This window comes from Beta vulgaris, chromosome 8 (genome assembly GCF_026745355.1).
Source record: "Beta vulgaris subsp. vulgaris cultivar EL10 chromosome 8, EL10.2, whole genome shotgun sequence".
Taxonomy (NCBI): Eukaryota; Viridiplantae; Streptophyta; class Magnoliopsida; order Caryophyllales; family Amaranthaceae; genus Beta; species Beta vulgaris.
In genome coordinates this window covers 61175906-61318798 of record NC_079209.1, presented here as the reverse complement: position 1 = coordinate 61318798, position 142893 = coordinate 61175906, and the positions used below count along the sequence as shown (strand labels likewise).

The 142893-nt window shown below is 35.5% G+C and overlaps 13 protein-coding genes across 25 annotated transcripts; 8 read left to right on the top strand and 5 right to left on the bottom strand.

Moving 5' to 3' along the window:
• Positions 1 to 11073: 11073 nt before the first annotated feature.
• LOC104902401 (uncharacterized) lies at positions 11074 to 17759 on the bottom strand. 6 transcript variants are annotated; one of them, XR_791374.4, is made up of 3 exons: positions 17078 to 17759; positions 12531 to 12659; positions 11074 to 11362 (listed from the first exon to the last, which is right to left on the bottom strand). XR_791374.4 is itself a non-coding variant. In XM_019251497.3 (2 exons), the coding sequence occupies exon 1, from the start codon at positions 17692 to 17694 to the stop codon at positions 17095 to 17097; it is 600 nt and encodes a 199-aa protein (XP_019107042.2). In that variant the 5' UTR covers positions 17695 to 17759; the 3' UTR covers positions 11074 to 11378; positions 17078 to 17094. The 6 variants fall into 6 exon arrangements, 2 of the variants coding, with proteins under 2 accessions (XP_019107042.2, XP_010688474.2); XR_002040764.3 differs by having other exon boundaries at positions 11074 to 11378; positions 12531 to 12649; XR_791373.4 differs by having other exon boundaries at positions 12531 to 12649.
• A 7274-nt stretch (positions 17760 to 25033) lies between these two features.
• LOC104902400 (probable receptor-like serine/threonine-protein kinase At5g57670) lies at positions 25034 to 32175 on the top strand. Its single transcript, XM_010690171.4, has 7 exons — positions 25034 to 25462; positions 25877 to 26131; positions 27245 to 27402; positions 27519 to 27598; positions 28357 to 28492; positions 28995 to 29144; positions 31764 to 32175. Exons 1-7 carry the CDS (start codon positions 25258 to 25260, stop codon positions 31932 to 31934), a joined length of 1155 nt encoding a protein of 384 aa, XP_010688473.1. The 5' UTR covers positions 25034 to 25257; the 3' UTR covers positions 31935 to 32175.
• Positions 32176 to 42419: 10244 nt separating this feature from the next.
• LOC104902399 (DNA (cytosine-5)-methyltransferase 1B) lies at positions 42420 to 51644 on the top strand. Its single transcript, XM_010690168.3, has 12 exons — positions 42420 to 42729; positions 44472 to 46230; positions 46649 to 48155; positions 48330 to 48494; positions 48648 to 48834; positions 48967 to 49078; positions 49371 to 49518; positions 49604 to 49801; positions 49995 to 50273; positions 50365 to 50526; positions 50882 to 51100; positions 51242 to 51644. The coding sequence occupies exons 2-12, from the start codon at positions 44531 to 44533 to the stop codon at positions 51374 to 51376; spliced, it is 4812 nt and encodes a 1603-aa protein (XP_010688470.2). The 5' UTR covers positions 42420 to 42729; positions 44472 to 44530; the 3' UTR covers positions 51377 to 51644.
• Positions 51645 to 53313: 1669 nt separating this feature from the next.
• On the top strand, positions 53314 to 63515 carry LOC104902398 (zinc finger CCCH domain-containing protein 5). 2 transcript variants are annotated; one of them, XM_010690167.4, is made up of 9 exons: positions 53314 to 53913; positions 55473 to 55634; positions 55711 to 55833; positions 56006 to 56164; positions 58781 to 58873; positions 59718 to 59834; positions 60433 to 60507; positions 60616 to 60782; positions 61742 to 63515. In XM_010690167.4, exons 1-9 carry the CDS (start codon positions 53515 to 53517, stop codon positions 63180 to 63182), a joined length of 2736 nt encoding a protein of 911 aa, XP_010688469.2. In that variant the 5' UTR covers positions 53314 to 53514; the 3' UTR covers positions 63183 to 63515. The 2 variants fall into 2 exon arrangements, with proteins under 2 accessions (XP_010688469.2, XP_010688468.2); XM_010690166.4 differs by having other exon boundaries at positions 53316 to 53913; positions 61739 to 63515.
• A 767-nt stretch (positions 63516 to 64282) lies between these two features.
• Positions 64283 to 67334, bottom strand: LOC104902397 (hypothetical protein). The gene is made up of 4 exons (XM_010690163.4): positions 66955 to 67334; positions 66752 to 66849; positions 64694 to 64764; positions 64283 to 64607 (listed from the first exon to the last, which is right to left on the bottom strand). Exons 1-3 carry the CDS (start codon positions 67202 to 67204, stop codon positions 64711 to 64713), a joined length of 402 nt encoding a protein of 133 aa, XP_010688465.1. The 5' UTR covers positions 67205 to 67334; the 3' UTR covers positions 64283 to 64607; positions 64694 to 64710.
• Positions 67335 to 72478: 5144 nt separating this feature from the next.
• On the top strand, positions 72479 to 73877 carry LOC104895922 (uncharacterized). Its single transcript, XM_010682568.3, has one exon. The coding sequence runs from the start codon at positions 72508 to 72510 to the stop codon at positions 73870 to 73872; it is 1365 nt and encodes a 454-aa protein (XP_010680870.1). The 5' UTR covers positions 72479 to 72507; the 3' UTR covers positions 73873 to 73877.
• Positions 73878 to 77557: 3680 nt separating this feature from the next.
• On the top strand, positions 77558 to 82563 carry LOC104902493 (E3 ubiquitin protein ligase DRIP2). The gene is made up of 5 exons (XM_019251380.3): positions 77558 to 78236; positions 79724 to 80088; positions 80859 to 80909; positions 81735 to 81807; positions 82387 to 82563. Exons 1-5 carry the CDS (start codon positions 78075 to 78077, stop codon positions 82561 to 82563), a joined length of 828 nt encoding a protein of 275 aa, XP_019106925.3. The 5' UTR covers positions 77558 to 78074.
• A 1467-nt stretch (positions 82564 to 84030) lies between these two features.
• LOC104902394 (AP-5 complex subunit mu) lies at positions 84031 to 94761 on the top strand. 7 transcript variants are annotated; one of them, XM_048634304.2, is made up of 10 exons: positions 87225 to 87366; positions 88942 to 89036; positions 89132 to 89311; positions 89408 to 89641; positions 90569 to 90861; positions 90978 to 91867; positions 92486 to 92542; positions 93336 to 93383; positions 93866 to 93954; positions 94264 to 94761. In XM_048634304.2, the coding sequence occupies exons 3-10, from the start codon at positions 89202 to 89204 to the stop codon at positions 94319 to 94321; spliced, it is 1779 nt and encodes a 592-aa protein (XP_048490261.1). In that variant the 5' UTR covers positions 87225 to 87366; positions 88942 to 89036; positions 89132 to 89201; the 3' UTR covers positions 94322 to 94761. The 7 variants fall into 7 exon arrangements, 6 of the variants coding, with proteins under 6 accessions (XP_048490257.1, XP_010688460.1, XP_048490261.1 ...); XM_048634302.2 differs by having other exon boundaries at positions 89127 to 89311; XM_048634303.2 differs by having other exon boundaries at positions 87230 to 87371.
• A 12762-nt stretch (positions 94762 to 107523) lies between these two features.
• LOC104902393 (adagio protein 1) lies at positions 107524 to 115508 on the bottom strand. Its single transcript, XM_010690157.4, has 2 exons — positions 114834 to 115508; positions 107524 to 109934 (listed from the first exon to the last, which is right to left on the bottom strand). Exons 1-2 carry the CDS (start codon positions 115061 to 115063, stop codon positions 108305 to 108307), a joined length of 1860 nt encoding a protein of 619 aa, XP_010688459.1. The 5' UTR covers positions 115064 to 115508; the 3' UTR covers positions 107524 to 108304.
• A 4937-nt stretch (positions 115509 to 120445) lies between these two features.
• On the top strand, positions 120446 to 123511 carry LOC104902392 (pentatricopeptide repeat-containing protein At2g18940, chloroplastic). Its single transcript, XM_010690156.4, has one exon. It carries the CDS (start codon positions 120709 to 120711, stop codon positions 123262 to 123264), a length of 2556 nt encoding a protein of 851 aa, XP_010688458.1. The 5' UTR covers positions 120446 to 120708; the 3' UTR covers positions 123265 to 123511.
• Positions 123512 to 124543: 1032 nt separating this feature from the next.
• Positions 124544 to 126825, top strand: LOC104902391 (nifU-like protein 3, chloroplastic). Its single transcript, XM_010690155.4, has 4 exons — positions 124544 to 124857; positions 124950 to 125073; positions 125579 to 125877; positions 126335 to 126825. The coding sequence occupies exons 1-4, from the start codon at positions 124738 to 124740 to the stop codon at positions 126524 to 126526; spliced, it is 735 nt and encodes a 244-aa protein (XP_010688457.1). The 5' UTR covers positions 124544 to 124737; the 3' UTR covers positions 126527 to 126825.
• Positions 126826 to 127231: 406 nt separating this feature from the next.
• Positions 127232 to 130242, bottom strand: LOC104902390 (hypothetical protein). Its single transcript, XM_010690154.4, has 3 exons — positions 129967 to 130242; positions 129402 to 129569; positions 127232 to 127708 (listed from the first exon to the last, which is right to left on the bottom strand). The coding sequence occupies exons 1-3, from the start codon at positions 130113 to 130115 to the stop codon at positions 127462 to 127464; spliced, it is 564 nt and encodes a 187-aa protein (XP_010688456.1). The 5' UTR covers positions 130116 to 130242; the 3' UTR covers positions 127232 to 127461.
• A 1618-nt stretch (positions 130243 to 131860) lies between these two features.
• LOC104902389 (plasma membrane ATPase 4) lies at positions 131861 to 142505 on the bottom strand. Its single transcript, XM_010690152.4, has 16 exons — positions 142270 to 142505; positions 136673 to 136792; positions 136341 to 136577; positions 135385 to 136146; positions 135166 to 135288; positions 134963 to 135067; positions 134735 to 134879; positions 134465 to 134629; positions 134128 to 134366; positions 134006 to 134038; positions 133834 to 133915; positions 133560 to 133720; positions 133276 to 133449; positions 132980 to 133162; positions 132564 to 132748; positions 131861 to 132439 (listed from the first exon to the last, which is right to left on the bottom strand). Exons 1-16 carry the CDS (start codon positions 142318 to 142320, stop codon positions 132343 to 132345), a joined length of 2862 nt encoding a protein of 953 aa, XP_010688454.1. The 5' UTR covers positions 142321 to 142505; the 3' UTR covers positions 131861 to 132342.
• Positions 142506 to 142893: the final 388 nt, after the last annotated feature.

Genomic DNA, 142893 nt, shown 5'->3' with positions numbered 1-142893 from the left:
CACGCACCTTTAATAATAACTACTAGGGAGGAAAATAGAGAAGGTAGGCTAAGAGGGAGAGAGAGTTTAAATTTGAGAAAAGAGATTTATTCCTCAAATTTGGTGTGTAGAATATGGTGGGTGGAGACCCCTATTTATACTAGTTGGGGTAAATAGGATAAGAATAGGAATAGGAACTAAAAGATAGATTTTTGAGAAAGATAATTAATTTTAGCTAGGATAAAATATCTTTTATGATAATATAGGTAGAATAGAGGAATATTCCACAAGATAAATAGTCTAGATGCTAATTAACCAAAAGATAAACAACCAAATAACCAAAAGATAACAAATAACCAAGTAGGCAACTAATCACAAACTTCACGCTGTGCGTGAGTTTGCTTTGTGATAAATTTTTTTTTTTTTTTTTTTTTTCTTTTATAAACCTTTTGTAAATTCTTTTTGAAATTTCTTTTTAAAATATCTTCTAACTACTTGGATTACAAGTTGTAAACTTACGCCCAGTATATAATTTGGGCTAGAATTTATTTGAAAACCCCATAATTTAATACAAAGGCCTATTTAAAGCCTTAATAATTAATAAAAGCCTTTTTAGTATATAAAACCTTTTAAAATATAACTAATAACTTACTAAAAATACGGAGTATTACATTCCTAGGGGTCCATAGGTGCCTAAAAATGCCCTCGGGTGCCTTGGAACTTACTTCTTTGCGCACTTTCGCCTTCTCTCATGGCTCGCTTGGCACCACCTTGCTAGACTCCGAATGGACTCCGGATGGCATTGCATTCCCCTTCCAAGGTACGATGTGCCTCCAAAGGGCCTGCCCACGGCCCCAAAGTGCACCCACGGACATCGATGCCTGGGCCAATGGGCTCCATGGACACGGGGAGTTGTGGACTATATACTCAATAATACTTTTTTTTCGTTTTTGGATCATTTTTCGACTTCTCCGGATCCAATTACTTTTTTTGCTCGTACCTTCCTAGGACCCATATCTTATGTTCAATTCGCCATTTTACTAGTTTTTTCTAGTGTAGTGCTTCTTCTTTTGTTTAATATGTTTCTTCGAATTGAAGTGCACGATAATCGTTGAAGTTTTGTAATAATTTCCGCAATTCCGCCCACTACAAATGAAAGTACCCAACTTATACAAAAACCAAAAGGTATAAATTATTGTTTCTAGTTAATATGCATAAGTTGAAGTTTTTTAGTAAAAATACGAAAATCATAATTCGTACACAAACTAAATCCAACTCTAAAAACTAAAACGTTACCTACCAAACTTTTCAAGTGTCTACTAAAGTCTAGAATCCTATCTTTTCCAGCTCACATAAACTTTCAACCAAACAAACTACAATAAGGTGTTTGATTTACAAGGTATGAGACAACTTTTCTTATCTTTGACATAACTTTTCCTAAATATAGACAAAAGAGTAATCAAATGCACTAGATCGGATGAGTATAGTCTTTTAAACTTCAACTTTTACTGTTACACTATTAAGTTTTGCCTCTTGTAATTTTAGTGTTTGCGGGAAAAAAATCGGTCAAATATAAGGCATATGAGGTATTATACGTCCATAAAATGTAAAAACATATATATTGAATGAAAATATCTTCATCTTTGAAACCCTTTTACTATACTCGTTTCTTTTTCGCCCACATATTAAAAAGATGAATCACGTGAATATAAAACATTGATTAAATAAATGTTTAAAAATGTGAGTGAAAAAGATCACCAAATAAATAAACGAATTAATTAAAATATAACATCTCAAAATGAAATACAAGTAACATAATAAGAAAAGAATTAAAGCCATAGTAGCTAATAAAAGTAGCTTATGATAATACTTTATTTATATATTGGATCACGTTAAGTGAATACTAAAACTATAAAATCTCTATTTTTAAAACCCTCTTTGGTTATGTAAAGAAACCGTGGTAGTATGTCACAGAATAGTAAAACATAAATATCGATAGTAAAAATAAAGGACCTATATCTTAAATAAAAAGAAATAAACTAAAACGGTGATTTAAGTTTTTATGACCAAAACGGTTTAAAGTCTAATTGGGTATTTGTCATCAATAATAAGTGGACATGTATGATGGTGATTTACTAATTAATCCGAAGATGATTAAATTAGCAATGCAATTAGATGTTACATAGTCTACCAGGTACATACTTATTGATGATAAGTGACATTGATTCAATGCAAGGAGTCCATACACGTAACTGTCACATGCATGCGTTTCCTCTTTCAATGCCTAATATGGCTCCGTCAATTCTCCCATGGCTACAAATGATACTAATATGTCTCGTACGGCGTACCTCTCTATATAGTTTTTTTTAATCCATATCAGTCACGAAGACAATACAATTTATACAAAGTACAAAGAATAGGACTTTATACTGGAAATTCGAACATGTAACATATCGTTCACAGCATCCCAATCTTAACCACTAGGGCCTAGGCTATAGTTGTTACTACTTGATTTACTTTCTCAATTCTTTTTTCATTGTAACACTTTTCTTATTTGGAAGTCCTATATCCTATTATCACTTTTTCTTTTTTAATAATATATTTTCTCCATCTCTTTCGATCTTTCCTATTATATGACCGCCACTTTTTATTTATCTCTATCCTCCCCTCTTTATATGGTTTTTTAAGGGTAATGTTATATGTAGCCCTAAGGGCTACATATAAGCATTAAATACATTTCTGTAAATGGAGACAGTTTAAGAATTCAAGACACATTTTCACATCAACTGAGGTAATAAATGCTTGATTCAACATTTTATTTCCATTTTAAGCACCTTTCTCATGTCTTCTATTACACTCATGGCAATAAAAGCATCCTTTTGATGGATGAAGTTGACGAACGTAGAGATTTCAGTCTTCTTTCGATCTCTCTTATCTTGGGAAGAGACTGACAGAGTTACCTTACGTTTCCTCTTTTTTAGTTTGTCATAAACCCATAGAGAATAGGGCTCCATGACCATATAATCTTGGGAAGTGTTAAAAAATTTTGTAGAATACAAAACAGGCCTACCACAGGAGGCAGCAAACCAACCTAAAAGGCGGATAATGCCGATCAGGTGATCCATATGAGCAAATTTCTCCTTCCAGAACTTAAAGCAGAGAGAGGCTATATGGAAGCATTCCTTCTTAGTGGTAATCGAACGGAGATGACCTCTAGGGCTATGTATATCATTTTCCTTTTTAAAAAATTGTATTAATAAAGCGTGTTGCAATGATTATAGAATAGAGAAAGTATTATATACTTCTATAAAGGATAGGATAATCTACAAAAATGAAAGACGAAGTCACAAATTAATCTGTTTTCCCTTAGCCTAAATAAAATATAAATGAACTACTTCTTAAATAAGTTGTTGGGCGGGCCATTGCGGCCTTGTGGGTCAATAGCATTCACTTTTCTTTTCTTTTTGAATGGAATAGTTTTCGGTTTTGATTGAACTAAAAGAAGCCGAAATATGAAGGTTGTGAGTTGATAATAATAACTTATAATGGATAGATTAATAAACGAGTAAGGAGATAGGAGAAAAGAGAGAGAAATATAAGCAAATTTTAAATGCAAATACGAAAATGATATATGTAGTTTTGAGGTTTGTATATAAAAAGCTAAAAAAAAAAATATTAGGCAATAAATAAGCATTAGTTATTTTGATGCATAATTATTTCATACATTCCTAAATTAATACTATTATAGGAAATATATTTAATGTTTGTTTGTAATCCTAAAAGTTGCATATATCAAAAAAATAAAATTGTATCACTTATATAGCTAACTAAGGACTCATTCGGTATTACTGTGGTTTTCTGTTTTTTTTATTTTTTTTATTTTCAAAGTCATATGATATATATCCTATAATGAATAAAAAAATAGTCAAATTTATTAAGAACATGATGATTTTTAAAACTGACAATTAAAAAGTGAAAATCACTTTATCTAGTTTCCTGTTTTTGGTTTTTAATTTTAAAAAAACTGAAATCGAAAAACGATACTAACGGGTCTAAAATTTAGCCAACTCTAGAGTTATCTGTTTTTCATAAAATTCACTTTCCATGTTTTTCAAGTCAACCATATAGTTAAACTAGTAGGCTAGTAGCAAGTTGTCGACAGCAGCAAAACTGTAAATAAATCACATCTTAGCTGGCTAAAGTCATAGCAAGTGCTAGATGGATTAATTTACAATTGTTATGATTTGAGATTGAACTCAAATATCAGAAATGAGAGACATAAGAAATAGAGAGAGAAGGAGAGAAATTGTATATTGAATGATCTCATGTAAGAATGATTACAAGAGTTGTATTTATAATACAACAACTGAATTATGATTGGCTGCAGCTAAAACAAACTTACTGCTATCACATCATTCTGTTATTCAGCTAACTAACAAGTAACTAACAAGCTAACAAACTAACTGAAAAACTTGTAGAAGAAGTTTAAGCTAATGTGAGCAGCTGTGACAGTTGTGAGCTAACTGTCATTTAGGAGGAGAAGTATTCTCAACAGCCCCCCTCAAACTAGGTGTGGGAGAAACCAAACCTAGTTTGCCAAGTAATAAATTATGCTGAGGAGATGGTAAAATTTTAGTAAAGATGTCAGCAAGTTGACTAGATGTAGGAAGATAAGTGAGCTGAATCAACCCTTCAAGGACCTTGTCCCTAGTAAAGTGACAATCTATGTCAATGTGCTTGGTACGCTCGTGGAAGACAGGGTTCTTGGCTATGTAAATAGCACTCTGATTGTCACAATGAAGAGTGACTGGATGGAGCTGTGTGAAGCCAAGTTCTTGAAGTAAACGAACAAGCCATGTGATTTCACTTGCTGCTGAAGCCATGGCTCTGTACTCGGCCTCACTGGAAGATTTGGAGACTGTACATTGTTTCTTGGACTTCCAACTTATAGGAGAGGTGCCTAGCATCATGATGTAGCCAGTAATGGACCTCCTGCTGTCAGGACAAGACCCCCAGTCAGAATCTGAGTATGCTTGAAGAACAGGTGTAGAACAACCATTCAGTAGGATGCCTTTAGTAGGAGTACAAGAAATGTATCTGAGAGTGTGATGGAGGGCTTGAAGATGAGGATCTCTAGGAAGATGCATAAATTGGCTGAGGTATTGAACTGTATAGGCTAGATCAGGTCTAGTGTGAGTGAGAAAGTTAAGTTTGCCAACCATTTTTCTGTAGAATTCAGGATCAGTACAAGGAGCTCCATCATGAGCTGAAAGTTTAAGGTTGAGAGGGAGAGGAGTGACAGCAGGTTTGAAGGTAGAGAGCCCTGAAGCTTTTAATAAATCTTGGGTAAATTTGTGTTGAGACAAACAAATGCCAGAAGAGTGATAGGTGATTTCAAGACCTAGGAAGTAGTGAAGCTTTCCAAGATCTTTGATGCTAAAGACATCATGAAGATGAGCTTTTAATGAGGAAATGCTGGAAGAATCATTCCCTGTGACAATAATGTCATCAACATAGACAGCAACAACAGTGAGAGAATCATTAGACTTCTTTAAGAAAAGGCTATAATCATTCTTGGACTGAGAATATCCCAAGAGAAGGAGCTCAGTGACTAATTTGGCAAACCATTGCCTAGAAGCTTGCTTTAGGCCATATAGAGATTTTTTAAGCAAGCAAACTGTGTTGGGAGGAGTAGATAACCCAGCAGGAGGATTCATGTAGACTTCTTCAATGAGGTCACCATGGAGGAAGGCATTGTTAATATCCAATTGCCAAAGATCCCAACCTTTGGAAGCTGCCAAAGCCACAATACATCTCACTGTGGACATTTTAATCACAGGTGAAAAAGTCTCCTGATAATCTATGCCTTCTTTTTGGTTGTAGCCTTTGGCTACTAATCTGGCTTTGTATCTCTCTAAGGAACCATCTGCATTCAATTTAACTTTGAACACCCACTTGGAACCTATTGCTTTCTTGCCTTTTGGAAGAGGAACTAAGTCCCATGTTTTGTTAACAGCAAGAGCATTGAGCTCTTTGTCCATAGCAGTGACCCAATGAGGATATTGAGAGGCTTCATGATAGGTAGAGGGTTCATCATGAGGGCCTAAGGTGGAGAAAAGAGCAGAAGATAAGGTAACTAGATTACAGAAAGAAGCTGTATTACAGACAAAATCATGAAGGTGTTTAGGAGGAACATGGGATCTGGTGGACCTCCTAGGTGGAGGAGAAGGGAGAGATGATATAGAAGAAGTAGATGATGAAGAAGGAGGAGAAGAAGAAAGTGAGGGAGAAGTAGAGAGATCAGTAACAGTACTGGTGTTAGGGGAAAAAATGGAGGGAATATCATCATGAACAAATGATTGAATAGGTGTAGAGATAGGAAGAAAAATCTGTGATGTAGAAGGATGAGAAGAAAAATGATAGGGAAAGTGTTTCTCATAGAAAACCACATCTCTAGATACTGAATGTTTATGTGTAGAAAGATTATAGATCTTGTAGCCTTTTTGAGATGAAGAGTAACCCAAGAAAACACAGGGATCAGCCCTGGAATCAAACTTAGTTCTTCCTTGTTTCAAGGTGGAAGAATAGCATAGGCAACCAAATACCCTGAGCTGTTGAATATCAGGTTTCACACCAAACAGCTTCTCATAAGGAGTGAGGTAACCCAGGCTAGATAGAGGCATCCTGTTGATCAAATGTGCAGCACATAGAACACAATCACCCCAGAAGGATATTGGCACTTTGGATTGAAAATATAGTGCTCGAGCAGTCTCAAGTAAGTGCCTATGCTTGCGCTCTACTACTCCATTTTGCTGTGGAGTCTCAGAACAACTAGTTTGATGTGTAATACCATGTTGAAGGAGAAACTGCTTCATATTTCCTTCACAAAACTCAAGAGCATTATCTGATCTTATACCAAGGATAGATGTTTTAAACTGATTTTGAACAAACATGTAAAAATCATGAAACACTTTAGGAACAGATGATTTGTGTTTAAGAAGGAAAATCCATGTGACTCTTGTATAGTCATCTACTACAGTGAGAAAAATATTACAACCATTATAAGTGGAAGACTTATATGGTCCCCAGACATCTAAGTGAATAAGCTGAAAAGGAGATGAAGTTTGAATACTACTATGTGTAAAAGGTAACCTAGGTTGTCTTGCATTATGACAAACCTGGCAAAAACATGTAGTAACACAATCTTTTACATCAATAGTAGGACAAAGTTTATTCAAATGTCTAAAAGGCATGTGGCCAAGTCTTAAATGCCACAGTTTGGCTTGATCAATAGCAGTTTGACCATTTGTGATACTTGAGCAGGCTGCAGATTGCAGATTATCATCAGAATGTACAGAAGGATGAGCTAAGCAATATAACCCATTCTTGATTTTACCAAGAAGCTGTGGCTTTTTCAGAGAAGGGCCCTGAATATAACAAGAATCAGATGAAAATGAGATATCACACTTTGAATCATGAGTCAACTTTGGAATAGAGATTAAGTTGAACTTAAAATCAGGGATATGAAGGACATTATGAAGTAAGATATCTGGTCCTAATTGAACTGTACCCTTGTGATAAACAGCAACATGATTGCCATTAGGAATGGTGATATGATGATTATGAATTTGAATATCTTGATAATCAGTGAACATGCTTAGATCATGACACATGTGATCTGTTGCTCCACTATCAAGAATCCAATTAGAACAACTTGTAAAAGAAAGTAAACAAGTACCTGCTAGCATTGCAGTGTGAGGGACATCAGCAATGTTGGAATCAATGACATCATGCTGAGATTGTTTTTCAAGTAGAGAAATGATATGATTGTAATGTTCCATAGTAATAGGTGCATTGAGATCCACAGAGGAAGTTGCAGCACCAACAGAAGGAATGGCAGCAGCAGCAACAGAAGGAATGGAATGTTGAGCACTGGTGTTAGATACATGACCTGATTTGTTCTTCCAATTATCCTTTGGTGGATAACCATGTAACTTGTAACACCTATCCATAGTATGACCAAGCATTTTACAATGCTCACAGAAAGGTCTCTTGCTTTGATTTCCTCCCCTGAAGTTGGTTGTTTGAGAATACGGTTTGTTATATGAACTGTGTCTCTGATTGTAATTGTATTCAGAAAATTTCTTCTTGTGAGTAGCAACAAATGCTAAAGATTCACTTGTATTTTCAGTCGAGGAGTGTACAGAAGCATACACCTCCCTGTGTTTCTCTTCTTGAACAACCAATCTATAAGCATGGGAGAGATTTGGAAGAGGAGCTTGCATCAAGATTGTTCCTCTTATTTGCCTATAATCAGGCTTAAGTTTCATAAGAAACTGAGTTAACCTCTGATCTTCTTGTAGTTTAAGCATCTTTCGAGTGACATCACAAGTGCATTTAGCACAAGTACAGATAGGAAATGGATTGGAAGCATCAAATTCATCCCACAACATCTTCAATTTAGTGTAGTATTCAGCAACACTATCTTCACCTTGTTCTATTTCAGCAATTTGCTGTTGAATATTATAAATCTGAGTCCCTGAGGACTGTCCAAACCTTTCTTCCAGATTACACCAGATTTCATAGGCAGATTCATAGTATAGAATACTACGGGCAATAGTAGTATCTAAAGATTGTATAATCCAGGAAATCAAAGTATTATTGCATCTATCCCAAGCTTTACAAAGAGGTGAAGTGTTATCTGGTTTCTCAATGGAACCATCAATGAAACCTAGTTTATTTTTAGTAGACAAAGCTATTATAACCGATCTCTTCCAATCATTATAACTAGATCCATTGAATTTTTCAGAAACAAGTTTAAACTGTGAATCACTAGGATGAATGTAATAAGGTGAAGTTGGATCTTGTGCAGGATCAATAGTATTCTCAGATTCAGGCATTTTGAGATTGAATTTTAGTGATTAAAATTGAATCTAGAAAGAAACAACAAATTGAAAGCAACAGAATTCTGGAATGAAAAATTATGATGATCAGAAAGAAAATTATTATGATTCTTGAAACAATCAATTGATCAGAAAGAAGAATAAGATCAATATGAAGTAGAATTAACAAGGAAACAGAAACAATTGATGAATTCACAAGTTCTTACTGATTTAAAGGAAGCTGAACTTGCAATAGAATTTTTCGGAGATTGATCAGGATATTGATTCCAGAATTTTGGTTGAATGTTACTATGATTGAACTTTGAGCAGGATCAATAGCACCGCTCTGATACCATGTTATGATTTGAGATTGAACTCAAATATCAGAAATGAGAGACATAAGAAATAGAGAGAGAAGGAGAGAAATTGTATATTGAATGATCTCATGTAAGAATGATTACAAGAGTTGTATTTATAATACAACAACTGAATTATGATTGGCTGCAGCTAAAACAAACTTACTGCTATCACATCATTCTGTTATTCAGCTAACTAACAAGTAACTAACAAGCTAACAAACTAACTGAAAAACTTGTAGAAGAAGTTTAAGCTAATGTGAGCAGCTGTGACAGTTGTGAGCTAACTGTCATTTAGGAGGAGAAGTATTCTCAACAACAATTTCAGCCCAATTAAGTACGGATTCATTTATAAAAGAAACCATACCCATTAATACTAATATATTTAGACCTTAGTACAAATAACTTATCATTTCAATTTTCAGCTAAATGCATGAGACTGCACTAATTGAGAACAATAGTACACTAGCTAGTGTTTTGTTGAGATTAGCATTTTGTACACATTTTGTTAACCTTTACGTTTTACAATTACACAATATGATGAGTTAAATAGTGGTCTTTCGTATTCTTCTATTGTTTTTTTGGTAATTCATAATAACCTTAAGATTATATAGTCAGTAGGTTATCATACACCCGGATGTATCATGCTCATGGTACACGTACACCCAAGACCATCTTTCGCTCATTTGAAACCTCCAAAATAAGCATAATCACATAATAGGTAGAATTCCAAATTAGCAAACCCTGAATGTACCATATACATTATACATCTGAGTATATGATATGCACTCTAGTCACTAGGGCTATAGATATAGACCATCAAAAATAAAATTTTACGAAATAACCAACATATTCATAAATACTTGATCAAATACTATCTAATGAACGGATATCAACTACACAATTAACGAAATCATAAATAAACACTAAATTTTAGATCTAATCCCTCTCTATAATCTTATGATCACCAATCCCAAAAAATTAGATTAAAAGAACCCCTAAGATACCCGTTATCAATCATTATCGCGTAGAGACAAATGAGTTTTTGGTCCAAGAAAGTGCTCAATTGCTAATATCACTAATATGCCTACCTATCAACATGAGATAATATTGTCTTAAGTGATTGTGGATTGTAAAGGTGGCAAATAATTTTCCCAAGGGTGGAAAAAGGAATTTGCAATAATGCTTTTCATAAGAAATACCACATGTTCTTTCTAATTTGTTACCTTTCTCTTTCCATTACTCTGCCATCCATCCTCTCCCCTTTAATATCATTTTCCGTTTTCACTTAAATTTCGTTTGGTTGAGTGAAAAACATTTTCAGTGTAAAGTAATTTTTTTTTTTTTTGAAAGGGTGTAAAATGATTTTCATGGAAAACACAATTCCAAAATTAATTTTCCGTTGTTTAATTCCATGTAAGAAAAATGATGAAACAAAAGGAAAATGAAAGGAAAGTAAGGAGGTATTGAGGGAAGTGTGCAAGAGAGATAAGTAAGATCAAAGAAAACAATTTTCCCTTCATTTTGAAAAGAAAATGGTTTTCCATCACTAAGAGCGCAATTTTACTCCAAGGGAAAATGGTTTTACACTCTTTGCAAACAAAACAATGTAAAATTGAATATAGAGAAAAACAGTTATCCAGGAAAACGATTTACGTCCTACCAAACTAAGCCTTAAAACTTTTTCGTACAAAGAACCAAACAAAAAAAAACTATTGTTTTTGATGAAAATCATTTTCATACAATAATATTGGCTTGAGCAAATGCAGCCTCGTTATGGTCAATGGTATAACAATCACAGGCAGAGGCTCATAGCAGATAATTGGGTACCACACGATCAATTCAACAAGACTCGATTTTCAAAAACTTGTGATTTGAGAAGGTTTTTTCTTGAGTAGAATATGTGTTATACAAGCTTTAAACATGCATGATGGAGCATAAAGATTAAAGATTACATCAGTATCAACCTCTACTGCTAATTTGCTACAAGATATCCAAAGAGAACTTAAGAGCACTTGCAAGGTGATTTCTCTTGGCATTTAACTAATGAAACTTTCAGTGTTGATGACAATCCATCCAATCTTTGCTAAACTGCTACTGCTGATGTCAAGAATCTCGAAAGACGGACGAATGGTTTACGACCACCTGGAATATGAAGTTTCTTCATGAACAAGAACATTCAAAAACAATGATGTATAACTGCATACAAACAATCCTACCAAACTTGGCCATCAAAAAAAATCCTAACAGACTTTACCAATCACTCCATCTCAAAGATACTTTCTACGATGACTTTTTACACACAAACACAACCAAAAAAAGGTGTAATTAACGCATTAAACCTACCCAATAGTATGACATAATAGGAAAAAGTTGATTGGTAAATAGGCCTTTACATTAGGGCACAAACTTTAATAAAGGTAGATAACAACTTAGGGAGGGAAAGTATGTTGAAACTAGGAGCGTTTGATTAGGAGAATTGGAAAAATAGTGTAATGAACTGACATAACTTGGACTGAATTTAAGAAACTAATTGTGTAAATAAGACAGAACTTTGATTGATAGTTTCTGGAAAACAGTAATATAAAGTGACAACTACAAGCTTTCGAGAGACTTGCACTCTCCCATATACCAAACTATTCTCTCAATAATATTCAGCATAATTTGTCTCTCCTATTGTGTTGTATTTGTAGCATTAATTTCGTCACTTACTCTATATAGCTTACAGTGCACTACTCATATTACTCCTCTACCTAAGATATAAAACCTTTATCCTCCCGTATCGGATGAAAAACCTTACCTTCCTATTTCTCTTATCTCATTAGCATTTTCATTTCCCCCTTGCTCCCTATCAAATTAAGGAAAACAAATTTATAATTGCGGAATATCTAGGAAAATGATTTTCATTGTGAATCAATTTCCATTTAGAATGATTTATGTCGAATCAAACAGAGCCTAACTCACTCTGCAGTCAACCTACAGCTGTTACTAGATCCCCATTCCATTTTTATAAAAAAGCAGTCCTAAGTTGGTTACTAGATAACTAGCACTAAGAAAATAAATCAACAGCATCAACGATACAAACAACAAGACAGGCCCTCTTATATATGCATTCTTCAAGCTCGGATAATGGAAGATAATAGTAAACAAAGAGAATAATGACCATGAAACGATGATTGTTCAGCATAAGAAACAGCATACAGCTTTCAATGAAATAAATCCACTTGGAAGTAAAATTTGATCAATTGGTACCAAAACATCTTCACTAAGTTCATGTAATCAACCATTTGAGTGACAGTGTTTAGTTGTTTACCTTACTAGTTTTCGAAAGTCCTTTCATTCTGAAGTTGCAATCTTCAAAAAAATATAAACTCTACAAAGTGCACAAGACAAGCTACAGAGGCTTCATTCAATCTGAAATTCTGAATGTAACTGCAAAATTCTGTATTGTTCAGGAACTCAGAAGTCCAAAGACATAAATCTCATAAACCCACATTCTAAGAATTCATTTCTACTTAGAAAGTAGTTATATGCTAATAACTGATTGTTTTCTTTGGTAATTGCGAACAAAGAGGAGAAGCCAATAGATTGAATTATGAAAAAGAATACACCACTTTGCATCAGCAAACAAAGATACAGCACTCATGAGTCATGACATTTCAATTGTTCAATCGTTCAAAAAAACCCCGTTCTTATACAAGGATCTCAAACAAAAACAAAATAGTCGGATTGTCTAACCTTCCACAAACCCCATTTCTAAAATTCCTCAATCTCTAACCCACAAACTTCAACCCTCGATAGAAAACAGAATCAGCAGTCATTCACCATATTTCTTATATAAGATTTCTTATATGGCTACTTCATGCCAACCCTTGTGCATCTACACTGTCTGGAAAATTCACGACACAAGGTGCACATGGAGAGCACATATCCAGCTCAGCAAAATTTGGATTTTCTCTGCAAGAACGCGAGTCTACCCCCCATCCTGCAGCTGTGCAGTGCACAAGTAGCGTTTCTCTATTTTACAAGTACCTCTTAGTCAGATGTTGTTGCCTCACATATAGCACTATGCTTATAGACATACTTCCGTGATTTCTTTTTTTCCTACTTTAAAAGGTAAGACCACAAAAGAGAGGAGATTTTGGTAGTGCAGTAAATCTTTTGGGCTATTATGCAGCAGATGTGATATGAAACTATAACATATTCCTTGGAAGTAAGCTGTCTGTAGACAAAAGACATTAGAATTTAGAAGTAACAAGAAGAGTCTCAACCAGCCTCTAGTCCAACAAATGTTCTAGAGCAAATCAATATACATCAAGTTTCCTTACTATATACTTCCAAGACCTCCAACAGAAGTATATTACTATTCACTGCAACATCTGGTACAAGACCTCCAACCCCATCAAAAAAAAAAAGGGTACAAGACCTCCAACATTTGACATAGATTAATTAAAGCACCTTTCCATACAATATTAGGTGGCTCCACTGAGTCCACTCCTATTCCATATTTCCATTCCTATGCTTCCTATAAAATGAGAAAAAGCTTCCCTTACAAAAGAGAAAGAACCTTCGACCAAGGAGCAGGAGTCCTTCGAAAGATACTGAGACATCTAACGGGTATGAGTTATGACAAATGCATTCTATATCAGAAAAAAGATTGTCAGCCCTGAAAATCATATTATTCCTTCCCAGACACAGCACCCACAATTCTGAACACACAAACCTCCGAAGAACTTTTCATCCCTTGTGTACCAAAGCTAGATATAGTAATAGAAGATGCATCAAATGGGAGAAAGGACAAATCCATGATACTCCCACAATCTCAAATAGCTAATTACATAAGGTTGTGCAGTTTCTCAACAAGCCACTCGATACTAATTTAAACCCTTTAACTTCTTATACATACTTTGAAAGGAGAAATTCTGCCGACTGTTCATGAAAAGATTTCAAGCTAAAGCACAAGATAAATATCCCATCAAACTCAACACTCTTAGGCATCCTATAAAGGAATGAGTTCAAATCAGTGAACAGCTAATAACAGTGTAGGCTAGGCTCCCTTGTTTCCTCCTTCTGAGATAAATGTTCTATGAAATAGTACCCCCTTCTCACACCATGAAAGGATGCAATCATGCAATGAGGGCATTATGTATCAAAGAAGATGATAAAGAGGGTGAGAAACAGCACAAGAACATTGCACATTGGAAAGGAAGAAACTGATTGTAGTCACAATACCTACTCTCTACCTGAGCATGAGGAGAAGTTAACTAAGATACCTCAAGGTAAACTTCCAGGCTAGTGCAGAAAGCACATGTCTTAGACAGTCCATCTCGTTGGCTTTTTCCAAGGCCGTATCTACACTTTCATGGAACAGTATTGCTGCGTTTCACCATCAAAGATGCAAAAGAAGCATTGTGTACCAGAAAGAGATAATAAAGATGGCAAAAAAAGGAGTGGCATTCCTAAGGAATGAAACTGTACCCATAATGTCTACTTTGTACCCAAACAAAAGGGTGGAAAATGATAGAAAAAAATGGAGAAACCTGCACGGTAAACTTAAACATGCTAGTGTACGAGGCATGAGTCCCAGGCTCCCTGCAAAGGCATCCCATTGGTTTCTTTCAAAGCCATAGGTGATAGACCATACTTAATCCCAATCACTCAAAACTCTGAGAAACGAAAAATCATTGTCATTTAACAATCAAGGAGATGCATTTCAAACCAAAATCTGGAAAACTGGGACCTCCTTTCCTCCGGAGGTTCACATATTGAATCTCAACCCACCAAGATATCTCCACTCTCCTCCCTAACCCTCAGCCGGACCAGCACTAGAAAGTTTACCTTCTTTTGTTCTCAGCCATGCCAAAAAAGACCATAAAGAAAGGTCAATAGTAACAGAAGGATACACAAAGTAAACTTACAATCCCTAAATTGAAATGAATGCTTCTTACCAAATGCACATAAAATTCTCTACAAACCCACAAACATGCTTTTGCAAACTCTTCTCAATCATAAAAAAAATTGTCTACTCACTAAAAGTTTGAGGTATCACTAAAGTCAAAATGCTTAGAAGCCTCCAAGACAAATGTCCAAAGTTGGTTCACGTACAAGGAAAGGTACTGAAGAAAATTGTTTAAGATGTTTCTATCAAAAAGCACAAACAAATGACACAGAGGAGAACTTAGGGGCATGTAGAAGTTCTTGGATCAGAAAAATATTTGTAAGAGAAGACAAAAGAAGGAAGTATGGCGAACGAGATAATCTCATAAATAAAGGAAAGGTGAAACACTAAATAAATCAAGTCCTATTGTCAGATATGTTGATAGAATAAGCTAGGACAACAATAGCGTAAGCACTCATCAGTTGCATAAAATCACGTCTATTGAAATTCCAGGCAAAAAAACGACTTGAAAGAGGACCCACTGCTTTGTGATTAAAAGTGCAAGTCTTTCAGGATCCAATACCTTAATTCCTACTAGAAGGCATGCCTTCCACAACCCCCAAGACGGAACTTGTGATTTTTCACTTCATCGTTTTTCTCTCTTCAGGGCTACTTCTTATCTTCTCACAATGACTTGATATCTTACCTCCTAACCTCAGCATCTGGATGCCTCCTATATAATGTGCCACAACCATCTAAGCCTCTTCTCTCATATCTCAACACTATATACAGTCACTAATCATGTTGTTCTGGCTTTTATCAGTCCTAATCAGGCTGCAAAAGTCTCATCAACGGCATTAGCCAATCAGCTTGGCATACTAAAGTACAGTAAACAATAAAATTCTAGGGAAGCACTGACACAGTGACACATACTAGATATCATAAACTGACTTTTTACTTCAAAGTGAGGCCACAAGCAACAAGACCGACACTATTTCTATTCTACTTCGCAGTGATAAGAATGTAAACCTAAGTCCAATCATCACTCTCAAAGGCTGCAAAATTTCGATAGAAAATCAAAACCACTTGACATCCAACAGAATCAGGTTAATGCCTTGGAAAGGTATGAATAGCAATGAGATAACAGTATCCTTATACTCAAAGCATCTAAGTTTCTATCAGAAGTCATGTCAAAGATACTTCGGATTCTAGTTCTGTTTAAACGAAATCCCACATATAACTCAGATTAAGAACACGAGAACTCTGGTATAGCATTGAGATGAATCCCATTTGGCGCCATCCCAATGTGAGGGGATAAAAATCAATAATTCTATTTCAGTACTCAACTTTCAACGCTCAAATCGTACTCTCATACATGAGATTGGTTATGCTTCTAGCTCAACTTTGCCTTCCAATCTTTGCTAAGCAAATCAACCCAAGTAAGCTCAGCAAAGCATGAACTGAGAGCCAGATGTTAGCAAATGAGCCAAATTCTATGACAAAGTTTAGTATACTTAGCAAAACAAATCAAATGCAACAAACACATACTAATCCCAACAAAATTCTGTTCATAATATAAGACAGTCTACAATACCAATGTAAAACTAAATTCAACAAATCAAATGCAACAAACACATACTAATTCCAACAAAAATCTGTTCAAAATATAAGACAGTCTACAATACCAATGTAAAACTAAATTCAACAAATCAAATGCAACAAAACACATACTAATCCCAACAAAATTCTGTTCAAAATATAAGACAGTCTACAATACCAATGTAAAACTAAATTCAACAAATCAAATGCAACAAACACATACTAATCCCAACAAAAATCTCTTCATAATATAAGACAGTCTACAATACCAATGTAAAACTAAATTCAACTTGGTCCTATTAAGATAATTAATGTGAATTATTATCACCTACGCAAATGTAACTAAAACGAAGTAAATTGTCATATAACAAAAAGAAACATACCTTGGAGAAGAAATGAATTAACGATTAAGCTCAGCAGGCAAAGGACGATTAAAGCCGCCGCGACGATTCATATACTGTCTAGGTTGACGTTTAGTAACAGCTCTAATACCACTAACATCAGCACCAGGAACAGGTTTTCCTTTAGTAGAATCAAATCCTACAGGAATCCCTAATTTCTTCATCATCTCAATTTCATCATCTTCACCACCTTCTTCACCATTCAAATTACTATTCTTATCTCTCTCATCTTTTTTCTCACCTTTATTATTATGCTTCTTCTTCTTCTGTTCTTTAGCAATTCCGTCTACGAAATCAGATACAACTTTGCGCTCACTGTTTTTGTCGTCGTAGTCGTAGCCGTCGTCGTATTCGTCTCTCTCTCTCCTCCTTGAGTGGTGGTTGTGGTGGCGGCGAGACCGGTCTACGGAACGTGATCTGGACCGGGAAGGTGAACCGGTTTCCGACCTGGACCGGCGACGGCGGTCTGGAGAGCGAGAGCGAGAACGCGCGTGGCGAGAGCGGCGGTCGCGGTGGCGATCTCGATCGTCTAGTTCTCTTCTACGGTCGCGGTCGCGGTTACGGTCGCGGTCTCTCTCGTCCCTGCCACGGTCGCCCATTTGTGGTTTAGTGTGGAGAGGGAGAGTTTGGGAGTTGTATGAAGAGAATGAGTGATTTTGATGAGTATAGTAAGTTTTTAGTTCAAATAGTTTTGGGCTTTTGTGGTTTTTCATACCCCTATCGTCTCAAAATATTTTTTTTTCACAATCTTCAATACGTATTTTTGACTTTAGGGATCTATTTTTTTGACATACAACAGTTGAACTGAAATGAATAGTGATATGTAATAGTAAAAATATTGTTGAGAGTTAAATTGTACTAAACTAAAATGAATAGTGATATGCGAAAGTAAAAGTATTGTCGATAGTTGAAGTCTAGGGGCGATAATGAGCCTGACAAGCTCGCGAGCAGCTCGGGCTCGGCTCGGTCAAAGCTCGGCTCGTTGAAGCTCGGCTCGAACTCGGGTTCGGCTCGAGACTTAAACGAGCCGAGCCGAGCTAGGCAAAGCTCGGCTCGTGAACAGCTCGATTATTATTTAACACAAAAAAAAATTTATATTAAAAAATATTTTACATTAAAAAAATTTAATACAAATTTATATTTTAATTTAGATTACAAATTATATATTTTAATTTGTGATCCAACTTCACCTCTACTCCACTAGGCACCAAAGTCCCACATTGGTTAAGAAAACAAGGATCAACCTTATTTTCTTTATAAATAGCTACTACTCCAAGTTATAAAAGCATATGTAAACAAAACAAGGGTATAATGAGTTTTTTTTTCTTAACAAAACATGGAGTCCCACATTGAAATTTTAGCAATGATAGGAGTGATTCCAAGTTATATAAGCATGGAGTTCCACATTGAAATGGGGATAATGAGTTTGTTTTTCTTTAACAAACCATGGAGTCCCACATTGAAACATTGAAATCTAAGCAATGCTAAGAGGGAAATCAAGTTATAAAAGCATATGATGGGAGAGTGAACAAGCTCACCTACTTCGAGCCGAGCCGAGCTCATTAGCCGAGCCTAAACGAGCTCGCGAGCCGAGCTCGAGCCCCAAAATTTCCATCACGAGCCGAGCCGAGCCTGGGAAATTTTAAACGAGCCCAGTGCTATTCGGGCTCGGCTCGCTCGATAAGCACCCCTAAGTTGAACTGAACTGAATTGGAAATAAGGTGGAGAGAACATGCCCCTATTATATCTTTCATTTCGTATTAGTAAAAAAGTGTAAAAAAAATTGATATTATAGATGTACACGTTGAGACGAATTTTACAAGACATTAGATGAATATGTTTTCTTGTATATATTAATTAGAGTATTTGATCAAAGATTTTAAAGTTGGACTTTCGAAATAAAAATAGGAACTATATTTTGGGACAGAGAGTGTATTTAGCAATTGGTCTAGAATGGGTTGAAGGCTAGAATAATAGATAGGTAGTGAGTCTTGAATGAAGGACCAATCAAATACTTCCTCTGTTTTTTAAAACTCGCAACGTTTTTCATTGCATAATGATTAGGGAGAGGAGAAAGGGGAAAAAAACTCATGTGCTAGGAGAGGGAAAGAGAGAATCTATATTACCAAAAAATGCATGCTGCAAGTAATGGAGAATTGTCAAAAATGAGAAACGTTGCCTATTTTATGCACTTGTCAACTTAAGAGTGCCACGATGATCTTTAATGATGAAACCTATGATTGTTCTTCTAGTTGAATGAAACAAGCTATCAAAAACCTAGTTGAAATTCGTTCGACAAAGATGGAGCTTTCCAATAATATACTCTCAGGGGGCGTGAGTGATGCAAGTAGAGTTCGAGTTTGAACTAACTCCACTCGACTCCTAAGCATTTCGAGTCAAGCTCGAGTAGTCGAGTCGAGCTCACCGAGTAGATTTTTGTTCGAGCTTTACCCGAGTTGAGTTTAAACAAAGTATATCTCGAGTAGCTTGCAAGTTATCATGTTAAAAGCAACCCCAAGGTGAACAAATATGTGGAATCTAAGTAATTTGCTATAGATAATTGGATGTTCGAACCTCTGACGAGTTATGGAGTCTAGTGTCGAGTTTCTAAACTCAACTCGCCAATATCTCGAGTCGAGCGTTAATCAAAAGTCGACCGAGTCGATCTCGAATATATTACGAGATGTCTCGTCTCATCTACGTACGTCCCTACTTACTCTTGTCATTTTGTTTTCCATTATGTCAATTGACGTGCAATATTAGTCATTAACATAGTTGAATTCAACAAATGATTATTACAAATTATTAAAAAATTGATATCTTAACAATATTATTTGTTGTTCTTAAATAATTGTGCTTCAAACTTCTAGACTTTTATCCAGTATTAGGACCTTTATGAAGTTATATGTGTACACTTTACTTTTTTTATGGTCAAAGTTTTAATAAAAATTCTCACGAATTTGAATATTAAATTACTTATTATTATATGGTATCTTACTATATACCCTTCCACCCGTAAATAATTTCAATTTCATATTTAACTTATCGGATGAACTTTTGATCTTAAATCTCCATCAAAATAGATTTATGAAATTATAGATCTTTAACGATATGATTACTCATTAATGTTATTTTTCATGTAAATATCATAAAAATGGAATAAGATTTCCACTATAGCTAACAATAATGATATGATTACTCATTAGTGATACTTATATTTTAATTAAAAACATCAAAATGGAATTAAATCTCCCCTAAAGCTCTTAGCTAGCTAGCAAGTGAAAACTTTTTTAATTCTAAAACTTGATGAGCTCATGAGCATCATAAACGACAAAATGTCTATTCATTTTATCATAATGAAATCTATTTTTTCGTATCTAATCATGCAAATAATAGCAACATATTATAATCCTAGAAATTTAAAGCTAAAACAACACTGCTTGGAGATTCTCCTACTAATAAAATTGAATAGTAGACTGTAAAAAGCATTGAACATATCACGCTTATTCTCCCCTTTGAGTCTTTTGATGATTTTTTTTCACCGTTTCACAAGCTAGGACACTCACGTTTCAAAGTAGAAGCAACGAAATATAACACTTCGTCCGTTTAATACAACAAATGAATATTTTATATTTTATAAATAATACTTCATTATTGTATTTAAAATGAAATAGATGAAGTATATGAAATATGTATTCATATTACAAAATTGCACAAAACTAATAAATTAATGAGATAAAAGTCTAGGACAAAGTTTCATTTTCATGAAAATTGACATTAAATTTCAAAATTGAAAGTTCGTGTGGGTTTTTCCATCAAGATCAAGCTAGTATTTTTTTCCTGTAACCTCAAGTCACATTAAGCTGTTTTTTTTTTTTGGGTTACATAGGAAGATCAAATCATGGTTTCATAGTTCATAGTAATGGTACAAGACGAGCCATCGTATACGACATTATGACATAATGATTTGTGATTGATTAATAGATTGTTTAAAATTTTAATAGTTACACTTATCGAATCTTATTCAAATAAGTTGAGACGTCCTTTTCAATAACAATGTTTCTCCTCATTTTTTAAAAAAAAAATCTCCAATGCAATGCAATTTGTGTTTACTTAAAACTATAATATAGTGATAATATTTTGGTCTTTTCAAAAATTAATAGTGACTGTTAATATAGTTGCTCCTTTAGTTTGTTGGTAAGATAATCAGATTATAAAGACTTTAAGTATATACAAGTCTTTCATTGGTTATAATTCTAATACATGATATCACACAATTTATTGTTATTGCACATGAAAATATAAGCTAACTTAACTTATACTCCATATGCTTTTAAGAGATTGTGACAACCAAATTCCAAATTAGGGTTCCAAATTGGTGTATATCATTTGTTGACAAGATACTCCGTATAGAGACACTCTATACGACCTTGTTGTTATCTTCTTTCTAAACTTATTTTTAGTTTAACAATTACTTCTTGATCGATATCACATTTTATAGAATTTGAATGTATTGTAAGTAAACACTTATGCCAACTTCTCTCTAGAAATAACACACAAGACAGTTTATTATATAAGAATTTTTGTCAATAATAAGTTAACCTTTGTCATGTCCGTTGAAAATAAGTTATCTTTTGATTATTTTATGAATAAGTCTACTTTTAGTACTTATCAATTTTAAACAAGTTAAATTACAAATAATCTGACAAGTTTAATTACAAATAATCTAACTTTTTTTCTTTCTTTTCGTAATTTTTCATTTCTTTTTGTTTTCTTTCTCATTCATTTGAAAAGTTACACATATCATATTAAGCGGTTAAATAATTTAATAATAGACAATAATAACTTGTCAAAAACAAATTGGTGCTAAAGGTTGACTTATTCAAGGATAATGAAAATGCTGGCTGGATGACTTAAAGTTTGATTTATTCTTGACAATTTTTTCTATTACATAAAACATTATTAATATGATAATTATAGACAAATAAAGTATTTGCGACGCGATTTTACCTTTTTGTGAGAAGGGTGCACACCTAACATAAACGGAACAAGACTTGTGACATGTACCAGGCATAAGCAATTCTTAACTTAGCAGACACAAGCGGGGGAAAGCTGGAAATAGGCACATCGGTGGTTTAGAAGCTTTGAAACAAGAGGTGATGCAAGTTTAAGGCCAGTCAAATAGTACAACTCAAAAATTAAACTATTAAAGCAAAGACCACAACTAACTTACAAGTAGACTGAAATGAAAATTAATTGTGTTTTTCCAATAAAGACCGGAATGACATAAAACTATACATAAGTCTTGAAAACGTGAAGTAAAAAAACATAAGAAAACACATAATACAATCAATAAAAGGAAAATAAGGTGGATTTTACTTTCTAACACAAACTATTGAAGAATAAATTCCAAACTAAGTACTACGTAAAAAATTTGTTGCACTGCTCATCATCATGTGTACGTGTTTAATTCATGTTGAAGTGAAACAACATCGTGATGATACTTCTTATAGTGATGTCATTGATAAATCGAGCATCAACATACCTTTTCAGATTCCTATCCTAAGAAAATGAAAAAACTTCCGACTTCCGAACCACTCCTAATTATGTACACCCTTCTAAATTTGTAACCACTATTCAGTTGGTTTGTTTGTTTTCTAATAATAACATTTGTCCAAAATGTTGTAAACACTAGGGAACAAGACATAAACCAACTCCTAAAACAATTCTTAGCACTTCTATTAACTCATATCAGTTGGAAAACCATGGAGGTATATATTGTGGTCCACTGCCAGCTCCTTAAAGCAAAATCACCCTCAATCATTTATTTTTTCAGATTAATGTGCTGTCTTTCTCTCTACTGTCGTCGACACACTCTTTAACAAAAAGAGAAATAATCCGTGCTTGATGCTATACTAATGTGTGGAGTAGTACTATATCAGGATTCAGGACTTAGGACAGTGATTTTAATTAAAAATCTCACTTTCACTCATAGTGAAAATCAAACTATACCCTCCTGGGCCAGAGCAAGATGGTTTGAACGCCACATGTGATACATTAGGTTTTGGGTTCGAGATTTGTCGCCATAGCAATGTATACCATGTGGTAGTTGCTCCCTCCTTGCCCTCCACACTGACCTGGTTATATGGGGTGTGGTTTTCAGCCGTTTCACCCATGTAGTCCGAGAATTACCATTTACTAAGTGGATGGATCCTTATCACAAAGAAAAATAAATCAAACTATAAACTATGAAACTATAAGAAAGTTTTTCATATTTTATGTGGAGAAAACTTTTTTTTATTATCATACAATTTATTGTCTACATTAATAATAAAATTAACTAATGCATCATCCAAAATATTAGAAGGTTAAACATAGATAACTACATAAGCAAAGAAGAATAGAGGTAGTTATGTTTTAAGAACTCCTTTTACTATGACTATATATTATGATAGAAAATTTTGAACAACTCATATTAACTTGTACTCTTGTCTAGTAATACTATGTAAATTCACCTAATTAATTAAGTTTACTTATGTGAATAAAATGGAACATATTTACAATAACTATTGAAATTTGTATGTTATATAACTTCTTTTATGAACTCAAATGATTTGAGTTTAAGTTATTTTGTTTTAAGGTCAAAAAAACGGAGGTAGTGATGATAATGATATAAGGGCAAAGACATACACTTGTTATACAAAAAAACAAAAGGATTCTTTTAAAATAACTACAAAGATTGACGTACCCTTTCAAGTCTTAATACATGTCAATCCTCGTTCCTCACCTCACTTTCCCTTATTTAATCTATAAAATACTCCATCAAAAAGGATTAAAACATATTCAGAAATAATATAATATCAAAACACAATTCATCACTCTTTTTTTACCACATTACGACCTATTTTCATCATAGACATCACTCATCAGTGATATCCCCCGTCATCACAATAATTTCCTCTCCGTAATTATATGCATATACATCCACATAAGTTATACATATACAATCTCATGTCTTGAATAGATTACAATATAGTAATATATCTCATATTATATAAATATAGAACATAATATTTGACGCAATTGGTAAGATTTCTATCTTGTATCCTTAAAGTCATAGGTAAATTCTCACCAATTACCATTTTCAGAATTGAGTGCTCACCCAACTCCGATAAAATCTAGATTACAAATCAATAAAACAGCCAAATAAGACCCTTCTCGTTACCACTAAAAAATTTTAAACTATTTCATAATTGAGTGTCCGTTTATTCCCCCACAACTCCGAAAAGACCTAACTTACAAATCAATAAAACAGCCAAATAGGAGTATAGGACCCTTCTCGTTACTACTAAAAAAAATCTTAAACTATGTTCCAAAATGGATGTATTGTAAGGTTAGACTTTAGAGTACTACACCACTTATATACTAATGACTACAAACTACTAGTATATATATTTGGCTAAAAAGGGCATAATTTTATAGACATACACATTACACACAAACCTTTCTTAGTTAGACCTTATACATAAACAGTTCCTCTACTTCTCCTTTAATTTATTCCTCTTCCCTTGCATTTATACACCAACTAAGGCCTCGTTTGGTTCACATGGGAAGTAATTTCCCATGGGAATTTACATTTCATGGGAAATTTTTTCCCTTGTTAATTTCCTAGGAATTAGACAAAATTGTTTGGTTGACACCATAGGAAGTTGCATTTCCTAGGAAATTACTCACCAAGGGGGTGCTTGGTGAGTGATTTCCCATGTTTCATGGGAAATTCTATTTCCCTTGGAATTTGTATTTCCTATGCTTCTCCTATTTCCCTTCAACCAAACACAACACTCATAATGTATTTCCTAGGAATTTGTATTTCCAAGGGAAATAGCTTCCAACCAAACAACACCTAACATTACCAACTTCACATTTCTTCATATCTCCATTTACTACATTCACCTCTTCTTTTTCTTTCTATCTCTTTCTCCTGAACCAAGAAATTTAATATATTCAGAAAACACCAGCTAATCAAGTTACAATCACACATCTATTTCACAGCTTTTTTTTTTTTTTTTCTTCAATTCAATGCTGTCCCCTTAAATCCTTACATTTTTTACAGTTTTAAACAAAAAACAGAGCAAAAAAAAAACAGGGGAGATAACAAAGAAATGAAGTACATTCGATCTAGGAGTTTAAAGAGCTTGTTTTCGATACGACGTCGTAGTACAAGTAGCTTAGAAGATTCAGAAATTGAAGAAAATAAACAAAATAATCAGTTTGATTTTATTCAACCTGAGCTTTTTCCTAAAAAACCCACTTGGAAATGTTTCTCCTTTGATGATATCTTTCTTGCTACTAATGGTTTCTCATCAGGTTCATATTTTTCTAATTTCTTCTTATTAATATACTCAATCCGTTCTCAAATAAATGAAACGCTTTTATCTCTTATGTGAGCGCTTTTAAAGAAAATGCGTTTCATTTATTTCAGAACGGATAAAGTTTTTCTTTTGATGATATCTTTCTTGCTACTAATGGTTTCTCATCATGTTCTCAAATACTTCCTCTGTTTCGTTTTAAATACAATAAATGAGTATTATTTGTGTGATATAAAATATTCATTTGTTGCATTTAAAACGAAACAGAGGAGGTAAATAAAACGCTTTTATCTCTTATGTTAGCGCTCCTAGAGAAAAAGCGTTTCGTTTATTTCAGAACGGATAAAGTATTTTGTTGATTGTTTGTGAAATTTAATTGTTGTATTTTTTCTTTGTTGTTGTGGGTGAGCAGAAAATTTGGTGGGAAAAGGAGGATATTCAGAGGTATACAGAGGAGAATTAAAAGATGGAGAAATGGTAGCAGTGAAGAAGTTAACAAAAGCAACCAATGAGGAGAGGAGAGAGAGAGAGTTTTTAACAGAGATTGGAACAATTGGACATGTTTCTCACACAAATGTTTCTTCACTTTTAGGGTGTTGTATTGATAATGGTCTTTACCTTCTTTTTCCATTCTCTTCTAGGGGCTCTGTTGCTTCTGTTCTTCATGGTAAGTTATACAAATTCTTACATTTTTATATTTTTGAGTTTTATGAATTACATTTTTATATGATATGGAGTAATTATTAGCTCGAAATTACGTTATTTTAGGGCTCGTTTGGTTTTATTGTCAATTTTTCGTGGTTTCGAAAAGATAAGTTATGTAATAAATAACGTAAAATTGGTTATATTTATGTTAATCTGTGTATATTTTGAAACGTTAGAAAATCAAAAGATATTTCTCTGGTTTTGATAATTTAGTTTTTTCATATTAAGATAACATAAAACAGAATGTAAAGCATGATAATGAACGTGCTTTTAATAGTATTGTCCTAAAAAATTTCTAAGTTTGGTTGTATTATTATTAAACTGTATTTCTTTTTTTAATTAATGCACGATTTTTCGTTGTTAAAAAAAAATGTTCTATGAGTAAGGGATTATATTTTAGTTTTTACTCTCTAAAACTTTGTTTTCCTTTAAATTTCTTTTTATTTAAGGAAAGTATGTGGAAAGTAAAAATTTAGGTGATCCTTCCTTTAAAGGAGTTTAGTTTAATTTCTTTTATTCATGCAAAAAAAATGTTTGTGTTATTAATTAAGTATAGTGTATAAAAAAAATAGAGTGTATAAAACATACCTTAAAAGAAGGGCATTGTTAGCTTTATTTAAACATGGAAAAATACAATTAACTAGCTACTATCTCAATTACAGTCTTCCATATATACGTGGTCCAACCTTGCACCTGGTAATTTATTACTACCTCCGATCTTTTTTAATAATTACACTTTTACTTTTGACACTATTCACAAATTTCCCTTTGATTACAATTTTTGATTTATGGTTAAGAGAAAATATAGTCATTTGGAGTCTTGTTTGATTCGTCTCGATATATACTTTTAAAATATCGACTTTTTATATATTTTACAAATACAAAATCAGAGATATAAAGACTCAAGGTAATACATCGTCATGCGTGAAAAGTACAAGTGAAAAGAAATTTTAGCCACGTGTAATATTGTTAAAGTCGTGCATAATATTACATTTCGTTGAAAAGAAGCTTATATTTTATAAAAAAAAATATTAGTTTTACATTTTTAACATTTTCTCAACATATATATATGTAGATCAAAGTAAACCTCCAATGGAGTGGGAAGTGAGACAAAAGATAGCAATTGGAACAGCCAAGGGGTTGCATTACTTGCACAAAGGGTGCAAAAGAAGAATAATTCATAGAGACATCAAGGCCACTAATATATTGTTAAATGAAGATTTTGAGCCACAGGTTCACCTCTTACAAAACAGCATTATTATTGTTTTCTTCTGTAATTTTCACCAACACATAGTAATAAGACACATATTACTAAGTGTAACATGTGATTATTTTTGAAAAAAGTACAGATTTCTGATTTTGGCCTTGCAAAATGGCTTCCAACTCAGTGGACTCATCATTCAATTGCTCCTATTGAAGGCACAGTAGGGTAAGAATCTTTTCTCCTAAAATTTTTAGTCCGTTTCATATTATTTGCAATGATTTGACATAAAGTGCGAGTATGAAAATAATATTAAACGGAGGTAAAACAAAGATGTACAAATTTATTAAAAATGGATACTTTGCCCCTCTTTGAATTGTCAATTATATCTTTTTTGTTAACATAATTAGGTATACCTGAATTTAACTTCTCAAGTTTCTTCTTTTCTTTCTAATTGTTTTGTTTGTGTTTCTGATGCAAACTATAAATATTAGTTTCTTTAATTATGTATGAAATTTAATTGTTTGTAGATATGCATTGAAATAAAACTGATAAGATGCCATATGATAAAACTATATTAAAAATTAATTCAAAAGCAAATATGAGATCGGAGCACCATATGACATACTAGGTATACGATGATTTATAATAATATATAGAAAGTTTTTGAGATTAATATCTATGTTTCATCGAAGATGTAACTATATAATTACCTTTTGTAGGTATATGATTCAAAATGAATATAATCTAATGTTATGTTATTTCCTCTGAAAAGAAATATGTACGTTTTTGAAAAACTGTTAGCTTATTGGTTTGTGTTTTTTTTTTTTTGAATATTTCTTATACTTCATTCGTTTTCAAAATAAGTAAAACACTTCTCTCAAAAAACTTTTACATAAGTGAGAGGAGTATTTTACTTATTTCGGAACATAAGAAAGTATTAATGATCAGTCTTGGTGGTTTATATTTTATTCTTTTATATGCAGATATTTAGCACCTGAATATTTCTCCCATGGAATTGTTGATGAGAAAACAGATGTCTTCGCATTTGGGGTGTTTCTATTAGAGTTAATTTCCGGGAAAAAACCAGTTGATGCCTCTCATCAAAGCTTACGCAGCTGGGTAGGAAAGAATATTATTCTCACTCATATTTATACACATCTAGATATATATTTAAAACCTAAGACAAATAAATGTTATGTTGCGAAACATATTCTACCCTTCCCCCACACAATCAAATGAGACATTTAAGCAATAAAAATGTGTGTTTCAAGACTCAAACTACTCATGACCTCTCATTTGATATGCTAATGCACTAACAAATTACGCTACAATACTCATATTGGTATTTGTGAGAGAAAAAAATCATTCAAAGACAAGATACTATTTCTATTTTTTAAAACTTCAAATGCACGTTGGTAAATAATCCAAAACGTATTATATCATACACAACAACTAGTTTATGATTAAAAAAAATAAGGACTTTACATTTGTATATATTAATTCCCCTATGTTGACTAGATTATATTAATGTTTAGGGTTTCTTGTGGGTTTAAGCTTCATGTTAGAATGACATAACTTCTTTTGCTTATTATACTAATGGTCAAATGTATGATTTTGACAGGCAAAACCAATTCTTAAACGAGGGGAGATTGAGAAATTGATAGACCCAAGACTTGAAGAGGCTTATGATGATGTAGAAATTAGAAGACTAGCTTTTGCTGCCTCTATTTGCATTCGTTCATCAACTACTTGGCGCCCTACCATGAGTGAGGTAATTATGATTACAATATTATTTCGAGCAAAGGGGATCAAATCCCCCTGTGACCTCCTAGGGAGAGGAACGCCCTTATTTAATTTCCTTACGAAAATTGAACGGGCGAACAAAAGGGATCAAATCCCGCCTTTGACCCCCCTAGCTTCCCCCTTGATCCCCTAAGGGGGAACCGAAGGAACAATTATTGATTGTCCCTTGCCCTTTTTCTCTGCCTTTTTTAGTACGAGAAAGGGGCGGGGATAAAAATAAAGCAAACGGTCGAATCGTTCAATACAATGAGATCTCTGCTTATTGATCTCATACGAACTACTCGCTTTTGACTGAGACCTACTCATGATTTTGTGTTATTTTTTAAAAACAAAATTGACAATCAACATAAATATATATAATTAGACTTTCAATTAAAATTAGTTAGATCGATTATATCACTTGTAAGTTATATTCTCATTCGAGCTTATAGTTTGTCTAATTAATTTACGAATACTTTCACTATTTATGTGCAAGTTTATAATTTTCTAAGTGATGCATGCATGGACAAATATATACCAATCTCTAACTAGTAACTATACATCTATATGAGTATATGAACTCATAAAAAATATTTATAAAAAACAAAACTAAAGATAAATGGTAATAACTAACGTAGTCTATCAAATATGTATTTACGACTATTTTGTTCTTTATTTTACTCATTTGAAGCTCTTTTACTAAAAAAATTGTCATGTATATATACTGAAAAGTACTTTAAAAAATATAATAATTACGTGTGATCTAAATTAAATGAATCTTTTGGTGTACTATGAATTACGTGTGATATAATAATAATGCACGGTTTTTCTTACCAATTAATATGGTGGCCGATGATTTTTAATCTAAGTTTTCAACAAGAAATTATTTAGGCAATTGATGTGCTAACTCTACCTAATACATAAACTTTGAACACGAGCAATATTTTACATGATACGGAACCTCCCAAGTGTTACTATGGATTTGATTAATTAGTCTAATGATGTGTGACTTCTTTATTATTGTTCCATTGTCTGATTAAAGTACTGTTCTATTAAGATGCTTTATTTAATCAGACATTCGATTTGAAATGTTCAACTTGATTTTTACAACATGTGGTATGGCATCCCTCAATTATTGCATTATTAGAGACATAGAGTTGATTGTTGAACAACTTCTCATTGTTCGTAGATTATACTAGTTGCATACGTACACTAGAGTAGTAGAGCACCCTATGATCAAACAATCGAATGGTATTAGCAATTTAGCATCATCTCTGAAATTAAGTCTCGCTTCTTATAAGAGGGATTCTCAAATTCGCTCTATTTTTAAGAAACTTTTATTTATCTTATTTTTAGTAAATATCCACAATAGTATTTTTTTTTTTAGGGGTTGTGTGGCTCTCGTGATTTCATTCACTCAAAAGAAATTTTAAAAATACTATGAACTATCTACCTTATAAAATGTTATGATTTCGTCAATTTGTTATCAGTTGTTTTACTTTAATTTTTGACATGATTCACCAACCTCTTTTTTTTCCCTTACAGAACTTAAACAAATAGAAATATTATTTTGGAACTATTTTTCTATATATTTTCATGATATATAATTTGTATAGTTTTTACTATTAAATACTAATTCTTCTGTTTCAAAATATAAGGCATTCACGTTTTACGAAAATTTGCTTTGACCACAAATATCTCTCAAATACGATAAATAAAAATTATAAAAATTATACCGTTAGATTCGTCTTAAAAAATACTATAATAATATTATTTTTTAGAATTTTTTATCAACATAAATTGAGAGTAATTAACGGTCAAAGTTCGACCTTGAATATCGTGTGTGCCTTATTCTGAAACAGAGGAAGTATCTTTCTTCGTCCTATACGGAACATGAGAAGAAACTAATAAAATAATTAAATGCACGTTTTGCACTATTTTTCTACTTTTGGAATTTACTTTTTTGCTGTCCAAATAAGGTAATATTTCTTAGAGGATTAACTTTTCAAAACATCTCAATGGAAAAGCTAGAATATCAAATAGGAATGAATTCGGTGTAGTTAAAGATAATAGTGGTCAAAGTAGCATATTAACAAACACGAAAATTCAAGTAAATAATTAGATAACAAACGAAAGAAATATCATTGTTCCTAGATAGTGAGGGTGTACAATTCAATTTTGCAAACAAAACATACATATGTACTTCTTCTATATCTTTTTGTTCTTTATGTTTATAATATTTTGTGAGAGGAAAACTTTACAAGTTTGATATACTTTTGAAGACGGATAGAGTAATTATGTCGAGTTGTTAATGGACTTAGGAGGTCTTGAAACAATCCAACATTTATCAATGATCTATTTACTTGAATTATGTCATATTTTATCCTCAATTAAATAAATGACGTCTGCTATCCTTGTAGGAAGAAATGTTATGCCCCATCCTTCCTGTTTTAGTAGCTAATCTTGTTCATGAAGATTTACTTTTGTATGATTAGTATGCTCTCTAAGATGTACTTCGAGTTTTATTAATGCAAGTTTTCCTGATGTCAAAAAAAAAAAAAAAAAAAGACGATTACTTATTCTAAGAAATTTTGTTTGATATTGACAGGTATTAGATATATTAATGGGAGGGGAAATAGATAAAGAAAAGTGGGAAATGCCAGAAAAAGAAGCACAAGATCAAGATCAAGAGTTTTGGGATTTTGAAGACCTTGAATATGAGTGTGATAGTTCATTCTCAACATCAATACATGATTCAATTTCTACTGGAAGCTCCTAGCTAGAGTCGAACTATGGTAGAAATGCATGGTATATTCAAAGTTGTGTAAATAAAACTATAAAAGACGTGAAAATTATTGCCTAGGATTATGTGTTAAACGTTGTAAACTAGATGAGTTAATTATATTATTTCTATGTTAAGCTCCATATATATGTGTATTATTATTGCTACAAATGTTGAGAAGGCCTCATTTGGTAGAAACAAAGTATGAGTAAAGAGTAGTTTTTTTTGTTACTTTAAAGTGGAAAATTTTGTCGATCTCCGTTCTTTTTAATTGTTATAATTTGACATTTTACACTATTCGCAACACTTTGACCCTTGTTTGTGAATTATACGTGAATAAAAACATAGTCATGTGTGATCTTGTTAGATTCGTCTTAGTATGTATTTTATTAATGTATAATTTTTATAATTTTTACAAATACAAAACTAGAGATATATATTCGAATTTTTTCCTTAAATAATGCAAAAGTGGGTTTTAATTCCCAAAATATGCCCAAAAAAATTAAAATTCCCTGCGTACCGTCCACGTAGGACGGCACGCGAGAAAATTATTATTTTTTTGTTTTAACCCACGGAAACCGCTACTTAAAGTAGCGGTTTAATTTTAAAATAAACCGCTACTCTGAGTAGCGGTTTATAAATATAAACCGCTACTCGGAGTAGCGGTTTATAAATATAAACCGCTACTCGGAGTAGCGGTTTATAGATATTAACCGCTACTCGGAGTAGCGGTGTACCTGCGCAAAATATGGTAAGCAGATATCAGTTTTCATAATAAACCGCTACTCGGAGTAGCGGTTTACAAAAAAAAAAAAAAAAAAAAAATATTTTTTTTTTTTTTTTTTTTTTTGTAAACCGCTACTCCGAGTAGCGGTTTTACCTAAGTTGGAAAAAAAATAATTCTCGGCACTTGTAAACCGCTACTGCAAGTAGCGATTTTACTAAAAAAAAAAAAAATCTCGCGTGCCGTCCTACGTGGACGGTACGCAGGGAATTTTAGTTTTTTTGGGCATATTTTGGGAATTAAAACCCAATTTTGCATTATCCAAGGAAAAAATTCATATATATTCTCAAAGTTTTGCATTGGCATGCGTGAAAAGTGTAAGTGTATCAATTAAAAAGAAACGGAGTGAGTACTACATATTAAACTTTGATAAATGACATATCTAAATACAATATTTATAAAACAAAATACAACATTTGTAAATTAAATTAATATGCAATATTTATTACCCACGTAATAAATATCAAACATGACTAGATAATTACTTACATATACAACTTTTTTCTCCGAGGTAACATTAGGTTTTGAAAATAAAACATTTCTTATAGACTACAATAATACAACATTTGTAAAGTAAAATACAACTTTCATTAATTTATAGAAACACTTTAAACTTATTTACAACATATTACTAACTAATATATATAGATTTGATGCATAATTTGACCTTTCTCATCTTCATAAGCTCGTATATCTACACTTGGAATATAATACCAACTTGGTGTCTTGGTCACACACACCATGATGATTGATTAATTCTCACCTTCAAAGTTGAAGCCAATCTCCTTTTAATTGTTTTTAAAAAAAATATATATATATATAGGGCAGCAAGCAACGTCTTTTTTCTAAAACTCTTGTTTTGCAAAAGCTATTAAAAAAATGACAATCTTGCGTCAAAGTGCGACTACCTTAGAACATTCCTTAAATTAAATGAATATTTTGAGTAATTTATTCCACTTATTTTTATTTTTTTTTATCCATATGAGCCACGAAAACAGTATAAAGTACAAAAAAGGAGAAGAGAAATTCAAATCTATGACCTAGCTACCGTTCACAACACCTCAATTTCAACATTAAAGATCTTGCTTGAGTGGTAAACTTTTTCCACTTAGGGCTTGTTCTATTCGGCATAAAACAGCTGAACTGAACTGATCTGAATTGAACTGAATTGAACTGAACTGAATAGTGATATGTGAGAGTAAAAGTATTGTCAAGAGTTGAACTGAATTGAACTGGTCTGAACTGAATTGAACTGGTCTGAACTGAATTGAACTGGTCTGAACTGAATTGAACTGAACTGAACTGAAAATAAGTTGGGGAGAACATGCCCTTATTAGAATGAAGTTAGGATTGGATGGAAAAGCAATGTTTCTACTAGTGTTTAGAAACATTAGCAGTTAAGCGTTAGAATAGGCAATTTTTGTAGTTGGTAAGGAAAAAACTTGTTTATACCTTAATTCTTACAGTTTCGTGGTTTAACATTTGTAAATCATATAACTTGAGAGTAAGGAAAAAAGTAAAGGGATTCCTATCCCAAGTACCAAAGTTTTTAGAGGATTTGGCCTTGTAAGTCTAAGGTTACAAATTGAATTCTCAAACAACTACATCATACTACCTCCGTTCTTTTTTAGTTGCAACGCTTGACAAATTGCACTATTTATGTTCTCTTATTTGACCACATTTATTGATTTATATGTTAAACAAAATATAGTCATGTGGGGTCTTGTTTGATTCGTTTCGATATAAGCTTTCATAATATCAAATTTTTATAATTTTTACTTACATACAATTAGAGATAAAACGATTTGAAATTGTACATTGGCAAGCGTGAAAGTCAAAACGTTGCAATTACATAAAAACAAAGGTAGTATTAGGTTAGATTGTAGCGTAGTTTACCTAAGTTAGGTTGTTAATTACTGTTCATCTATACTATGAAACTATATATAGTAGTACATCATAAATATTAATTTTAAAGTTGGGACTACTTTGAGATAACAAAAGTTGGGACCTTTTAAAGCAGATCGGCCATAGTTAGGGCTTATAGTATCAATTTTTCCTTTTTCTCAATTATAAATCTCCGAAGATAGAATAGGCAAAATTTGTGAATAGTATAAAAATCAAACCGTTACAAGTAAAAATAAATGAAAGAAGTATATAACATGGGACAATTACTTCGAAAAATCCTCATAAATTGGTAAATTTTCAAATTATTATATACTTGCGAAGTTGCGATCAATTTAATTTTTGAAAGATACTTCTTAGCCAACTGTTAGATGATTAACTAAAGAGGGAGAAAATAACAACTAACCCCACAACTGCATTCATTCTAATGTCCCTGCAATCTCATTATTAGCCAACAAAGAGTAAATTATTCAGCATAACTCTTGCTTCTTTTCACAAACTTAATTCTATCTTTTAGCTAGTACCGTCTAATTTAATATTACCTAATTCGTCTTTTAAATTCGCCAATTCGTTCAAAATGAGCCAAAAAATGAACCAAAACTGACCATAATTTATTTTTCTCAATTCGTGGAGAAATTAAGGAATTAGATAACACTGGTCTAATCTTACCTAGCATAAAACTATGACATTGGACTTTTTATTAACTAATTAACACTATTTTTATCGTAGAATTCAGCTCAGAAATAAGGATTTTCGAGATTAAAATAATCACATTTGATTGATTCAAATTATAACACTAAATACCACTCGTATGTTTAATATATACATAGAAATATATATATTCTGAGATTTTGTGCATGTCACTCGTAGCCTTTTGAATAGCTATCCACCTCTCGTAGATGAGCATGTCACTTATAAACTAATACCACGGCAAATATATACTTTTATGAGACTATAGTTGTGACTCAGGCTATGCGGTTTTGACAATATGGTCCAATAGGCAGCGTGAACGATAACTCCTTTGGTGCAATATAATAAATTAAATAGCTAGATGGTAAAGTTATTAGGTTAGACGAAATTACAAGTGATTAAATTAACTTCTTACCAAAAGAAGGAAAGAAATTTACAGTACTTCGTCAAATTTTTTTTAGATGTTGCTCCATATATAAACATATTTATACTTCCTTCATATAGAAATAGTTACACCATTTGCATATTGTTTATTATTCACATCTTACACTTTGATTATCTTTGGTAATTTATATTTTAGGAAAAATATAGTCATATGGAATCTTCTTAGATTCGTCTCAATGTATATTTTATAAATATCAACTTTTTACTCCCTCCGTTTCACAATATAAGGCACGCACGATATTTGAGGTCGAACTTTGACCGTTAATTACTCCTAATTTACGTTGATAAAAAAATTTTAAAAATAATATTATTATAGTATTTTTCAAGACGAATTTAACGGTATAATTTTTATAATTTTTATTTAACGTATTTGAGAGATATTTGCGGTCAAAGCAAATTTTCGTAAAACGCAAATGACTTATATTTTGAAACAGAGGGAGTATAATTTGTACTTATTGATAATTGAACATATTAACGTTTGAAACCATGCATCATCGGTAAGCGTGAAAACATAAAACGGTACAACTATTTTTAAATGGAGGAAGTATTAATTATGATGATAAAAACAATAATTAGAAAAATAGAATAATTATTTCATAATATGGAGTACTAGAATTAGTAATATAAGGTATTAAATAGAATAATTATTTCATAATATGGAGTACTAGAATTAGTAATATAAGGTATTATTTCATATTGATTCATATATCTTATATTTATAGTGTTAATGTTAGAATAGATTTAAAAGTACATTTATCGACTATGATGTTGATTTTTTTTTAATTTTTATTTTTAAAAATAGCAAATAAGAATATGGCTAAATCTCAAATCATCACGAATTAATTTATTTGACCTATATATATTTGCCAACCAAACACTTGAAGTACGGGGATCAGAAGTAGTAGAATACGAGAATATTTATAGTACACCTAGGTGTACCATACTCATGGTACACCCAAGACTATTTTCTCAAAATGAGCAAAATGAACAAATGAGTAAACATTTCTACTCATTTAAGAAAATGAGCAAACACTTATATTATAAAATGATCAAAATAAGCAAATGAGCAAATGCCCATATGAGCAAATTTGGTGTCAAATGAGCACCTGAAATTCTAATTTATTACAAAAATACCCCTGGATGTACCATGCTCATGATACACCCGGGTGTACCATGAGTGAACTCTCACTCCAAATCACTAATCTACAAGATTTGAATCTCAAATATCTAGGAAATACCATGTATATAAAGCATTGGTTAATCTCGTTAAGTAACGTTTTCGCTTTGTGTGAGCTATTTCAATCCCTTACCTATAGTCATAGATAAGTAATAAGTAGTGCTTTAACGGTTTTGACTCTTGCATATAGAATTGCAAAGTAGTCGTTTCTATAATGATGTTCAAAATAGAAAAATAACCAATGTTCTAGTCACGGACGTATCTGTGCTCTTTGTCAAATAAAAAGTGAAGTAGTATGTAGATTAGTAGATATCATGTTTAGGAAGGAATCAAGTGGATAAAATGTCCAAATCTAGTTTGAACAAAGTTAAATATTCTTGTACAAAGTAGTTATGTATGTTATTAATTACAGAAGAAATTCTTAGACCCTGATCCAGCTGATCAATATAATGAGAATCTAGACAACTATACAAGTAGTCATTTGAATTGGCGGAATTAGGAAGTCATTATTGATTTTTCTAATCTATACCACTAGGGTGTGCACAAACCAGTCCGGACCGAAATTTGAACCGGGACGGATATTCCGGTCCAATCTTCGGTCCACAAAAATTCTAGGTTTTTGGTCCGGTCCAGTCAAAATTCGGAAAATTTCAGTCCGGACTGGTTGGATCGAGATTTCTATTATTTTAGTAAAAAAAAAGTTATATGTTAAAAAAAAGTTTAAATGGTAGAAATTTATAAACCTACTATTACTTTAAGATTATTGTTATTAAAAATATTAATTTTTAATATATCTGGTTTATAAATATATTTAAATAAAATAAAAAAAAATTAGTTTTGGGTCCAAGACATAACCGAACCGGATTTTTCCCGCCCCGATCCAAGGAAAAGACAAATTCTGGTCCAGACGGTTTTGGTTCGGACCTAGATCGGTGCACACCCCTATATACCACAAGGCATAGGTTAAAAGCACTAATATTCATACATAAGATATCATTATACACAAAGTTTCTATTTCAAAAACCAATGAAACTAAAAAAATCTACGGATTGGATTGAAAACAATTCTTGAATGAGGTATTCAACTCCAGGGATGAATCAATTAGGAATTGATGATTTTTAACAATACCTTCTACCCCTAAAAAAAACAATACCTTATAAAAGATGGCTAGTTCAAGATGTTGAACAACAAAGTTTGATTTTGAAAAAACACCATCATCATGGAATAAGTCGTTTTTTTATGATATACAACTATAATTCCCATTTCTTTGTCACAAAATCGACCATTATGGATCAATCCCTCGTGATTATCTGTATCTCTAATATCCATATTCCATCCTTATTATTTATTATTTTCAAATAGAATCTTGATGTATTATATTTTTTAATTAAATCTTTAAATTTGTAACTTATATCTTGTGATATAGATTTATTTCTCATGAGTTGAATATTGTTTAGCTGATAATCATGGAAAGTTTCACATACCTGTAGGGTAAGCCTCTAATATATATTTGTGAACCAAACAACTTCAACATTCACATTATTGCACTTTCCAAATTATTTTATGTCAAACAAATAAACACTAAAAGTTATTTTTATCGCTAATATGATATTATAAGGCATGAAGTTAACAACCTTAAACTCGAATCAGGAAAAATTCCTAATCTATAACAACAATCGTGGTGAGTAGTCACTTTTATAACTTCTAAGGAATTGGGGATAAAAATAACAATTTCAGTGGAATGGGGGTAAAAAAAATATTATAATTACATATAATTATAAAACTTTATTATGTTTTACTTTGAAATATTAAGTGTTGAAATTATACTAGATTAATAGTTAAACTCTCGCATTTCATTTCAAAAATCATGTATTCGAATTCTGCCAACTATGTCTTTAATATATTTGTATAGATGTGATATACCCTATATATACCAAATCACCTATATATCAAAGTTTCTATTTCGATTAATCTCGATGGATAAGGTTAAAGGTTAAAGGTTCCACGTCGGTCTAATGCTTGCTGTATCTTTGTCTTATTACTTAATGGCATAAAAATCCAATCAAAAACTATATAATTAGCTCTATGATGAAGATCATAGGAATATATATTATCATGTGATCATATGCCAAGTAGCCACTTTTACATGCATAGCTGGATTGTTCAACTCTATGAACAAGTACCTGTAGAGTCAGAACTACACTCTTACAACAACTAAATTATTCGTAATTGTCTATAATTAAAATTTGTAATATTTTTATCCATTACTATATTTTTAATAATTCATTTTATAACTTTAAGACTTTTCAAAATTAAAAATCCTTAAATAACTTATATTTATATTGCTATCAATTATCGAATTTACTGTCATTTTTTAGGCCGTAATCACCACAATAATGACATTATTTCGGACAATCAAAATTAATCTAGAATTTGGCAAGAGGTAGCAAAATAAACGTAACAATTTAAAACATTTTCTATTTGAAACAGAGGCTTTAATTCACAAAGTGACCTATGAAAAAAATTACTCTCGTAGTTACAAATTTTTCAAAAAGATATTGATAATTGAAGATTTGTGACAAACATATATCTCTTTATTTTGAAACTTTAATGTAATACTACTATTTAGTATCTACCAACAAATAAAGCTTAAGGTATAACTCTTGCTTATAGGACTTGGGAACAAATCGTTTTCTCAACTTAAGTTTTAATGAATTGAAGCGTTAAGCATTTGTACTTTTAATTTCATAAAACTGAGTGTTCAAAATATACAAGTTATTGTGTGATCTTGGAACCCAGAATTACAAGAGACCCTCTCAGTCTCAAACCTAGATTTAAGAGTTTCATTCTTTTAATTTTCATTGTTGTTTGTGCATAAAATCATAAAACACAAAAAGGAGTTTGAAATCGCCAACAAGAATCACATAATCTAATCAAATAGTCAGCAAACTCTTTAAAATTAATCATAATACGTTTGTAGACACTTATCTAGTCTTAATATCTTGGTTTTAATTTGTTGTCCACGTCTTTGTTTGGTAATTGGTATATATATGTGAAGAACTAAAATTCTTTTTTGAAACATAGCACGACAGTTAGGTGGTTGTATCCTATGATCTACTGATTAGTATTTAATTTTGAGAGCATAAAACAGATGGGTAGTTGTCGAAGATGTAGGAGAATCTGATAAAATTGGTAGGTCACATACGTTTGTGTTTAGTTCAACCAAGTCACTAAGATTTGAGCAGAAAAAAAAAAAAACAGCAGTTTATTTCAAATAAGAAGCTTTTTCGTCTCCTAAATGTTGCTTTTAAGAAGTTGGTGGTTCTTAACTTCTTATCAAGAACTCTTTTTATTTTACGTGGGAAATTATCCTCCAGTAGTTTCTTATTTATTTTAATTAGATTCAAAATATATATATTAATATTAAATTGTACTTTTTAGGAAAACATAAAAGGTATTTAATGTATTTTAAGTGGACACCAAACTTCTCAAGAGTTGCCTCAGGCGTGTTCGGCATAAGCTTTCTAATTAGTGTCTTGACCATGTCAAAACACTAACTAAAAAAAAGTAGTGTTTGGTAAGTTAGTAGTGTAATGGCTTGTTCTTTTCGGCATAAAACAACGGAATTGAACTGAATTCAATGCAACTGAACAGAATTGAATTATAATTAATAGCAATAATACATAACATAACATAACATGACATGACATGACATGACATACCATACCATACCATACCATACCATACCATACCATACCATACCATACCATACCATACCATACCATACCATACCATACCATACCATACCATACCATACCATACCATACCATACCATGCCATGCCATGCCATGCCATGCCATGCCATGCCATACCATGCCATGCCATAACATACCATACCATAACATAATATAATAAACATTAATTAATGATAATAATAGTTTTTAATAATATATTATGTTAATATTTAATAATAATTATAATACTAAAAATAATATTTAATTAATAGTAAATTCATAATAATAAGTTATTAATAATCAGTTATTACATAATATCAAATAGTAATAATAATTTATTAAATAATAGTAATAAATATCAGATAAATAAATTAGGAATCGAACTTATTGCAAATTGTAGACACATAATAGTGTCTAAAAGGATCCCATGATGAAACATATTGTGGTTTAATTGGTCCGACCGAAGTATACAGCAGTCTAAAAAGCCATCTAAAAACTATTTCGAAAAGTGTTAAAGTTCTATTTCAAATCCCAATTAATTATTCATGATAATTAATTGTAATTTGAGCCAAATCCTTTGAAAAACTCAATTAATTGTTTAATAATAATTAACTATTTTATTTTAATAAATAAATATTTTCAAAATATACTTTTTACAGTTAAAATCAGATGTTATCCCGTAAAATCAGATTTATGGAATTAAAGGATAAAAGAAAATATTTTGAAACGCGTTTTTAGAAAAGTTGGCAAGGGTACGTCAGGAGTCAGACTGGTACGCCTACCGCATCAGCTTGCGCCTGGTGTATGTATGTGCATTAGACGCGGCTTTGTCCAACTGTGTCAGGTGCACTAATCTGCACCTGACACGTGGATTTCTGACTCACATAGTTCTGCGCCAAGCACAATTCTCTGCGTGAGACGCAAAGTTTTTTTCTTATCTTTTTCAATTCTATTGGGCATGTCGCGTCATGCCCGTGACACGTCAACCTACACCATACGCAGTTGGCGCATGAGGTGCAGTGTCGTTAAAACTTATAGTAAAGTAAAAAATATACAAAAATAGTTCAATGAAAAAAATTATCACACCAAAGAGCAATTGTAAGGATTGATGATCGGATATATAGATGTGATAATAGCACAAGCTTCTAATACAAGCCACTCTAATCTACAACAAATGTTAATTAATGTACATCTATTTCATAATATGTTTTAAAGGATCATATAGTTAAAAATATAAAGCTACATTAATAATAAGTTAATATGCAAAATATGTATACACTGTGATCATTAACAATAACCGACAATCACTACATAAATTGTGCAAAGTCGACATGCATTCATGCTAAGATCAATGACAACTGATAAAGCTACATTAATTAACTTATTTTGATACCGGTGACACGACTTGCGCCAAAATAAGTAGCTCAATTCTCTCTAAGAAAAGTAATTCACATGCTCATTAACAATAATCGACAATCACTACATAAATGCAACAATAATATTTTAAAGCATACTCCTACCTACTAAAAACCCAATTTAGATACTTTTTCAGATACAGAGACACATACACTTACAGATATAATTAAGAATACAATAACACAGTAACTTTCATCGTCTCACTTCCAAACCAGTACATACTACGATATTATCACTCCATCTATCTTGAAAGTCAAAACCCTAATAGCTCAAATGAAGTGTTAGAACTAAGAGAAAACCAATCTACTATTCTACCCTATGCTTCTTTTTCTTTACTCTTCTTTGATAATTTAAGCAATCTCTTAAATCTTACCTCTTACCAAAAAAAACCTAGTAGTAATTAGTAAAGAAATCAAATACTCAAAATCTCAAAGAGCGAAAATTTCCCTCCATTTCCCAAATATTATCCAACAAAAATGGCGGCAAAATGAAAATTAGGGAACATTCACACATATAAACCGCACTTTCTCTCTCTTTCTCTCAGGTATCAACCCAGTTCTTCAAAGTCTCACACTACATTCCTTCGTTGATAATCAGCCGTTGCATTTCACTCTGTGTACAAATTGCTGGGATTTTCATCATAAGGTTAATTTTACCCTTTTTGTTAGTTAAACCTAGAATTTTAGTCATTTTTTATTATGAATATTGAGATCTTGATTTTTATTGTTGCAAATGTAGTTCAGTTATAAGTTGTTTTTATGTAGATTGTTCTTCTTGAATGTGGGTTTTCTTGATTTGCTCTAGATTGTTAGATTTGTATCAGTGATGATTTCATTGTGGTTGATTTTGGATTGAAGTGATTTAATGGGTTTAGTTGTTTTGTGATTGTGTTTTTAGATTGTGGGTTTGTTTTCTTTTGTAAAATTGCGTCAGTTCTTGATTTGGTGAATGGAGAAATGGCGAATTCGGAAGACGGGTGGATGGGGATATCTCAATTGGGTGTTCTTTAATCAGGTTTTAGAGGTGTTTGGTAGAGGCAATGGTACTAATTGGGTTTTCGATGCCTTATGTTTTAGTATAATTTATTTGTTCATGGATGAGTGTGGTGAGTTTTGGCTCAAAATGAAGTGTGTAGTGAATTATAGTTCGTGTTTTGATGACTATAGCTATTCGTGTATCGAGCTTAACATGACGTTTATTGTAGGCTTTGGTTTGATGGGTGTATATAGGTGTAGTGGACATTACCTTATAGGGTGTAAAGAGTTCTAGTTTCAAGGTTGTGATGAGATTTTAGCCCTTTGATCATAATAAATTCTTTTTTTTATAGAAAAAGATAATGCGTGTCGTGAAATGGTAGAACGTATGGTTTGAATTACTAATTGTATTGTGGTATTGGACTATGCATTTTGTAGTTGGTATTTATGGATCTTGTATTTGCCCCCCCCTCCCCCCATTTCTAAGTTTGTAGATTAGAAATTGTATACATGTTAGAGGGTGTTTGGTATGGAAAACGTAAACGGAATGGAAAGAATTTGGATAAGGAGGGGAAATGGAGATAATAACCGTTACTTTTAATTGTTGTTTGGTATCTTAGTGGAATGAAAACAATTGAGAGGATTATGATTGAGGAAGGAAACGTGATTTGTTTCCACTAGTTTTATAAGGGTAACAAATGGGGGGATTATGTTTCCCTTTGGAAACGGTATTTGTTACTTAACACTCATACCAAACAATTAGAAATTGAAACACTTATTTGAATCCGTTTCCTACATCAAAATTTTCCATACCAAACACCCTCTTAGTATTAAACTTCAAAATAAAATATGAGAATATCTACTCAATTTATCATCAGCTCAATTTGGAAATGACAAATCATGCACCAACATCAAAGAGACTAAGCTCAATGGCAAAGTAACCTGTACGATTTATGTTTAAAATGATGAATATTCAACAGACATCATCTTTTGTACAATCTTTCACGCTATAGAAATTTTAGAAACTAAACAGCGTTGTCTGTGATTTCTCTTTTAGTTTCCTGTAAGGCCCCCCCTCTTGAAATCTTGGATCTTTACCTGTGTGCCTTTACCTAATTTACTATTTGCTTTGAATCTGGGTTGTTTGTTCTTTATTATCAAAGCATGATAAAAACTTCCAAAAGGATGCATTAGCTAAACTGCATGGGATTTGAAGATGATTTTTACTATACTGCTTTCTTTTCAGCCTTCATGTTTGTAGTAGTATTGCTTTGGGAATGTGATTGGCCCATGTTTGTCAAAGATGGTAGTCTGTATAAGCTATTCATTGCATATCAAGTGAAAAGCTCCTTTTAAAGTATTTATTGACGTTGAAATATTTGGCCTATCTGACTTATTGCTTGTCTGTTTTAGGTAATTCCTCGTTTACTGCCGTGCTTTAGCTGTGCACGTATTCCTCAATATATTCAGGAATGGGGACAAAAAGGAATGTAAGTGCAGAAGATGTGGCTTTGGATGACACTAAAGCAAATGAGCCTAGTAGTGAAACCTCAAAAGGGAAACAGAAAAAGAGGGAGAGAAGTGAGGCCAATGGGGAAAAGGCATTGGATGACACTAAAGCAAATGAGCCTAGTAGTGAAACCTCAAAAGGGAAACAGAAAAAGAGGGAGAGAAGTGAGGCCAATGGGGAAAAGGCATTGGATGACACTAAAGCAAATGAGCCTAGTAGTGAAACCTCAAAAGGGAAACAGAAAAAGAGGGAGAGAAGTGAGGCCAATGGGGAAAAGGCATTGGCTTCTCGGAGGATGCCAAAGCGTGCTGCAGCATGTCCAGATTATAAGGAAAAAGCCGTTCGTCTATCTGATAAAGATCACCTTGTGGATAGAAAAAGGGAGCCCACTGTTGAAAATGAGATAGCTGCCATTGGCTTGACCACAGGCCATGATGATCCCAGACCCAATCGACGCCTCATAGACTTTATTTTCCATGATGAGAATGGTAAAGCACAACCAGTGGAGATTATGGAAGTTACTGAGTTGTTTATTACCGGTGTAATCCTGCCACTAGAGCCTAGTGGTGACCCAAGTAAAGATAAGGGAGTAAGATGTGAGGGCTTTGGACGGATTGAAACATGGGACATCTCTGGCTATGAAGATGGTGCACCAACTATTTGGATATCAACAGACATAGGTGATTATGATTGTGTGAAGCCTGCTGCCTCCTACAAGAAAATTTATGGACTTTTCTACGAGAAAGCACGTGCATGCATTGAAGTCTACAAGAAACTTTCAAGGTCTTCAGGGGGTAACCCTGATATAGCACTTGATGAACTGATTGCTTCACTAGTTCGCTCGATGAGTGGCAGTAAAAATTTTCCCCCAGGTGCATCCATCAAAGAGTTCATCATTTCACGGGGTGAGTTCATTTACAACCAGCTTATTGGATTGGACATTACATCCAACAAGAAAGATCAGAAGTTCTCTGATCTGCCTGTTCTTGTCACCCTTCGTGATGAGTGTAAAAAAAACTTGTCATTTGCACAAGAAGCTGTGGCTCCCTCAAATTTGGCTTCTGGTGGGAGTCTGAAAATTCGGGATGTAGAGAGGAAAGATGAGTCAAACACAACAGTGGCTTCTGCAGAAGAGGATGAGGATGCAAAGTTGGCCAGATTGTTACAGGAGGAAGAGGATTGGAGGTCTATGAATCAAAGGAAGGGCAGACGGCAAACTGCTTCAAACAAGTACTACATTAAGATTAATGAAGATGAGATTGCAATTGACTATCCTCTACCTGCTTACTACAAGCCTAACGAGGAAGAGACTGATGAGTACATCCTTTTTGACAATGACATGGATGTTACTGATCCAGATGAGCTACCCAGAAGCATGCTTCATAATTGGTCACTGTATAACTCTGACTCACGATTAGTTTCTTTGGAACTTCTTCCAATGAAGCCATGTGATGACATTGATGTTGCCATTTTTGGGTCTGGGATCGTCACAGATGATGATGGAAGTGGTTTTTGTCTTGATGCTGATGATCAATCTTCGTCAGCTTCTTCCGAGGTGCAGGATGTGGGTGGAATCCCTGTTTATTTAAGTGCAATTAAGGAATGGATGATTGAGATCGGAGCTTCCATGGCCTTCATATCTATCAGAACTGATATGGCCTGGTATATTCATCTTCTCTTTTTTCAATGTCCCTCATTAATTGCCGAATTCAGTGTCTTGTCATACTGTTTCCTTTCTTTTGTCTAGTATCATGTTTCCTGAGATTTATGACAAGGATAATATATTCAAAATTCACCTATGCTTTCATAAATTGTTGAAAATTATTCTTGGGGAGTACCTCTGGAAGTTAATTTTTGTGGTCAGATGTACAAACTAAATCTTATCTGTCTTAACAATTCTCTCAATCAGGTATACTTGATTACTTGAGTCCTTACTAGTGCTGGTTGATTGTGGCAGAAGTTGTAATCTTCTGATATAGTTGAACAATCGATTCATATAATCCCTGATGTTTTTTGAACTCTCTACTCTTCTACTACTAGTTATCGCAATGCTTATGTGTTCCTTAACTTGTCTCTGCAGGTATAGGCTTGGAAAGCCATCAAAGCAATATGCTCCATGGTACGAAACAGTTATGAAAACAGCAAGGCTCGCAGTTAGCATCATTACTCTATTAAAAGAGCAGAGTCGTGTGGCACGTTTATCCTTTGCTGAGATTATCAAAAGAGCGGCAGAATTCGAAAAGAACCACCCTGCTTTCATATCATCAAATCCAGCTATGGTAGAAAGGTATGTGGTGGTCCATGGTCAGATTTTACTGCAACAGTTTGCAGAGTATCCAGATAATACTATCCGAAATTGCCCTTTTGTAACTGGACTATATGATAAGATGATTACAAGGCATCACACAAAATGGACAGTGAAGAAAAAGGCTTTGACAAGGAAAGGTGCAAACTTGAACCCAGTGGCTAAAATGGTTCCTATTGCAAAAAGGAAACTAATGCCAGCCACAACCACTAGATTGATCAACAGAATATGGGGAGAATTTTATTCAAATTATTCGCCAGAGGTGTCCAAGGAGGAAACTGTTGCTGAATTGAAAGAGGATGAAGCTCAGGAGGAGGAAGAAGAACTGGAAGAAGATATCGAAGAGGAGCAAGAAGAGAAAGTGTCCATTGAAAAAACTGACAAAATGCCTAGAGCAAGTGGGAAGAGAAAGCACAGTTGTTCATCTCAGGATATTAAATGGGAAGGAGAGCTGATTCAGGAAACTCGTGCCAGTGGGACTTTCTACAAACAGGCAAATGTATTTGGGGATTTGGTTAATGTTGGGGGTTGTGTCCTTGTTGAAACAGATGAGTCGGAGGAGCTGCCTCCTATCTATTTGGTGGAATATATGTTTGAAAAATCGAGTGGAAAAAAAATGGCCCATGGACGACTGTTGCTGAGAGGATTGCAAACAGTTCTTGGTATTGCTGCGAATGAGAGGGAGGTGTTCTTGACAGAGAACTGTCTGGACTTCGAGCTGGAGGATGTTAAGCAATGCATAAAAGTTGAAATTCGACAGGTGCCATGGGGACATCAACACCGGGAGGCTAATGCCATAAATGACAAGATTGATCGGACAAATGCAGAGGAGAGAAAGAGTAAAGGACTACCTCTAGAATATTATTGCAAAAGCTTCTATCAGCCTGATAAAGGTGCATTCTTTTCTCTTCCTAACAATTCAATCGGGAGTGGAACTGGTATCTGCCATGCTTGCAAAACTAGGGAGGCAGAGAAGGAGCACAGTTCCCTAAAGGTGAATTCGTCAAAAACATGCTTTTCTTATGAAGGAGCTGAGTACAATATTGAGGACTTTTTCTATGTAGCCTCTCGACATTTTGCTGAAGATGAGAAAGAAAATGAAAAATTTAAGAGTGGCAGGAATGTGGGCTTGAAACCCTATGTGATTTGCCAGCTCCTGGATATTGAGATGCCTAAGGCTTCTCGAAAATCTGATCCAGAGTCTATAAAAATTAAAGCACGGAGATTTTTTAGACCTGAAGACATTTCAGCAGAGAAGGCATATCGTTCTGACATTCGTGAGGTAAAGCACAACAATTTCATGAATTTGATTTTTTGGTAAATGGTGTGATAATTTATCGGAACTTTAAAGATGAAATTTTCTCTTAACCTATTACATTACATATATGTGAACTACTAGTCTGGTACTTTCATTTGTTTTCAAATATGTTATGATTTATGTACTGTTAACTTGCAGGTTTACTTCAGTGAGCAAATACATAAATTAACTGTAGCTGCTGTTCGAGGGAAGTGTCAGGTCAGAAGAAAGCATGATCTATCATCTTTAAACTACCCTGCTGTCTACGAGCATATCTTCTTCTGTGAACATCTATATGATCCTGATAGTGGAGCTATTAAACAGGTGCAGCCTCTATATCATATTAGATGCTTGTATTTAGTGTTGCATGAATCTTGGTATAAATTCTTAAATAGGTTGATCTTGTACTAAGTTGTAGTTTCAAAAATACTTTAAAATAAGCATCTTTTAAATCTAGTGTACTATGGCAATTTGCAGCTTCCTAGCAATGTTAGGGTTTACTCCGTTGATGATGAGTCCATGTCTAGAAAGAAGAAGGGAAAAGGTAAAGAAGGTGAAGATGATGACGCTGTCAGACAAAAAGATGAATCTTCGAAGAAGCGGTTGGCTACTCTCGATATCTTTGCTGGCTGTGGTGGCCTGTCTGAAGGTTTAGAGCAATCAGGTAGCTTGAATGCACTACAATTTTCTATTCGCGCTAAAACTTACTTGCCAGTGCGCACATCTGTATCTTTACTATTGCTTTCTTACAAATTTGCTTCTTATTGCTTAATAATTTCTCTTTTAACTGTGGCAGGTGCGTCGCAGACCAAATGGGCTATTGAATATGAAGAGCCTGCAGGTGAAGCATTCAAGCTCAATCATCCAGGGGCGTCAGTGTTTATAGACAATTGCAATGTGATCCTCAGGTATGCTGGAGGATGAATTGAATATATATTCATTACTTTATGACAGGATTTTATTAAGGCTTTTTGAGTGTACGGTATGTGTTTATTTTGATGTATGTTTTCTCCTCCCTATTTTTTGACCTTTTTAAAATTAATGAGCATCTGACTTCTGCTGGCAATCTTCTACTCATGCTTTTCTCTATAACTGCAATAAAAAGTTGGATTCAACCTAGTACTATATATCTTGCATGGATGCTATTGTGGATGTTGGCATCGCATTTCTGTATGTACTCACTGCTATGGTCTTGTACAGGGCAATCATGTCAGCTTGTGGGGATGAAGATGACTGTATATCTACGCCTGAAGCTTCGGAGGAGGCAAAGAAGCTTGATGAAAAGGTTATTAATGATTTACCTAGACCTGGGCAAGTGGATTTCATCAACGGAGGGCCACCGTGTCAGGTATATGCATTTTTTTCTCTTCATCCTTGTTTTTAGTTTTTCCAAAGTTGTGAGAAATAATTATCTAATATTCCTTATCCTGCAGGGGTTTTCTGGAATGAATAGGTTTAACAAAAGTGCTTGGAGTAAGGTGCAATGTGAAATGATCCTGGCTTTTCTATCATTTGCTGAATATTTCCGGCCTAAATATTTTCTTTTGGAGAATGTGAGGAATTTTGTGTCATTCAACAAAGGCCAGACATTTCGCTTAACCCTGGCTTCTCTTCTCGAGATGGGTTATCAGGTAGGCAGTATTGTCAATTTTCTTTTTTACTTTATAGTAGGTTGTATGTATGAAGATGAGCTCTGAAATGGCATAATTATGACCGGTAGAAAATAGAATGTGTTTTCAGGATATGTATAAATTTCTCTAGAAAGGTCTTAGATAGCCCAAATTCTTTTCGTGACTCTGAAATCATTGTGGAGCAATTTGTCAGGTGAGATTTGGTATTCTAGAAGCTGGAGCCTGTGGTGTTTCCCAATCCCGTAAACGTGCATTTATCTGGGCTGCATCTCCTGAAGAAACACTGCCTGATTGGCCCGAGCCGATGCATGTTTTTGCAGGTCCAGAGCTCAAAGTCACTCTGGACAGAAATAGTCAGTATGCTGCAGTGCGGAGTACTGCAACTGGTGCCCCATTTCGCTCGATTACAGTCAGAGATACTATTGGAGATCTCCCTGCTGTAGGAAATGGGGCTTCTTTAGTGACTATGGAGGTGAGATATTGCTTGACATTGTTAATCTCTGTATTCTTTGCCTTAATGAATATGAACTTGGAATAACTCATGTTATCATATTTTTTCACAGTACAAAAATGAGCCTGTATCTTGGTTCCAAAAGATGATCAGAAGGGATATGGTGATTTTAATTGATCATATATCAAAAGAGATGAACGAGTTAAATGTAGTACGTTGTCAAAGAATTCCCAAACGCCCTGGTGCTGACTGGCGAGACCTGCCAGACGAGAAGGTACTCTACTCTAATCTGGTGACCTGGGTTGCTATAAAATCACATATCCGATTTCCTTTTATTTGAGATTTTGTCATTTGAGCACTATTTTGTCATTGGAAAGTTGTTAGTGAAATTAGTCTAGAACTTCATTAGTTCATTGTACACCCGGTTGTACGGCTTGTACCTAGAGACTAGAGTTAGGCTCACTCAAGGCTACTTTATGTTCAATTACACTTTTGGAGTTACTCCAGAGTCCAGATGAGCAAACAAGTGAGAATAATAGCATTTTGTGTATGGAGAGCTGGGAGTACACAGGGTGTACAATAGAAATTGTGAACTTCTATGTTCTGAGAAACCTTTTTCCTATCTGCAGGTTAAGCTGTCTACTGGACAGATGGTTGATTTGGTTCCTTGGTGCCTGCCAAACACCGCGGAAAGGCACAACCAGTGGAAGGGTCTATTTGGAAGGTTGGATTGGGAAGGAAACTTTCCAACCTCTATTACTGATCCACAACCTATGGGTAAGGTTGGGATGTGTTTTCATCCTGATCAAGATAGGATAGTAACAGTTCGTGAGTGCGCTAGATCTCAAGTAAGCTTTCCTGAAATATTGCAGTTCTTTTGGTCGTCGATTATTAAAATCTGTTTAAAAGCTTATGAAAGTTCATATTGACAAGTTGTTATGGAGATTCAGAAGTCTATATGATTTAACCTGGATGATTTGCGAGTGCAGGGTTTTCCAGATAGCTATATATTTGCTGGCAACATCCAACACAGGCACCGGCAAATTGGTAATGCAGTTCCACCACCTTTGGCCTTTGCATTGGGTAGGAAACTTAAAGAAGCTGTTGACAGGAAATGCTGTTGAGTCTGATGATATTGTATCAACCAACTAAGCGTAAATGATAATTAGTGCGGATAATTCTTACTAGATAGAGGAAAGATTAGAGAATCTACAATGCTTTGAGCCTAATTAAGGCTTCCATCCATGAAATGATAAATTGAGTTTGATGTGATGAACTGTCTTTGAGCCTTTGGCCTTTGAGTTCGTTATTTTTGTGAATATAATGTAATGCAACAGTATTGACGGATGTTCATAAGCCTGAGCGTCATCTAAAGGAAGTAATTTTTGCTCACTTTCTTCTTCTAAGTTCTATCTGATTAGGTAAATTCTGCACTCTTCAACTGCAATTGGTTTTTGAGGGTACTCTTCAACTGTATTATGCACTTAGCTTTGGACAATATTAGTAACTTTCCTCCCCCCAGGAAGAAATTTGCCTTGCAAATAGTTATGGGGTCCTTGTACTTAGCAGTGTATATGAAAAGAGACATGTCGTGAGATATTCAAGATTGACTTTAGTAAAATTCACACTCGAGTGAACTTGAATTGAACTCAAGCGTAACTCCGAATGTTAGTGAGCAGGTTTGTATTTGAAACTCCGGCTTAGAAACTCGTGAGAAGCTTTTTTTAAACATTCAAACTAATTAATTAATTAAAAGTAATATGACATCTACAATAGGAAGTCAAAACCAACAAATACACTTGTGAGAAGCTCAAAAGCACAATTATTTAGTATTGTTGCAAGTAAAATGCCTATATTTAGTATATTATATACCATATGTCCATATGTGCTATGAAGGCTAATGAAAGGAGATATTTGCAAGTCATTGATAATTGACTAGATTAAAGTCTCATTAAAACTTTCTTAAATCTCAACTTTGGTGAGTTCAATTAAAAATGTTTAAGAATCAATAAGTCGAGCTATCCAGACTCAAGCTGTACTCATATCACTTATGCAATTATGCTTACTTGTGGAAAAAGTCTAAGTTAATGATCATGAATTTGCAAATTGCAAATCAAAGGACAAAATCATAAGAAAAGGTGTAGAAATAGATGAGAAATAGAAGAAAAAGATAAAATTATTCATCCACATAAAACTTGTGACTACATATTTAATTTAATAAATATAATTATATACCTTTGTCTACTTGACTCTATAGTTGAAAAATATTATGGTACTCTGTACTTTTACCACTCCACAATTATTAATATTGCAATATTTACACTTTTACCCAGTGGCAAATCTAGAAATTATATGCAACGGGGTTAGTAATCATAAAAACCCAAAATAGTAATGTTGATGTAGGTCACAATCCTTTTTTTTAGTGTTGAGTGAGGTCTCTTCTACTAATTAACACTTTTAATCTATATTTATACAATAAAATTTAGGTTTTTTCTCCATATTATTTTTTTCCAAGTGGGGTCAAGTGATCCCACTCCCATCAACATGCATTCGCCACTACTTTTACCACTTAATTATTTACATCAAATGCAAATCACCATGATTTACTCGACACGGCTCCCCTACTTGTGCAAAGCTTATATGCTACTTATTTGGACTAGGGACATGTGTATGTAGAGGTGAGCGTGGGTCAGGCCGACATGATTTGGGCTCGGCCCGTTGTCCGCTACGTGGGCCACGGGCCTGTCACGGTCAAATTTTATTTTCGGCCCGCACGAGCCCGCGGGCCGAACGCTCCTTTCCTTTGTTTTTTAATCCTAAAACTGTCAAAAATACAAAAAACAACATAAAACATGGGTCAGGCCCGCGGGCTGGGCCGTGGACAATTTCTTGAAATTTCATGCCCGGCACGCCACTCATGGGCCCGGTCCTGACCCGTTATTTACTCAAGTCCGCAGGCCGAGCTCGTGAACAGGCCCGACCCGACCCATGCCTGTGTATGTACTAAATACTAATAGGCTACGACTCCCCTACTCGTGCAAAGCTTAGATGCTACCTACTACGGACATGCGTATGTACTAATGGGCTACTCGTGCATCTCTAGTCCCGGGAACTTTAGGATTTTTAGGAAAATATAGCATCACCCGGAGATATAATAGAACTACAGGGGTTTTAGTTTTTAGGTCTCTTACAAATTACTCCAGAACTACAAAATTCATCATTAATCCATGAACACTTTTATCGATTCACAAGAACAAATTCAATGGCGATGATGAAAGACAATCAGCAGGAGATGGAGAAAGAAATCCATAACAATACGATCATGAAATCGGCGTCAAACGACAATCACAACAACAAAGACGACAACAGTAGTAGTATAACGGCGATGAGTCGGAAGGAGAAGAAGAAGGCATTGAAGAAGATGAAAAGGAAGCAAATAAGGAGAGAGATTGCGATGAAGGAGAGAGAACTCGAAGAAGCTCTATTGAACGATCCTGAAGAGGAGATGAAATTGCTGCGGTTAGAGGAAGAGGAGAGAGAGAGAATGGCGAAGGATCGCATGGAGTTTGAGGAGAGAGAGAGATTGTTTCTTCAAGCATTAGAGTTGAAGAAGAAACAACAGGAAGAAGAAGAAGAGCATCGCAAAGTCCTTGAACAATCGGTTAGTGTTTATTTTGATTGAATTTCGTCGTTTTTATCGATTTCGAATACTGTTCTTTTGCTTCTTCTGCTTTATGTAGCTTTTGATTGCATTATTGTTGAATTAGTTGGTGTAAAAACCAGGTTGAGCGAACATTGTTTTATTTAATAGCACTGTGACTGTATTTTGTTGATATGTAATCTTACTTTTATGATAGAAGTAAGCAAAACTCCTTGAACAATCGGTTAGTGTTTATTTTGATTGAATTTCGTCGTTTTTCTCGATTTCCAATGGTGTTCTTTTGCCTTTTCTGCTTCATGTAGCTTTTGATTGCATTATTGTTGAATTAGTTGCTATAAAAACCAGGTTGAGTGAACATTTTTATTTATTTAATAGCCTTGTGACTGTAATCTGTTGATGTATGAGCTTACTTGTATGATAGAATTGAGCACAACTCCTTGAACAATCGGTTAGTATGTTTTTTTTTTTTTTTGAATTTTTTCATTTTTATCAATTTTGAATGATACTGTTTTGCCTTTTGTGCTTCATGTAGCTTATGATTGCATATTGTTGAATTATGTTTGGTTGAATTGGTTGCTATAAATACTAGGTTGAGTGAACATTGTTTTCTTCGATAGCCTTGACTGTAATTTGCATATATGATTTATGATCTTACTTTTATGATAGAATTGAGCACAACTCACGGTGACATGGCTTTGTTCCTTTTGCTAGTACTTTGAGTGATGGTTAACTAAGATGATCGCTTAAATCGCTAAACGTTGGAGTCCATTGTGGACTCTACCAGATAGTGATGGTGCCGTAAGTATTATTGGAAAAATTCCAGTATAAAATAAACACTTTCTAGAGGACCAAATCGTATATTGATACGACTATGAAAGTTTTTGGTTATATGAAAGCTTCAGATGTATTATGAAACTTGTACTTTGTACTATAAGGTGTTCTAATGGTACTTTGAAACCGTTGGAGTCCATTGTGGACTCTACCAGATGGTACCATAAGTATTATTGGAAAAATTTCCGGTATGAGTTAAACGCTTTCTAGAGTATTATATCGTATATTGATACAACTTTGGAAACTTTTGGCAATATGAAAACCTTCAGATGTATTATGTAATTTCTACTTTGTACTATAAGGTCCTCCAGTGGAACTATATTGGTGCTAGGAAATATTTATTTGGTGCCATCATCATTTGTTAGATTCCAGCAATGGACTATTGCGGTTGTTGATCAAGGATTTTGTGTTTGACTAACATAGTTTTGATTCTCATGAAGAAAACATAAAACATCATGCCTTATGTGTTAGCTGTATCATGTATGTGTTCAATAGACAATGAGATGGTTCAATTTGTTATGTAGAAATATTTTCCATTTTTTCTGTAATTTAACTGGGCTAATAGGCCAGATGGGTTTCTATTGATCATTCGTACACCCATTAACATCTCTCCCTGAATGTATGATGTTTTTCCATTATTGTTTAATATATTTTGTACTATTAGATGGACGCTAGATTATACATGTTCTTTTTGCTTAATGTATGCTTTATGCAATATTTGATGCTAGGTTAAAAATGAGAATGCTAATGAGGTGAATGATGACGATGATGGTTGGGAGTATGTAGAAGAAGGACCAGCAGAAATAATATGGAAAGGAAACGAGATTATTGTTAAGAAGAAAAAAATCAGAGTGCCCAAGAAAACTCCTGATATTCAAACAGAAAAACAGGTAATTGATGGGGAACACAAGTCTGTGCTTTTGATTTTGGCTAATACTGTTGATCTTAAAGTGTGGAATTTTCCAGGGAAGTGAAAGACCAATATCAAATCCTCTTGCTCCCCAGTCTGAAGCCTTTGATGATTATAGGAGTGCACAAGAGGTTCTGGAAAGTGTTGCACAACAAGTTCCTAACTTTGGAACTGAGCAGGTGTGCTTTTATACCTTTACGTTACCTCTTCTTTTTTTTTTCGTTTTGTTTCAAGTCATGATGTTCTCAATCACATGAGAGGAAGTATATATTCTCTTTCCCTCACCTGAAACCCTTTTGAGAAACCCTTTTCCATTGTAGCAATTATTTACCATGGAGCTGTCCTATGCAGGATAAAGCGCATTGCCCCTTCCATCTTAAAACTGGCGTTTGCCGCTTTGGAGCACGGTGTAGCAGAGTTCACTTCTATCCAGATAAAGCTTGTACATTACTGATAAAGAATATGTACAGCGGGCCTGGCCTTGCTTGGGAGCAGGATGAAGGGCTTGAGGTCTGTTATTGAACCCATTGGGTGGTTCTTGTATCCTGATGCCAGCTTAACAAGCTTTCAGCCCCTTTTGTTATCCTTTTGCATGATTACAGCCCCTTTATTTATGTTTTTTTTGCATGATTTTGGTCCCTTTTGTTATTCTTTTGCACGATTTTAGCCTCTTCTGTTATTCTTTTGCATGATTTTCAGCCTTTCAGGTGTGGGTTATGTGTGATCAAGTTGGCTTTTTTGGCCATTATGAACACTTGTTGAAAAATAATTGTGTTGACTTGATGGCAGGGCAATTAGGATTTTACCATTATGCAATAATATTATTTAGATACATACTTTAAGCATTGCTCCAATCAAGCTCACAACTCTATCGTGTGAGTTGGAGATTTCTAATATGGGAGTTCATTGTTCATATCGTGTTTTCTTAAATTACTCTTGTTACGGGAACACTGTTCCTGGAATATATGGAATGTAATTCTGCTTCTGTTCTACTCTGAGCCAAATGAACTCTAGCCTTCTATTACTTTTGGCTTTAGAGTTCCGTTTCTGCTCAAATGGGTGGTACTTTCCTTAACAGCCAGCAGTATACTGGAGAATTCTGTAGGTACTGAAGATGGACAACTGAAGCTTCAGCTCATTACTGTCATGATGGGTTTTGTTTCAATTCTTTCAGTCACATGCTGCAATGGCGGAACTTTTAAAATTTATATTAGGAAGCTGAAGGTTTGAGCCACAACCTTTTATTAAAAAAGAGATTAATAAACTGCAACAACCAATTTGCAATTAGTCAACACATGCTTTATCTATAATGACATGGAACTCCTTCTGCCTTTGACATGCTCATCAAGTTTCACGCTGATCGTTATTGTGACTGCGACTTTTACTTGACTTGAACGAAAATGAATTCCGCTGTATCGTGTCTTAATCATTTTTCAGATATTGGCGCAGTCTAATTTTTGGCTGTAGTAAATGATAAAGCATGTAGTATATTGCACCATTAAGTGGAAGAAGATGAGCATTATGTTACTGGTCGATATGCCACAGACCCCCCCACCCCCACCCGGGGAAAAAAAAGGAAAAGAAAGTAAGATAGAGTGAAAAAGGGGATTGGCATGTGGATGTCAAATTATTACTCATGTCCAAATTACATGATGTCTGTTTTTTCTTTCCCTTATCAAAATTAATAAGATGGTGTAGGCATGTTAATTAAGTTACTAACTCTTCTTTTCATATAAAATTGTTTTCGAGGATTCAACGCTACACCTTAGTCTGAGGTCTGGTAGTCTTTTTGTCTCTAAGGAACAATTTAACATTAGCACATTATGCCATCATAGACTTTTAGAGTTTTATCACTGTCACTCTTTATATGTAGATTATTGCCTTCTTTCTAGTCTCCATGTCAGTTTGGGCTGGTAGATAGAGACTCACCATAGCCTTTCTCATGAAAAATTTCTAGTCTTAAGTATTCATTTTGTTTATCATGGCAGATAATGTAGACTTTGAGTTGTATTATTTGCTAAAGATTCTAAGCTCATCTCTCTTTGTCTGCATTAGTCAAATAACACAAATATATGGGAAAAGGCAATTAAAGAATGTGTAGATAGTAAACCCTGCTACTAAAAAGGAGGGGGGGGGGGGCAAAGGTTCTATTAATTAATTAGTTATTGTCGGGGGGGGGGGGGTGTTGAACTCACTTCATTGAGGCGAAAGTTAAATGAGAGGTAAAATCAGTGGTAAATTTGGAAACAGATGGAAGAGTTCGGAGTTGTCTAAACCCTAAATCCTTCGAGTCATCGGGGTTTGGAAATTTTTGATAAAAGTAGGGAAACTTGATGTCGAAGCATGTTGAACACCAAATTCACTGCCTTAGAAAATACGGCATATCTTCATGAGTTAAGGCTTATCTGATTTCCTTCATCTACCATGATGAATCTGGAAAGAAGAGGAACACTAAGCAGCCCAAGCAACAATGACAATCTTATCGTTCATTTGATCTATATGTCAATCCTTACATCGGTATTACCTTACATCTAACCACATGCATGTTTTGGATGATGCCAGTTGAAGGAAGACAAGTGCTAAAGTACTTGTTCCTTTGTGCCTTCTTATCTAAAATTAAGTCTTCTTTTGAAGGAAGTCATGAGCATTTTCAGTTGATTATCAAACTAATTTTCAGATTAAGGATTAGAAAGGGAACATATTCTGAAGTAGATAATTTTTGGAATAAGAAGCTAGGGGGTGAATGTGATTAATTTCAATTTGTAAGATGAGTGCTTATATTGGTGAAAGGTTCAATAATTCTGTAGCCTATGCAGCTAAACTTTCGCACCATATCAAAATGGTTTAAAGATGAAACAAAAACTAGAAATATATAACTTCCCCATTTGCTTTACCTTCTATTGTTGTTTGTATCTTGTCCTTTTGTTGTTGGGAGAAGTGTGAATGCACTCTGTTTTCTGTGGCCTTATGTTGAATCCCTTTTGTATATTGTTTTGCTTGATTGATGACCAAAGTAGAGGACTTAATTCTTGGTATCTGTGTTTGTATACTTGCACCTCTGTTCTTGTAAGTGATTGTTATATGTTCTTATAAGTGATTGTTGTATGTTTTCTTTCCTTTTGTCAGCATACAGATGAGGAGGTTGAGCGAAGCTTCGAAGACTTCTATGAGGATGTTCACACTGAATTTTTGAAGTTTGGAGAAATTGTAAACTTTAAGGTGGTTTTAGTGCCTTCGAACATGTTCATATTTTTCTTCAATTGAGCACTTACTATTACTAAGACAATTTTGTTTTCAGAAGAGGCCACCTATTAATTTGAGTTGTCTTGTATTGTCATGTTGCACACCCTGTTTTTTCTAATGGGGATTGATTGAATTTTAGCATACCTATTGAAGTGTGTCAGTTTAAACTTGCTTTTTATCATGTACTCCTCCATACCATTGTATACCTTACACTTATTATGACACACTATGTAGCACGGTACTACTCGTACCCATTCCCAAAGTTTCAAAATCTTGCCGTTTTCCGTACCCGAATCCGAACCCGTATTCGTCTCTGTGCAACCTAGATGGCACATGGTTTTAGATGAAAAGTTGTTTTGTTGTCAATTGTTATTTTATTGAAAAGGTAGAATTTGATTAGATTTAGTGGGGTATTATTTTACTTGGAGGGGAGAGACTGGTGGGTTATGCTTGAACAGTAGAAAGATTAAAATTATAATGAGCCATGTCCAAAAATAGAAGTGTAAAGAGCAATGTGCAGTGGATGAAAATAGAAAGTGTAAAGAGTAATGTGGGATGGATTGAGTATAAATTAAGATAGGTTCTCTATTATGTGTTTGGTCTGGTGTCCTAGTATTAAATTTTTTGGGACCGACTCCCATCTCCTTTTAGTATGCCTTGTTCCACCACTCGAAAGGGGATAATCCATTATCTATAGTTCGGGAAATTTTGTTGTTTCTTGCCACACGGTCCACACCACTCGAATTGGGATAAGTATAATCCATCATGCGTAGTTTTTTTAAAATTTGACCCTATTTTAATTGATAGTCGCCTTTAACAGGTGTGCAAAAATGGCTCTTCCCATTTGCGGGGTAATGTCTATGTGCAATACAAGTCATTGGAATCGGCTGTACTTGCATACCAATCAAATAATGGTCGGTATTTTGCTGGGAAACAGGTAAGAAGTTTTCTTCTGTTTATATTGTAATGGCATCACTGTATATCTGATAGCTATTTGCTTGACAACCTGAGTTTGTTTCAATAAATCAGATGTGTGTTAATGTATACATGTATGTAACTTTACACACTTAAGAAATGAGTTAATGGTTGGAACTAGTAAACATCTCAGTACAATATAATTGTGAAGAGCCCTTTTTTCTTGGTCTAAACGATAATCGGCTACCTCTTGCATAAATTAGGAAGTAATTTCATTTACTATGGCATTGGATATATTTCATTTTGTGAGGAAAATCATTTAGAACTGCCTCGCTACATGTAGGTTCCTTATTTGAATTCATTCTCTAAGGACAGCAAAAATCATTTCCATGTTGCCACTTTTGATGTCTCACTAGATGTATTTTGGAATTGGCCCAAAAGTGTTGTTCAGTTTCCTGATAGTAGTTATTGAGAAAATTAGCTACTATGCAGGTTACTGAACACGTTTGGGCAAATTCCAAAAAAAGGAGTTTGATGTCTACAGAAGATGAATGTGCAAGTGGAGGTTTTGTACTTCACCATAAGAATTAGATGTGCTAACAGCAAATTATCTTTGACAGTTAACGTGTGAATATGTCAATCTGACGCGATGGAGGATTGCTATCTGTGGGGAGTTTATGAAGTCAAGGTTCAAGGTACACCTACTTCACCATTTATGGTGATTTATGCTTTTTAGAATGCTTTGACATGTGATATAAGGAACAATGCTGTTTCCGTTGATAAATTTGCATTTTCTTGAACAGACTTGTTCTCGGGGATCAGCTTGCAACTTTATCCATTGTTTCCGAAATCCTGGTGCGGACTATGAATGGGCTGACTGGGACAAACCAGCCCCTAGGTACTGGCTGAAGAAGATGGCTGCTTTATTTGGATATACTGGCGATGGATTTGCAAATGAAGTTAGTCCAGGGTATGTGAGATTTTTTTTGAAGATAATTTGTGATGTCAAATACATATCTTTTCAATGTTACAATCTCTTTGCCTAAACTATGCTCGTTCCTTCCTATTTGAAAAGTGAACAATTGTTTTGCTTAAAAAAAGTTGCTGTGTAAGTAATGGAACTTCGTATGAGGTAAACAATGTGCATTTTGTTGCTCTGTGAAATGATGAGAAAATTATCATTATTGAGCCTAAATGCAGTAAGAACAGATTAAGAGATTTAAGGTCCATTTAGGGACAAATATGAGTATGGACTGTAAGAGAGTAGCTATTATTTATTGAAAGTGCTGTTTATCATGCTGATAAAAGGGAATCTAGTGAGACAAAAATGTCGACACTTGATGATTTCCTACATTTTTCCTGTTTGTGCAGGATTGACAGACATATGACTTTCTTTTTTTATCGCATAAGAAAGCGATAAATTTGTCTGGTTTTATCTTTACGTCTTCACCACCAGACAAATGAATTTCTGGACAGAAGATTTTTCATCACCAGACAAATTCCCCTAATTATGTAGAAGAGACTTTTGTATGGACCTCCTAGCGATAGAGCTGCTCATTTTTATTTTGATTTTTACACTTATTCTTTCTAGCTGGAAGTGGCCTTATAAGTTTAGTAAGAGATGAGAGCACCTTTGGACAGGCAACAAATATCTTACTCGGACTCTTCTAATTTCCTAGCGTTCGAGCATTTTGCATGTTTTCTTATGTTCTCTGCAGTTTGCGCTAGTAGTTACATCAGAAATGTATGGATCTGTGAGGGGAGCAAATCTACCTTTTCTCCTCTGTTGACTTTAAGAGTTCTTTTTTCTTTTTCCTTGCCACCCTTCTCACTCATCTTTACGTTTGTTAATCTTTGAGTTGTACTCATTATGTTTCACACTCTTCTGCTCAACAGTGCATGTTAATCTTGTCTTGAATTTTGTAGTAGCTATCGCTCAAGGAGATCGAGGTCCATGGAGTTAGACAGCCCTCACAGAAAAAGCTTTTCTGATGAGGATGATAGTCACAGGAGAAGGCATCTCAGGAGGCATAGAGGTGATGCCAGAGAGACCAGAAATCTTGATAAGGAGAGACGAGAAGAAAATAAAAACTATCAAGATTACCATCGGATCAAGCACAGAGAAATTGATGATGTGTATGTATCAGAGGGGAGCACTGATGATCAGAGATCTCTTGATGGCATGAAGAGAAGCTCGAAAAAGAGGCGAGGGGAACCAAATTCAACAAGACAAGAAGATGGCAAGAGTAGAAAAGCTGAAGCTACTACTGCCTATTATAAGTCTGCAGATGGAGGAGAAAGTAACAGATACGATCACCATAAACGTAGAAGCTCAAGTAGACAGAAGAGAGTTGTAGAGTCGGTTATTGAGCATTGCCACACGAGAGTTGATAATATTGATCTGGGGGAGAGTTCTTATCAGGGAAAAAAAAGGCGGTCTCAGAAGAATGTGAGAAGTTCACGGCTAAATAATCAGTCAGGGTTCACAGACACGGATAGTGATAGAGACGAGGATAGACGCCATAGACATAGTAAACGGCATTCAAGAGAGATGAAAAATGACTCAGAATCATCAGGCATTACTTTTGATGGTGATAGGCTTGGCAGGCATGGCAAAAGGCCTGAAAAGAGTAGAAGAAGAAGTTCTGGCTCCAAGAAAGAGTCAGACCTTGCAGATTCAAAGAAAAAGAGAGAACAAATTGGTGAGGAAAAGAAACATCATGGACGCAGGAGAAGTGAGAAGCACCATATCAAGGAGTATGGCTTGTCAAATGATGATTCTAATACATATAGGCGCTCCAGGGATCGAGATGGACCTATTCCTGGTGAAAAGAGCAAAGGCGATGCAGGCAATTTTAGAACTGATGACAGGTGCAGAAGTTCTCATGCTGATGTGGACCATAATCACTCTGAGCAGGACAATACAAATGATAAGTACCGTGAAGCTAGTGATCGAACTGAAGTTTTGCATAATTCTGATGTTGAAGGAGGGATTTCATGTAGATTTAGTGACTGGGACAAGGGCCATGATTCAAATAATGGAGAGATGGTATCTGAAAGGGACCCGGAAATATGTGACATTGAAAGCGATGAGGAGGCTACTGCATCTGAAAAGGCGGGGACTTGTTTCGTGAATACCAGCTGTCAGGACTTCAACGGTGAGGAAGAGGCTGAGCTTGAAAAGGCTTGCCGTCATGCTGCTTTAAAGAAGCTGGAAGAGATTAGAAAACACAAGGATAATACTCTGGCTGCTCATAGTAGGGAGCCTGTTGAAAGTTCGAGATGCACCCATGAAAATTTAGTTGTCCAAGGTTCAGAGGTCAGTAAACTGGAAACAGACGTTGCTTCTATAAAGAGGAAGAGGATTTAATTAAGATGAAGTAAGAGGTCAGTATCTTTTCAAGTAGCTATCTAATTTGTGCCCGTGTTTTGTAATTCAAATCTTTAGGGTGATCCAGTGCTGAGCCTAGTACGCAATGTTGCTAATGTATCTAGAAATAGGAATAGGAATAGGTTTTTCCATTGCCGTCAGATGCTTGTCGTCCGTATGCTCCTTCATCTTGCAGAATTGATGTATCCACACTCTTCGGATGTATGAGTTGATCTAAGGGCTGTTTTGTCTGTACCTATGTCTTATAGATGGTTGTTTGAAAAATGCTCCATCCTTTTGGGACGTATAATCCTCTTTCTCATACTACATTGACATTCGGGGTCCGTCGGGTTTATATTTCGAAATTTTTACGGTTTAATAAAACAAAAGTTTTAAGGAAAATTGGTGAGGTAGAGCACTCGTATGTTAGCAAGTCGTATCTGGTTGTCGCCTAAAGCATGGTCGATTTGCTACGTGGTTGTCGCCTAAAAGCCTGGTCGATTTGCTATGTGGAGAGCATCTTGATGATATATCTGCAATTCGTTGAGTTATGATGCGCATTGAGCCCAAGACCTTTTCTCTGGTAATGGAGAGTAGATGCGACACCTGAGAGTATCTAACCATTTCTAACAAAATGTATTCTCTTGTTTCTAAGGCTAGTTTATTAATTTTGTAATATGTCACCACATAATTAAGTGATGGAAAGACGATTGAATTAACACGAGTATTATACTCATCACGTCATCAAAATTAGTCAAAAATTATCCATCATAATATTTCAATTACAGGGAACAGCTTTTAAAAATTAGTTGTAGGAAACTATCCAATACACCAAGATTTATTGTACACTGCTACATTTTCATCTATTTTCAGTGATTAAGTTTTCAGCCAAACACTTAATATGGTTTTAGTTATTCCAAACCCATACAGCCATATATGGTTTTAGTTATTCCAAACCCATACGACCATAATGCCCCTTGTACCTGGCACCAGTTTGACATGCTGATAAATCTGAAGGTAAGTTGGAAATTCACATATTGATGAGATTGTAGCGAAATCATGGTTTGTAAGTGGAAGAAAGAAATATGTAAACGCATCAGTAGTACATTTAAACATCCAGGGAACACTTCCATATTGGATTTAAGCATAAAAGCAGTAACTTGGAGATACAACTGATACAGTAAACCCAAAAGATACCAAAAGAATACAAAACCCTGACTGGATTTAACATTAAAGATACCACTTTTCGCTAAAGATTACATCGGATATTAATCACATTATCAAAGATGCACCATTTGCACGACGCAGGATGAAACCATAAGCCTTCTTCTTCTCTCTTCTGATTCCACCAATCCCATCTGGACTTCTGGTATATATTACAATTGAAATGGAGCTGTAACAAAACCATCATTCTATATATGGTTCCTGCAAGAACCATGATAAACTTTCGTGAGCGACTCCAAGAAAGAGTATACCTAGATTTTTATTTTTTTTATAATCAATGTTTATACCTGCAATACATCACTGTTTACACAGTTTGTCTCTTGCTTGAAACTTCTTTTGTTAGAACATCTCCCTTCTCCTACAACCAAATTACAAATTCTCCATTGTTTAAAAACAGCAGTTGCGATATATGCAATAGACACACCAGTACAGCATCATCATTCATAAACATAGGGATATATTGGTGTTCATAACACCCAAAAAAAAAAAAAACTTCCTTGAGCTACCTACAAAACGCCAAGTATAGTCTAATTATCATAGCACACTCTAAAATGTCATTTATGTACGTTGACTACTATTCAGAACAAAGTAAATCCATGTTCTAATGTGTCAATATATACATTTGAAAAAGGTAAATGCTACCCGAGAACTGCTACTCCACCAAATACTTCAACACTTGTTATTTACTTTCTGGTAACCTAATATATTGATAGAATCTAATACTTCCTACGGTTCACAATAGTTGCAATACCACGGTTGCCAATGACCTCAAAACTTTTACCACTAATATCCTTAATAATCAATTAATAGAAATTATAAATATACAACATTCTAAAGATATCATAAGACTTTTTCCTCCCCTTCCTACCTCATCTTCCTCACTCTCTCCATCTCTCATCAGAGTACAACTCAATATCATCATCATCATTGTTAGTTTGTTATCTCCCCAGCACTCCAACAAGCCAGACAGCACCATATGACACAACCTATATACTTCTTGCTGCACTTCCTCTCGTTCTTTTCGCACATCAAATGTTAACCAAACATGTGGATACTCTGCCTCCCACACCATGAAATCTATTGAACTACAAGGAAAAAGATAATAACAACCTCACCACTCAACAGCTGATAAAAAGAAATATTAGTTCTTAAATAGAAAAATGTAACTTACATAATAGATGAATTTTTACTTGCAAATGTGCAACTTCCCCCCTCCAATACAAGTAATCAACTTCTACTGTTATGTTAACTTCTCTTTGCCTAAGAGTTTGAAGTTTGAACTTATTAGAACTTTATCTAAACTTAATTTCTAGGGTAAAAGGGACAAATCCTTACATAGGAACTTCTGAATCTCAACAAAGTACTTGCAGAGAGACTAACTCCATAGTGACACAGGGGGAAATAGCTAAAGTATAAACACAAAAATCTTTCTAGCAAGTACTTGAAAACTGTTTCCCCAACCATATCTGCTAAAGCTAGTTAAAGTTCCCTTTAAACCTTTCACAATAAGTGACAATAACTATAAAATGACCCGATCAGGATCCCACTGAGAAGCAATTATTTGCCCGAATTATCCCTAATCCGTCAACTACTGAACACAGGCAGTGGAAGAAGGATGTGCGCCTCGTATGATACTCCAACCAAGGCAAATTGCAAACATATACATTATTAAATATTCTACTACTTAATATCACCCTTAGTTATGTATGTACCATATCATACATAACTACTTGATAACTGTTTCCCCAACCAAATCTGCTAAAGCTTGTTAAAGTTCCCTTTAAACCTTTCACAATTAGTGACAATAACTATAAAATGACCCGATCAGGATCCCACTGAGAGGCAATTATTTGCCCGTATTATCACTAATCCGTCAACTACTGAACACGGGCAGTGGAAGAAGGATGTGCGCTCGTATGATACTCCAACCAAGGCAAATTGCAAACACATACATTATTGAGTCTTCTACTACTTCTTAATATCACCCTTACTTATGTATGTATCATATCATACATAAATCCGTGTCCATGCCTGATTCCACGCAACATTTGTGCTATGTAATACATTCTAAGACCAGATTTCCACTGAAAAGTGAAATATTATCACTAACTCAAACCCTCATAACTAAAAAATAAGCATCTCAACAGACAATTAGCTTATGAAGCACCAAAATTACAATCAATTTAAACACAAAAAAGATCACAACTTCACCCCAACTTCTATCTAAATTACCCAAAATTCAAATGTAACTCTAAGATCAACACACAAATATCATCAACAAATAACAATCTCATACATTATACTTCAAATAAAACCATAATTCAATAATAAATAAAAAAACTTACCCCTCCTTTAGATTCATAATAATCATCCAATGCCCATTGATATTTAGACTGATTCAACCCCAACCAATTCGCCATATACTCATCTACACTCGCATGCACTATTTTTTCCCCAAAAAAAGAAAAACCCAGAAAACAAAAAGTTAGTACTAATAAAGTAAACAAGCAAAGAATCCAAAAGAAGGGTGTGGAGGAAAAAAAGGTACCATTTTGAACTTTAGAAATGGCTTCCCAGAGAAAAGCGAACCGGTCAGATGCCGGTTCAAAATTCGCCGGAGGAGGTTGAACCGGCGGCGGAGATTTAACGGCGATTTTTTTGGGTGTTTGTGGAATAGATTGAGGAGGAGATTCAGAAGAGGGTTTAGGAGTTGGTGGAGGAGTGAGAAATACTGTGTAAGGGCCGATCTTTCCGATGGACGGTGCCGGAGTTGTTGGGTCTTTTGGGTGGTTCGCCATTTTTTCCGGCGAAGTTTAGGAGAGAGAGTGGGGAGTGTGAGGAGAGAGAGTGTGAAAGGAGGAAAGAGTGGAGAGAGTGTAGGGATTTGTTTGGAGAGGGAATGTAGGGAGGTTGTCTTGTTGAACTTTACTTTGTTGTTTCTTTTTACTACCTTTGAGAAGTGGATTTGTAAGGTGAAAAAAGGAGGTAAAAGTTGATTCCATACACATGAGATCAAAGTTTGATGTTAAAGTGTGAGTGTTGTGAGGATGGTATTTAAGATTTGAGATTGATTGTCGTATGTGAAATTGCGCTTAATCGCTTATTTATATCAAAAAAAGGGTTTGATGATGCTAAACATTGGTTGATTTTGCTAGTGGATATTATTTGACTTAGTTGATAAAGTCTTGTAGGGATGGTATTCAAGATCTGAGATCGAATTTTGTTTAGGAAATTGCGTTTATAGTTGCTTATTTACAACCCAAAATAAAGGTTTGACGCTGAACATTGGCTGGTTGTGGGGATGGTATCCAAGACTTGAGATTGACTATCGTCTACAAAACTACGCTTAGTCGATCATTTACACCAAAAAAAAGATTTGATAACACTGGTTGATTTTGCTAGTGGATATCATCTGGCTTAGTTGATAAAGTCTTGTGTAGTTGTGTGGATGGTATTCAAGATTTGAGATCGAATTTTGTAGGAAGTTACGTTATAGTTGCTCATTTACAACCCTGAATAAAGGTTTGACGTTGAACACTGGCTGATTTTGCTAATCCCTAGTTGTTTTTGATTGATAAATGACATTTTGTTTTAAGTACAAGTTATAGGTGGATGGTTGGATAATGACTTGAAGATTAAGGAAGCAAGAGTTTGAGACACGTTTTGGGAGGAAAGGGGTGACGTGGCAGTGCCTCAGTTCTTCTTCTTTTTTTAATTATATTAGCGAAAAAGGAATAAATACATTGTAGTTTAGTGGAAGTATTAGTATTTTACTAAAAACTTAAAGTATGAATGCTTTGAGGTTATAGTATATTAGGCGCATCTGTAAATGCATGAACCCAAGTCATAAAATCTTCAGAATAATTGGAGAAAGAGAAGGTTGATACGATCTACCCTGTTATTAGATTTTTATCGCATTATTTATGGCTACTAACTTTCACATACACCTACTATATTTTTTCACAACGAGCGCGTAAAATTAGTATAAATTAATCATTTTAATCAATAGAATTTTGAATCTTAAATATCTACTTATTTTAATTGCTTGTGAGAATCATATATTACCTTTTAAGTATTAAAACGTTACAATTCTGAACACATGAGAAGTGTCCTCATCTCATAGCAAATCATCAATAAAATGTGAATAAAGTGTTGTCTTAATATCTCTCTAATGTTCTTCAAAATAGTTACCACCAAAGAAAGAGGAAATCCAAGTGAAAGTAGCAAACAAGTAGCCAAAGTTAAAAGTTATGGATCGTTCAAGTAGAAGATTAAAATCTTCAATCAATAAAATTGGTCAACATTCTAAGGTAATGATAATTTTCCTTAATCACTTTTATTTGCTCATGTTAGTAAAAGATTGCTATAATCTAGAGTCACCTTGAGCCATCAAGAACATAATTCAATTGTGAGAAATGTCTCAAATTGGTATTAGGGGATTTGTTATTATAAACTCTTTATTGGAATAACATTGTTTAAGAAGACATTTCTCTCTTTATCTCAATTTAAATTTTTTATCCATCCCTTTATTTGACTAGGCAATAAAGGCTTTATTATGTGGATAGCAAATAAGAATGTTAAATTTTTTGTTTTGGTGAAAAGAGCACGTATGTTCAAAATTCACGGTATGGTATAAACCACCAGACTGCAAACCAAACAATTTTTTTTGTGTGTTTGGTTTGGTTAGGGGATTTGATTAAGCCGCATATTTTAGTTTATTTTCCTTTTCGGAAATTTGAAACTAGACCAAATCTTTAATTAATAAAAACATTATTTGGAGAGAAGTATTAGTATTTATATTTTCTTTCGAATTATTAATTTTTTAAGGTTCAAGAATATCATAGGGTTGTTGAGTTGATGTTAATCCCTTGTTTATATAATATCTTAAAATTTAATCTCTTATTGTTTTTAATTAAAAAAAGTGTTTAATTTCTAATGTATTTTCTAATTTTTTTATTGTATGTAAAGTGCATGAAGACAACACTCTAAAAAATAACGCCACGTGGCACAGTTTCTTGTTGAGTAACACCTTTTAATATATTAGTATAGATATGAATCAAACTAATGGAAAAAATTAGAAAATGAATGAATCTACATGTTTTGTTTAAGTGAATTCATGCATTAGTAAAGGCTAATTAGTATGTAGTATTGTCCTACATGCATAGTAGTATTTATGAGTGATAATGTTGTTTGAACTCATAGGTAACATTACCAACGATCGATGAGACAAGTGCTAATGATTGTGACGTAGCAAAGGTGAAGAAAGATAAACTTCTTGCTTGTCTAACATGTCCCCTTTGTCAACAACTCTTCAATGAAGCCACCACAATCTCTGAATGTCTCCACACTTGTATGTGTTCTTATTCTTCTTCCTCTCTTTCATGGTTATAATCACTTCACATATATTTTGTAGTAGTAGTTTTAAGTCAATGCATGTAGAGAGTTGCAACCACTGGAGAATCAACTGATAAAATAGCGTAATTTGAAGAATATAATACACGCTTTTGGGAATTTCCCAAAACCCGAGCAACTAATCTCATGGGCAGTGGCGGATCCACCTTAGAAGTAGAGCCGTAGAGGGAACTTGCACCCACGTGGCAAGAAAAAATCTCTAAAATTTTATGAAAATGGATAAATCAATTAAAAATATCTGACATAGCAATATCTATAACGTTTGTCAGCAGTATAAGTGATGCCGCTATACATTAGTTCTAGATCCGCCACTGCTCATGAGATGCCTTCTATAGTTTTAGGATACATTTGAGCACATATTCATGAATTTTTTTTCCTCTTTGAGTCTTTCTTATATATAGTACTTTGTGCTAACTCTTGCAGTTTGTAAGAAATGCATACATGACAAGATAGTAGAGGATAATCTGGATTGTTGTCCTGTGTGTAACACAAATTTGGGTACCACTCCCCTAGATAAACTCAGGTATCATATTCTAATCTCTTTTCTAAAATCAAATCTTAACACTGTAATTTTACACCATTACTGTAAGATAAACTCTCCCTTTTTATTGTTCCTATAAGAAAAGAGGGGAAAAAAATAGTGAAAGTGAGTGAATTATAATCATAATAGAACAAAAGTAAATGGGTAAATTCATAAATGAATATTTTTGTGTTGAAAAATAGGCGTATAAAATTAGTGTAGGTAAGTAGCCTCCATTAGGTGAAATATACGGGGTAAATTCAATGAGCAAAAATGTACTACTATACAGTACTCCTTAGTCCTTACACAATAACACTCGCTCCATCCCATAATATAGTGCATACTTCATTTTTGGTGGGTCAAACTTTAATATCTTTGATCGAATATTCTCATTTGTATATATAAAAAAACATATTCATGTGAGATCTTGTTAGATTCGTGTCAATGTGTAGTTTCATAATATCAACTTTTTGTATTTTTTTATTAATACGGAATTGAAGATATTAAAGGTCAAAGTTACGTCTTGAAGACCGTGTAAAAAAACAAGCACTATATTATAGGATGGAGGGAGTATAAGATAAGATGTATTAAATTTTAGAAGTATAATTTATTAGCTCGTAATTGTAGGAGCTATAATTGTACTCACTCAATTTCATAAATACAAGACAATTATTTTTTGTTTAATCGGCGTGTGTGTTATTTTTTATTCGCATAATATAAACTAAATTAGTATTTAGGCTCGGATGATGCCCCACGGGTTTCTCTGTGCTATAATTTAATAGTAGTTAAATAAGCCATCTCATACTAATTTAAAAAAGTCATCTCAGTCATTATATGGATTTCAAAAGTTTTTCATTCATATATCATCATTAATTTTGATTAAATAAGCAATAGTAGTATGCTGGCGTGGTGGTTCGAATCTTTACATTAACAATGCTTCTTCATTTTTTTTACTATATGAGAAAGACTTGGATAGAAGGTTATTGAATGAGAAATGGTAACACGTGACACATATATGTTCTTAGGAGCGCATTTTGATATATTAGTATAGATTATAAAAAAACGAATGATCAATTAATGTCTTATATTATAATGAAGGTTTCCTTTTCTTAATCATATCCTTCAATTTATAGGAGGGATAATAATCTGCAAGATATAAGTACAAAGATATTTAAGCAAGATGGAAAGAAGTCCAAGGAGGTGTTTCCTATCCAAAAAAACGTGGTTAAGGCTTCAGAGATTGTGCAATGCAAGAGAAAAGAAAAATCACTTTCTTCTTTGGTGGATAATTTGCCAAAGATAGCATATCAAAATATAACCACCAAAAGAAGATCAAAACTTAGTAGTAGTAGAAAAACTACTCTTTTACAAGGACCTACATTCTCCTCTAAAGAGCCAAGTAAAAGAAATGATGATTCTTCTCATAAAAAGGAAACTTCATCAAAGCCAAGTAAAAGAATTGACGAATCTTCACAGGTAATGTGTGAATTAATTATAGGTTAATTCACAAAATCTAGTACTATAGAAGACTAGAGGTCAAAATTGTTCTTTGTAATCCACCAGTGATTACAATTTCTATCATACATCTACGGTGTACCGTGAGCATGGTACATCAAAGGCTATTTTCTCGCTCGTTGCTCATTTGAAGAACTCCATATGAGCAAAAAATAGCACTGGATGTAACTTGCAAATGGTGCACCCCGGTACATAGTGAATGTATTCACTAGTGATTTGTCATATCGTAATTGAATTTCATAATCAAAGTTTATTTCGACCGATTTTAGAATGAAATTATTAGGCCTTATTATGTTCAACTTTAAGAAATCAATATTGATTTGTTATTAAAATTTAATTGGTTTAGGGTTTAAGAAATCAATAAGAAGCTTCTTATGCTATATTATAATTCAAAAGGATAGTTGTTTAAGAAACATTTGAGACCAAATCATAATTTAATGAAAAATTAAAATAAACCTTTGATTAATTTGGTCTTTCTTTACCATCATTAATTTTAAAATATTTTTCTTCCCATTTATTTATTAATTAAGTAATATTTGATTTAGTGATATTATGTTAGATACATACTACAAACATTTCTTCCTTGAAAGATAGGATTCTCTCTCCCTCGAAAGATAGACTCGTGCCCCCTTGCTAGGGTTTCATTCGCTTCTAATGGCGGATGATCTGGCTGAAAGATGCGCTAAACTAAAAATTAATGCTGATGAAAACACTGTTATTGAATTAGGGAACGAGGTTCCTACGGAAATTGATGATAAACTATCTTTGAGACTCGTGGGTCGATTACTGACAACTAGGGCATTTAATATGGACGCTTTTAAGCGTACTATATCTCAAGCTTGGGGATTACAGAAGCGGATTATCATTAAAGCAATTGAAACGAATTTGTTTGTGTTCCAATTCTTCCATTGGCGGGATAAGGAGAAAGTAATGGCGGGACGTCCATGGTGCTTTGACCAAAACCTGCTTGTACTCAATGATATCTCGGGCGATGAACACCCAGCACAAGTGCTACTATCATACTCGCCTTTTTGGGTACGTATTCTTAACTTGCCGTTTAACTGTCGGGGTGAAGCAGACGTTCATGCTATTGCGTCTGCGTTGGGTGTTGTGATGGAAATTGAATCGGATGAGCTAGGTATGGATAAATTCTGTCGGGTCCGCATCATGTTAGACATTAAAAAACCCCTACGTCGTTTTCAGAAAATTAGGGCAAAAAACAATAAGGTTATTACGGTGGAATTTAAATATGAACGATTACCCTTTTTTTGTTTTTTGTGTGGATGTATGGGGCACCATGAAAAAGATTGTGATGAGGTTGATGAGGACGATGGCGCCTCGAGCCTGGGGTGGGGTTTGTGGCTAAAAGCTTCGCCTCGAAAGGGATATACGCAACAAGTTGATGAGGCGACTAGGGTTCTGAAGGGACAAAGGAAACTATTTGTGTGTAAAGACTCAAATCTGATGTCTTATTTGGACTCCACTGGAGATATGAGAGGGCAGGAGGGTTTGATGAATTTTTGTGGGGAGAATATAGCTGGTGAAAAGAATATAAGTGAGCATGGTTTAGTGGGTGGACAAAAGGGAGAGAGGGAGGTTGAAGGGAGTACACAAGAGCAAGGGAGGGAGGATAGGGGTGTGTTGAAGGATGCTGTTGTGGAGGACCAGTTGACCAAAGGGGGCGCACGCAAGGGGGGGTGTTCGCCGGTTGTCTCGGGGAGCTCACACCTGACTTTCTCGGTGGGGTGTGGGCAGTTAAAGGAAAGGAGAAAGAAAGTGCAGGTTAGGCGGACTCTGAAGGTTCCTAAGAAGGCTGGTGGAAATGAGCAGGTGGAGGGGCGAGGGGAAAAAAGAAAAGAAGGGGAGATGGGGCTTGCTGAGGGAGACGAAATGGATGGCGGATTGGTTAAGCGCCTATGTAGGGATGGTGCTAGAGAGGATGGTGAATTGATGGATGAGAGCTACGTCTCTTTTCAAGTAGCGGAGGTTGGTGATGACCAACCCCGCGAAGAGCAATGAAAATATTGAGCTGGAACTGTCGAGGGCTTGGCAACCCTCGCACAGTTAACACTCTCCGGGACTGGTGCTGGAGAGATAGGCCGAGTATCGTGTTCCTGATGGAAACGATGATAAACAAGCAGGCGTTGGAAAATGTGCGGAGAAAATGCGGTTTTGAGAATGGTTTGTGTATAGGTAGTGTAGGTTTGTCGGGGGGTATGGGAATCTGGTGGAATGATGTCAATGCTATCATTCGCTCCTTCTCTGCTCATCACTTTGTAGTGGATATTTGCGATGAAAATGATGCTTTGGTATGGCGTGCTGTGGGGATTTATGGATGGCCGGAAGCGTCCAATAAACATTATACTTGGGAGTTGATGCGCCAAATATGTGTGGGTAATCATACACCTACGGTTGTATTTGGCGATTTCAACGAGATTGTAAGCTTAACGGAGAAATTTGGGGGGGCTGTTCGTGGAGAGAGACAAATGGATGCCTTCCGAACTACGATCGATGATTGTCGGTTACTTGATTTGGGATATAAGGGCAGTATTTATACATGGCAGCGTGGTATTTCGATGGACACCCTTGTGAAGGAACGGCTTGATAGATATCTAGCAAACAATGAATGGTGTACTATGTTTCCATATAGGGAGGTGCTTCACTATCCGATTTTTAAGTCGGACCATGCACCAATATTGTTGAAGTTTGGGAAGGATAAAACGAGATATGCGAAGGGTAAATTATTCCGCTTTGAGTCTCTTTGGCTCTCGAAAGTGGAGTGCGAGCAGGTGGTGTCGAGGGCGTGGAAGGCGCAGGTTACGGAGGATATTATGGCGAGAGTAGAACATGTTGCGGGATCGTTGGCCACCTGGGCCAAAACTACTTTTGGGGACGTGCAAAAACGAATAAAAGATGCGGAGCGTAGACTCCATAACCTTCAAGCTAAACCACCAGATGGTTTCATTCTACAACAATGTCGTGCTATTGCTAGTGAGCTGGACGAACTGTATAATCTAAAAGAATCGTATTGGCATGCGCGAGCTCGGGCTAATGAGCTCCGTGATGGTGACAGAAATACATCTTACTTCCACCATAAGGCGAGCCAGCGGAGAAAGAGGAACTCAATAAAAGGCCTTTTCGATCGGGATGGTGTGTGGCGTACCTCTAAGGAGGAGTTAGAGGGTATCATCACTCAATACTTTGATGAATTATTTGCTGCAGGTAACCCGTGTGAGATGGAGGCTGCTGTGGCGGGAATTGAGCCTAAGGTTACGTCGAGGATGAACCAAGATTTGTTAAATGAGCCGAATGGGGAGGAAATTAAAGCTGCGCTATTTGAGATGCATCCAAACAAGGCCCCTGGAGTTGATGGTATGCACGCATTATTTTTTCAGAAATTTTGGCATGTGGTTGGTATTGATGTTATAAATTTTGTGCAAAAATGGTGGCGAGGCGAGTTGGAGTTAGCTGGGGTAAACCAAACGTGCATTGTTCTTATTCCTAAGTGTGCTAACCCGAAGTACATGACGGAATTCCGCCCGATAAGTTTGTGTAATGTTATTTATAAAATTGTGTCGAAAACCATGGCAAACAAATTGAAAAAGTGTCTGGAGTCGTTGATATCTATTAATCAGAGTGCTTTTGTCCCTAAGCGTTTGATTACGGATAATGCTCTTATTGCTTTTGAGATATTTCACTATATGAAACGGAAGGGTGAGGGCAAAGATGGTACGGTGGCTTTGAAGTTGGACATGAGTAAGGCTTATGATCGGGTAGAGTGGAGTTTTCTGGAGAAGGTGATGTTAAAATTTGGCTTTGATGTTGGATGGATTCAGAAAATAATGTGGTGCCTGCAAAGTGTCTCATTTTCTTTCAAATTAATAATACAGTGTGTGGCCATGTTGTTCCGGGCAGAGGTTTACGGCAGGGTGACCCTATTTCCCCATACTTATTTCTACTGTGTGCAGATGCTTTTTCTATGTTACTTGATAAGGCAGCAAGGGAACGAGCTATCCATGGAGTGCGCATTTGTCGTGGAGCCCCGAGAATATCTCACCTATTTTTTGCAGACGACAGCATTTTATTTGCTCGAGCTAATTTGCGGGAATGTTCTCAGATTGCAGATATTATCAAGTTATATGAGAGAGCCTCAGGACAGAAAGTAAATTTAAGTAAGACGGACGTGGCTTTTAGTAAGAAAGTCTCAGTGGCGCGACGGGAAGAGATTGTCGATACATTGGGGGTTAGAGAAGTTGATCGTCATGAAAAATATCTGGGGTTGCCGACAATTATAGGCCGGTCTAAAAAAGCGGTTTTTGCATGCCTTAAAGAGCGAATATGGAAGAAATTGACTGGGTGGAAGGAAAAGTTGTTGTCCCGGCCCGGGAAAGAAGTGTTAATCAAAGCTGTGGCTCAAGCTATCCCAACGTACATGATGAGTATATTCCGTCTCCCTGATGGTCTAATTGATGAAATTCATGCTTTGTTTGCGAAATTTTGGTGGGGCTCTAATGATGTTGAAAAGAAAATGCACTGGCATAACTGGAATCACTATGTTTGCCTAAGGCAATGGGAGGAATGGGATTTCGGGATCTTAAATGTTTTAACCAAGCTATGCTTGCAAAACAATGCTGGAGATTATTTGAGAATCCTCATTCGTTATTATACAAAGTTTTTAAAGCTCGTTATTTTAAACATGATGAATTTTTGACGGCTCATAGAGGTTTTGATCCTAGTTACTCATGGAGAAGCATTTGGGGTGCGAAATCATTGTTGCTAGAAGGGCTACGATGGCGGGTGGGCAATGGTGTGAGTATTAAAGTTTGGGATGAGGCGTGGCTGGCTGATGATGATGCGAATAAAGTGCCCACACCCACGGCTGCTGCTGAGCCGCATATCCTCGTGAGTGAGCTCATAGACCACGAGTTGGGGTGGTGGAATGAGGCGAAGGTGCGTGAACAAATGGTGGAGGCTGATGCAGACCGAGTACTCAATATTCCACTCTCAAAGTTCTGGCCTCGTGACGATAAATTTTGGTGGCCGAGTAAAACTGGAGTATACGAGGTGAAGTCAGGTTATTGGATGGGCAGGCTGGGTAAAACACGGGCATGGCAGTGGGGGCGGGGTTGATTGAAATGGATCTCTGGAAGCACGTTTGGGCGATTGAGGGCCCGAATAAGTTGAAACATTTTGTGTGGAGAGCGTGCAAAGGTAGCCTTGCAGTGAAGGAACGTCTTTTCTACAGACATATAACTCCTGATAACTTGTGTCAAATTTGTGGTGGGATAGAAACTATTATTCACTCCCTATTCTATTGTAAACATGCGGTTGAGATGTGGAGACATAGCCGGTTTAGGGATGAGATACAAGCTGCCCCCCATGATTCGTTTGCGGAGTTGTTTCGATGGATGATAACTATGCTGAGTAAGGAAGACCTACGCATTTTCTCTACTCTAGCGTGGCAGCATGGACGTGCCGTAACCACGAGATCTTTGAACTCACTCCACCTTCCCCATCACATGTGGCGACTGGTTATTGTAAAATGGTTAGGGACTGGTGCGAGCATGCTGCGAACACAAGCTGTCCGGGCCGGCTGCAGTCCGGCATTCCATCGAGCGTGGGTTGGCACAAGCCGGATGTGGCTGGTCAAGGTAATGTGGATGCATATGTTGGACCCAATAGAGTAGTGGGGTTGGGGGCTGTCTTCAGAGATAGCGCAGGTACATTATTGATGGCTGCTGCCACAAGGATGAATGTGGAATGGGATGCTAGACTCGCTGAAGCTGCGGCAGCTCGTTTCGGGGTGATGATGGCTCGTCGAATGCAATATCCGAAGGTGTGGCTGGAAGGTGATGCTATGACAATTATCTCGGCCGTGAGAGGAAAGGAGCGAGGCTACGCCCCATTCTTTTCTTTAATATCTGATGTAATTACCCTTAGTGAGGGTTTTGAAGAGTTTCGATGTAGCCATGTTAGAAGAGCGGGGAATACCGTTGCTCACTTAGTAGCGAGATGGGAAGTGAACTTCCATAGTGAACGTATTTGTATGCACTCTTTTCCCCAAAGTGTGACATCTTTGGTGGAGCTTGATTTAACATAATAAAACGGTTTCTCGCGTTTCCTCTCAAAAAATATTATGTTATACACTAAGAGTTTTTATTTATGAGTAATCTATACAGCAAAAGATTGATAGAGATAAAGAAGTTAAAGGACCATTGGAAATGACATGTGACCTAAACCAACTTCCGAATCTCATAGAAGACGAAGATCTAAGCAAATCAAAGTCCATTGCAATTTACGATCAATCTATAATAGATACTCCTCTTCACAAGAACAAGAGTCACGAGCTCAAAGGCAAAGGCAAAGGCAAGGAAAGTATAGAGGTAAGTAAATTCCCTAATGTAAATATGAACTAGTCTAATTAAGATAAAATTGAAATCAAAAATCAAATATACACTGATGTCATGAAAATTCATTGTTATCTAATAATATTACAACGGTTTTTTCACCAGGTACCCCTGTGGTTTTTTAAAATTCATGGGGTACCCCTGGTTTTAAAAAAATGCACAAGGTACCCTTATTGTTTCAATAAAATGCACCAAATGCCCTTAATGACTAACGGTCTTAAGTTTCCGTTAGTCATTAACCCTAATTAGCCCTCTAGCTCTAATTAAACCTTCTAACCCCAACACCTCCACACCCACCCCCTACCTAAACCCTAACCCTAACTACCACCCACCCACTACATCCCCCTTCTACCTTCCCCAGCCCCTCCCCACCCACTCACCACCACCTGCAACACCCCTCCCTCCTTTACCCACCCTTCGCAGCAGCCGCCCTTCCCCCCACCCCCTGCATCACCCTTCCCCTCCCACACCCCCGCGGCAGCCACCCTCCCCTCGCAGCCCCATCCCCTTCCCCATTCCCGTCGCTTTTCGTCGATTTCCCCCACCCCCACCCCCGCGGATGCTGTTCTTAATTTCTCTCTCCTTCTTCTTCATTGATTTTCTTGATTTCAAAAGGTTTTCGCAAATTGATTTCGCAAAAGGTTTTCGAAAACCATTTTCAAAAACCTTTTCGAAAACGGTTCTTGATTTCGAAAATGTTTTCGAAGTTGATTTTCGAAAATGTTTTCGAAATTGATTTTCGAAAATGATTTCGAAAATGTTTTTGAAATTGATTTTTGAAAACAGTTTTTGAAATCAAGAATGGTGGTGGTTGCTGCTAGGGGAGGGGGTACGCTGTCGGGGTGGGGGTGGGGGTGGGGGTGGGGTTGGGGGTGGGCATGGGGTTGGCGGTGGGTTGGGGAAATCAAGGGGGAAGGAGGCCTGCTGCAGGGGGTTGTCGGAAAGGCGGCGCGAGAGGGAGGTGGTTGCCGGCGACGGAGAGGGGTTGCCGTCGAGGGGGAGGGGAGGGGGGGCTGGGGTTGTTGGGGGGTGGTGGGTTAGGGGAGAGGAAGGGAGGTGGTGGTGGTTGGGTGGTGGTTGTGGGGTTAGGGTTTCAAGTTATAGAGTTAGGGTTTAGTTAGTTAATTAGGGCTTAATTAGGGCTTAATTAGGATTTAATTAGGATTAGAGGAGTTAATTAACCCTAATGACTAACAGAAACTTGACACCATTAGTCATTAAGGGTATTTGGTGCATTTAACTTAAATAATAAGGGTACCTTGTGCATTTTTTTTAAAACCAGGAGTACCCCATGAATTTTGAAAAACCACAGGGGTACCTGGTGAAAAAACCCATATTACAATATAGTATTGGTTCATGAATCGATTATTTTCTAATATGAAGTACTTTACCAGCCTGAAATTAATATAATTATTACCTTGTTATTGATATATTATTGTTTATCTTATATGGTAATCTTGCAGGATACCTTTTCATCGGAATTATCTAAGCACAAGATAAAACACAATATTGATGACGAAGATGTACAAATGTTTGCAAGAAAAGTTGATCTAAATGACCCCCCAAATCTCCCAATAACAGACAATTTAAGCAAGTCTAAAGGCAAGGAAAAAATGGTGGTAGTAGGGCACAATGAAGAGGATTCTTTAAGTACAATGAAATCTGAATTACTTAAAAAAGTTAGGAGGCGTCAAACAAAAGTGGCAATATCTCAACCAACCAACCAACAAGAGAATGCACCTATTGACACTGTTGTCAAAGTCACAACAAGAAGACCTGAAGGAATATCAACCCCAATTTGGTTCACTTTAGTTGCTGCCAAAGACCAGTAAGATTTTTAAGTACTTCTTCCGTTTTTTTTACATGTTATATTTTATATTTTAGAAAGTTTCAAATTAGATGTTACACTTTTATTTTGAGTAATATATTCTCTCTATTTCTCTCCTATCACATATTTATATGGGACCCTTTTGTTTTCTTTCTCTCTATCTCTCACCTCTCCAAAAATTGTCTAAGAGTCCGTGATTTGAAAAGTATAACATGTAAAAAAAAAAAAAACAGAGGAAGTAGTGTATTTTTATTCAAATGTATCTTACCGTATCTTTTTTTTTAAATTAAGGTTGATCTAATTTGTTGGAGGCTCTCCTATACTTCTATGACAGAGTTCGACTTTCTTCCCTTGTCAAGTGGAATCCTACAAAATTCTTCCCGTAGTCTCGTTTATAAAGGATCTTCATCTTATATGGAAAAAAAAGTCTTATCTTTACTTGGTCTTAAGTTGCTTAATTTTTTTGCAAATGTATCTCACCTTTTTACTTGGATCATGTATTTTTTTTTTTGGTGAACTAAGGAAATATTAGATTAATTACGTTGTCTGGCTAAATAGGCTAGTACAATCCGAAAATAAAAGTTCATTTCAATAGTTAGGAATGAGTGGGATTAGCCTAACTACATTAAGGGATTCCATCCTGTTACAATGTTTTTTAGCTATTATATCCGCAACTTGATTATCTTGTCTTTTAATGAACGTGATCTTCATCTGCTTGAAGTAATGCTTGACCTCTCGTGTTTTCTTTGATATTCTTGCTTATGATGTAGGAAAGGAGAGGCATCATTACCACATATATCACCCAATTGTTTGCGTATAAAGTGAGTCTTTTCATTTTTAATCTCAATATTGCTCCCTTGTATTCATATGATGTGTAGGAAAGGAGACTAATCTCAAACATATCTAATTTAAATGATAAAGTTGACTAATTTATTGCATTGTGTAAGCTGCCTAAGTATATATGGATGATTTGCTATTAGGGAAATGATGACAATAGAATGCTTGTTAATATGATATGTTTTTTTATACGTTCACTTTTCCTCCATATTTGAGTTTATAACTAGTTTTTGTCCAGGGCCATGTGTCCCGAATTATTTACCGACGTGTTAGAAATATATGTCTTTAAATGATTTTCGCCCACAAAAACTAACATGGACATTATAGTGTAGTTGGTTAGTGCATTTGCATATCAAATGAGAGCTCATGAGTTTCATTTGATTGTATGGAGGAGGGGAGAGTACATGTGACAGCATGACAATTATTTGTTTTGAGTTTTAAATATATATATATATATATATATATAATATATTATATATATATATATATATTATATATATATATATATATATATATTATTTTCAAGATTTTTATTCATTCAATTATGTAAGTTAGGTATTTTACATCAATTATAAAAGTCGGTAAAATTAAATTAAAGTTGAAACGATATTCAAACCTTGTGTAGAGATAGGAGACACATATTACATTGTAGATGAAAAATACATCATATTTGACCAGATCCCTAATGAAGTGCATATTTCAAGAATATTTGTCAATTGGTCGTGTATCAAATTATTTATTTATTTATTTTGTCAATTTAGAAGTGCTTTAATTTTATTATTCTTACTAAAGCACATTTTTCATTGAAGGGATGAAAACTTGCCTATTTCAGTTGTTAGAAAGTACATCGCCAAAAAACTCAATCTCACTAATGAACATGAGGTATGCTTTATTTAATTATTTTTACCTTCTTGAGTGTTCATTCAAGCTCGTACAATTAAACAAAACTTCCTTTTGTAGTTGAACATACTTTCATATTTACCTATAAAGGATATATGAAGGTCCAATTTTTTCACCTTATTTTTGTTTAATTAATTTGATTATTAATATAAAAAAAAGTTACATGTATATATATCAATTCAAAATCATTAGGTCATGTAGAGTGTTATCCAACATATGAGTGAATCTAGTATATATTACTATTCTCTTTGTTTTTTAATACTCCGATTCCTGAGTTTCTTTTTAATTATTACACTTACATTTTTGTGCATGTCAATGCAAAACTTTTAGAATATATCTCAAGTTTTGTATTTGTAAAAATTATAAAATATATATATATATTAATAAAATACATACTAAGACGAATTTAACAAGATCCCACAGGACTATGTTTTTATTCTCGTATAAATCACAAACAAAGATCAAAGTGCAATTCATGAATAGTGTAACAATTAAAAAGAAACGAAGAAAGTATATACAAGCGGATAACATTTTTGTTTAACATGTCTAAATCTGAAACAGGTGGAGATAATGTTACATGGTCATCCTGTGATTCCTTCATTGAGACTTCGTAACCTTGTGGATGTTTGGTGTCAAACTGCACCAAGTGGAACTCAGGAAATCCAAACCTCAGTTGGGAACTCAGCTAAAGACTTTGTGTTGCTTCTATCCTATGCTAGAAAAGTGGCATCTCCTTAATGACTACAATGAGAAAAATGAGAATTTAAGAAACTTAATTTGATTGTTGGTTAATTTCTTTTTGAATTGAATATGATGACCAAATGTCATTTGAATTTTTTTCATTTTTTTCATCAGCAATGTTTTTATACATGTTTCAAGTAGTTGGTTTTTAGAAACTGACAATTAAAAAGTGAAAACCACTTTTTTTTGATTTCCTGTTTTTGATTTTTAGTTTTTAAAAAAATTGAAAGTAAAAAAACGATAATGAACGGGCCCTAAAGGAAGTAATTTGTGTTCAATGTTATGTTGGCCCATAAGCAACATACTTCCTTTTTCTATCAACAATATTCAAATTTGGAGCATTTTTATCTTCTAAAATTGGAATTTTATCAATCCTAATATATTTTTAGCCTACATAAGTGAATACAATATATAATAAACATTCTGACTTTACAAGCGACTCATTCTGTGATCAAAGATAACAATGGCATGAAGGGGACAAAAGCCTAAGTTTTCTATTCATAGGAGCAAGAAGAATAGAAGCGAATGGTTGTTGATCCATATCCTTTACTTGTGCAAGAACGGTCTTTTTCATTCCTCGCTCGAGGACTTTTATTTTCGTGCTTAGATTTTTGTTTGTTTTTTCTGCAAAAAGTTGACTTGGGTGCACTTCTTCTCATATTCATAACATCTAGCTTTAGATTTCTCCTTAAACAATCACCATACTCCTCAAGACTTCTACATAAAGATCAAGGAGACATGGATCTAACTTAAGAGCAACGAATACAAAAGAGTGTATTGTAAGCCTGATACACCCATGACTGTATTTTTTATACTCATTGTTCATTTGAAATTTCCAAATGCGTGATATTTTGCACAATAGGATGAGTTTCAGGTCTATTATGAATGAACTCATAAGAGCCTAATCAATAAATTTTGTTGACAAAATATTTCTTTATGTTTTCTGTCTACTCCCTTTTGATCATTCATATTATTATTACCAAGTGTTTATTTATCATAATTTAGATCTTTGTCTTTTATGCTTGTATATATATTTCTCTTACCAACATTTTAAGATCTTTGTAAAATGATTGCTCAAATAATAAGTCAACTTATAATTACTCAATATGTGCTCATAATAAATCACATGCATACAGTCTCATCTTTCTCTATTTTACCTTTTATCTCCTTTTATAAGAAAAAGTTGGATACTATATCTTTCTCATTTTCGACAATCTAAAATCTTATTATAAATCTATATATATCCACACAATCAAATGAGACATCAAACAATAAAAACGTGTATGTCAAAATTCGAATCCATGCCCTCTTATGCTAATGTACTAACCGACTATATTACGATATTCATTATTTAAAGACGAGATATTATTTTCATTTTTAAAGAGTTCAAATACACGTTGGTAAATAATCCGAGGTGAATGTATCATTCTCAAACACAGACGACTAGTTCACTTCAATTTATGAGTATAGGCTATAGACTATAGTCGACCAAATCACAAGACTTTTAACCACTCTTCATGTTCAGCATGCCATCTACGGAGAGCAACATCAGCAGCAGGTGCAGCATTCGAGCTCTTTGGATCCTCAACAATGTCGATTTCGTCGTCTTCTCCAGGTTTTCATTTTTACCTTCTATTCAAATTCGACCTTCATCTTCATTTATCTGCAAAATTCTTTGTTAATTTAGTAAACCCTAACATTATTGATTTTTTTTTTTTTTTTTTTAACAATCGTCAATTTCGTACTTTGCGATTGAATTTCAAATCCCTAATTCGCTTATTTTCAATTTCAATTCAATCTGAGTAGAAGGTTTCCTACTGTAAATCGTCGATGGCGTGCCGCCTGTAATGCTCATAATGCTCAAAATGAGAAGGTTGCGATTGAAAATGATGATGATAAACCTACTGTGTCGGCTTCACTTCCCTCTGATTTGGAGTTATCGGAGGCGTTTTCTAATCGAAAGAAGAGGTTTGAGTTTTGTGTATTGTATCCTTTGAAAATTATTATTGTTATTACTGTTTGACTGTAGAATTATATGTATTGTGTTTGTGTCAAATTTGTGATGATAAGATTTTGAAATGCGTATATTATGGAGTATGTTACTATCAAGGTTATGTTCTCTTCGCCTTGTACTCGTATTGAGTAACTAAATCCCGCCCTGATTTTTTCTAGGTATAGCCCTAAATACAATAGAGCCCCGCCCTAGTGTATATCCCATTTCCCCTCCCATTTTTTTCATACTCTATATCCTTTGCACTCTTTCTTTCCTCCTTAGTCCCTTTCATCCATCATCCCTTCCCCACTTCTACCACCATTGCATAATCTCACTTCTATCACCATTAGATTAGAGGACCAACAAATTCGGCGACCTAACCACCAATGCCGGTCACCACACTTAAATAGAGACCTAGTCATAGAGAAAAAGGAAAATCGTTGGTAAATTAATTAAAGAAGTAGAAGACGCCGAAAAAGGAGGGAAATCGTCGGAAAAGTACCACAATTTTTGCCGGAAAATCGTGAACACATATGGCCAGTCGTCTGCAGCAAACGTCTAACCATATGGGAGATCCTCGGAGATTTCAATGCTATTTTTTTCTTTTTTTTGTTTTTTCCTTAGTTCAGCAAATTTCTTGTGAAGGGTAAAAAGGGGTAAAGAAACTTTGTGTTGATTGTCCTCTAAATGTAAGTTTTCTTCTTGTGCATCCGGGAAAAGTAAGTTTGGATAAGTTAAGTGTAGAGACAATGAGTTTATATAAGTTAAGTTTAGGGCAGATAAGTACTAACAGCTACAATAAGTCCAGATTAGTTAAGATAAAGTTAGTTGGGGGCTAGTAAGTAAATATCAGTTCGAATGAGAGAAAATTAGGTGAAGAGAATGCAACATCTCATGTGGGAGCAAGACCTCCAATAATTATGACATACGCGAGACGTGGGAAAAAGAAGAAAAGGGGTGAGAATGTGGAGAGTAACAGAATTACAGAGGATAATTAGTGAGGTGGCAAAAAGGTGTCAGAGAGGTGAATCATTCTCTTAGTGATCCTTGTCTATATAAAGAATGGGTCTAGAGAGAGAGAGAGTTTTTAATCCAGAAAATTGTTGAGTGAATTCAAGTTAGTAGGAGAGCCTTGGCCTCTCGAATGCCATGTTTATCTTGTAAACCTTCAGTTTTGTTAATCAAACTATCTCTCTCTCTTCTTGCTGCACTATTTTCTTACCTTCCTTTCATTATTGTTGCTGCTGCTAGCTTGTGTGAATTGAGCAGACCCAATTCATTACAGAGAATGCACCCTGAGTTATGTAACAGTGTTGTAAGCAATATTTGGTTCTTTAAATTTGTTAAAGCTCAAACGACGTAATGTGATGATGATATGGATGGGCATATTGAAGTTCCAAATGAGGATATTGTTCTGGTAGATTGTGACTTGCTTAGGACAAATATCTAGCAACTCTTTTTGGAGATTTTCCGAGATATGCTGGTATTTTCTCATGCTTGTATGCTGGATGTGAAGCATGTGATGAAGAAACAAACATTCATATATTATGTCGATGACAATGGAGGAGTATGTCACCAAATATATGACATATGATGTACTGACCTTGTTTCATAGTACTTTTCTAAGTTGACTTCTCATAAATATTGTGGATGTGAAAATAACCTTTATTACTGGACCATTGAATCAAATGCATTAGAGATGATGTATTCTTCATAATTTACAATAATAAAGTGGACAATTATCATGAAACAGAGGCAGCATATCAAAGACTATGGTCAATATTATCTTAGTGTAGGTGATACCCATTGTAGGGAGTAAGAGGGTTAGAATTTTATACTTAAATGGATATCTAAGGTGTGGATCTATAAGTAAGAAAAGTTCATATGCTTTTTGTGTGAACGTTATGATTCAAGCGGTATATTTATATATAATAAGTGTAAGTACAATTGAAGGCGATCTCTTAACTATTTTTGTTGTTTTAATAATACAAAATTTACATGTCACTTAAACCTCTCTCTCCTTTTCCCCCACAAAAATACAATGAAATTTGACATATAACATGTAAGCCTACTCTGGTGCTGAAGATGGATACTATTTTCTCAAAAACAGTAGCAATTAACTCAGGCTAATTATTCTTTAGAAAGAGACTTGAATGTTCTCTAGTATTTCCAGCATCGGGGTTCCAATACTCTTTCTGGTTCTTTGTTTGATGTGTCCATCATGTTTATGGGGGAGGAGGTTTATGCTGCTTCTAGAGAAAAAAAGGAGATGGAGCTAGAGACTGTTCTTAGTGTATTTCTCTGTTTTTTCTTCTTCTGCTGTGCTGCCTTTAACTTGAACTTGTTTTATGAGCCTGATGAATTGTGGAACTGGCCGATATTGTCTGTGATGCTACCTTGTTGAAGTGTGTGTGTTGAGGGTCCCCTGATATGTTCTTCTAATACAGCTTCACCATGTGGTCTTAATGATGATGCATCTCTTTTATGTACCTTAACAGAGAGGGATCTGCTCGTGGTTCTGGCATACGCGTCGCTGAATCTGTTCAGGGATCAGATTCTTGGGTTGATGACCCAATTGTGCGTCACATCATAAGTCTCTCTATAAATCGTGAAGAAGGAGAGGACTACTTGCTATGGCCATTAGTTCTTCATGTAAAGGGACCCTACTGCATCTTGGTATTGCCATTGGTGGAGCCGAAGCATTTGGAAACATATGACAGACTGTATAAGAGATCAGACTGTGGAACAGCTGTTGGAATGGACCCTAATCTATCCTCTTTACTGCTCGATCTTCCATCTATCACAGGGTATGGTATGTTACTCATATCGTTTTGGCTCAAGCCCTCAAGCATCTTTCTTTGCCCTGTTTAATTAAATTTCCAGTCCTTAATTGCTGTTATGGATGCAGTGGTAATTTACTATAAATAGGCATCACATGCAATCACAAGATCGTATTGAGAAATTGTTGCACTGTCCAAGCATAAATCACCTTGAACCTGTATTTGTTGCTCAAATGATTTCAACTTTCTTATTTTTAGAGGTTCATAATGAAATTAATTTGGTAGCCAATGTAAAAGTCGCTCAAGATCTTATGGTATAGATTTCTGTGCTTGCTTATTAACCAAAATGCATCTTTCTTTTGTTTCCTTCTAGTTGACTTATTTCTTTGCTCACACTTGCCAATGCTAGTCATTTATATCTTCAATTATCCATAAGCAATTATAGAAAGTTGATGTCTTATAATTATATTCATTCATTTGACAAGATCCCACATAATTATGTTTTTTCTTAAGTTTAATTCATTGAACATAGTCAAAGTGGAGTTTGTGAATAGCGTCCAAGTCACCATCAACAATTGAGAAAAATAGAGGAAGTACCAATTATGTTCTTGAGACAGCATTTAGGGGAACCAAATCTAACATAATCTTACCTGGTCACCCCTAACTAATTAAATACTCACTCCCTTCTATACTCAAGTTTTTATGGGATATTAGCTATTGTATTGGTTATTTAAATCTGAGAATTAATAAATTGGTTCTTTAAACAAACAAATAATAATGTATTGATTTTTTTAATAGAATCTGTGGACATTATTTTATTGATCGAATAATATGGGATGACTGGAATACTATTCGAGAAACAGTTTCCGAAACACCATGCGATCAATTTTCGTTAGAAAAGAAATTAAATTTCTCTGTAGTGTGGATACGACTTTTTTCACTTTGGGGAGAGTAGGAGAAGATTTTTTTTTTTTTCTATTGATTAAAATATTGGTTGTGTAATTTTAGTTAAGAGAAATGATGGGTAGGCAATAAATGATTAAAAATTTCATAAATTACTAAACAAGAAATAGACATACCCTAAAGTTCGAATTTAAAATTAAAAGTAAAGGGGCCATCTATTCAAGTCACTCAGGTACCTTAAAACACATAAGACACGTGGAGAAATAAGAAATGAAGGGAGGAAACCATACAATATCGACCTAGCTATAACACGAGGAAAATAAAGAGTCTCTTTATTTGTGACTTGCAAATTGAATCCTATGTTGCTATTTTTCTTTCTGTTTAGGGCCTTCAGATGTACCTCTTCTTTTGTTGTAGTCTCTTGAAATGGTACCCTTTTATGTCCTTACCAAAGCATTTATGCCTTTTTCTAACATGTCCAACTATTGATAGAAGTTACTCCCATCTTATCTCTTTTCACCTCGTTCTTGATTGTAACTTTTAGAGTATGAGTGCACATCCAGTGAAGCATCCTTATCCCTACAACCATTAGTTTCTAGACCTGCATTTTCGTGATTGGCCAACACTAAGTACAGAGAAAGCAAGTTTCGTAGCTACTCCATATTGCCTCTGAGTGTTTATGGTATTTTCTTATCGCAGAGAACTCCTTAGGTGCTGGGTCTTTTGAGTCATGTAGCTGTTATGGTGTGCAATATCTTCATCGATCTCTTTGCTATGTTGATTGATTGACCCAGGTATTTGAAGCACTCTATCTTTGGAGAAGTAAGATGTATATTTGAATTCCTCGAATTAGATACTCTGCTGATGACCCTCTTTGATCTTAGTTTAGTGATGGGGAAGAATCTTTACTATCGAGGACTTATGAAGTTTGACGAGTGGATCTCGCATTAAGTGGATGTATGAAGTGTAAGATATTGAGCATCAAACTTCTATTAATAAGCAGAAGGATTATGCCTAAGCAAATTAGGTCGATCTCCAGTAAATTAGTCCCATATCCAGCAACACACAAGTAAACATTGAATATCTTCCGTTCTTGTGCAGTGTGCTTTGTCCTTGATCTATAGTTTCAGCACCTTTGGTTGCTCTTTTGAATTATTATATACAGAAGCTCTGTTACGCGGACTCGGCAAATTTTGCCATATACTGGTGTCGGTACGACACAACACCGACACCGGTACGAAATACGTGTTGGATCCGGCAAAGGTCACTTGGACACGGCGACTCTAAACCCTAGATTCTCAAACCCTAGAGTTCGAAGAGGAGAAGAGGAAAAGGTGATAACTCACCTTGACTCGACGACCGGAGCTTCAAACTCGCCGCCGGACCTTCGAACTCGCCGGTAAGTTTGTCTCTTCAGTCTTCACTTCTCTTCCTTCTCTTCTTCTCTCTCTTCGTGTTCTGTACTTCTGTCTCTTCAGTCTTCATCTTTTCTTTTTCTTTTTCTTTTTGTCACAAGTCCACGTGACTTTGTCCCTTTTCTTTTCTTTTTTCTTTTTATTTTCCTTCTCTCCTTTCCTGCTTCTGCTCTACTTTCTTTTCTTAAAACATTATTTTTTCTTCTTAGCCTATGGCTAAGTTGTTCTATAACGGAAGTCTAGACATGATGCTCTCTTGAGCTTCTTTTAAGTGACTAGTAAGGTTGAAGGAAGTGATTGATACTTAAAACCTTACTGCATTCCAACATTCATACTGTTCCCAATTCTCCTCAAATGCTTTCCACTTAATCGGGGTGTCAAATTGAAGCATTGTGGCGCTGCTCCTAGTCCTGAGAACTGATAATGATTTCTGCCTCATGGAGCTGCCTTGATTGGCTACCTTGTCCTTTTAGCGAGATTAGGAATTGCTTGTCTAGGAGCAGATTCTTTGAGACACTGAAATCTCATCAAAGCTAATCCTCTCTTGTGGATCTATATCTTCTAGAGACATGAAAAAGCGTGTAAATTTGGTTTCTCTTGATATTTCGGGATTGAAACCTATGAGGAAGCTGGTAGTTGTCATTGACTACGACAGTCTAGATAATGACACAATTTTCTTTTTGTTTTTTAGCTGTTAATAGAACTGAATTACTGTTCAGAATTTGGAAATGACACACAATTCTCTTAAGCTGTAATTATTTGATGTCTGAAAATGTTTTGAAGGAATATGTTGATGCTTCTTTTTTTATCTTCCTGGTTCTATAAAAGTGTCGGGGACTCTGGGTGGCCTATGATACATTTATATTTATATGCATTACTGAGTAGTTTTGTATGGTTCTTGAACTTGACAGGGCTTTTATGGTTGCACATGTCATTGGTGACATAATCATGGGGGATATTGTTGAACCTGAGATAGCTGTTAGTGTATCTCCATCTGTAGGAGGGCTTCTCGATTCTCTAACCGGCAGCATTGGCATATCGGGCATCTCCGCTAGAGGAAAACCAGCTCCTGCAACAGTCGCAGCTTCCCCTGCATCCCCTGCTTCTCTAGCTGGTTCTGTCATGTCAGATGCTCAAAAAGCTGGTGCCAGGCCTCTAGATAAAGATGTATTACAATCTTTCATTAGCAGCGCGATGCCCTTCGGTTGGTATCTTTTGTTTGTTATTCAGTAATAAATTATAAATTCGATGATGGATGTGATTGCACTAACTTGTAATTATATTAATCAGATGATATGCACTTTTTTATTTCAAATGCAGGTACTCCTTTGGATCTCAGCTACTCCAATCTTTCAGCTATTCGGATGAATGGCTTCTCTTCTTTAGATGTGCCACCTGCAGATGTCAAACAACCAGCATGGAAACCCTATCTTTACCGAGGAAAGCAGAGAATGCTGTTCACTATCTATGAGACAATTAATGCTTCCATGTATGACCGTGATGAGATCCCTGATAGCATTTCGATCTCAGGCCAAGTTAATTGTCGAGCAGAACTGGAAGGGTTGCCTGATGTTTCATTTCCTTTGACAGGCATGAGTAATTCTCGTATTGAGGTCTTGTCATTCCATGCATGTGTTCAAGTTCCTGAGCAAGGTGTCGATAAGCAATCCCTTATGTTTTCACCACCTTTTGGTAATTTCACTTTAATGCGTTACATGGCATTCAGCAACCTTGGACCACCAGTCAAGGGATTTTATCAGCTGTCCATGGTTTCAGAAAATGAAGGTGCCTTTTTATTCAAATTAAAACTTATGGACGGCTATAAAGCTCCATTAGCAATGGAATTTTGTACCATAACAATGCCCTTTCCTCGAAGAAGGGTGGTCTCTTTCAATGGGACACCATCTGTTGGAACTGTGTCTGCTACAGATCACTCAATCGAATGGAAAATTATAACAAGTGGGAGAGGAGTTTCAGGAAAGAGTGTGGAGGCAACATTTCCAGGAACAGTAAAATTTGCTCGCTTACAGACACAAAAATCTCTTGGTTCAGTGAGAGGGACAACTTATGATGAAGACAGTGATACTGAAATGGAAAATTTAAACAATGGTGTAAATATCGAGGAGTATTTGGAGGAAAAGATGAGAAAGGATCTGCCACCAATTGATTTAGAGGAGCCATTTTGTTGGCAGGCTTATGACTATGCTAAAGTGCGTGGACCTAACTCCTTCAAATTCTTGTTCATCTCTGGTGCTTGATTTTCATCTGATGTCTGTCCTGTGTTTCATTTCTAACAGTATTACACGGCTGCTTTTGTTTTCCAAAGACACTTTATTCTATATAACACATTATTAGATACACATGAAAGTAAAGATAAAACTTTTGCTTAACTTGACTCAGTTCTCATATTTGGAGTCTATATGGTTGCAACTTTCACTTTATAGCGATGCTGATGCTTAGTTTACTTTTCACTTTCTCAAGTTATCTTCCACCTAAAAGCGACTTGCCAAAATCTCTGTGAAAGTGAAATGTCTCATTGCTGTGGAGAGTCATTTCTTTCATTATATACATTATTCCAATACCTTTAGAAACCTCTACCTGGGTGGGGTATGGGAGGTTAGATGTATGCAGCCTTACCTTTGAGATAATAGAGAGGTCAAATCGAATATGGAGATATTTCTACTAATAAAATTCTATTCTTTTGCCAGAATGGGATGAATCACTCTGCAGTGTGGCTCTCTTTTTTTAGTTCTTGTATCTATGCTGTGTAATGGGATTGCATTGGCAGATTATCTTACCTTGAATTAACTTGGTGCATGTTTGTGCAGGTGTCCTTTAAGATTATGGGGGCTTCGTTATGTGGAATGTTAATTGATGTTAAACATGTAAGTTTATAGGCTGTCTCTCTCTATCTTTTCCAGTTACCTAGCTTTTATTATGTTTTGTGTGGATATAATGATGGGCATTGAAGTTGTCTGCTAAAAAGACCTCTAGGTGCTAAAAGATATTGATGTAAATTTTGGTTAGGATTTGCTAAATTAAGCATCTATGAACTATGATGATTTTTCTGTAACCCATGTGATCTTGTTGCTTCAATATGGCATTGTCGAAATTTACGCAGTAAATGTGATCATAATTGCCTGGTCATGATTTTAAAGTCACTCTACCTGATGCTCTCTGTCATTCTCTTATTTCCTTTGTCAGGGTTTTTTTTTGGGGGTGGGGGTGGGAAGGGGTGGTGTATTGGTTGGATTTGGAAGGAGATTTATTTGACTTATTTCACTTTATTACCCTTCATTCAACTTTCTTGATTGTATGAAATGAGGGTACCATGGAAAAAAAATCCTATCATGCTCTTTACAATCTGATAAAATGTAGCATATGTGACTTATATCATTAGTGTTTATTATACATCTGTGCTAAGTAGTGTATTTGGTGACTTACTGGTTTTCTCATTGGACTGTTGCTGTTGGTTGAGATTTAAACTCTGTGACCTTTGAATATGGCATTGAGTTTTATATCCCCTTCCTCTTCACAACTCTGTCCACCTGTGTGAACTTGCTTGAGTATCCTGTTAATGCAGTCAATCTATGTCCCAGTTTATTATCTCTTACTGATAGTTTTATCAATGAAGCTGTTGGGTTGTCTTTACTTATGGTATTGTTTGCGTTGCATCAGGTAAGCATCTATCCTGCTGTTAAAGCACCTATTGAGTACTCTACTCAGGTAACTTTCTTTGTGTTCTATAACTTTTTAGTTGCAAATATGATGTCATATAAAAGCATGCAACTTTAATATGAGAATTGAGATAATTGCTGGAAAGTGAAAATCTATTCTAATGAAAATCGGCATGGGTGAGCTTGTTTGGTAATAAGCTCTTGAAAATCCCTTTTTCTTTTGTCTCCTATTGCCTGCATCTCTGTGTATAGAAGTAACTTATAAAATAGTGCCTAGAGGGCTAGAGCAATCTATCCTACCTTCCTCCCTCCCACCCCACCTCAAGCTCTTACCTCTTGTTGCTTACATTATTGTGTATGAAATCTCTGCTTCATGATGTTCTTTTTGTTGGGAAAGCACTTCCAAATAGGTCATCATAGGCGATGCTCCATTTTGTTGGTTTTGAGTCCCAAATAGGGAGCCTTAAATTCTTCTTTACTTGGTAGGTAATCTATCCACATAAGATGGACTTAATATAGGTTTTTTTTGAGGTAACCTTGTTTCAGCTAAGCTGGATTGCGCTCCTTTCTCAAATGACATTATCACATCATCATCTATTGAAGTTTGGCACTTTAGATAGGTGATCTACTCATCTTGTAGTGTACAATTTCCCCCTACCAACATGTCTTGCTCTACAATGTAAGCAGCACATTTCCTTGCGAATTGGACCACAGTGAGTAATAGCACTGACTAACTGCTTTAGGATTTGATATTATTTTTGTGCTTGGAAATGTCTTTGTCCTTAACAAGATCATGATCAATTTGAATTTCATAATAGTCATTTCTTACTCACTGTGTTTCACCCTTAGTTTATTGAATTCCCTCCGATTGTAATCACATTAGCCGGAATTATGTGATGGACTAATATGATCATGTTTCAATTCGACAGATTACTTCCGGAGATTATATTTTGTGGAATACATTGGGAAAATGCCCTTCTGCTGTGATTCCTGTTGCGTAAGGACTGAAATTCATCTCAACTACTCTGTATATGTTAAATAAATTTAACAGACCTAGCAAAGTTGCTAGCTGGTGGCATACATACTGGACAAGATTTCTGATGCATATATGCAGTTGTTGGGGAAATTTTACTAAGGATTTGTCTACCTTTATTGTGAATTTGTGATGCAACCGGGAGTTCTATATTCTGGCAATTGCCACTGATGGATGGTGATGAATAAGAAAGTTCAAGCTCTATAATATCTTTGTAACAGGAACCACTTGCTTATGAAAAGGTAACGACATTCTTGTACAGCTAATTTGATGAAATTTTGAGGTGTCCAGCCAAAAGTTTATTCTAATGGTTATCTATTGTTTTCTTTGATTGTGAAAGGATCAAAGAGCATAACTTTTTTAAAGGGAATAAAGGGTACTATTTTCAATATCATGCCGATTTCGTCTGTCGAGGGTGCATCATACTCCTATCCTTTTTGTTTGCCACATTTTCCATTTTGATGTTCTTGATTTATTGCCCTATATTAGAAATGATCATGAAGATTCATCATCATACTCTTATTTCCAACCAAATATCTGAAAAGTAACTTAGCCAATGGAGCAAACGAAAGGGAACTGAGGAAGTATAAATTCTTTTCCCGTTTTACCTCCATGGATTGAAGTACGCTCCCTGGTCAAGTATTCAATAGTATTAATTTGATATGTGACATTGATGTGCAATAAGGTGTTCTTGAGAATATCATGTTATTGGCAATGTTTCTTATAATGCTACAAATATTGTTTGCCTCTGGGTAGGGCGTATCAACTTTCTGCCACCTCCATGGTTAAGGCATTTGGTTTCGTATCCACTGGGTAGATCTTGAATTCCATGTGCTCATACTTCCAAGGGCTGTAATAATCTGCTGGAAAACGGAACGGTAATTGGATTTGTTTGATCGATTTTCTGATAAGAGGAACATGTAATCTTCAGTAGGGAGGCACATCTTGCTGGGGTGGTACACTACCGGATGAAAATTTCCAAGCTCATTAGGTAGAGGTGGAAGTGTCGAGCACTCGAATGTTGCCAAGCAATTAGAGAGAGAGAGAGAGAGAGTATTTGTCAATCAAGGCCACTCAAGTAGGGGCCTCTGTAAAACATGTAGGGGGAGGACTGAAAGGGTGTGTGTGTTCCGGTACATTAAGGTCAGAAATATTTGATTTTTTTTTTGGAGTAGAAGAACTAACTTACTAAGTTACTAAGTTTAGATGGATTTCAATAAGCTGGAAAGATACTTTTGGTTGATGTCAAGGGATCGTGTTTAAAGATACTAATAATGTAGATTCACAAATTGACTGAATCTAAATTGTTCAAGTATTTTTTTTCATTTCTCGTACCACCCAAAATTACTCCAAAATGAACGTGAAAGCATCCATATATTCGTTCCAAGGAATGAGAGTCCTTTCTAATGACCTACCAAGTCCGTAGGAACCAGTGGTGTTCGGAGCCCGGCCACGGGAAAGCCCAGAAACGTATAGTATAGCCTTCAATTTTGGCTGTTTTGGGGTCATTTTTGAAATTGTCCAGCGCCGGTCATAATTTTCTCCACGAACCTTGCAAGGATTGCCTAAGTAACTTTTAACGCAGTACGTGTGCCAGGACCATTAGAGGTGCCTTAAAGAGCCTCTAAATACACCATTTTTTTCATTTTCGTGCAACCCAAAATTTCCCCGAATTGAACGTGAAAGCATTCATATATTCTTTCCAAGGGATGACAATCCTTTCTAGTGACCTCCCAAGTCCCTAGGAGCCATCTCATGGCATTCGGAGCCCAGGTCACAAAAAAGCCCGAAAACATGTATTATAACCTTCAATTTTGGCTGTTTTGGGATCAATTTTGAAATCGATCGGCCCCGGTCATAGTGTTATCCAGAATCCTTCCTAGAAGTGCCTAAATAACTTTTAACGTAGTACAAGTCCCAGGTACGATTAGCGGTGCCTTAAAAAGCCTCTAAATACACCATTTTTTTTTTCATTTCTCACGTAACCTAAAATTACCCCGAAATGAACGTTAAAGCATTTATATATTTGTTCCAAGGAAATGAGGAATGAGAGTCCTTTCTAATGACCTCCAAACTTCCTAAGAGGCATCATTTGGCGTTCGGAGCCCGGGAAACGGGAAAACCATAACACGTGTATTATAACCTTCAATTTTGGCTGTTTTGGGGTCATTTTGGAAATTGTACGGCCCGAGTCATAATTTTCGCCAGAAACCTTCTTAGGAGTGCCTAAATAACTTTTATCGTAGTACGTGTGCCAGGTATCGTTAGCGGTTCCTTGAAAAGTCTCTAAATACACCATTTTTTTTTCATTTCTCGTGTAACCCAAAATTACCCCGAAATGAACGTGAAACCATTCATGTATTCGTTCCAAGGAATGAGAGTCCTTTCTAATGACTTGCCAAGTCCTTAGGAGCCATCTCGTGGCGTTCGGAGCCCGACCACGGGAAAGTCCGAAAATGTGTATTATAGGCTTCAATTTTGGCGGTTTTGGGGTCATATTTGAAATTGTCCGGCCCCGGTCATAATTTTCCCCAGAAACGTTCCTAGGAGGGCCTAAGTAACTTTTAACATAGTACATGTATGAGGTACAATTAGCGGTGCCTTAAAAAGCCTCTAAATACACCATTTTTTTCATTTCTCGTGCAACCCAAAATTACCCCGAAATGAATGTGAAAGCATCCATATATTCGTTCCAAGGAATGAGAGTCCTTTCTAATGACTTCCCAAGTCCTTAGGAGCCATCCCGTGGTGTAGAGATGTAAATGGATCGGGTTCGGGGCGGGTGGATCGTCACCCGCATCCACTCACTCCACCCGATTCATCCATCACTCGCATCCATCTCCACCCGAATCCATCCATCCATTTGTAATCGGGTTAAACGGATAGATCGGGTGATTAACGCGTGAAATCAAATTGTATTAGGATAAAAAAGAAAAATTACTAACAAGAACCACTAATCCATTTATATAATTATACTTACTATGTAAAATCGTCTCCAAACTAACCATGATCCACATTATTAACATTTATATACTTATATTATCATCTTGTAACTTTTGGGCTATAGATTAATAAAAGTGTAAAAATGAAAAAGCCCAAAATTAAAAAAACTTATATATTTTTTACTTTAAACGGGTGATGGATCGGGTGGTAAACGGATGATGGGTCGGGTGATGGATGAAAAAATATCACCCGAACCCGACCCGCATCCATCACCCGATTATCCGTCCCCCGGCTATCATCCGTTTAAACCGGGTTTTTCACCCACTTAATAAATCGGGTGGAGCGTATGGTCGGGTAATCCACTGGATATTGCCATCTCTACCGTGGTGTTCGGAGCCCGACCACGAAAAAGTCTGAAAACGTGAATTATAGCCTTCAATTTTGGCTGTTTTGGGGTCATTTATGAAATTGTCCGGCCCCGGTCATAATTTTCTCTAGAGACCTTCCTGGGAGTGCCTAAGTAACTTTTAACGTAGTACGTGTGTCAGGTACCATTAGCGGTGCCTTAAAAAGCCTCTAAGTATACCATTTTTTTCATTTCTCGTGCAACCCAAAATTACCCCGAAATGAACGTGAAAGCATCCATATATTCGCTCCAAGGAATGAGAGTTCTATCTAATGGCTTCCCAAAAACCCTAGGAGCCATCCCGTGGTGTTCAGAGCCCGGCCACGGAAAAATTTGAAAACGTGTATTATACCCTTCAATTTTGGCTGTTTTGGGGTCATTTTTGAAATTGTCCAGCCCCAGTCATAATTTTCTCCATAAACCTTCATAGGAGTGTCGAAGTATCTTTTAACGTAGTACGTGTGTCAGGTACCATTAGCGGTGCCTTAAAAAGCCTCTAAGTACACAATTTTTTCATTTCTCGTGTAACCCAAAATTACCACGAAATGAACGTGAAAGCATCCATATATTCGTTCCAAGGAATGAGAGTCCTTTCTAATGACTTCCCAAGTCCCTAGGAGCCATCCCGTGGTGTTCGGAGCCCGGCCACGGGAAAGTCCGAAATTGTGTATTGTAGCCTTCAATTTTGGCGGTTTTGGGGTCATATTTGAAATTGTCTAGCTTCGGTCATAATTTTCTCCAGGTACCATTAGCGGTGCCTTGAAAGGCCTCTAAATACACCATTTTCTAATTTCTCGTGCAACCGAAAATTACCCCGAAATGAACGTGAAATCATACATATATTTGTTCCAAGGAATGAGAGTCCTCTAATGACTTCCCAAGTCCCTAGGAGCCATCCCGTGGCGCTCGGAGCCCGGCCACGGGAAAGTCCGAAAACGTGAATTATAGCCTTCAATTTTGGCTGTTTTGGGGTCATTTTTGAAATTGTTTGGCCCTGGTCATAACTTTCTCCAGAAACCTTCCTAGGAGTGCCTAAGTAACTTTTAACGTAGTACGTGTGTCAGGTACCATTAGCGGTGCCATAAAAAGCCTCTAAGTCCACCATTTTTTTCATTTCTTGTGCAACCCAAAATTACCTTGAAATGAACGTGAAAGCATCCATATATTCGCTACAAGGAATGAGAGTCCTTTGTAATACTTCCCAAGTCCCTAGGACCCATCTCGTGGTGTTCGGAGCCCGGCCACGGGAAAGTCCGAAAACGTGTATTATAGCCTTCAATTTTGGCTGTTTTGGGGTCATTTTTGAAATTGTTCGGCCCCGGTCATAATTTTCTCCAAAAACCTTCCTAGGAGTGCTTAAGTATCTTTTAATGTAGTACGTGTGTCAGGTACCATTAGCGGTGTCTTAAAAAGCCTCTAAGTACACCATTTTGTTTCATTTCTCGTGTAACCCAAAATTACCAGGAAATGAACGTGAAAGCATCCATATATTCGTTCCACGGAATGAGAGTCATTTCTAATGACTTACCAAGTCCCTAGGAGCCATTTCGTGGCGTTCGGAGCCCAGCCACGGGTTAGTCCGAAAACGTGAATTATAGCCTTCAATTTTGGCTGTTTTGGGGTCATTTTTGAAATTGTCCCCCCCCCCAGGTCATAATTTTCTCCAGAAACCTTCATAGTAGTGCCTAAGTAACTTTTAACGTAGTACGTGTGTCAGGTACCATTAGCGGTGCCTGAAAAAGCCTCTAAATACACCATTTTTGTCATTTCTCGTGCAACCGAAAATTACCCCGAAATGAACTTGAAATTCTTCATATATTCGTTCCAAGGAATGAGAGTCCTTTCTAATGACTTCCCAAGTCCCTAGGAGCCATCTCGTGGCATTCGGAGCCAGGCTACAGGAAAGTCCGAAAACGTGTAATATAGCCATCAATTTTGACTGTTTTGGTGCCATTTTTGAAATTGTCCGCCCCCGGTCATAATTTTCTCCAGAAACCTTCCTAGGAGTGCCTAAGTAACTTTTAACGCATTACGTGTGCCAAGTACAATTAGCGGTGTCTTAAAAGGCCTCTAAATACACCATTTTTGTCATTTCTCGTTCAACCGAAAATTACCCCGAAATGAACGTGAAATTCTTCATATATTCGTTCCAAGGAATGAGAGTCCTTTCTAATGACTTCCCAAGTCCCTAGGAGCCATTGTCGGCATTCGGAGCCAGGCTACAGGAAAGTCCGAAAACGTTAATATAGCCATCAATTTTGACTGTTTTGGTGCCGTTTTTGAAATTGTCCGCCCCCGGTCATAATTTTCTCCAGAAACCTTCATAGTAGTGCCTAGGTAACTTTTAACGTAGTACATGTGTCAGGTACCATTAGCGGTGCCTGAAAAAGCCTCTAAATACACCATTTTTTTAATTTCTCGTGCAACCCAAAATTACCCCGAAATGAACGTGAAAACATCCATAAATTCGCTCCAAGGAATGAGAGTCCTTTCTAAAGACTTCCGAAGTCCCTAAGACCCATCCTGTGGTGTTCGGAGCCCAGCCACGGAAAAGTCCGAAAACGTGAATTATAGCCTTCAATTCTAGCTGATTTGGGGTCATTTTTGAAATTGTCCGGCCCCTGTGATAATTTTCCCTAGAAACCTTCCTAGGAGTGCCTAAGTAACTTTTAACGTAGCATGTGTGCCAGGTACCATTAGTGGTGCCTTAAAAGGCCTCTAAATACACCATTTTTTTATTTCTCGTGCAACCGAAAATTATCCCGAAATGATCGTGAAATCAATCATATATTCGTTCCAAGGAATGAGAGTCCTTTCTAATGACTTCCCAAGTCCTTAGCAGCCATCTCGTGGCGTTCGGAGCCCGACCACGGGAAAGTCCGAAAAAGTGAATTATAGCCTTCAATTTTCGCTGTTTTCGAGTCATTTTTGAAATTGTTCGCCCCCGATCTTAATTTGCTCCAGAAACCTTCCTAGGAGTGCCTAAGTAACTTTTAACGTAGTATGTGTGTCAGGTACCATTAGCGGTGCCTTAAAAAAGCCTCACAGTACACCATTTTGCAATCCAAAATTACACCGAAATGAACGTGAAAGTATCCATATATTCGTTCCAAGGAATGAGAGTCATTCCTAATGACTTCCCAAGTCCCTTGGAGCCATCCCGTGGCGTTCGGATCCCGGCCACAGGAAAGTCCGAAAATGTGAGTTATAGACTTCAATTTTGGCTTGGTTTGGGGTCATTTTTGAAATTGTCCGGCCCATGTCATAATTTTCTCAAGAAACCTTCCTAGGAGTGCCTAAGTAATTTTTAACGTAGTACGTGTGTCAGGTACCATTAGCGGAACCTTAAAAAGCCTCTAAGTATACCATTTTTTTCATTTCTCGTGTAACCCAAAATTACCCCGAAATGAACGTGAAAGCATCCATATATTCATTCCAAGGAATGAGAGTCCGTTCTAATGACTTCCTAAGTCCCTTGGAACCATCCCGTGGTGTTCGGAGCCCGGCCACGGGAAAGTCCGAAAACGTGTATTATAACCTTCAATTTTGGCTGTATTGGGGTCATTTTTAAAATTGTCCAGTCCTGGTCATAATTTTCTCCAGAAACCTTCCTCGTAGTGCCCAAGTAACATTTAACGTAGTACGTATGTCAGGTACCATTAGCGGTGCCTTAAAAAACCCTACCATTTTTTTTCATTTCTCGTGCAATCCTAAATTACCCCGAAATGAACGTGAAAGCATCGATATATTCGTTCCAAGGAATGATAGTCCTTTCTAATGAACTCCCAAGTCCCTATGATCCATCCCGTGGCGTTCGAAGCCCGGGCAACGGGAAAGCCATAACACGTGTATTATAACCTTCTATTTTGGCTGTTTTGGGGTCATTTTGGAAATTGTACGGCACGAGTCATAATTTTCTCCAGAATCCTTCCTAGGAGTTCCTAAATAACTTTTATCGTAGTACGTGTGCCAGGTATCATTAGCGGTTCCTTAAAAAGCCTCTAAATACACCAATTTTTTCATTTCTTGTGTATCCCAAAATTACCCCCAAATGAATGTGAAAGGATTCATATATTCGTTCCAAGGAATGAGAGTCCTTTCTAATCACCTTCCAAGTCCCTAGGAGCCATCTCGTGGCGTTCGGAGCTTGGCCATGTGAAAGTCCGAAAACGTGTATTTAGCCTTCAATTTTGGATGTTTTGGGGTCATTTTTGAAATTGTCAGGCCCCGGTCATAATTTTCTCCAGAAACCTTCCTAGGAGTGCCTAAGTAACTTTTAACGTAGTACGTATGTCAGGTACAATTAGCGATGCCTTAAAAAGCCTCTAAGTACACCATTTTTTTCATTTCTCGTGCAACCCAAAATTACCCCGAAATGAACGTGAAAGCATCCATATATTCGTTCCAAGGAATGAGAGTCCTTTCTAATGACCTCCCAAGTCCCTGGGATCCATCCCGTGACGTTTGGAGCCCGGCCACGGGAAAGACCGAAAACGTGTATTCAATTTTTGCTGTTTTGGGGTCATTTTTGAATATGGTCGTCCCCGATCATAATTTTCTCCAGAAATCTTCTTAGGAGTGCCTAAGTAACTTTTAATGTAGTACGTGTACCAGGTACCATTTGCGGTGCCTTAAAAAGCCTCTAAATACACCATTTTTTCATTTCTCGTGCAACCCAAAATTACCCCAAAATGAACGTCAAAGCATTCATATATTCGTTCCAAGGAATGAGAGTCCTTTCTAATAACCTCCCAAGTCCCTAGGAGCCATCCCATGGCGTTCGGAGCCCGGGTCACGGGAAAGGCCGAAAATGTGTATTATAACCTTCAAATTTGGTTCTTTTGGGGTCATTTTTGAAAACGTCTAGCCCCGGTCATAATTTTCTCCTGAAACCTTCACAAGAGTTCCTAAATAACTTTTAACATAGTACGGGTGTCAGGTTCCGTTAGCGGTGCCTTAAAAAGCCTCTAATTACACCATTTTTTCATTTCTCGTGCAACCATTGAATGTGAAAGCATTTATATATTTGTTCCAAGAAATGAGAGTCCTTTCTAATTTCATATTATTTTTCTTTAAATCCAACTAGAATTGACAAAAGTTAACCTAATAGCCCGATCATTACCTAATTCGAAATATTCGAGTTTCGGTTGTGATTTTCGACCTGAAAACAAAAATGGCAACCCAAACAACCTGATACCTTAACTGGTTAGGTTCAAGTTGACTTTATGAATATGAAAATATCCCGAACAACCTTATTAGAATTCTGGTTTAATTCGAGTTGGTCAACCTGAAATTGTCTCGAATTTTTTTAACTTATGTCGCCTATTTCCTCATTATAAACTTGTATGGGACCAAGACCATTTCCTAATTTGAAGCCAGTGGCTAATTTATAGCATTGAAGATTGAATTTTTGATATAATCTACATTTGAAGTTATTTTTGAAATTGTCCGACCCAATCATAATTTTTTCCAGAAACCTTCCTAGGAGTGCCTAAGTAATTTTTAATGTAGTACGTGTTCCAGGTACCATTAGCAGTGCCTTAAAAAGTCTCTAGCTAAATACACAATTTTTTCCATTTCTCGTGCAACCCGATATTCCCCTGAAATGAACTTCAAAGCATTTATAGATTCGTTCCAAGGGATGACAGTCCTTTTAATGACTTCCCTGTCCCTAGGAACCATCTCATGGTGTTCAGAGTCCGGGTCACAGGAAAGCCCGAAAACTTGTATTATAACCTTCAATTTTGGTTGTTTTGGTGTTATTTTTGAAATCAATCGGCCCCGGTCATAATTTTCACCAGAAACCTTCCTAGGAGTGCTTAAATAACTTTTAACGTAGTATGGGTCCCATGTACCATCAGCGATGCCTTAAAAAGCCTCTAAATTCACCATTTTTTTCATCTTTCGTGCAACACAAAATTACCCCGAAATGAACGTGAAAGCATTCATATATTCGTTCCAAGGAATGAGAGTCCTTTCTAAGGAGCTCATAAGTCCCTAGGATCCATCCCGTGGCGTTCGGAGCCCGGGCGACGGGAAAACCCAAAAACGTGTATTATAACCTTCAATTTTTGCTATTTTGTGGTCATATTTGAAATTGTCCGGCCCTGGTCATAATATTCTCCAAGATCCTTCCTAGGAGTGCCTAAGTAACTTTTAACATAGTACGTCTGCAAGGTACTATTAGCGGTGCCTTAAAAAGCCTCTAAATACACCATTTTTTTCATTTCTCATGCAACCCAAAATTGCCTCGAAATGAATGTGAAATCATTCAAATTTTCGTTCCAAGCTATGAGAGTCCTTTCTAATGAGCTCCCAAGTACCTAGGAGCCGTCCCGTGGCGTTCGGAGCCCCGGCCACGGGAAAGCACGAAAACGTGTATTATAGCCTTCAATTTTAGCTGTTTTGGGGTCATTTTTGAAACTGTTCGGGCCCGATCATAATTTTCTCCAGAAACCTTCCTTGGAGTGCCTAAGTAACTTTTAACATAGTATGGGTCCCAGGTAGCATTAGCGGTTCCATAAAAAGCCTCTAAACACACCATTTTTTTCATTTCTCGTGCAACCCGAAATTTTCTTGTAATTATCGTGAAAACATTCATATAATCGTTCCAAGCAATGAGAGTCATTTCTAATGACCTCCCAAGTCCCTACGAGCCGTCCCATGGCGTTCGGAGCCCGGCCACGGAAAAGCACGGAAACGTGTATTAGCCTTCAATTTTGGTTGTTTTGGGGTCATTTTTGAAATTGTTCGGCCCCGATCATAATTTTCTCCATAAACCTTCTTTGGAGTGCCTAAGTAACTTTTAACGTATTACGTGTGCCAGGTACCAATAGCGGTGCCTTAAAAAGCCTCTAAATACACCATTTTTTTCATTTCTTGTGCAACCCAAAATTACGCCGAAATGAACGTGAAAGCATTCATATATTCGTTCCAAGGAATGAGAGTCCTTTCTAATGACCTCCCAAGTCCCTAGGAGCCATCCTGTGGTGTTTGGAGTCCGGCCATGTGAAAGCCCAAAAACGTGTATTATAACCTTCTATTTTGGCTGTTTTGGAGTCATTTTTGAAATTGTCCGACCCCGATCACAATTTTCTCCAGAAACCTTCCTAGGAGTGCCTAAGTAACATTTAACGTAGTCAGTGTGCCAGGTACCATTAGCGGTGCCTTAAAAAGACTCTAAATACACAATTTTTTTCATTTCTCTTGCAACCCAAAATTACCCCGAAATGAACGTGAAATCATTCATATTTTTTTCCAAGCAATGAGAGTCCTTTCTAATGACCTCCCAAGTCCCTAGGAGTCATCATGTGGCGTTCGGAGCCCGGACACGAGAAGGCCCGAAAACGTGTATTAAAGCCTTCAATTTTGGTTGTTTTGGGGTCATTATTGAAATTGTTCAGCCCCGATCATAATTTTCTCCAGAAACCTTCCTTGGAGTGCCGAAGTAACTTTTAACGTAGTACGTGTGCCAGGACCAATAGCGGTGCCTTAAAAAGCCTCTAAATACACCATTTTTTTTCATTTCTCGTGCAACCAAAAATTACCACGAAATGAACGTGAAAGCATTCTTATATTCGTTCCAAGGAATGAGAGTCCTTTCTAATGACATCCCAAGTCCCTAGGAGCCATCCTGTGGTGTTCGGAGCCCGGCCACGGGAAAGCCTGAAAACGTGTATTATAACCTTCAATTTTAGCTGTTTTGGGGTCATTTTTGAAATCAATCGGCCCGGTCATAATTTTCTCCAGAAACTTCCTAGGAGTGCCTAAAAAAATTTCAACATAGTACGGGTCCCAGGTACCATTAGTGATGCCTTAAAAAGCCTCTAAATACACCATTTTTTTCATTTCTCAAGCAACCCAAAATTACCCCGAAATGAACGTTAAAGCATTCATATATTCCTTCCAAGGAATGAGAGTCCTCTCTAATGACCTCCAAAGTCCCTAGGATCCATCTCGTGGCGTTCGGAGCCCAGGCCACGGGAAAGCCCAAAAACGTGTATTATAACCTTCAATTTTGGCTGTTTTGGGGTCATATTTGAAATTGTCCGACCCCGGTCATAATTTTCTCCAGGATCCTTCCTAGGAGTGCCTAAGTAACTTTAACGTAGTACGTGTGTCAGGTACCATTAGCGGCGCCTTAAAAAGTCTCTAAATACAACATTTTTTTCATTTCTCGTGCAACCCAAAATAATCCCGAAATGAACGTCAAATCATTCATATATTCATTCCAAGGAATGAGAGTCCTTTCTAATAACCTCCCAAGTCCCTAGGAGTCATCCCGTGGCGTTTGGAACCCGGGTCATGGGAAAGCCCGAAAATGTGTATTATAACCTTCAATTTTGGCTTTTTTGGGGTCAATTTTGAAATCGTCCGACCCTGGTCATAGTTTTCTTCTGAAACCTTCGTACGAGTGCTGAAATAACTTTTAATGTAGTACGGATGCCAGGTTCCATTAGTGGTGCCTGAAAAAGCCTCTATATACACCATTTTTTTTATTTCTCGTGTAACCAAAAATTACCCCAAAATGAACGTGAGAGCATTCATATATTCGCTCCAAGGAATGATAGTCCTTTGTAATGACCTCCTAACTCTCTAGGAGCCATACTATGGCGTTCGGTGCTCGGGCCATGGGAAAGCTTGAAACTATGTATCTTCATTTTTGGTTGTTTTGGGGTAATTTTTGAAATCCTTCGGTCCCAATCATGTTTTTCTCTAAAAATCTTTCTAGAAGTGCCGACATGATAGGTAATGTATTAGGAGTGCCTGGTACCATTAGCGGTGCTTTAAAACGCCTCCAAATACACCATGTTTTCATTTCTCGTGCAACCCAAAATTGCCTCGAAATGAACGTCAAAGCATTCATATATTCGTTTCAAGGAATGGGAGTCCTTTCTAATTTCATATTATTTTTCTTTAATTCCAACTAAGATTGGCAAAAGTTAACCTGATAGCCCGACCTTAACCTAATTCGAAATTTTCGAGTTTAGGTTGAGAATTTCGACCTGAAAACAAAAATGGCAACCCAACCAGCCCGATACCTTAAGTGGTTAGGTTAAGGTTGACTTTATGAATATGACAATAGCCCGAACAACTTGATTAGAATTTAGGTTAAATTCGAGTTGGCCAACCTGAAATTATTCCAAATTTTTTTAACTTATGTCGCCTATTTCCTCATTATAAACTTGTATGGGACCAATACCATTTCCTAATTTGAAGTCGGTGGCTAATTTATAGCATTGAAGTTTGAATTTTTGATATAATCTACATTTGAAGTTAAGATTTGCAATGTTTTGATTTTATAATGTACAATTATTGCGATTATGTAACATAAATCATGTCATATCAGATTGATTTCCAATCAACTCAAAACCTAATAGGTCGGGTTTGAGCTATGGGTTATGTTGAAATTAACCCGGAATAAAAGTCAAATCGGCCTAAATCTTACCCAACCCAACCTAATTGTCACTCGTAATTCCATCCACTATAGCCAACCTATAATGGTAATGAGAGAAAAAGAAATGTACCCTTCTACCAGAATCACCGCAGTTAAAGTACAAATTACCAAACAGACTATAGAGACTGTCTGACAAAAGTCTTGAGATAAAAGAGGCAATATCACGAATCCATACCACAAACACCTCGTACCTTATTGATGTTGGTCACACAGATAGAAGGTAGTATGACAAATCAACAAATTATTGTAAATCAGACGAGGTGCTAACATATAATGCATGACAATAATGTATAAACATTAGACGCAACGAAGTGAGACCTCACTCTATATACTCTACAAAATCAATAATGTGTAAAATAGAATATGTTATATGAATGAAAAAGAAAACTCTTCATATATTGTTAATTTGTAGTAGAGAAAAAAGGAAACAAAATATAATATAATTCATCTAAAGAAGAGAAAAAGCCGGTGTTCGGCTTCAGCTTCAGCTTCTCATCAGAACTCTGCACCTCCTCAGTTGAAGTCTGTTCTGTAATAACCTGAAGAGAATTGATCTTGTACAACACTTAAAAAAGAGCAAAAAGGTACCATTTCTCACTACAGATGCATACTGAAAGCAGTACATTACTTGGTATATATACATGCAAAGCCCACTTTCCATCTAGGACTTTTCAGGGTTTTTTTTTTTTTTTTTTTTTTTTGGAAATTTATTTTTGCCCATATTCCTAGAAATTCTACTACAGACCTCAAACAAGAGGGAAAAAGAGAAAAAAAAAAAAAAAAAAAGGGCACAGGATGATCTAGGACAAGAACAAGAATAGTTAAAGTGACCCTACAGTATAGCAACTAAATCACCTACAAGATCTGCAGTAAAAACAGAAGAATGATTCACATATTTTCAGAGCTGAGACTTGATACAAACCCAAAATCAAAACCTGGAATGAAGTCAATCTGACAAAAGACGGAAACCCAACGCAGAAAAACCGCATCCGAGAGTGCCCACTTGAGGCCGAGTTGAGACAGCCGATGAAAATATTTTATCTGCACAATAGTAGTTCGGATGTTGGAACAAGAAACAATAACAAATCCTCCATCTTTCTATTACTTCCAGTTCCGGAAATGGTGCTTCTCCTACAGCAGTTGGTGCTCCTCATGTTTAACTAAGCTTGCTAATGATAACTCGTGAAGCTCAGTTAGCATCCAATCTTCTCCTGTCTGACCACCGAGAACTATAGCCCTCGTGCCACCAACAACACAAGTACTATGTCCCCAAGCAAATCTTGGGGGCCGACCAGGTACGTTTAGTACTCTCCATGTTGGCTTCTCTTCAGTAGGATCAAGTAGGTACAGCTGTGAGGCAGAATGAAGACCCGCCACTGATCCACCGAACACTAGGATCCTGCCACCAGGGAGGCTCACAGCCACATGATCTAACCGGGGAGGAGGAGCAATGCCTCCAGGATTTCCAGCACCAGGCATCCCACTTCCGGTAACACATCTCCAGCATGGCTCTTCCTCACTTAAGTCCATTGTGTAAACATCACTGGAACGGAAGCGAAGGGGACCACTCTTTGCCAAACCCCCAAACATCAAGATTTTCCTCCCACCATAGACCGACAAAGTGTGGCCAAGACGACAAGGTGGAGACCATGCTGCTGGTATCTCTCGCCACACGGGATTATCTAATGAGAGATCCAGCAGAAAAGTGTCACTCAGAAGTACCCCTGAATCTGCACATCCACCCGACACGATTAACTTGGTTCCATCGAGTGTGCAAGAGCTGTGCCATGATCTAGGAAGCGGAGGAGCTAATCCAGAAATTTCACGCCAGGTTGGTTGCTTGGCATCCAAATCAAGGACAAAAACATCATTCAACAGGCCTTGAGTTCCACAACCACCAAATACAACCAGGTTTGAATCATTCACACAAGAGAGAGTATGACCCCAGCGACCTGGGGGTGGAGAGCTCACTTTCATATGCCGCCACTCAGGGTTACTAGCATTTAGATCCAGCACAAATGTGTCATTCATAGGCTGCATGTTGACACCTTCTCCACCAAACAAGACGACCCGATTTCCAACTGCACAAGCACTGAAGTTGCAACGTGAGGGCTCAACTGCACCTCCAACAGTCACCTTCCTCCATGCTGCTGCTTCAAGAGTAGTCAGTTCTCTAGCCAGCCGTCCCCAACCAAGTCTCTTTGCACCAGGAACAGTCTCCAGAACACGGGTAGTTTCACTACCCCAAGCATTCTGACAGACCCTTTTCCAAAGGTCCTCATTTTTTGTTAGCTCATAAAGCCGCCTGCAGACAGAACCCACAGCAGCAATATCTCTTGGCGTCAGCCGCGATAATATCTTTAAAGCAAGGACTTCATCACTCAGTTGAAACAGCCCACAAACCTCAAAACACATGCTTCGCTCCCGAGATTGAAAAGGTTGAAATGATGACAGACTAGAACGAAATAGATCAGATGAGTTCGTGAAGTCTTTTGCTGTATAGCTAGGAAGTGGACCCAGATCAACAGTAGCCTCTGAGAATAGCTGAATCCCAATAAAGTGAGTAATCGTTTCATCATCTCCGTATATAGGGACTAGCCGCAATCTGTTCATTAAAGGAGATCCGTCTTTCCTAAAATTTAACAATTCACCTTGGAACTCAATCCCATCTTCAAGGCACCTCCTTATTTCTGCAACAACAGCAGAGTCCACTAATGGATGTCTTCTTTTGGCAAATGGACCTCTGCATTGCAAGAAACGACTGCAGTGTGCAGCATAATATATGTCAATCTCAATAACTATGTCTCATGAACAAGGAAAAGCAAAATGAAAATTATAAGAGACCATATTTTCATTAATTTATGCTACACTAATAGCAGGGAATATGGATCCAGGACATCTAGATATACAGTATCAAACTCCAAGTGCCTGTTTAATCAAACTTATGAATAGCATAATACCAAAAAGCAGTAACAGTCAAGTCAAACACAAGCCTACAACAGAACAACTAAACTTGGGGGAATTATGGGCTTACTGCTTAAATGTAACATAAGTGAGGCCAGTCCACACTTCAAGCTGATCGTACGAAAATGGAAAACCTTTTATTATACTTGAGATTTATTATAGAACACCAAAAACCATGAAAGATTTTTGCATTGAAAGCCACACAGAATGTATTTTCCAACAAAATGTAGTTATCTCAGTTTCTTTTTATTTAACCCAAAGTGACCGGGTAGCTTTGACTCTTTGAGAACCTTCAGACATAGCGGCAATCACTTCAACACTTCATTTTATCTACCTGAATCGGGCATTTGACAAAGACATGGAATCTTTACCCAACACAACATTTTTCATAGACAGACCTCATGTAGTCATGTATAATCAACCACATATTCATGTGAAAAAAAGAAGTTCGGATTCAACGCTGAGCAAAATGAAACTTTTGTCATATGTGCTCACCACTGGGCTTGGGATCATAATTCTAACAAGAACACGCAAACAGTCCACCTAAAATGTGATTGTATATATTTTAGACGTATTGGACACATGCGGGAGTTCTTTGATATCAACAATATGTGTTTACGAACGTTGTTCATTGAATCCAAATTTAGGACAGTGTTCCCCATGTCCGAAATTTTTTAGTCTGAACATGTTTGACAGTAGTATATATACCCACATCCATTATCGAACACAACCGTGTCTTAAGTATAAAATAGGTTGGAATTGTAAGCCTCTATATCATTAAAAATATAATTAGCAGATGCAAGTTGATAACAAAGGCAATTATGCAGCAAATTTTTTTTTCTCCTAGCATGAGTAGCATGACAGCATGCAATAGACGTGCTTGTTAAAATGCAGATTTTATGAACTACAACAATCACAGTGGAATGGACATTTTTTTAATATATAAATAAAATAAACGTACAAAACCCTAACACAAAAGGCTCTGCCCTCCTCCCTCCCCCCCCCCCCCCCGAAAAAAAAGGGTGCACAAGTCTTTGACAATAGCAAATGTTTATAACAAGAGGCATTAAAATGAATCTGCTTTGGTTACCATTTTTTTCAGGGAAGGTTATCAGAAATTTGACAAATTGAGTTAGTGTTAAAGAAACATATCCTACGGGCTATGGCTTATCAAGATCAAGTTCATCTTCAGTTCTTTCAACATGACTATTAACAAGGATTTATTGCCACCAGATTAAAAGAAATCCCAACAACAATAACAAAGAGGGGAGTAGAGCAAAGTTCAGTGATTGGGCGAATGAAGATAGATAGGTGAGATGAAACAGAGGAAGATTTCAGTTGCTAATGACCTTTTTTTTCCTTAATTTTTCTTATTGAAAAAAAATTAGGTATATAGGGCAGGGACGCAAGTGAGCTTCAAAAACAATCCCCAATAGATATCTGACAGTGCCCAATATTTGGAGACGTTAGGAACGTCCCATCCCATCCCTGTGCTTCATAGCCCCTCGCTAACAACTAGGAGAAAAAACAAGCAATATACTCCCCATGTTCTTTCAAGTTGGTTATGCTTTCCATTACAATCCAAACCTTTAAGTTGGTCACAGTTTCTCTTTCGCCCATTTTGGCAATGTGTTATTATTTTTAGTTTTTTACTCCAACCTACCCCACTTTATCCAACATTCTCCTTCCTTTTTCATCAAAAAAGATGTCATTTTCTACTTTACTCATACAAGTATACAACACTACCTCTCTCCTCCACTTTTTCCTTACTTTACCCCACAAAACACTCTCTCTCTCTCCTCTTGCTATAATATACATGCAAATAGTAATTGTAACCGACTCAAAAGAACGAAGGGAGCAATTATCAGCAACCTACCAACATCTCAAGAACACTAAGGGTGTGTTCTGTTCAACTTATTGGCCACTGAACTTATTGAACATGAACTGAACTGATTGGACCTAATTCAACTTATTGGACCTGATTGAACCTGATTGGAACTTATTGAAACTTATTAACCTTATTGGACCTGATTGAAACTTATTAGACCTTATTAACTTTTAGCAATTGGAACTTATTGGACCTTATTAGACCTGATTGGAATTTATTGCACCTGATTGAAACTTATTGGACCTTATTATACCTGATTGGAACTTATTGCACCTGATTGGACCTGATTGCAACTTATCTGAACTTACCTGAACTTATCTAAACTTATCTGAACTGAAACTTAATTTTTTTAAGTTGAAGAGAACGAACTCTAAGAAGTCTCACAAATATTGGTTGTAACTCTTCACCTTTTGTTGTTGTGCTCAATAAAAAATTATCACAATCCCCGTCATATAATAAATAGAAGTTGATGTAGTCTAGCATCTAACAACATCTAAAATGTTGCAACGATTTGCAAACTAATGATAGTGTTCCTAAACTAATAGGATTATATAGGATTATCAGAAATAATATGCTAGAATCCTAACGCAACGAAAATCAGATAACTTTGTAGCAAAGAAGCTATAAATCACACAATGCCAAAATTGCGCTGGAAAAGGCAAAGACAAACGTCGATATTATTAGGAGCGGACATATCAGGCCTTTTGACTTCCTTTGGCGGCTTCGAGCAGAGGCTCCAATTTGCCGATTGTTCTTACTTTGCCAACAAACTTCAGTATGGACAAACCTAAAACCCACCATGTGTACTCCCGTGTTTGACTTGTGGGGCCAGCAGCCATAGCAAGTAATATCTTAAGATTGCTCCAGTGTAATACCATTCTACTAATCAATACTTATGATGAGGCTCCTACAAGAATGAGGCATTTCATGCTATGATAAAACATGTTGTTGCATGACTGATGCAATGAACATGGAATACTTGTCATTTATCTGAAAAGGGAACAGTTTAACTCGTGGCAGAGTATCAAAAGACCATTCCCTCTTGCTGCTTCCATTCGGAAAAGGAAAAAACTATTAAGCTCCGTCCAAATTCCATGCATTCACTACATGAAATCTAAAAACACAGAAAATACAGAGTAACAATGTTCATCACCACTTCTAACTGGGTGCAGAAAGTGACTATCCATTATAATTACAGATTTTTCCCATGTATGCCTATGCTCATTACCCAAAGAAGTAATTACTAAAGAATGGTCACACAGAAGAAAAAGGCTACAACCCCAGTGAAAAGAAAATCTCTATAAGTCAAATATTAAAGATATCTGACAGTAAGAGTACAATCTTTACATCAAGGCATATGTAGACTAGTAACAATCAACAAAAGCTAATTTTAGCACGAGAAGCCTTGGGACAATTAGAGAAAGTGGAAGCATAGACACCAACTAAAAATGTATAGATTGAAAAAAAAACCAGGTGCATGTCTAATGGCAGATGCATGCAAGAACTAAACTGGACATGGCAAGGGGATAACACGCAACTTGAGCTGAGGCACTTAGCCTCAACCTAATATAGCTATCTTAAGGCAACTAAGCTTTTCCAGACAAAAGTACAATATCAAACTCAAGATACTGCATTAGAGGTACTCCAGTTCCCACTTGTTTGCCTGTGGTCATATCCAACACCAAACTTCATCTTATAATCTCCTACACATTCCCTAATAGATCTTGTGAAGAAAGATGTTGAATAGAATGTCGCATATATTTCAGAGTAGGAGGAAACTGCAGCAGGACAGGATTCTGAATCACTGATGTCTAAGCCTACAGTTTTCGTTCAAGTGTGTTGGCTGACAAAAAAGAGAGTTCTGGTAAGGCATGATAACTCTCTTCTTTTCTTAACAATAATAAGCTATGACTGAAAACTAATTGGTTTATTCTCAATTCAAGTCATAATTAGCATCTATTATCTATAAGACCGAAGGGTGGTTCAAAGGCATGCTTGGGCTCACCTTGTACAACTTTACTTCTCCGTAAGTTCTCCGTGCTAACCACTAGACAAGCCAGGCCATGAATACCATGATCACCTCATGAAAAGTTCAATTGGAAAGAGGTCCAATTACTCATATTCAAACATTATGAAAACCTTGATTACCTTAAATCGTTACGATGGAAGAATATCCTAAATTTTACAACATTCTGAAGATTCCTGTAATGCCATCAGACATTTAAAAAACCACAAACAACAATAATGCTTTATGATTACCCATTTTTGAGTACCTTCCAATATATAAAGCTAAGTGAAGCATTCACAAACCTGATTCACGTTATATAAACTGGAAATTTTTTGAAACACATGTTTCATCATTTTAAGTAATACCAAACATAGATATTTCTTTCACATTCTTACTACTACCTAAGTACCTAACCAACTAAATTATAAAAAACACAAGAAAGGAAATTAACACCCACACCAATAAATGAATTTCAATTACCAACAGCAACAAATTTTCCCAGTAATTGCAAAAACACAGAAAACCCCACATCATATAAGACTCAAAAACCAATTAAACCACTAAAAAGGAAGGTAGACTAAATATTTCTTTCACATTTTTACTACACCAAATCTACCCAACCATAATCTATATTACAATAAAAAAAAAACCCAAAATAAAAAAATTATGCCAATAAATGAAATTAAATCACCAAAAGAAACAAAATTTCCCAGTAATTGCAAAAACCCAGAAAAACCCACATAAATTAACACACAAAAAACCAATAAAAACACTAAAAAATAAAAAGCAAGAAAAATTACCAATTTCGACCAAGAACTTCTTCAGCTCGATACCCAGAAACCATCTCAAACACAGTATTAACATATATAATAGGATGATCAATTTCCAAAGCATCTGTAACAACAAACCCACATGGTGCTGATTGTAGAAGATTTTGTACAGGAAAAGGCATAGAACCCCCATCATTCAACAAAAAACCTTCTTCTTCATCACCACTATCTTCAGAAGAACTACTATCCCATTCCATCATCTTTTTCTTCTTCTTTTTCTTCAACCCTTTTAATCAAATTTTCCTTTTAATTCACCCCATTAGAATTACAATCAGAGAAAATGAAAGCTGAAAACTTTGAAATGCAATAAAAATGCAGTGGAAAAAAGTGGAAGGTGGGTTAGGGTTTGAAGAGGGTAAAAAGATGGGTGAAAAAGAGAGATCTTTGTTGAAAATTGGGTGTTTTAGAGGAGGATATGATGATGATGATATTATGATGATGATGATAAAAAAAAATCTTGGAGAAAGAGGAGAGAGAAAGATGGGGTTTTGATTTTATTTGGAGAAGAGAAGTAGTTGTGTGTTGTGTTGTGTTGTTGCGTTTTAACGCTTGCTGGATAAGCGAAGATGGTTTCTTTTGGGGAATTGGGAGACACTAGAATTAGAGGACTTCTCTAGATATTTTTCCCTCCTTTAATTTTGCCTTGTGGGAAAGTGAATGGAGGAATATCATGGATGCCTTATTGAAGTGTTACTATGATATGATACTTCTCCTCCTCAAGTTTCAAGGCAACTTAACTAGTAGTCTAGTAGAAATGGGTCCGACAGGTGTTGTTCGGTATGGATCGGACAGGCGTTGTTCGGTATGGATCGGACAAGTACTGTTCGGTATGGATCGGACATGTGTTGTTCGATTTGGATGCAGGTTGGATAAATACTGGTTAGCGATGACAATTTATCAACTTTTTTTCTTAGTTAGGGTTGGGTTTATATTCGGTTTGAATACGGGGTTGTTACGGATTAGTGTCGCATTTTTGTTAAACTTTTTTTGTATTTCATTTATAAAACAATTATTTCATAATTGGTTTGATATAGGAGAACATCATGGCTTATGATGCCTTGTGGGAGTGTTGTGCTACTATGATGATTCTTCTTCTCAAGTGTCTAAGGTGACTTGCCTTAAGTAACTTAAATAGTAGTCTAGTAGAATCGTCACATGGATCAAATAGGTCATATTCTGTTTGAATACAGGCCGGAAAAATATGGGTTGGTGATGACTATTAATCAACTTCTTTTTGTTTAGTTAAGGCTGGGTTGCAGTACGGTCTGAATATGGTTAGTGGTGCGTTTTTATTAACTATTTTTTGTATTTCATTTATAAAACAATTATTTCGTATTTAGTATGATGTAGGTGTAGTATGACATTCTAATATTGAGAAAATTTACAGGGGTTAGAAAAGTTAAGAGAGAATAGAAAAATTAGGAAATACTTTGGAAGAGTTGAGAAGAAATTAGGGCTTATCATATGCCAAAAAAACTAATGACAACTTCTTCAATAACAAAACAAAAGTAGGGTTTTGGGTGAGTAAATAGATAAAAATGATTAATAAGTACAAAACAAAATAGAAAATTGAGTGAGTAAATAGAGGAAAGGGTGAGTTAGTACCCATATGGCCATATATTAGTATTCATCATATGTTATCAACTTATCATTGTACTATACTTGAATGTTAGGCAACAAGACTAAAGTCTAATTTCATCTGTTCTATAGTACAACTCCATTGTGATTGTTGAATTGAAGCAAAACAAAATTCTAAATTATTGTGTTTGAGAAATTCCCTAGTTATTATTATTGGATTGGAGTAAAACAAAAGTCTTAATTCATGTTTATTATTGTTAAACTTATCCTCTATTGAAATATTTTACCTTAAAATACTCTTATTAAATTGTTTTTAAAAATGGAGGTAGTATGGTATGGGAGTAGTGTAATTTTATAATAATCTAATATAGAATAAAGATTATAAATGTCAGATTGTTCAAAAAGTTTAGATATTTTAAGAACGATTTTGAAGAATTAAGAAGAAAGTAGGATTAATTATATGCCCAAAAAAACGAGGGATGATAAACATCTAACAAGTAGATGTGTTAGATACGAGTTTTCGTGTAACAAATATTATTTGTGTATATAACATATATAGTTAGTGTGTGTGTGTGTGTGTGTGTGTGTGTGTGTGTGTGAATATATATATATATATATATAGATAGATAGATAGATAGAGATAGAATCGAGTTCAGGTGAAAATGAGGTTTTACATGAGAAATGAGAAGAAATAACAACCCTTAGATCATGCTACATATATTATAATATATTATATATATATATAATATATATATATATATATATATATATATATATATATATATATATATATATATATATATATATATATATTGTTTGTATTCTTTTCCTTTTATTTGTTATACGATAAACAAACAATATTTTTACATACACAAACAACATTCATTACATGAAAACTTGTGTTAGATATATCTAACTGTTAGAGATTTATCAAACCTCCAAAAAAAACAATTAGTGACAACTCCTTGACTAACAAATATAGGGATTTGAGTGAGTAAATTGAGAAAAAAAGTTGAGTAAGTACACAATATATTAGTACTCATCATATGTTACCATTGTACTATATCTAAATGTTAGGCAACAAGACTAATGTATGAATTATGTGTTTTATAGTACAATTTATTAATTGTTTTTTTTTTCTTCTGATAAGAGCTTTAACTAAAGTAGAAAATTAAGGGTAACAACGATAAAAATTAGTCAAATCATGCACCTGTTGGACTTTTCTTTTTTTTTTTTTTTTTGGTGTTTGCACCCGATTCACCCTTTGGGCTACATCCGGATCGAGACCATGTTCTGGGTGATTAGTAGGGCTGGCAATCAGGTCGGGTTGGGTCGATTTCAGGTTGACCTGATTTATATTTTAGGTCACTTACCCTTGACCCAAACTCGACCTGATTTATATTTCAGGTCAAAAACCTCAACGCAAACCCGACCTTATATTTTTTGGGTTGACCCGAAACCAACCCAAAATGACCTAAAATAAAAATCGAAGTATCCAATGATATAAAAACTGGCAACTTAATTCAGAAAGGTACTGTACATGTAACATGTTTAAGTTTCAACATTCAAAGTCGGAATTTTCAGGTTGAAGTGAGTTGGGCTTGGCCCAATATTATAACCTAACCGACTAAGGGCTAACCTAACATAATATAAGTTATTTTTAAATCAGGTCATTTCGGGTTACTTTCAGGTTCAAAAGGTCAATCTGAACCTAACCCATTATATTTTCAGGTCGGGTTGGGTCGACCCAATTTTTTTTTCAGGTCGAAAATCTCAACCCAAACCCGGAATTTTCAGGTTGGGTTATCAGGTTGGGTCAGTTTTTGCCAGCCCTAGTGGTTAGGTTCCATTCCTCTCCTAAGGGTGTTGCGGGGATTCGAACACGAATCCGTCCTACCAAAGCCAGTCCCATCACCACTGGGCCAACACTTACTTGGTACCTGTTGGACTTGTGACCTTGCACAGAAAACAAGTATTCATAAAGGAGGCTAGTTTGATAATATGCTAAACCGTCCAACAAAATCTAAATTCATATGTTTCGTAAACTCTATTGATTTTTGAAATGGAGTAAAACAAAATCTAAATTAATATGTATTATTCTAAAACTTATCCTCTATTGAGTTAATTTGTTTTGAAGATATTCTTACTAACGAAATCATTTTAGAAAATTCTGAGTTTATACTAGCTAAAAGTCTTATCTTAGGGAATAATTATCAATGTTTAATTCTATGAATTGCTAATTGATCCTTTGGATGAGAGTAAAAAGCTAATCTCTTTTGTTTTTAATATTTGTTGTAACATTTACTCTTTTGAAGGTTTTCGACACACAAATTTTATATATCAATATCTGCAATCCTATATTCGTGAAAAAAAATTACATTAAAATAAATCTAACTAAATCCGTTTTTGTAATATGTTTGTACAAGTGTGGAAAACAATTGTGTTAACCTGTTGTAGGTTAACCCGACATTCACTATATATAGTGTTTACAATACAGACCTATGACTATGAAAGTACCCTTCTACCTTTTACAATATAATATTATCCCTTTACATATAATATTATCCAATACACACCCTCAATCTTTACGGGGTGAAACAACGGATAGATTGGTACGATGTTTAGTAAACAAGTCAGTAGATAGGCCTTTAGTAAAAATGTCAGCAACCTGAGACTGTGTAGGAACATGTCGAACAATAAGGTCTCCCTTGGCAACCATTTCTCGAACAAAGTGATAGTCAACATCGATATGTTTGCTATGATCATGATGAACTGGATTAGCAGTGAGATAAGTAGCAGAGACATTGTCGCAATAGAAAATTACAGGACGATAGAGAAAATGGCCAATGTCAGCAAGAAGTTGCTTGAGCCAAATAGTTTCTGCAGATGTGTAGGCAACTGCCTTGTATTCAGCTTCAGTGGATGATTTGGAGACTGTAGGTTGCTTTTTAGAACGCCAGGAAATTAAATTCTTCCCAAGGAAAACCGCATAGCCAGTACTAGAACGCCTTGTGTTAGGGCATCCTGCCCAATCTGCATCTGAATAAGCAATAACAATAGTAGGAGAACTGCTGGTATATAAATAAAGGCCATAATCCAGAGTGCCCTGCAGATATCTGAAAATTCTTTTCACAGCATGAAGGTGAGTAGTACGAGGAGCATGCATAAACTGAGACACCATATTAACAGCTTAATCTATTTATTTATTCATTTTATTAACAGTGAATTAGAGTTCAAAATTCTTCTTTTTTGTTGATGTAATAGTTGTTTTTTCAATTCTTGCAAAAGTAAAGAAATAAAGATTACAAATTTGATCAAAAAAAAAAAAATTTACTCAGATAAGGGATTCTGCAAATTACTTGAACAAAAACCAGAGTGGAAAATAAAATAAAGAAATTGAAGAAAGAATGACTTTGAATAATTGTTCCACCGATGATCAAACAAATAATAGTGATGGTTCTTTCAAAAAAAAAAAAGAATAATAATAGTGATGGTGATCTTTATTCTATGATTGCAATTTTTTTTCATATAATATTATCCAATAATATTATCCGGATCCTATGTATTAGCGGATAACATGATGAAAATAGGCAAAGTTTGAACTTAGAATAAACATATATTGTCACTTATCGAATTTTGTTGTTGTTGTTGTTGTTGTTGTTGTTTTCGTCGTCCCTCCATTTCACAACAATTTAGTAGATAAAGAGTATGGTCAAATAAAAAACCATTCATCACCAGGTAAAATCGACGAAAGAGAGCGAATACCATACGACTGCAATCACCGTAATGTCCTTCATCACTTCATATTTGGTAGCAACCAGTGTAGTACTTTGCCTATTCTTTTAAAAATCGTTTTCAATATATGCAATTTTTCATCTTTGTTCCAAGTAAATTTAGTATTAATTCGATTCAATTCAGTCCAAAAGAATACGGCTTTCCACACCGGCCTTGTTTGAACTTTGAAGATTAACCGAATATTAACCCCAAGTGGTCTTGACTCTTGAGTGGTTTGGCTATTCCGAGTTGCAAATACACAAAACAAAATCACTGAAAGAGTGAAAGTCCCAATCTTTTCTTTTTTAATGGTGGCCTCTTCTATCTTTCTCCCTATTTTCTCTATCTTCTTCTTCTTCCATTCTCCCTTCTTTTAACCGCTAATTTACTTATCCAATTCACTCATATCTTCCATGAAAACATAAACCCTTATCTTCTTCTCCATTTTTAGAAAAAAAAGCTTCAATCTTTAAGCTCTGTTTGTTTGGCTCCAATGGAGGGAACTATATTCCCAAACAGACCAACATTACCAATTCAACAAGCAAAACCAAAACCAATTTCACAACCAAACATTTCCTTAAAATTTAGTTCTGCAACATTACCTCTTCCTCCTCAACCTCCAAACCCACCTTCTTCACTTGCTTTTGATTCACTTCTTCAACATCTTCTTCACCTTTCTTCCACTTCAAACACTACCCATTTCCCTAAACTAATCAAATCATCATCAAATTCCAAGAATACCCTTTTACCATCTCTCCCAATTTCTTCACTAGACTCCTTTAATCAGCCTGTTTTTAGTGGGTCCACCTCAAATTCTGCCACCCAATTGGCCAATCAAGAAGATAAGACTGTTGTTCTTCCTTCTTTGGATGATGGTTCACTTGATTTTTTATCTGATATGAGTAAGTTGTTGTTGAATTCTATATTAGAAAGACCATTATCTAGTTTAAATGCTTTTTTTGATTCTGTGAAGTTTGATTTGCTTGATGCTGATTTTGTCAGTTTATTGAAAGGATTGTATGTTTTGGGGAATTGGGAAAAAGCTGTTTTGTTGTTTGAATGGGGTTCATTGAATGTTAGGTCTCAAGATAAGAAAATGGATTATCAGGCTGTTGAGTTAATGGCTAGAATTTTAGGTAGGGAATCACAGCATACAATTGCTGCTAAATTGTTTGATGTGATTCCTCTTGAAGAGTATTGTTTAGATGTTCGAGCTTATACGTCGATTCTTCATGCCTATGCTCGAAGTGGCAAGTATGATAGGGCGGTTTCGATATTTGAGAACATGAAGGAGAAGGGTTTACTTCCAACTTTAGTTACTTATAATGTAATGCTGGATGTTTATGGTAAGATGGGTAGGTCTTGGGATAAGATTTTGTGTCTTTTAGATGAGATGAAAAGTAAAGGGCTTAAGTTTGATGAGTTTACTTGTAGCACTGTGATTGCTGCTTGTGGTAGGGAAGGTTTGTTGGATGAGGCAAGGAATTTTTTCACTCAGTTGAAATTACAGGGTTATGTGCCTGGAACTGTTACTTATAACTCGTTGCTTCAAGTGTTTGGGAAAGCCGGGGTTTACTCTGAGGCTTTGAGCATCTTGAAAGAAATGGAGGACAATGGTTGTCCTCCTGATTCTGTAACTTATAACGAGCTAGTTGGTACTTACGTGAGGGCAGGGTTTCTTGAAGAAGGCGCTGCTGTGATAGATACAATGACGCTTAAGGGTATGATGCCAAATGCAATTACTTATACTACTGTGATCGATGCATATGGGAAGGCTGGAAAGGTTGATGAGGCTTTGGCATTGTTTAACCATATGAAGGCTTCTGGTTGTGTTCCCAATGTTTGTACATATAATGCTATCCTTGGGATGCTAGGGAAGAAGTCAAGATCAGAACAGATGATAGAGATCTTGTGCGACATGAAGGTAACTAGGTGCTCCCCTAATCGGATCACATGGAATACAATGCTTGCAATGTGTGGTAGTACTGGCAAGGAGAAGTATGTGAACCAGGTTTTGCAAGAGATGAAGCGTAGTGGTTTTGAGCCTGACCGAGACACATTCAACACTTTGATCAGTGCATATGGCAGGTGTGGTTCACGGGTTGATGCCACAAAGATGTTTGAGGAGATGATGGAAGCGGGATTTAGCCCTTGTGTCACGACTTACAATGCTTTTTTGAATGTGTTGGCTAGAAAGGGAGATTGGAAAGCAGGAGAATTAATCATTCTTGACATGAAGAGCAAGGGATTTAAGCCTAATGACACCTCTTACTCCTCAATGATTCAATGTTATGCAAAGGGAGGGAATGTGAAGGGCATACAAAGTATTGAAAAGGAAATATATCAAGGAGACATCTTTCCGAGCTGGATGCTTCTAAGAACCCTAATCCTTGCAAACTTCAAATGTAGGGCTCTTTCAGGAATGGAGAGAGCATTCAGAGAGTTGAGAAAAAGTGGGTATAAACCTGATTTGGTTGTATACAACTCAATGCTCTCAATCTTTGCAAGGAACAAAATGTTTGACCGTGCTCATGGTATCTTGGACTCGATTCAAGAGAGTGGATTAGAGCCAGATCTAATAACCTACAATAGTTTGATGGATATGCATGCAAGAGCCGGGGAATGTTGGAAGGCAGACGAGGTATTAAGAAAGCTGCTGAAAAGCGGTGGAAGACCTGATCTTGTGTCTTATAACACTGTGATCAAAGGGTTTTGCAGGCAAGGTCTGATGGAGGAAGCAATTAAGATTATGTCAGAGATGAGTACACGAGGGATACGCCCATGCATCGTTACATACAACACATTCGTCGCTGGTTATGCAGGGCGAGGGATGTTTTCAGAGGTTGATGAAGTTATAAGTTACATGATTCAGCATGGTTGTTGTCCTAATGAATTGACTTACAAAATTGTTGTAGATTCTTACTGTAAAGTCCAAAAACACAGAGAAGCTTTCGATTTTGTTTCCCGAATTAAGGAGAAAGATCAATCTTTTGATGATCAATCTTTGTATCGGCTCTCATCTCGCATTAGGGAGGATGTGCAGTTTTGATAACTTCTTCATGTATTTTATGTATTATAGGGATTGTTGAAGGTCCTGTTTCCCAGTTTTGCCATCTTTTCGTTTGATTACTGTAATTCAGATAAGGCAGATTTTTTACTGATATGTTCATCAGAGGATGAGAAATTCTTACACTACAACAATTGCTAGTTTTACCAAGGTGAAGCTTGAATATTATGTGTAGTTTCTCTCTTTGAATATTTATCTTAGTAAATACTTATGATGTTTCGATTCTTCATACCAACTCCAACCTTCCTTTATTGTACACCTTTCGTTTATGATAAGCTGAACTTGAAGAAGAACCAACTATTTCTTAGAGCTCTAATGGTTAGGAGAAGTTTCGGCGACCCTTTCCGAAGGGTGAAATAATAATCTTCTTGTTTGATTCGTTTCATTGTGTACATTAGTACATCTCGAAAATCAAACTTTTGCATCTTTTACTAATATGTAATTAATGATATTAACGATGCAAAACGTGTATTAGAGAAATGAGAAAGCTATTAAGGGACAGTGAAAGTATATATTAACTTTATAGATAAGCACATAACCCTATTCTACTAGAAAGCAATTATCTATGTTATTTAAAACCTTTATATGTGAGTCAGACACTTGGACACATATTCGTATCCGACATAAGTACTTATTATATTCGACATAAGTACTGCTTCTAGGTAAGATAGCCAAGTTGGATGTAGCCATGTAGGCATAAAATTAGCTCTAAGACTCAAGGACTAACTAAAGGTGCTTCCAACTGACCAATAAAAAATTGAGAAAAACATTTAGATATGTATTCATGTCTAATATGATACTTATGCTCAACATAAATATCCGATTCCAATCGAGTTACGCCGCGAGGTGGTAGACATCAGACCCGGGCCGAGACTCGAGAATTGAAGGTGTTCAACGGAGCAACTTAATTGTCGAAGGAACGGTGACTTTTTTTTTTTATCAAGGAAATATCAATTAGACTAGCTTCTAATAAAAGACTCACTTAGCATTGTGAATTTGTGATAGTGACTATCCATGTTTACCTCTCTATGTAAAAACTCCAAAATGTGAAGAAAAAAGTTTACCATTTTACCTTTATGAGTATAAAAAGGAGTCCCCAAAAACAAGACAAAAAAAAAAAAGAACAGAATTGGTTTATCTATAACCTATGATGTGCTCATGTGGCAATCTTTGCACCATTCCTCAACCAAAAGCCTCTCTATTCTATCATGAAAAGTGGAATATTGCTTAAAATATTACTTTAAACTTGAAAATATCAACTTTTTGCCATCCAAAAATATCAAAATTGTTAATAAATATTTAACCTTTTTCTACTTCTGTTCTATTCCCTTCATTTAATTTTAGACTTATCAAAAACTAGACTTATTTCTAGATTTTTTTCATCATCAATTAGTGCCACCAAATTATATTGTCTTAATTCTTTGAATTGGTGGTGATTAGAATGAAACAGAAGATATGGGAGTTTTATCAGTGGCTCATAAGCCAACCCTGAAAAAAATACTAATTAATTCTTCCTCTTATAATCACCAATACCAACATCAAGAATTCCCACTTTTTGGTTTTTCTCAACTCAAGGTTCAAACTTTATAATATATCCATACTTCTATTTTCTGGGTTCTTACTATTTTTATATTGCACACTTTAAAGTTTCTATCTTTGATATGCAGGTGCAGAGAAATAATTCAAAATGCAGAGATTTTTCTGGGAAACATAGCAGTTATGTTAGAGGCCAATTTGTTTCCAGTGAATTCTATAAATTTGATCACTTTATTAGCCAAAAATTTCAAGCAGGTAATACCTCATAGTTGCTTTGATTTTGGAAATTATGATAATTTACATTGAGTTTGAGCTCTACCTTTGAGATTAGATTATGTTTAATTAAGTTAATGTAACATGTGAATATGTAATAAGGAACAAAAACAATATCTAGATAACAAAGAATTGGATTACATAATTGAATTTCAATTTTTGTAGTTGTTTAATTGGTTGTTCAACATACATCATCATAATAACATTTTGATTTGGTAATAGTTCAAATGAAATTCATGAAGTTATTGTAGAGCATGTATGAATGGTTTAATCTCAATTTTCGAGGTTCGAAATGCATAATTGAACTAACTTTGAATGGAATTTATGTTTTGAGTTACTTTTGGTTGGGTTCAAATCAAGTTAGTTTTTGACACTTTAGACATATAAGTCCTAAAAATAGTATGCACTATGCACTTGATCTTCAGTGTTGAGAGCAGAGGCATAAGTTATGACTTTGTGTATGATATATCTGTCTGTTTTGTTGAAGGAGCTGTGGTTTCACCAACTTGTGTGCTTCCATTAACTGAAGAAAATGTGGAGAAGGTATTAGATGAGGTGCGACCTGGCCTCATGGCTGATGGAGGGAATGTGGCATTGCACGAAATCGATGGTCTGGTAGTAGTGCTGAAGCTGCAAGGAGCATGTGGGTCTTGCCCAAGTTCAGCCATGACTTTGAGGATGGGAATAGAAACCCGCCTTCGTGATAAAATCCCTGAAATCATGGATGTCGAGCAGATCCAAGACACCGAGACTGGCCTAGAGCTCAATGAGGAAAATGTCGAAAAGGTGAGCATCTGACAAATGCAGTTTATTTTCCTTGAAACTAGGCCTTCCCACCTAGTTGTTTGCCTCAGATTGTCATGAACTAGCTCTGCCATAGAGATTTTTTGAGCTAATTTTGTGTTTTTGGTCCCAAAAAGGATTTCTGTGCTCCTATGGCCTTTCTTTCGCGTAGTATATAGCCATATAAGGCGTGTTTGCTTTGTCGAATTTTCACTTATATAACCTTATTGAACCATAATTTAACCTTTATGGACCTTATTATCCCTTATTTGCACTTGTTAGATCTTCTCTGAGCTTAATTTCCCGAAGTAAGTGGAATCAGAGCCTCCCTATACTTCCTCAGAGAAAATGGAACTTTTGTTAATTAAGTCACTGTCAGCAGAATTTATCTTAATCAGAAAAACTGCAGATGCAAAGTTGTGTTTGTGAAGTGATAATATGTGACTTGTGTGTATTTCAGGTTCTTGCTGAGATTAGGCCATACTTAGCAGGTACTGGTGGTGGAGTGCTCGAGCTTGATAAAATCGACGATTATGTTGTCAATGTGCGGTTGAGTGGTCCTGCAGCTGGTGTCATGACTGTACGCGTTGCCCTTACACAGAAACTCAGAGAGAAAATTCCTTCCATTGCTGCTGTCCAGCTGACTGATTAAGAAACCTCAAAACACAAGTGGAATGAAGTTTTGATTGGCAACATGAAGAAATATGTACCTTGTGACATTCTTTGATAGAATTCATTTTCGATACAATGCTAAGGAGTGTTATTATTTCTTTTCGAAGAAAATTTGCTCCATGATGGATTTTCTGATACTACAAATTTGTCAGATTCTATTGGTACACTTCTCTTGAATAGGTAAAAATTAGTGTACAGTTCCACAAAACTCTTGGTGGTTATACTTTTATGGAACAATGTTTTGTACTTGTTGAAGTAATACGGATTCAAGATTCAGCATATCTATGTTTCTCAGACTTAGTACCAGTCTAATAGGTGCTCAGCCTTCACAGTGACCCTCAGGCCTCTTAAATTTCACACAGTGTGCTCTATATACAATAAATCCTTGATACGCAATTGGCATTTTTGTAGGACTTATAGTCGAATATACTTATCTTAAAATCATGTCTTTCATCTTTGTCGCGCTACAATATCAGAATTAAACCTGTGCTAACCATGTTCTTAAGACGGCGCTAGGAATTTCTGGCACAGGGTCATGTCTATGTGCTAGACAACAGTTTTGTCAACTTTTGCAAGTTTCTCGTCTTGGATGAAGTGCATATGGACCTAGGTCCAAGTGTTGAGTATCTAACACGCGTAGTTGAAGTAAAAAAAAGAGTAACATACAACAACTTGATATTCTAACTGAGCAAAAACTGTATGCCAATGATTATAATCCTCTTCAGAGGAGTTCGTCTTAAAGCAACAGAAGACAGTAAAACGCATTAGGATAATGATATTCATCTTTCAGGAGAAATTACATACATCTACACGCATGCCTATGGGTGGCAAAGCATCAGAATCATATACAATTAGAAGTACTCGAAATTCTTTGGGTATGCTACTTTATAGTACAAAAAAGATTGACATGATCATTTAGAAATCATCGTCCTCCTCCCTCCTTGATCCAAATAATCTCCTAACAACAGCTGAAACCGCTCCAAACACCATGAAGAAGACAATGAGATCGAATCCACCTCCTATACCTAGCGCAGCACTGGGGCCTGGGGAAAAGAATGAAAATGGGGACCAACCCCATCCACCATAGAACGGGGATCCAAGGCCATATCCGTAGCCACCAACAAGGGGTGGAGCTACGCGTGGATTCACATAAATGTTTGTCCTGTCAAGAAAGATGTAGTAAAGTTAACAAAAAGAAATCATGTCCCCAAGCTAACAAAAACGAATAATGCAGTTGATCATTCTCCTTGAGTCAAGTGAGGGTATTCCAAGTTATTTAGGAAAATAGCTATAATTTAGAACTACTTCCTAATCATAGCTTATTTGACTATTGAGTACTGCTACTGCTAGTATTTAATCCTTCATTCAAAGTAAACATCTCCTTTTCAGTGGCATGTCCAGAAGTGGAATGTAGCATGGAGCAAAGAGTACAGTATACTAAAGCATCCATCAGCATGGAGATGAATGTAGACCAAGTCGTAGAGAATCAGTTATGCATCACAAAACAAAGCGACATATATTATGGAACAAAGCAAACATTATATTATTCATGCAGAGAGAAACATTTCAATTGACATTTGAAATCCAAAAAGAAAAAAGATCGACTAACCCAATGCGACTCGTTTGACACAAATATTTAGATGTTTTAACTCATTGCTTGATACGACATTGAGAATATACAAGGACATGAGATCCCAAGTCTTGAATACAACTCCATTGACATCTGCAACTTATATATCTAATCTAAGCATTAGAAGTTTATCATCAACTTTGAGTAGGTACGGTAAATCCTTGTTTAGGGTCAATAATATTTGATGAATTCCATGCTAAACCAAGGTAACAGAAAGGGAACCAACTTCATTGCGGGTTCACACTCTGAACTTTAAGGACAGGAGATACAACACTTCTGTCTTCTCAAGGTGAAAACTGTGATCAATTATGAAACAGGATGTTCTAATCATTGTTGTCCGACATACTAGCTAATTTGTGAGTTTTAAGTTCCAAAGATTTAATAGTTTTTACACTCTCCCTTTCGACACAAACCCATTAATGAATTCTTGAACAGGCTTTTACACACTAGTTTTTGTTAGACAGTCTTACCATACACAAGTCTAGTGGGGTTCCATCCTAAAAGGACTCGGCATAGCCAACAAGTAGAGTAGCCCACTACTCTTTTTCTTCAATAACTGGAAAACTTGTCCATGTGAGTTTCACACCTCATACAAATCCTCAAAACTAGACGATCCAATATAAATTCACACAATACCATCATCAACAACAGATCAAGATATGAACAGTTTTTACCCCTATAATCACAAATTACCATTTACATCAACCCGTAATTAAAAATAATGCATCAAGCTTACACTGATACACTCGTTCACAGTCATGCCAAGCTGAGGTAAAAAAAACAAACAATGAATTTTTTTTGCTATTCAAAAAGAGACTAAGTGCGGCCATATAGCAGGATACAATCACAGGTACCATCCCCACAAGACTTTACCAACTAAGCTAGATGACATCCACAAAAGCAAAAACATATAACTAGTAGAATATTAGATGACCATTTATAGGGACATTGTGGTCATTCTGGTCAAAGTGTATGCAATTACAAGCTGCAAATAACCCACATCAATAAAAGGTATGTTGCTCTGACTCGGGTACCCATGTCCGACACGAGTACGTATCCAAGTGTCTGACTCTGCTCTTTTTTGGCCCAAAACGAAGTTTCCAAGTGTCCCACTCATATTCGAGTGTCGAGGATCCAACACGGGTACTTGAAGCGAAATGAAGAGTCCGACTAACATAAATAAAAACATACTCCTATACACTTTAGTAACATGAAATTAGATTACCTTGAATTAACTCTAGGAGAAGAAGCACGAGGAGCAGAAGAGCGGAAAGCCTGACCACCAACACGCCCACCAGATTTGGCAGCTGATGCATCACCAACTGACCCTAGAGTCAACACTCCTGCTGCTAATGTCACTATTGCTAGCTTTGCCAGCTGATTCTCTACTTTTCTGACCACCCAAAAACACAAAAAATACCAATTACCAAGTACACTAATTAAAAATAATCTTAGTACACTAATTAAGAATAATCTTAACTATGAAAAATCAACTAAATCATCTTAAATGTAAAAGTATTTCTTAATAATTGTACTTAGTATCACCTATATATTAAAAGTAATTGGGTTTTTTTTATAGTAAAAAAACTCAAAAACAACTCAAGAAAAAAAAAAACTCAAAAACAGAAGGTAGAAAATGTTAACTATGAAAAATCAACTTAATTTTCCTAATATAAACTCAAACTAAGTACACTAATTAAGAACAATCTTTATAAAGCTAAGAGATTTAACCCAATAATTGACAAAAAATGATAATCAATAAAGGTTAATTATAAAGATGAAATCTTTACCTTGAAGAATCATTTTGATTTTGGTGATCATTTGATGGGTATTTGCAGGAAACAATGAAGAAATGATTTGTGATTCTGGGTTTAGGTTTTTGGGTTTGAAAGATTAGTGGGTTTGTGAGGAAACTCTTGTGCAAAGATCCTATGATCATTTTTAGTCACTTGCTAAATTTGTAGTTGAATTTTTACTCAACTTTAACAAATTAAGCTTTTTCTTCTTGTGTTTCAAATTTCTTCTTTTTAAAATTTTTGGGTACTCATTTCTAATTTGGAATTCTCAACTTTCCATGATAAAGAACTTTGACACGTGGCAGATGCTGTGTGATAGATTTTTCAAGAATTTGTAAATTTACTATCTACTATCCCCTAAACAGAATTTGATCATTATCATTTCTTTTAGTTTAACAATTTTTGGACTTAGGAAAATTGAAACAATTACCTACTTCATTTCTTTTTGTTTGGTTCAGTCTTCCGTAATCTATTACCATTACTTTGTAGTAATGTATTTTCCTAATTTGTCACCTTTCCTTCGCCTTCAAGTAACAAACTTCATTTTTTGGCGATGATGGTTGTCATTGCATTTCTATTACACTCAATAAAGTTTACACTTTTTGTTATTGTTCACTTCTCCTATTTGATTGCATTCGCTTTTCATTTCATATATTGAACCAAACAAGCACTAAAAATTATCCGAGTCTTGTTTCTACAATTTGGGTCATAATCCAAAGCCCGATTGCAAATTTATGGTTTAACATTTTTGACAAATAAATCACATGTATTATGAACCAAACCCGAGAAATTGCACCATGTATACGATGAGGTTTGGCTCATATATAAACTAATGGTTTAGTCGGTTTGCGTGAACCATTTTACATATATCTAATTTATTTTAATTTCACCATGATTTTTTTGTTAAAAATAAACGTATAGAATTGATGCCGGACTGAAACCTAAAAATCCTGATAAAGTGACCACATGATATTCATATATGTACTTGTGGCTAAATATTATTCATTAAATATATATAACTTGATCTTTCAAAAATATTCTTCTTACTAATTTTCAGGTTGAATTAAGCATTATGATCAAGGTATTAAGGATATACCTACGGACCTACCATATTAGCTATGGTCTTGAACACAAGCTTGATTATCATATTACAAGGAGAAGAGGTGATCCTCTATAATTGTAAATGTGGTGATATTGAATTACTCCTTTTTTTTTTTAAGGAGATTACATACTTTGATATTTTCAAGTATTACCATAAAATTTGTATTTTAGAAGTATTTTTAAACTTTAAAAGTGACATTGCATCAACTTTGTTACAACAATTAGAAAAAGAATTTGTATAACTTTATAAAGTCTATTTTTTTCGAATAACCACCTTATAAACATTTTTTCACAATAACACCCGTATACATTTCGTCAAAGAAACCATTAATATTACGAAGATGTTAATTTTTTTCTCATGAAATTCGTTAATTGGTATTTCGTAACAATCTAATCACAAAAAGCCGAAGGTTCTTAAGGTAGTTATTTAGAACCAACTATTTATAAGGTGCTTATTTAGAACCAAGTGCTTATAAGGTGGTTACGAAAAAAAAACGACTTTACAAAGTGGTTGAAGTCAAATAATCCTTTGAGAAAATCTCTAGACTATGCCGATATTGTTGGCAACGTTGCCCGATTGCTCAGAATCTCTCACAAAAGAAATCATAATAGAGTATTTATAAGGTGCTTATTTAGAATCAAGTGCTTAGTAGGTAGTTACGGAAAAAAAACGACATTACAAAGTGGTTGAAATCAAATAATCCTTTGAGAAAATCTCTAGATTATGCCAATATTGTTGGCCACATTGCCCAATTGCTCAGAATCTCTCACAAAAGAAATCACAACAGAGTGAAACATGGAGTATAATTAAGCCAAGTAACAGTATTCAAACCACCATAAAACAGTGGCTGAATACAAATGCATTTTACATTGAGACAACAAAAAAGGTGGGTTTCTTTATCATTGAAATTTATGTAACAACAGTAGCTTCCTGCCACAAAAGAGAAGGGAAAACAAAACACAATTTCCTATCCACAACACTCTTGGTTAACAAATGAGAAGGGCTTTTCTCTCAGCACCTTAATGCAAAGTGCAGGGAAAAACTTTGGGCTGTTTTAGGAGACATTTTTATGTCATAAAAATTACATGTTCTCCATAATTTTTCTTGCACAAAAAAAGTTCTGCACAATTTGGGGTCTTTTTGAATTTAGACCCGCCCTTCATTATCATTCATTGAATTAGCAAACGTCTTCGTCATTAACTACACAACCCCCTTTGAGGAGGTCTTGGATCTCTTCTCTTGTAGGTACTCTCGCTCATTCGGGTTTATCAGACGGTGTAGTTCTGTTGGATGGTGTCAATGTCGAGACCCTTTAGCTTCACCACGGACTCAACGTGTCCTTTGAGTGTGTGCAACTCACGGAGCCTACAAAACAATAGAACAAACATGTCATTCAGATAATGTCACAAAGAAAATCAGGCAACAACAGGAAGGAAACTAAGGAAACTGTATTAGTGGTAGACTAGTATGGGGGTTTCATGACTGATACCTTGCAACTTCAGCACGCCTTTTGGCTTGCTCGGCAATCTCGGAGAGTTCTCTGTAGCTGTTCTTGTCATTGAAGAGGGTGGCAGAAGACTCGGGTGCTTGAAGCCCGTGTAGGGTCCTTTGAGCAAGAGCCCATTGAGCTTCTCTTTCTTCTTTTCCATAATCCTTCTTGGAGGTGAAAGCAGTCTGTGTACACCATCATTCATCACAGTTTAGTTTCACCAAGACTCAGTTCTGACTATAAAACACTAAAAATTGACAAACGGGTGGGTCGTGTAGATATCATGTCGGGTTGACAAAGTAATGAGTAGGAAACTCGCAATTCTTACCCAACCCGTTTATAGAACTCATTTACCACCCACAAACAGAAACCAAACGTATTAGTCAAAGGGAGGAGTAGTTAGGAGATCAACACACCTTGCTCTCGAACAAGTTGAGCCATGCCTTTCCGCTCAAAATGTAGCGGATGGCAAACTTGATTACATCGAGGGGGAAGTAGAAGACAATGTTGTAGAGCCATACGACACCAGCCCATCCCCATCCACATCCTTTGATCTCGGCAAAAGCCCAGTTAGGATATACAGCAATTAGAGTTGCCACCTGACCCAAGGAGAAAGAAAAAAGTTTATCAGAAACCATAGCCTTTTACACTACATATTTTTTCTCTTTTACATAAATGGCAGGAAAAGGATGGCTAAGAACACAATTCTTACCAGCTGAGCAATCAAGAAAGCTACCATCAACAGCATACCAGGACGCTCTACAAAAGACCAGCTTCGAGACCTGGTCACGAAAATGAGGGCTTGACTTACTATACTCACTTGGAGATATAGAGCTGCCATCATTTCCTCGCGACTGTCTCTAATGGATCTTACTCCAAATTTGTCCTACAAGAAGAGATAATGTTATAAGAAAAAACTTCCCCTATTTTATTTTGTTTTCATAGGTGAGGTGGACTTATTTCATGGATGGAGATGCATCATGACAGGTTACTTACAGAAAAGAAGTCAGTGTCCTTCATTGCCCAGAAGAAGATGACAGTCATTAAGGCAAGGTAACTTCCAAGAACAATTCCAGTGGCGAAGATTTCCTTAAGCTTCCAGCTGTCGGGAACTGGAGATGGCTTAACCCTATCCTTTGAGATAGTCATGATTGTTCCTAGAAAAAGTAAAAAAAAAAACATGGTTTAGTCAATTTTAGGGTACGGTGTTGTTCTATAAACATGAACAGAGAAGATAAATCAAACAGGTTGAATTGGGATTCATTCTTACCATCATTCAAGATGGCAATAATCAGAACCATGAAGGGTGAGAAGTCAAACTTCCAGATCAAAGCGATAAGCATAAATCCAAGCTACAGAGTTAAAAACAAGAAAAGTTGGTGAATAAGCACAAAGTCGACAGGGCGGGGGAGGTATAATACTAGAGTGCAACATTTACATACCACAATACGGATTGTGATGGAAACTGCATAGATCTGAAAAAAAAAAAGATAAAAAAAGCAGAAGGTTAGACATAAAGCCTGAAAAAGGTAGAAAATAAAGAAAAAAAAGTAAAGCAGCTCACAGTATAGTTTTTCATCCTTTGGAAAATTGCCCTACTGGTTAGGACAGCACTGATGATAACACTAAGACCAGGTTCAGTGAGAACAATGTCAGATGCACTTCGTGCAGCATCAGTGGCGTCATCAACAGCAATACCGATATCTGCTTTCTTCAGTGCAGGAGCATCATTGACACCATCTCCGGTCATTCCAACAATGTGCTTCTTCTCTTGCAACTTCTTGACGATTTCATATTTATGCTCTGAACAAATAATATAGCAATAATCCCAACTTTTCAGAATACGAGTTGGCTTAAATCCCCTTTTTCAACAATTGATGTACTTCATAAAGTTTTCTCACCTGGGAAAACTCCAGCAAAACCGTCAGCTTTCTCAATTAACTCGTCGATAGGGAGGGAAGCGAGAGCTGAATCTTTGTCTTGGCCAAGCAAAGCAGCAGATGGGTACATGTTTGTTCCCATACCAAGTCTTCTACCAGTTTCCTTACCAATGGCAAGTTGATCACCTTATTTTTTAACAAAAAGAAAGTTAAGGAACCTCCAATTAATTAACACAATGCCCAAAAAGTGACAAACCACAGTCCAAAGTTGCTATAAGATTATTTTCTTACCAGTAATCATCTTAACATTGACACCAAGGTTAAGGGCCTTGCGGATGGTTTCAGCACTGTCATGCCTTGGAGGATCAAAAAGTGGCAACAGACCAACAAATTGCCATGGTCCACCTGGAGACTCCTTGTTCTTTTCTGGCACTTCCTGAAGATTTACATTGAAGTTATACACCTGCCTTTATTTAAAATAGGCAGAAACTTCTCATGGTATATCTTTCATTTACAAACCTGTCTTGCCACACCCAATGAACGGAGCCCACGTTCGGCAAACTTCTCAATCACATTATGAACCTTCTTTCTAACATCTTCCTTGCAATTGCACAAGTCAATAATCTGTATAATGAGAATAGATGAAATACAAATGTCAAAGATTTGTAGCCAGAAATAGGTCAAAAGGTACAATCTCAAATCTTGAAGAATGTTAAATTTACCTGCTCAGGTGCACCTTTACTAACTCTATGCCAGTTGCCATTGCCATCTATGTATGTCAGAGCAGTCCTTTTCTCCACAGGATTGAATGGAAGAAAGTGGACCTCCCTAATTCCAGCTCTAGCCTGCATATCATTGTCATTCAATATTCAAATCAGCCATCTTAGAACTTAAGAGCTTTTTTTTCTATCAAATTCAGAAATTTGGTAAGTGGTATGTACCTCCTTAGGGTCAGCAAGCATTCCAACCATGCAAGTATCAATAGCATCTTGGTTCTCGACACGTGAAGCCCTTGCAGCAAGGAGAAGTACATGCTCCTTGTCAACACCCTTGGCAAACACCTCAATCAAGTTCCTGTCAACACTCAACTTGTTGAGAGTCAAGGTACCAGTCTTATCACTGCAGAGAACATCCATACCAGCCAATTCCTCAATGGCAGTCATCCTCTTTGTAATAGCTCCTTGTTGAGATAGCCTGTGGGACCCAATAGCCATAGTCACAGACAACACTGTAGGCATGGCAATAGGGATACCTCCGATCAACAGAACCAACAGATTGTTGATTCCGTGTCTGTATTTACGGCGCTGAATTGGGTACATCACAATGATCTCGATCACCATACCGACAGCAATGGAGATAATACAGAAGTTACCGATGGCGGTAAGAACCTTCTGGAAGTGACCAACTTGGTTGGTGCTGTCGACAAGATGGGCTGCCTTCCCAAAGAAGGTGTGGACACCAGTGGCAATCACAACAGCCTCAATCTCACCTTGTTTGCATGTTGAACCGGAGAAAACTTCATCACCAGGATTCTTGGTTACAGGGAGTGATTCTCCGGTAAGGGCAGATTGATCAACCTTTAAAGGATCACCTTCAAGAAGACGTGCATCAGCAGGGACAATGTCACCCAATTTGATGCTGATGATGTCTCCTGGTACCAATAATGCAGCATCGTGCTCACTCCATCGCCCATCTCTAAGCAGCTACACTCCCACCAGAAACAGAAAAAAAAGCAAAAAGAGACAATGAGAAATATGGACAATTCTAAGTATTCTTGTGGTAATAGCACATGTCCAATCCTACTTCCGACCAAGTCTTACATGAAAGAAAAGCTTAGGCTTTTTTCACTTCTCTAGATCAAACAAAAACCGGTTGAACTAATCATCGCAAATCTTACCTTACACTTTGGAGCAAGATTAGCCATGAGGGCAGCTGCGGCATTTCCAGCATTGTTTTCTTCAATGAAAGAGATAGTAGAGTTGATGACCAACAAACAAACGATACCAACAAAATCTTGCCAATCTGGTGGCTTCCCATCTCCATTAGCAAGTGCTATGGCCATGATGGCAGCAGCTTCCATAACCCATGAAAGGGGGTTCCACATAAACCCAAGAAACTTGAGGAATTTGTTTTCCTGTTGCAATCATTACAAGAACATAATGTCAAAAAAAATACAACTAGCAAATATACTGAAAACATTTAGACAGCCAAAGGTCTGAAAAAACTAACCGTTTTCTCCTCTAATTTGTTGGGTCCAAAAATTTGGAGCCTGTCGGCTCCTTCCTGGGATGTCAAACCTTCCCTGGAACATTTCAGCTGTTCGAACACTTCCTCGATTGGAATGTTTTCCTGTAGCAACAAAAAATGCAACTTCAAGCTTTAGTGGCCTTACATGAAGTATCATACATGCAAACAAGAACAAAAGATGATAAAAAGCGACAAAACTAACTGGATTAATACTTAAGTAGATACTTTGCAACAAAATTCAAGCTCCCATAAGGTTCTGTTCTACATTTTACAAGTAGCATGAACAAATTTTTCCAAGAGAAGTCAAAATAAGTTGAATATAACAATACCCAATATCGCCACCAAGTGATCGCGACTAAAAGAGAGTTGCAATACATCTAGTCATCGACATTCTCGGCTGACCACACTATCCATAAGTTATTTTACATGTTACTGTTAAAAACCTTCCTTGATCATTTTCCAAACCCTACATTCAAATTTCTTATACATATTACAAAAATACAACTTCTAATTTAAGCCAAAGAAAATGAAAAATGTTATCTTTAATTATTTCTTTCCCTATAATAGTTTATTTCCAGAGTATCTTACAGCATAAATGGTGGCCTTCACTTAATCTTGGTAACTAAATATTCTTATTGAGCTCCTATTACAACATTACAAGGACTACTTAACTAAGGTCATGTTCTTTTGTACTTATTTTCAGTTCAATTAAGTTAGCATTGGCATTATTCTATTATTCAAGGCAAAATCAAAAAATTATTACTTTACTTCATATAAACTAAACTTATACTACCTTCGTATCATTTGCCTTTTTTGCCACTATTCATTAACCAACTTAGTTAAGTTATCTCATACCATTATATAAGAAAAAACATACTCAAACCGGTCTTGTTAGTTTCATCTCAATGCGAGAATTCCAAATATCAAATTTTTATAATATTTACTTACACCCAGAAAAAGATTTTATCGTCAAAAAGATATCTCGTCAAATATGAAAAAACAAACGGTGCAATTAAAAAAATACATATATAGTATTATATATAAATAAATAAAAAAAAACTGAGTCAACTCGGTAGGAAACGGTGACCCAAAAAAGCCGTTGGTACGGAGAGAGAGAGAAAGACAACCAACCAATCACAAAACAGCCTGGAATAACGTGAGTGACAGACAAAGTTTTTTAGCAAAGGTGGAGGAGAGAGAAAATAGTGGCACAAAACAAGTTGTCCTATATTCACATACACTCACTCGCCACTATAACGCGTACATTACACGCGCACATTAAATTTTTCCCAAAATTCAACATTTATTTATATTCCCAATACAAAAGTTTTTTACTCCAAAGTAAAAAAGTATTTATATTTCTCTAAACCCAAGATGAAAAATTATATAATATTTTAAATGGGACCCACCATGTGAAAAAATTTCAACTCTCCGTTATTATTCAGTTGAGTTGGTGTTTATTTTGTCAGTTCTGTTTTTTTTTCTGCTGTTTCAGTGCCGTAAAAGGAGCAAATTCTAATACGCCTTTTTTTTTTTTTAAGGGTGTGTTTGGAGTACCACGGAAGGTACTTTTCACCAATTAAGGCAAAAATTATTTCCCAAGTAGTACTACATTGATTCTATCATTTTTATCAATCAATCTTGTGAATATATTTCTAAGAATATATTTACAACATAGAGATGATTCATTGCAACAGAATACTTCCTCCGATCTTTATTAGTTTACCCGTTATTCCTTTTTGAGATGTCACCCTATTTTTTTTAAATAGGATCAGTAACTTTTCATCACACATACATTCAACTTTTGACATAAAATTAATAGTTTTTCTTTCCTTTTATATCCCACAACATTCTTTCTGCTAAAACTTTGTGGAAAAGAAACGGGTAAAGTAATAAAGACCGGAGGAAATATATTCCACCACTGATGTTCTTGAAATTGGTAAGGAGAAGTCTCTTACTAAATTGAAATCTCGCACAGGTTAAACTGACCAGCCTAGCTACATAAGCAAAGCCCTTTGGAAATTCATGGAAAAGGTAAGAGAATTTCATTTCCAAGATACAAACTTTACCATTACACCAAGTACTACTCTTCAAGTTTTCTATTTTATTAGTATTAGGGCCTGTTGTCCCCATCTTATTTTCAGTTCAGTTCAATTCAGTTCAGTTCAATTCAATTCTGACCGGTTCAGTTCAGTTCAGTTCTTGACAATACTTTTACTCTCACATATCACTATTCAGTTCAGTTCAGTTCAATATAGTTTAGATCAGTTCAGTTCAGTTCAATTCAGTTCAATTCAGTTCATGAACCTACCGTATAATGAAATACGATCAAATGTCCCAATTCAAAAGTAAAATTGTGCCCCTCCTTTTATATGTTCTAAAACTCTAAAAGTATTATATGGTAGCTTAACAAATATACCTTCAAAAAGAGACCATATCTTATTTCAATCTCTTCTAAACAAAACAACGTGATCACAAGTTTGAAAAGAGCCAAAATTGGCCGAAAATGACTCTCTATATCTCCAATGGACGGTCATATATAAAGATTAGATTTTTCAACTAAATCATTTTTAGAAAATTATTAAGAAAAAAGAAGCCTTTAACATCACCATGCTTGTTTTTATTCAAAACCACTTTAATTGGTTGAATGGTAAGAGATAATACTATAATAAATGAAACACCCATTTCTTTGAAAAAAATAAACATTACTTTAGCACTATAGACTATATCAACCCACTTCAATGAAAGCAAATTACTAGTTTTAAAAAAATCAAAAGTGCTCCAATGAACTAATTCAATCATTGTTTCTATAGTTTATGTTGGATTATTAATAGGTGTAAAATTCGTCACAACCCAACTTCCTTTTTTTGTTGCCCTTTTTTCAAGTGTGGATCCCACAAGTCTTCTATCTTAAGAGTCATAAGTGACTTATGAGGATGTTCATTGGTTCCTAGATTAAGGGCCGGAATTACTGAAAGTCAGTATTACTCCGACACCTTTATTTACCTAAAAAAAAGAGTGTTGTATCTATCTTAAGAGCCATAAGTGACTTATGAGGATGTCCATTGGATCCTAGATTGAGGCCGCAATTACTGAAAGTCAGTGTTACTCCGACACCTTCAATTACCTCAAAAACGAAGTGTCGTGTTTTAAACTAAAAACTTGACTTTTTTCTACAAAATAGCCGAGTCGGACACTTAGACACCCATATTCGAATAGACACTCAATTTGTGTCTGAGTAACATAGATAAAAGTTACAGTGATGTAGACGGAATTCGATCTCAAGTTTTATGTGTACCAGCCTCATAAAACTTTACTAACTAAACTAGATGACATCCACGTAAACTTAAACTTCTTATTCAATAACCCCATGACAAAAGAAACTTAACAAAATGTTACGTTAGCTATTAAAGAAGAAGCACCCTTTTTTGACCCTCCCAAGATATGCCCGTTTGATCTCCGTGCTTTCCCTACTAAAGTGGATCAAAATTTTCCAATTCAACCAAACAAACGGATACTTTAACAAGGGTAGATAATAATAATACTAGTATAATAATTATAATATATGATATTTTATAAAACACACAAGTAACAAACTAAAAGCATAGAATAAAGAAGTTAAAAAAAGTATTTCACGTGAATTATATTTAAGAGGGTCTAGTGGAGTAGATCTTGGACAATGAAATTAAAAACATCACTTTTTCTCCTCCAAATTGTGTTCATGGGAAAAAGTTCACACAAGTAGCCAAAAAAAGGTATCACAAAATTAAGTGGCATGACACTTTTTTCCCCATTCCTATTTCTATCACAAAAATATACAACTAAACATTATCTATATCTATTTAATTATTATAAAATTAATATTTTCTCTATTTCGTTTTAAATGCAAACAGATAAATATTTTATGTCTAACATATAATACTCCTTTGTTGTATTTAAAGCGAATCAGATGAAGTATATGGCTTAAAGTCTTTCTTTTTTAACAAAATAAAAATCATTTTGTATTATATTATGAGAGTCAAAAGGTTCAATTATCTACTCATAAGAATATTGAACCCATATTCTAGATGATCATTGCATACATTGAAATTAGACAATCCCTTTATGTGAATTTTTTTTTCTTTACATTTTTATGCTTGTGGTAAGTTTTAAAATTTTATCATTTTTAAGAGGTTTTTCATTCGTACTCTATTAATTTACATAATTTGATTTTCACGATTATTCCATACTTTTAAATTAGAAAATCCCATTATGTGAATTTTTTTTAAGTTTTAGAATTTTACAGTTTTTAAGAGGTTTCTCACTTGTATTCCATCGATTTACATAATTTGACTTTCACGATCAATCAGACATACATTTGACTACTTGTGTTTTAATATACATGAATGAAATTATAAAAATTTGATATTTTGAAAATACACACTGAGACTGATCCCAACAAAATTTCACAACTCCATTAAGTTATTTATTAGGAAAAGTCTAAGGTCAACTTTAACAAAGTTTGACAAAAAAAAAGGCCAAACTATATATATGATTTGTAATTTTAAAAAAACATCGTCATATGGAATCTTATTAGTTTCATAGCCGTGTGTATCATCAAAATATTAAATTCTCATAAATTCTTACTAATAAGTACTTATAATAACATGCCACTACCTCAATTAAGTGGAGAAAAATGACTCAACAAGAGTATTATTAAAGAGTGTCTTGACATAATTGTGTCCATCTTATTAATTACTAACATAAATTCTATATAGTCAAAAACTAAAAATCATGGTCATTTAACTTCTAATACATGCATGAGTGCAAACTATTACTATACCATCAAATCAAAGACCATGTAACATTTGAAGATAATAAATCTACTTAAGCAAAGAAGATCTCAAATTTAAGCCAATATATCATTATAAATATTCTGATTCACAATAAATCAAGATCTAGCCATCAAAGGAAATATAGTATTATTCTCCAAGGAATTATTAAATGTGAACTCACAACTATTTGGATGTGGAGATCCAAAGAGGTTAAAATCGCTTCGTCGATACGAATAATACTCCCTCCGTCTCATAATAATATATGGAATCGAATTAGATTAGTCTCGACGTATATTTTTAAAATATTATATTTATGACATGGGGACCAACGGTGGCAAGTAAACGAGGAAGAATCTTTTGATGGGCCGGGTTTTACCTTTTTCACATAAAGTAAAAAATAATTATTTCCCTTTTCAAAAAATTCCTCGAAAAATACCTACTTTCAGTTATAATTTTGACCAATTTCTGCAAAATTCTTCTGAAGTAATATACTGACTTATTTTATCAGAAAAAAAGTTTCTTTTCCAATTTTTTCACCTAATTTCATACACCCACAACAAAATTTATACTCAAATAACAAGTATAATTAATACCCAGATAGCAAAAATTGCAGAAAAAGATGGGTTTTTAATTTGGATCTCTTAATCAGCATTAATTTCCCAGAAAAAATCAAATAAAGTTAGTAGTAAACTAATTAAAAAGATTATACTGAGGAAAATATGATCAAAATCTGAATAAAGTGAAGTAGATTAAGAAGAAAATTACCAGATCAACAGCTTCATTTTTAATGTCTTCAAGATTAATAGCCTTCGACATAACTTAAGAGAAACAGAGGAGAGAGAAAAAGAAAAAAGAAGAGAGAAAGTTTGGAGGAAAAAATGAGAGAGAAAACAAAGCTTTTATAGAGGGGAAAATAATTAGTGTGGTTTAGCCATTCAATGAAGTTCACTTTTTTATTTCTTTTTCTTTTGTGAAAAAGAAATTTTGTGGAAAAAATAAATTGTGATGAGGTTGGAAAAAAGAGGAGAGAGAAAGATCGAGAGTGAGGTGATGAGGATTGAGGGGTATGCTCCAATGTGTTGGCTCTCTTTTATATTAAAAAACTAATATATGTTTCGTTTTGTTTTAAATGAACCGTTTGCTTTCCTCACGTAATTTAATGCGTTTTTTTAATCACTAATATCTTTAGTTGTATATACGTAAAAAAAATAAAAAAGTTATAATTTAATAGTATGTATCGAGATGAATCTAATAAAATCTCACTCGATTATGTTTTTCTTTGCGATACAATGGAATCACAATTGATCAATAAATGGTGCTATATCACCAAATGTTTCATTTAAAATAGGGGAAGTATCTTACGTTTCAGTAATCAATATATACAGTTGT

Excerpts from the sequence above, each read along its gene's own strand:
- LOC104902401 (XM_019251497.3), bottom strand. The coding sequence starts at position 17,694 with ATGGGCGACCGTGGCAGGGACGAGAGAGACCGCGACCGTAACCGCGAC.
- LOC104902400 (XM_010690171.4), top strand. The coding sequence starts at position 25,258 with ATGAAGTACATTCGATCTAGGAGTTTAAAGAGCTTGTTTTCGATACGA. Across the intron at positions 25,463-25,876 it reads TACTAATGGTTTCTCATCAG|AAAATTTGGTGGGAAAAGGA; the intron begins GTTCATATTTTT and ends GTGGGTGAGCAG. Across the intron at positions 27,599-28,356 it reads CCTATTGAAGGCACAGTAGG|ATATTTAGCACCTGAATATT; the intron begins GTAAGAATCTTT and ends TTTTATATGCAG.
- LOC104902399 (XM_010690168.3), top strand. The coding sequence starts at position 44,531 with ATGGGGACAAAAAGGAATGTAAGTGCAGAAGATGTGGCTTTGGATGAC. Across the intron at positions 46,231-46,648 it reads ATCAGAACTGATATGGCCTG|GTATAGGCTTGGAAAGCCAT; the intron begins GTATATTCATCT and ends TTGTCTCTGCAG. Across the intron at positions 51,101-51,241 it reads GTGAGTGCGCTAGATCTCAA|GGTTTTCCAGATAGCTATAT; the intron begins GTAAGCTTTCCT and ends TTGCGAGTGCAG.
- LOC104902398 (XM_010690166.4), top strand. The coding sequence starts at position 53,515 with ATGGCGATGATGAAAGACAATCAGCAGGAGATGGAGAAAGAAATCCAT. Across the intron at positions 55,635-55,710 it reads ATATTCAAACAGAAAAACAG|GGAAGTGAAAGACCAATATC; the intron begins GTAATTGATGGG and ends GGAATTTTCCAG. Across the intron at positions 59,835-60,432 it reads GGTATTTTGCTGGGAAACAG|TTAACGTGTGAATATGTCAA; the intron begins GTAAGAAGTTTT and ends TATCTTTGACAG.
- LOC104902397 (XM_010690163.4), bottom strand. The coding sequence starts at position 67,204 with ATGGCGAACCACCCAAAAGACCCAACAACTCCGGCACCGTCCATCGGA. Across the intron at positions 66,850-66,954 it reads CATTTCTAAAGTTCAAAATG|TGCATGCGAGTGTAGATGAG; the intron begins GTACCTTTTTTT and ends GGGAAAAAATAG. Across the intron at positions 64,765-66,751 it reads ATTATGAATCTAAAGGAGGG|GAGAAGGGAGATGTTCTAAC; the intron begins GTAAGTTTTTTT and ends ATTTGGTTGTAG.
- LOC104895922 (XM_010682568.3), top strand. The coding sequence starts at position 72,508 with ATGGCGGATGATCTGGCTGAAAGATGCGCTAAACTAAAAATTAATGCT.
- LOC104902493 (XM_019251380.3), top strand. The coding sequence starts at position 78,075 with ATGACATGTGACCTAAACCAACTTCCGAATCTCATAGAAGACGAAGAT. Across the intron at positions 80,089-80,858 it reads TTAGTTGCTGCCAAAGACCA|GAAAGGAGAGGCATCATTAC; the intron begins GTAAGATTTTTA and ends CTTATGATGTAG. Across the intron at positions 80,910-81,734 it reads CCCAATTGTTTGCGTATAAA|GGATGAAAACTTGCCTATTT; the intron begins GTGAGTCTTTTC and ends TTTTCATTGAAG.
- LOC104902394 (XM_048634300.1), top strand. The coding sequence starts at position 84,084 with ATGTTCAGCATGCCATCTACGGAGAGCAACATCAGCAGCAGGTGCAGC. Across the intron at positions 84,182-84,372 it reads GATTTCGTCGTCTTCTCCAG|AAGGTTTCCTACTGTAAATC; the intron begins GTTTTCATTTTT and ends CAATCTGAGTAG. Across the intron at positions 93,955-94,263 it reads AAGTTTGGCACTTTAGATAG|ATTACTTCCGGAGATTATAT; the intron begins GTGATCTACTCA and ends TCAATTCGACAG.
- LOC104902393 (XM_010690157.4), bottom strand. The coding sequence starts at position 115,063 with ATGATGGAATGGGATAGTAGTTCTTCTGAAGATAGTGGTGATGAAGAA. Across the intron at positions 109,935-114,833 it reads GAAGTTCTTGGTCGAAATTG|TCGTTTCTTGCAATGCAGAG; the intron begins GTAATTTTTCTT and ends TGCACACTGCAG.
- LOC104902392 (XM_010690156.4), top strand. The coding sequence starts at position 120,709 with ATGGAGGGAACTATATTCCCAAACAGACCAACATTACCAATTCAACAA.
- LOC104902391 (XM_010690155.4), top strand. The coding sequence starts at position 124,738 with ATGGGAGTTTTATCAGTGGCTCATAAGCCAACCCTGAAAAAAATACTA. Across the intron at positions 124,858-124,949 it reads TTGGTTTTTCTCAACTCAAG|GTGCAGAGAAATAATTCAAA; the intron begins GTTCAAACTTTA and ends TTTGATATGCAG. Across the intron at positions 125,878-126,334 it reads ATGAGGAAAATGTCGAAAAG|GTTCTTGCTGAGATTAGGCC; the intron begins GTGAGCATCTGA and ends TGTGTATTTCAG.
- LOC104902390 (XM_010690154.4), bottom strand. The coding sequence starts at position 130,115 with ATGATCATAGGATCTTTGCACAAGAGTTTCCTCACAAACCCACTAATC. Across the intron at positions 129,570-129,966 it reads AATCAAAATGATTCTTCAAG|AAAAGTAGAGAATCAGCTGG; the intron begins GTAAAGATTTCA and ends TTGGGTGGTCAG. Across the intron at positions 127,709-129,401 it reads TCTCCTAGAGTTAATTCAAG|GACAAACATTTATGTGAATC; the intron begins GTAATCTAATTT and ends CTTTCTTGACAG.
- LOC104902389 (XM_010690152.4), bottom strand. The coding sequence starts at position 142,320 with ATGTCGAAGGCTATTAATCTTGAAGACATTAAAAATGAAGCTGTTGAT. Across the intron at positions 135,289-135,384 it reads TGCTTGCTGACCCTAAGGAG|GCTAGAGCTGGAATTAGGGA; the intron begins GTACATACCACT and ends AATGATATGCAG. Across the intron at positions 132,749-132,979 it reads TCAACTTGTTCGAGAGCAAG|ACTGCTTTCACCTCCAAGAA; the intron begins GTGTGTTGATCT and ends TGGTGTACACAG.